Genomic DNA, 118,423 nt, shown 5'->3' on the forward strand with positions numbered 1-118,423 from the left:
AAAAGGATTGAATTATTAAAATAAAATAATGAAATTTGAGTTGTCAATAGTATAGAGCCTGAACAGGCTTGGCTCAGTACTGATGACCAAGGGTAGTCACTTTTTATTCCAGCAGAACAAGGGTTAAGGTCATTGATAACATTTAATGTGGGGAAGTGTCATTTCAGCTGAAATGAATTAAAATACATTTTTTTCTGAATAATTGGCTTTGAATTTAAGGTATTTACATTTATAGTTTGTATAGAATGACATAAACACAGGATTATGGGAAATATCAAATTTGCTTGCTGTCATTATGCATGTCAGTTGTAAGGTTAGGCTTATTAGTTAATATGAATTTTTTAGTTTAATTGTGATGGAAAGTATATACTTATGAAAAAATACTTTTGAATCTGTTCCGGAACAAACCTGAGTACTAAGCAATTTTGTTTGTTGCTTAGAAATGGTTTCTCTATTGAGATTAGATTTATTACAAAGTCTTACCTAAGTATGAATTTAAAGTATTGTTGTTAAAAGGTTATTGTTCTACTGAGGGTAGCTCTGACAAGATTACTTATTAAATTTTCATTCTATAATCTTTTATTTTCAAATTTGTATAAAATTTTATATATACAAAATTGTTACAGGATGTTGGATCACCCGAAAAGTTTCACGTAGAATTACACTTTAGTCCGGGGGCGTATACAAGCAGTGACAAGAATGTTGTGAACCCAGCCGGCTCTGGTTATAGGACTTCATTCTTGGTGAGACAGGTGTGTGCGGTATATATAGTTAACATTATTTAAGCCGAGTCATGACAAAACCAACATAGGATCCATTTTGTTTGCTTACAAACCCTATTACAAGTAGAGAAACTGATAGCGAACAGTATGGATCCTGACCAGACTGCGCGGATGCACTATGTTGGCCTTGTCATGGCACGGCTCATTTAACAGAGTGACATCTTAAGACTGTTGTTACATTGTTTTCATGTTTGATTTATCATAGTTTAAAGTGTGTTTTTTTAGCTCACCTGAGCTTGCTCAGGGTGAGCTTTTAGGATCGTTGAATGTCCGTCGTCCATCCACACTTGTTAGTTAACACTCTAGCGGTCACATTTTTGGCTTGATCATCATCAAACTATGTCAGGATGCTTTTCTAGTTGATAGTTAAAAACTAGGTCACAGGAGCTAAAAATAAAAAAATCTTGTTAACACTCTAGCGGTCACATTTTTGCCTCAATCATCATGATATCAAACTTGGTCAGGATGCTTATCTAGTTGATAGCTTGGATGGGTCAGGTGAGCGATCTAGGGCCATCATGGCCCTCTTGTTTAAACAACTTATGCAGGAATTTAGTCGCTAACCATATGTGACACAAGAATTTTAGAATATTAACTTGTTTTAAGCAATAGTTTTATATTAACAGTTATGAAGTTCACAGTTAGGTGTTCAAGACCTCTATGTGGGTGTTTTGTTTGTGAGTGTGTGTACATTTTTGTGTGTGTTTGTTTATGTTTTAGTTTGTGTTTGTTAATTATGGTATTGTTTTGAAATATTTTTTTATTTTTCATAAGATATTAGCATCTTCTATCTACTTTTTAGTGGATTTATATAATCGTTATTTTATGATCCATGATGTTGTTTTTCAATAAATATGTTAGTTTGTTCTTTCGTCACACTTTAACTTTAATTTCTAATGGCATTATCACTTATTGACTGATAACTTGAATATTTGGTTTGATTGTACCACCAATGGACACATACCTTTGTATAGGATTTCAGGTCAGTTAAGAGTAGACTTATTCTAAACTACATAGTAAGGTCATGTATTTTCCTTTGCCAAAGCAACTCCTTGGAGCATAGATGTAACCAATATTCACTTTGCATCAAAAAAGTATGTGCTAAATGACACATCAGTAATAATGCATTTGTTAGATGGAAACAAAAATGTTTCTTGATAAAAATTTAGCAGCTGCTGACCTTATGGATAAATTACCATAAACATTATATATATATTGTTTTTTTTTTTCAATTTTAATACGTTTTGGGGGAATTTTTTTACAGTGAGATCTATAACTAAAAATTATTGAAATATTACATTTAAGAAACGTTATCTATCCAGCTATCCTATAGATAGTAGACAATACAAACTTATAACTGGCACCTTAAAGATTATCTCCACAATGAATGTCTGTTATCTGACCTTTACAATATCACTAAAAAATCAACCAATGACTAAGCATCATTATAGATGCTAAACTGACTTAAAAAATTTATCTTAATTTTGATTTTTTGATTTTTTTTTCAAAGGGTAAAAAGGCCCACGAGAGTGGAAAAATGAAAGATGGAGATGAGCAAGGGAAAGCTGAATTGATACAGGAAACAATAACTGAAGAGAGTTATACAGAAGAATCCATTGTCCTAGATAACATGGAGATAGAAAAACCTGGTGAAGAAAAAGCTATGGAGATTGATCAAGATGGTGTGGGAAGTAAGACATCTGAAGCAGGTCCTGAATCAGAGAAGAAGAAAGAAGACACCGTATTGAATGTGCCAAAGATAACCTTGCAAGTCAATAATAAAGATGTGGAATTCGGTTCAGCAAATGATGTTCCAGCTGTAATAGCTAAAGATATAAAGGAAATAGAACATGATGCTGTGAGAGAGATACAAGAATCCCCAGTTGAAGACTTAGTGATGAAGAAAGGTAGGAAAGAAAGTGATGGAGACCAGTTTGAAAGTGTTGGCTCCCAGTGTAACATTGAAGACATAAATAAAGTTGGTAACAAGATAGAATCAACTACTGATGAAAAGGTTAAAGATGACACTGTTAAAGTAGATAGTGGAAAGTCTGACACTGGCGTAAAGGCTAAAAAGAAATTTGATGTTTCAGCTGCAATACAAGAGGTAGAAGATAAAGACCTTCTGGTGTTAGAGAAACCACCTGTCAAGAAAGAGAGGAAAGAAAAGAAGGACATTGATGCTTCTAGTCATGATGAAGTGCTGTTTGATGATGAATTTGCAGAGAAGGTATCTGATGATGAACATTCAAAGACCATCACAAGTACTTCAGATCTTTTAAATGAGGTAAGCTTGCCTATACATTAGCAAATAAAGTAACTGTTGAGATAAATTCAGTCAAAAGAGAGAAAACAACATATGTTTTAAGACAGAAATTGACATATCTGTGGGTGTGTTGTTTTTTCACCAGTATTTGAGACTGTGTTTAAAAATTAAAGGTTCATTATGCCTCAGAAATGCTATCATTTTAATTTCTCAAAAACTTTATTTTTGGTATCATGTTACAGTTTCCAAAAACATACTCATTTGCTAGAAACACAAACTATCTTTTGCATCTTTGGTTCTGTTGGCAATTGCTATAATTAAAGTTAATTAGTATTTTGTATGGAACACATAATACTACATTATTTACATTTTGCTTTCTTTATGACATAATTGCAAATTCAGTGCCACTTTCTTCCACTGTTAAACATGTAACATACTCTAAATTTGTTATTAAAACATTATTGAAAATGTTTACCTTTTCTAAAGAATTTTATAAATATGGATTTCTTAGGCATAATGTGCCTTTTAGAGATTATCATCTGATTGTGGATTAATAAGTAATGTAATCGAGCTTAAATTAATATGTTTAAACCAAGTATTGTATACGTAAATGGCTTAATAAAGGAAATAGAAAATGTTATTTATATTATATGAACTTATTTCCTTGGAAAACAAATCATTTTATTACTCATATTGTATATGGAATATTAAGAGGATATTTTTTCGTTTGAGTGAAATATGGAATATATTTTCACGAAACATGATAAAATGCCTCATATTTCACGAGCCTGAATTTAGCGCTGCATTGTGACGTCACGTAAACAACTCTTTAAACGTCTGTACAGCGTTAATGACTGAATTAAAGATATTGGTGTTCGGATTTATTTTCTTAGTTAGACCATTTTCTATCATTCTAGAAAGTTATCGAATCAAAATTCAACAAAAAGTTGTTATTTATTTATCAGATTTTGTAAACAAAATGGCGAAAGAAGTCCTCTAAAATAAATATGAGTTTTGACTCCGCCCACTTTCATATTTATATTTCATATTTATTTTTAAAAAATATGAAATATATTTGACTGATATAGCACAATATTTCATGTGTAAAATTAAATAAATATATATATTACAGTCAGGGAAAGAAGTACCACAGCCTAAGTCACCTGACCCTGACATACCAGAATGGGATTGGGGATGATACGCGTCAAAATCAGAAAAGGATTTCTATAGTTATTTGTTAATTTTATATTATATGATCGAAAGTTTCAAACAACATATGCAATGTTCATATGAATGAAATGATAATATGCTTCAAGTTGTTAAAGCTTCATATCTGATAAGAAATAAAATATAATAGCTTGTATGGAAGAAATACAAATGTATGTTGCATTGCTCATTGTTAAAACCCAAATTAAGAATAGCAGCATTAAAATTTTTAATTCTAGAACATTTTAATTCTTTAATAAACATTTAAGAAGTAACTTAAAAGGGATTGTTTTGTAAAGTGGTCTGATGATCATGTTATTCCACAGTCCTAACAGTTGGTTAGAAAAAATAGGCATTGAACCTGTAGGTCATAACAACAAAGTTACATGACTTAACTGGTGGCCTGTACGGGGGAGGTTGCGTGGTGACAAACATGTTTAAGAAATTACTCTAGGTATGTTTAATAAATTTAGATGTTAATTAAATACTTTTGATGTTAAAATCATTCTGTATAATATTGTTTGTATAATAGATGGTGGGATCATCAAGTAGCACCCTGAAATCAGCAAAGAGCGAGTCGTCGGAGGATGTAATTGCTAAACCTAAGGAGCGAACTAGGAGTGAAAATTCTGTGTCCGATCCTATCCAGATTAATGCTCCCGTGACTAGTAAGCCAAGAGAAAGAACTGGTAGTAAGTGTACCATTAAATAATTAATCTTGTGTAGTCAAGCACTCATTTCATGTACTTGTACATAGATTGTCTAAATACAAATGAAAAAATTTGTTAAGTGTCTAAATACAAATATGAAATTTCTTTTGTTATGAAATCCTTTCTGTTGTATAATGGGATATGTCTCTAGTCATGTGGGTTTAACTCAGTGAAGACTTGTCTCGTTGATAGGATTTGATAGAATGCTTTGTATATTCAATGGTGTTACGGTGATAACTGGTCATCGACCATTCAGATAATAGTACACTTTTTATGGTCATTTGCACTGTACTTCTGCTCTGGCATGTATAGAAATTATCAGTTCCTTGTGAAAATGAAGGCAACTAGTTTTGGTAAACTGCTTGACAGCCTGCCCAGGAATGATGCAGTGGCTGAACCATGAGCATGCTCTGGTGGCTTACTGCTGTGATCATAGTGAAATGTTAACTACCAACACCATCACCCCGTGAATCATGGGTTCGAGCCCTAATTAGGTCACGACCATGTTTTTTTCATGTGACACCATGGTTCCAGGAAGTGGACTTGACAGTGATTAATATAATTTGCAAGAACTTGTTTTGCAATTGAGATTATATGTTTAAACCTACACCATCACCACCATGACAAATTTTGATTTCTTGAAAATGCCATATAAAAGTCACTAATACAAGTGAATCTATTGGTTAAATACATTGAATAATAAGTGATGAAGAAAGCAAAATATCACTACATAAGATAAGCCTTATCTCACATGTATATTGTATGTCGCAGGTTTTGAGAGCACAAAAAGTTACGATGAGAAGAGAAGCCGAAGTCTTGAGGATAACGAAAATAAGGAGGCGTGTTTAGGTAATAATTTCATTCTTATTTTCATACGCTATTTAGATGGCTTTTGCTTTGGCTTTAAGAGCCAGTTTTATGAAATATGTTGATACTGCATAATAAGTGAATTTTTTTTTTCATTTAAAACAAAGTTTTATATGTCAGTATGTTCTATGTGCATACATGTACCTAACTAATAGATTCTTAAGTTGCTATGGGAACAGTAGTTAACAATGAAAGTATTTTTGATGTTTCTTTTGCGTGGATGGAAATTCTTCTCCCACTAATGGCAAAATGAACAATAAGATAACTACATTACCCTTTATTCTGAAGGTTCCTATCTCCAATAGAGACAAAACCATTCACCATTTTCAGTGAAAATTTCAAAATAAACGTTGACAGAATAGCAAACAGTGCAGACTATTATCAGACAGTAAAGATGTGTCGGCTGATCTTGATCTGTACTGGTTGTACGGCAGTGGTCACATCACATGGGTAGATTCAGTTACTGCCCAGTATTCATTAGTTAAGATATCCATGACAACAAAAATCACAATAAATGTGTAAATAGATTATATACTTATACTTTTTTTACATATTCTGTTTTCAGTGCTGTTGCAAGGTTTTTATGTATAATTTATCAATTTTTGCGTAATCACGATTTAACAGATCAATATGTATTTTACTTTGGATATAGATTCTCTGGATCTCGGCAAATGTGGATTTTTTCAAATGTAATCTCGAGGTACAAAGAAACTTTTACAGCTACAATTTTAGGAATATATTTAAAATCAGTACAACACTTTTATCACGTTGTGGTGAATGGTTAAGTGCAACATGAAGCTTTATTGGTAAAAGTTGTACCCCTGGATTAGACGAGAGAAAACACCACATTTGCCGAGTTCCCGATAACATCTATTGTAACTAAAACTTTACACTTCTCCCCTAACACTGCTGTGTTACTGTGGTCACAGATTTATTTACTTGTCTTCTCATCCAAAACCACCTATAGTAATGTAATATAACTTGTCCGCCAGAAACTTAGAAAAAAATTTAAAGTGGTATTATGCCCATCTAAGTGTAAATGTTCAGTATATAGGTTAAAGTCAAAATAACTTTACATTTTGGTATAACTGTATTCAATTTTATATTTTACAATGCAAGCAAATCAGTATTTCTGCGTGGCCCATGGTAATTTTTACAAAAGTCGTTTGGAACGTATAATTTTTATAAAGAGAAGGGAAGTCTTTTAATAAGTTAAGTAGTTTTCATGTGTTTAGAAAATTTTAATTGTTAATTATTGGTCAATCACTATAATAATGGTGGATCTCTTGAAATATATTACTAATTCAACTCAGCTTCAAAGCAAAAAAAAGAGCATTTTGTCACTTTAACAATATTAATCCATATAAATTGAAAAATCCTCTAATATAAAGCATATGACATTATCATCTAAGTTAAGTTCTTTTGTCAACAGTTGTACTTTTTCATCCTCCTTTGGACAAATCTAGAATGATTTTATTGCCTAGAAATTTATACATGTATTTATTTCCAAAATGTATCAAAATTTACAGTTTAGTTGTTTTGGTGACTCAAGAATACCCAGTTTTACATAAATTTTCTACTTAAAGTTCACCTTACCATGCATGCAACTTTCTGCTGGATAATGAGTTTAAATGTGTTTTAGAAGCAAATTTGTATTTAAAGACACAATCCTCTATATGGCCACATTCTCTTTGTTATTTAGCTGTGCAACTTTTTTGCACAAAATTACATGACAAAAAAGACCACCAAATTTTTTGTTAGATGCATAGATGTGCAGCCAAATCAAAATCAGAGCTCTTACCCTCTCAGCCATGATGACCTCTTGGGACCAATTACAAATAAAATTACATTACCGCCTCCGTGGTCGAGGGGTTAGAGTCGATGAGTTACCTCTCTGGCGTGGGTTCGATCCCCGGGAGATGCTTTGGTAGTTTAGCGCGGAGGAAGGTAGTCTAGTACTGGTGTAACTCTCCAGGAACGATGGTTAGGAAACTACCTGCCTATATGACTGAAATACTGTTGGAAAAAGGCATAAAATGAAACAAATCAACAAACACACAAATAAAATTAGGTAGTTTTGAAATGATTCACTGGTAATCACAGTTTTACTTGAAACTATTTGAGCCACGCCATGACAAAACCAACATAATGGGTTTGCGACCAGCATGGATCCAGTCTAGCCTGCGCATCCGCGCAGTCTAATCAGGATCCATGCTGTTCGCTATCAGTTTCTCTACTTGTAATAGAGTCTGTAAGTGAACAGCATGGATCCTGATCAGACTGCGCAGATGCACAGGCTGGTCTGGATCCATGCTGGTCGCAAACCCATTATGTTGGTTTTGTCGTGACGCGGCTCATTTGTCAATTTCCTGATGTTGTATAGCATTCTAACATCGTCAGGTACCCACAGTTGATTAACATGATAAATGTTAATGGTTCTGCTGTGGGTATCCTACAATGAGGATACTGTAACTATAGTTCAACTTTGAAGTCTGTTATGTCACAACCTGTTTGCATTTTTGTTTTAACATTAGAAGAAACAGTTATATAACCAGCAAAATTTTATTTTTAGGTGACATTATGCCCTTTTGTTTCACTGTCAAGTTGAGTTGAATTGGTAATATATTTTAAAAGATTGACTATTAAAATGATGATAGATGAACAATTGATAAAGAAAAATGTTTATGATACAATACATAGTCTAAATTATAAAAAGACTACCCCCACTCTTTATAAGAATTTCACATTTCGGATACATTTTAAAGGATATTTATAGACATTTCCATCAGTCATCTGGATTACTGATTATTTTTTCATAGTAAAATCTAAAATTGAACACAATTAAGACTAAATGTCAAGTTACTCGTATTTTAATTTTTACCTGTTCACCGACCACTTGCCAATGGGTCATGATGGGCATAATGTCACTGTAAGGGAACTTTGTAAGTGAAACGGTAAGGAAATTTTATGAGTAAATAGGTAATTAAATCTTAAAAGTTTTTAAGCTAATGAGATCTTATAAGTAATATGATAGTACAGCTTAAGTAAAATGGTATGGAATTTTTTTTTGGAGTAAAATAGTGGTGAAACAAAATTTTCAGGCGGCAACCGGAACTACAGGAAGGTGCAATCGTTACCATTCCGGAACTCATTGACTGACGTGTACTCGATGGGTCAATGGGACTTTCCAGAAAAATTAAGTTTGTATTTCACATATGTTAGAAAACTCGATCACAGTTATAGGACGTCTGTCTAGCACCCTTGTTTTTATGTTTTTAAACCTGAAAATGCCCCCGCCATGTTCATTTGCGGAAAGGCATACATGTTTTATTTGTTGTAATGTACATATATATTTATATGTATACATGTATTTGTTTAGTATATGCACGAGCGTGTGTTTAGTATATTTTTACCTAATTTTATCAATTTCTTGACATTTGTTGTAAATTTAAGATTTGATAAATCATTGCATTGATTTATAAACCTTTAAAGTGACATTATGCCCATCCAGGTATAAATCTGGTCCATTCAAAGGTATATGGTAGGTGCACAGGTCAATGTCAAAAAAGTTTAAGATTTTACCATAATTATGTCTAGTCCATGTGGAAAATCAGTAATCCAGGTGACACACAGATATAATTCTATAAATATGCCTCAGAACGAATCTCTAGCCTTCATTTGATGAAAGAAAAGTTGGGCACATTTCATATTTTAGGCAATTTCTATATTTTATCCTAAATTTTTTCATTATCAGTTATTGGTTGATGACCATTATAATATTCAATGTTTTTAAATAGACAACTATAAATTCAGCTAAACTCATCCACAAATAAATGAGCATAATGTCTCTGTATCCAGCTAGCTGAGACTTAAGGTAACCACTATAGAACCAGGTCAGTGAGCACATCCCTGCTGGCTGACCAGCCTCTATATAACTGGTGGTAGCTCAACTTTAACATTTTGATATTTGAAATCCCCTAAACATTAAATGGACCATTCCAAAGTCAAAGCAGGTCAAATCCATTACAGAAACAGAAGGCTATGCATTAATTCATATAATTCTGCTTGATGTATATTGTATGTATGATATTTAGAGGAGTTTTCCCCCTTCAGGTAGAGAGGATAAACAGTCTCTTTTTGCTTCCTTGATTATAATGTTAGATTCACACTAAACATCCAGCTTTGATCTGTTATATCTTAATCTTGATACATGGTTTGATATGCCCAAATTTAACATAGCGGGGGCATTCATTTTTGTTCTGCATATTTATATTAACCCTAGATTTTGCATATTCAGTTATAAATACTAGCATTTTTGTACGCTTATAAAAAGCTGCTATTTCAAGGTACTCTTTTTTTTTCCATAAATTTGATTTAAATAGATGTTTTTTAAGTTCAAGTGAGCTGTTAACATAGGTCAATGATCCTGAGTGTCCTGAGTGATCTTTGGTTAAAATCTGGGTCACAATATCAATTCAAAGTAAATTTCAAATTATTTCAAAAATAGGTTTCTTTTGTTTTAAGAAGAAGGCCATTAAAACAGTAAATCAAATTTGGGATGCCGTTTCAGGTTACGACTTGATATTACTAAATTGAATTTGGTAATATTTACTTCATTTACTTCATTGATATGTAGGTTAAATTCACGTATTGTTTGAACCTGTCAATTCCAAACTGATTATACGGTCAATGCACAGAATATATTAATATTCGATAAATGTTCGGTAAATTCCGTGAAAGGTACGCAGTAAGATGTGATTAAATTCATCTAGTTTCTATGTATAAGTTACACTGACAGTTATAGCGCAATAGGGTAAACCACGGGTATATTTTATATGAATGTTCAACGTGTTGTAAGATCAAGACAAAATATGTCCAGTTTTTTTCTTATTCATATTAATTAATTTTTTCAACATTTTTGAAGTTTATATGGTTGTTCTGTTTTTAATATGTTTTGCAAATTTTTGTTAATACTTTTGTATGTTACATTGTTTAAGAATTGATACTGAAAATTCATTTTGATTTAAATCAATAAATGAAATTTCAGTGCCGTAAAATACAATACAAAATGTGACAATTCAGTCTTTCTTAGTTGTTTCATATCCGTGTAGAAAGTTTTGCAAGCACTTGACCATTTTCATTAAAATGTACTTAAAAATAAAGACAGAATAAGTATTAAAAGAATACCAAAGGAAGAGATCGAACCTCGGACCTCTCATGCATCTGGCGATCACTTAACCGACTGCCCTATTGAGGATGTTATGAAAACCTTCATTAAGGTAGTGGCAGTTTTCCAAATGTTAGTTATATACTCCATATTAATTCTTCTCGTAAAATAAACGGACAAACCTGAAGTGGGATCGAATATTTAAATGAGTGCTATAATGTATTCATGATTGACAGGTCAATAAAATCAGACTATACAAGTTTTCATGCTTATGGCACACAGCATTTTATGAATTTGTGTCTCATTTATAGTTTTGACAAAATTAATTTTTAGTAACCTTGGGTAACAACAAAGTCACATGATCACAGTCATGCAAGTGCATGCAATCCTTATAAAAGTCACTGTTCTGATTAGATTTTCAAAAAAAAATTGTTTAAATCCAGAGAAGTTAGTCACCCAAAAGTATAGACCCTGGTGACACTGCATGGATGTGCAGGCTTAATTGCCTGGCTTTTCAATACTAGAGGGCAAGGGCTAATCACTTTGGCTCCAGTAGGGTAAATTAAATAAGAGTTAAAATCCTATAAATTATACATATATATGGACACTAAAAAAATGAATTGCTTCTTATATTTATTTTATTTCTCATTATTAGTCACTATGTAGTTTAAATTATCATTTTGCCATGCAAAAAGTCATGGTCTTCTAATTGAAATAAGTAAAGTATTTCTTTATAATGTAAATTACATTTATTAAAGGGCAATTTAACTCCATCATATATGATGTGAGGTCAAAAATACCAGACTATCAATTGTGTACAGTGTTTGCCTATTATTTCATATAAACAATGTATCCATATATTTCTTTACTATACTAGAACTAAATAGAAATGTTGAAACTTATTAAATCTTGCACATCACTTTGGCTTCCATGTTTTCAATTCATACACTTTTGTATATCCTTTTAGTTCTTGATTTGCTGTTAAAAGAAAAACAGAGAAGACACTATTTTTATGCCCCCGCCATGTAATGGCCGGGGCATATAGTGTTACCCTGTTCCGTCCTTCCGTCATTCTGTCATTCCGTCATCATCAGTTTCCGTTCATTATCTTAGTAACGGTTGCACATATTCAACTCAAATTTGACATATGGATATGTCATGAGAAAATACAGGTCAAGTTCGAATTTGGTCATGGTTCGATGATTTTTGGCAGAGTTATGCCCCTTTTACTTTGAAAATAATATGAAATTTTCAGTTTCTGTTCATTATCTCCCCAACAGTACAACACATTCAACTCAAATTTGACATATGGATATGTCATGAGAAAATACAGGTCAAGTTCGAATTTGCTCATGGTTTGATGATTTTGGCAGAGTTATGCCCCTTTTACTTTGAAAATAATATGAAATTTTCAGTTTCCATTCATTATCTCCCCAACGGTACAACACATTCAACTCAAATTTGACATATGGATATGTCATGAGAAAATACATGTCAAGTTTGAATTTGCTCATGGTTTAACGATTTTTGGCAGAGTTATGCCCCTTTTACTTTGAAAATAATATGAAATTTTCAGTTTCCGTTCATTATCTCCCCAACGGTACAACACATTCAACTCAAATTTGACATATGGATATGTCATGAGAAAATACAGGTCAAGTTCGAAATTGGTCATGGTTCAACGATTTTTGGCAGAGTTATGCCCCTTTTTCTTTGAAAATAATATGAAATTTTCAGTTTCCATTCATTATCTCCCCAACGGTACAACACATTCAACTCATATTTGACATATGGATATGTCATGAGAAAATACATGTCAAGTTTGAATTTGCTCATGGTTTGATGATTTTTGGCAGAGTTATGCCCCTTTTACTTTGAAAATAATATGAAATTTTCAGTTTCTGTTTATTATCTCCCCAACGGTACAACACATTCAACTCAAATTTGACATATGGATATGTCATGAGAAAATACAGGTCAAGTTTGAATTTGGTCATGGTTCAACAATTTTTGGCAGAGTTATGCCCCTTTTACTTTGAAAATAATATGAAATTTTCAGTTTCCGTTCATTATCTCCCCAACGGTACAACACATTCAACTCAAATTTGACATATGGATATGTCATGAGAAAATACATGTCAAGTTTGAATTTGGTCATGGTTCGATGATTTTTGGCAGAGTTGTGCTCCTTTTACTTTGAAAATAATATGAAATTTTCAGTTTCTGTTTATTATCTCCCCAACAGTACAACACATTCAACTCAAATTTGAAATATGGATATTTTTTTGGAATGCCAAGGTCAAGTTCGAATTTGGTCATGGTTCAATAATTTTTGGCAGAGTAATGCCATTTTCACTTTAAAAAAAATATGAAATTTACAGTTTCTGTTCATTATCTACCCAACAGTGTTACATATTCAACTCAAATTTGACATATGGATATGTCAAAGGAATAGGCAGGTCAAGTTCGGATTTGGTCATGGTTCGATGATTTTTTGGCAGAGTTATGTCCCATTCACTTTGAAAGTAATATAGATACATCTTAGGAATAGGCAGTTTAAGTTTGAATTTGGTCGTGGTTCAATGATTTTGGACAAACTTATCTTTCTTGAATATTGGAAAAAATTTTGAACTTTCAGTTTCAGCACTCATACTTTTGTGGAAATGTATGTAGTCATTATTTTGGCTACAAATATGAAATATACTATTTTCAAAAGGATAAGACTGAATAATTTCAGTGCCTTGAACATTGTATGAAAATGGTTTGTGTTAACATTGAAAAGTTTTAAGGGCTTTGAACTTAAAATGAAAAAAATAATTTGTGCAAACAAATTTGGAACTAAATATAATAACATCTGAAATTTTGGCTGCATGCGGGGGCATCCGTGGCATGATGACACATTTCTAGTTTTTGTTGAATTATAAAGTTCTTTTTGACTATTTTATATGCCTGTAATAGAATAATATTTGCTTCAAGTTTTATTGATTAAAAACTTTAAAAAATTGCTCACAAAACATGCAATTTTAATGGCTTTTTTCTGCTATCTTCTGCATGCTCAACATTCTGTTGTTTAGCATTGACTTTAGATACTGAAAACCAGCTTATGTTAGTACATGTAACATCATAATAATACAAGTATTTATTATGTAGAAGATGTTGAAGGAGTGTTTATTCAATACTGAATTTATATAACTAGTTGAATAAGTTGATAATTAGTCTGCTTGAATATAATATTCAATTTATCACATACCCAAAAAGGTACTGTTTACAGTAAGAAAATCATGTTTTTTCATTGACGCACTTTTTGTGTAAGGCTTATATAAGTGTGCTTTCTAAGCTTTGTTTGTTTAATGCAAAAGACTTTGTGTTGCAAAGTTATCACTCTAGTGTATCCACTCCTGTTCTGTAGCGTTTGTGATAGATACAATATATTATGTAAGTTTTCTTATGATAATACTGTGAAATTCACATATCTTGATAGATTTGACAGTATTTCACACTTTGTATTAATTATTCCAGTCTTAACATCACAATAATGTGTATCAACTTTATATCATATGCCTGTCTTAACAACATATACATGTAAGTAACCTTGTGCGCTATATAGAGGATATTGAACAAGTTAAAAAAATTCAGTAATGAACCTACATGAATATAACATTCTATTTATCACATACCCAAAATTATAACTGTTTACAGCAAAAAAAAAACTTTCTCATTGATGCAGCTAAAGTGTATTATGCTAACATTTATTGGGTCTTAACACTTTGTATGACACAAATGACGTTGCATCAACATATATGCACGCCTGTGGAGTATTCTCATTTTTTATGGAGTCGCAAATAACTTGGAAATTTCCATATATATTTTTATTCCCAAGTAACTCTATACCTTTTATATTATTTTGAGTTTACATCTTATGTAAATTATACATGTATATTCTGAGTTATAACAATAAATTAATGTTATAACAGTTGTCTAAGTAATCAGTTAAATGTAAGAATTACTAAAGAAAGGCATTAGGTTTTGAAATTGACTTTCCTTGTTTAATTTGTTGTATACATGTACAGTGATGATTTTCCTGAAGTGCAGTGTTGTCAAGGAATGTTAAATATTATTTCTCACTAAGTTACAGATTACAGAATATTATAATTTGTCACTTTCTGACATGTAACATGTTTGTCACTATTTAGTCACAGGTAATAGAATATTATTATTTGTCACATATTGACTTGGGAAATATGTTATTATTTCTCAATTAGTGACAGATAACTTGTTATTATTTCTCAATAAGTGACAGATAACATGTTATTATTTCTCAATTATTGATTGATACCTTGTTATTATTTCTCAGTTAGTGACAGATAACAATGCTATTTATAATTATACCCCCGAAACAAAATTTGCGGGGGTATATAGGAGTCACCCAGTGGTCCGTTGCATTTTCCTTGCCCCGAGCATTACTTGAAGACTAATGGTTGGAATTTAATACCACTTCATACAATGGTCAAGCACATTGAGAGGAAGTGCAGTGCACAAGAACCATAACTCCATCTTGACAAATTACAGAGTTATTGCCCTTTGACCCTTTTCCTTGTCCGGCGCATAACTTGCATAGTATAGGTTGAAATTCAAAACACCTTCATAAAATGGTCAAGCACAATAAGAGGAAGTGCAGTGCACAAGAACCGTTACTCTGTCCAGGGTAATTATACAGTTATTGCCCTTTGTTTCTTTTTCATTGTTCTTTTCTTGTCCAGAGCATAACTTGTTGGAGTTCAATACAATTTCATTCAATGGTCAAGTATATTGAGAGGAAGTGCAGTGCACAGAAACCATAACTCTTTCTTGACATATTAAGAGTTTTTGCCCTTTGTTACTTTTTATTGTCCAGTGCATATCTTGAACATTAATGGTTGGAATTCAATAAAACTTCATTCAATGGTCAAGGGCAGTGAGATGAAGTGCAGTGCACAAGAACCTAAACTCTATTTGGACTAATTACAGTTATTGCCCTTTGTTACTTTTTTTTGTACAGTGCATAACTTGAACACTAGTTGTTGGAATTAAATACAACTTCATACAGTGTTCAAGCACAATGAGAGGAAGTGCAGTATACAATAACCATAACTCCATCTTCAGTATTTGTAGAGTTATTGCCCTTTGTTCCTTTTCCCTGCCCAGTGCATAACTTAAAAACTATTGTTTAGAATTTAATGCAACTTCATACAATGGTGAAGCACAATGAGAGGAAGTGCAGTGCTCAAGAAGCATAACTCTTTCTAGATTTATTACAGAGTAATTCAATAAAACTTTATCAATGGTCAACCACATTAAAAGGAAATGTAATATCGTGGGCTTAGCGCAAAACGGTTGTAACTCACTTTTTCCCACAAAATAACATTTTTAACATTTTCAATGTATTTTGTGGTTATGCATACCCTCAGTAAGTATTTTAAATAGATTCTGAAAATAAACAAGTTAAATCAATATTTGTCAAAAGGTTGTATCTCAAATTGCTTTTAATTTTCAGCGCAAAATGGTTGTATCTCAAGTTACAACCTTTTTGCGCTGAAAATTCTGATAGTGCAATGGAAGTAAAATAGTATCCTGTTTGTCTTATTTGAATCATAACATGAAAAGAAGGATAAAAAGACAGTAGAAAAGATTTTTTGTTTTGATATATCTAAATAAACCTTAAATATTGGTAAAAACCCAACTAAATTGTGATTTTATATTATCACATATTATCTTCATGAAATATATTTAAATGTATATTACACTATAGTTCAATCTCATAAATTAATTCCAATAAATGAAAAAGATCCACTGCCACAATCAGTAATTGTTTGATATCAAGTAAATGAAATAACTTTCAAATATTGAAGGACAAATGTCCATATTTCCCCAACACCCACTCCCCCCCCCCCCAACTACCCCAATAACACATACAGTTTACAAAATGACAAGGTGGAAAAGATTAAGCCCTTTATGGATCGAAAATTAGAGCCACACTTATTTTTACAGAGCAGACAAACGTTTCCATATTTTGAAAATTAATGCAAGTACATGTAGATCTAATTCAGAATATCTTCAGTTTATGCTAATAGTAGCAAAACTGATATTGTTGCAGGCACAAAGTCTGTTCATGGAAGGTATGTCAAGGCCACCTAGCTCAGACCCATAAGGCTTCAGAAATGCTTTTATTTTTATTTCTCAAGAGCTTCTGAATTTTAGTGTTCTTATCAAGAAAGTTACTCATGGCAAATTACCTGAACAATCTTTTTCATCTTTTGCAATTGTGAAAGAAGTACAGTTACAGTGAATAAGTATTCTTTGTGGAAGTCAATACTGCCAGTGCTTTGATTACATTCTGCTACTTTTATTTTCTTCATGCTACAAGCATCTTACATTCTCAAAAACCATATTATTATGAATGGTTTAGAAAACTACTATACCGTAGTATATCATAAAAGTATAATTAAAGATAAAAGAACAGAAGGGGATATGGGACCAAATTGAAGGGAGGGAGGTGGGGGGTGTAATGGACAAAGTGGCAGGAACCAAGACCATTGTTAAAATCCCCAAACAAACCATTGAAGGAAAGACACCGTAGAATGACACTGTCTTGAAACATGAAAATAGAAAAAACATAGCTTAAGAGTTTATATTATGAAGCCTTTTAAAAGCTTCTTTCCACATACAATGTAGAATTTGCCTAAAAGAAGTCCATATAAAACTCTACATGTATATCACAAATTCAGGGTAAGACCAAATTTGAAGAGAACCATGTTTGAATATTATTAACATCCAGTTTTAATTCCGGAATTAGTTTGTTATGACAATCTATGAAGTCTTTAACCCTTGACATGTTGGAATAGAAAATGATCAGTTCTTGTTACAAGTATAGATCCAGGCCAGCCTGAAAACCTGTGCACACAGTTCAGGTTCTGTACTGTGGACAGCTCAGTTTTAGTACAGGTATATTGATTGATTGATTGATTTGATTGACTTTTCCAAATACAAAACAGGGCACATCTATTACAGACATTCAGCAGTTTATTTTTACATAAGCAAATTGTTCACTAACAGACAGACAGGGTATGTTTTTTTCCAACAATATTGACCATGCACTTCATTTGACCCTATAGCCAGTAAATTCGGTAAACTTTTGATCTACTTTTAAATCTTTATGGATGTTTATTGTAATGTCGCTTTTCATTGGATAATCGTGATGTTTATCTTTTTTTTTTACATGGCTGCTGTTGATTCATGAAGAAATCTTACTTTTGACTATAAAACATGATGCTTGCTGTATTATAAATTCATTATAAAGATTGTTGACAGGTTATATGACCGTATATAAACGGCTGTTTGCAATATAACCCTCGCCTAGCGGCACGGATCATATTTACAAAAAGCAGTTAATACAGGGCCATATAACCTGTCAATAATCTAATAATTTTGATTCATAAAAACATCTTACTTTTTCTCTAAAAAATAATGCTTCAGCTTGCTGTATTATAAATTGGTTATAAAGATTGCTGACAGGTAATATGGCCGTATGTAAATGGCTGTTTGCAATATAACCCTCGCCTAGTGGCTCGGGTTATATTTACAAACAACTGTTTATACAGGGCCATAATAACCTGTCAACAGTCTTTATAACTAATCATATAACCAGTTGTTAAATGGTCTTAATTAAGGATCCCTCTTAGCGCAAGCAGTAAGACATTGCTTCATGACATTATAGACATTATAAACTCGTAGGTTCCAATCCTGGTTCAGCCACTTTATTTCTTTTAATTTTAAAATAGCCCTTCTCTAAAAACTTGTGCAAATCTTTTTTTTGTGTGTATACTATTTGTGTACTTTTTTATTTAAACTACATCTGTAGCATGTATGTGCTTAAGCATATACGTTTGCATAATGTCACCAAGAAAACCATTGAAAAATATGCGTTCTAGAGAAAAACTTGCGATTGTCCAACTTCCCTATGTCTGAGTACTTACAAAAACATCTTGATAAAACAAAAGGAAACACCTCACTACTTAAAAGTTATCCTAAAAGTAGATATATTAAAACAATTTCAAATTAATTCAATTCTTGCAATAACTAAGTAAAAAAACAAAAACACAAGAAGTGTGACTCAAACTAGAGACCTTCAGATCAGTAGCCTGGCATCTATACAAATACATGTATATCTCACCTTACTGACATGTGAAGATAACAAATATATCAATATATTCGTTTGATACATTTAGTGTTTATTCAATGACCTTATTGAAAGTTAATGAAGATCAAGGACAATATTGTTGGACAATATTACCAAACCAAAATATGCCCAGAAGTAAAAGAAATTTTTTTTTTGGATATAGAATGTATAACTTCTGCAAATTTAATGTGAACTGGTCAGTGGGCTAAGGTAATTTAAAGGTATTTTAAGATTTTATGAACTTCCTAGAAGAATAAAGTACATGTAATTGATTTTATAACTGAAATTGAAAGGTATGACAAGTAGAAATTGATTTATCAGCACCCATCAATTTTAAGCTGAGGTCTCACTTACAGCCGGCAGAGCCCCCGTAAGTTACCGGGATGATCCGGGACAATCCGGGGTGAAATAAATGTTGCGGTCACACTAACCCCGGCAGCACTATGGTAATTCCCAACTAACCAACCAGGATGCGCTCCGGACCATCCAGGCAGAGCCCAGGTGAAGCTACGGTTCTTGCTGTTGCTTCCCCAGTCATTCCCGGATGATGCCGGAAGAGCCCAGGACAATCCAGACAGAGCCCCGGTAGATTGAAAACGCGCGAAAATGATAACATTTGTAACAGAAATTCAGTAATGTAATTCGAGATGATTTTCTGAAAAATCCTTATGCAAGACTGGATAGAAGGGAAATGGGAAGGTTTTTAATACAAACAAGTGCAATCATCTTTAATTGTCGTGATTCTTTTGAAATGAACTGGGCTTTGCTGGGGCTCTACCTGGATCAACCGTAGCTCCATTGTCATCCTCCGGGGCTCTGCCCGCATCCTCCGGGGCTCTACTGTAGCACTACTGGCTATATCATACCCCGGATCATCCCCTGCATTCACCGGGGCTCTGTCAGCATGCCACGGGGCTCTACTGTAGCTCTACTGGCTATATCATACCCCGGATCATCCCCGGTTTGAGCCGGCGGAGCTACGGTGCTTCCCCGGTGTAACCCCTGTCGTTCCCGGCAGAGCTAAGGATGAAGCCGGCAAAGCTTTCCTACCCGGATCATCCTGGACCACCCCGGTGATATTAAATATTTTATTCCATCCGGGGTCGAATGCTGGATGTTCCTGGATCATCCCAGACGTTGCCAGCAGAGTTACGTATGTACCCCCGTTGTTCCCAGTAGAGCCTTGGTCATTCGCAGATCACCCCTGACGTCTAACGGGGCTCTGCCGGGATGTCAGTGAGACTGTAGCTTTAAGTCAAGACACATTATGAGGACCTTGTATTCACAGTTGTTATGGTGTCTCTGTCATATTTCCAAACAAAAATTTTTCAAATGTTTCAGCTTAACCTCTAAACCTGCTAATGGTGCCACACATTCTTTCATGCAACCAGTAAAGATCAAGGCCAGCATAATTATCCTTTAAAACATTTTGAAATCTAAAAGATTTTGAATGATTTTGCTAAAATTGAAGTCCATAATTTTATAATATCAATTGGGGTAAGGATTAAATGCCCAGCAACTGAAAGGGTGGCTAAACCTTACTTTTAATTTTGAAATACATGTACATTTGTCTAAGATAGCATTTATACCATTCTATAGAATAGCATTTATAACTAACCATAGCTTATCCCTTAATATATTTTTAAATAAAGTGGTATAGGCTATATTATTCTCTATTGAGGACATTCATTCTCTTCAAACTTATCACTGATTATTCTTACTTTCATTATTTTTATCATTCAAAACATGACTTGTACTTATTTTATAATCTTATTTTATCATGAATACATATATTTTATGTGATTTAGAAGTAATTTTTTATTTTATCCAATTATTAAATCCTATAAAAAAGATATGAGTTTGAGATACTTCCATTTTGCACAAAGAAAATAATTAAATTTTCTCAAAATTTGTGCGGAAAACAGTTGTAACTTGAGATACTACCCTTTTGCACAAAAAAATATGTAACAAATTATCAAAATTTTATTTGTAAAACGGTTGTAACTTGAACTTATTCAAATATCTTTTTTTAAAGATAATTTGCTTCTTTTTTATTATTTTGTTTCTAATTCCTTCACTAAAATGTATATATTTTCCTAAAATAAAAGATTTTTATTCATTAACAAAAGTTTTAAAAAGTTTTTTCATGCTCCTGTAAAATTTGCTTAAATTGAGTTACAACCGTTTTGCGCTAAGCCCGCGATATACAAGAACCAAAACTATCTTTTATTGCCCACAACCATAACTCCATTTCAATTCTTTTACAAGGTATTCTGTTACTAATTCATTTTTTACTTCCTAATTTCCGAAGCAGTCTTGCGGGGGTATTAATCACATTTAGTGATAGTTCTAGCTTGATTTTGTTATTTAGTGGTTCTAATATTAGCATAACAAAAAGTTATAATTTGTTATTAAGTGGATGTAAAATATTTCTAAACTTGTATGATTGGTTGGTATTGTAGAGGTATTGTAAAGTAGACGTAATTCTGAATGTTTTCAGAACTATGCAGTGTTATTTTCCTTCATTATTTTCTTTGTTTACTTAATTAAAAGTTAAAGTTAATTAAGATCCACACCGCTGTGTCAGTTCAAATATATTTTTTTATGTCAGTACATACCACATCATATTCACCTGTTAAAAAGTCTATATGTGTATATTAATACATGCCTGATGTAAATTTTCTTATATCAATGAATAATTTGTTATTTTGGCCTATAGATATATATGAATATTTCTTTTTGCCAGCATTGAGAATAGGCGCAGCTCATGCTATGTTATGTACATGTATAAATAAGTAGTTTTCACAATAGATTAGATATGCTGTGAGTGATATAGAAATATATTTCACTTATATATACACTATACATTGTACTTTCATCTGTTCTATCAATAAGCATAACTTGTACTTAAAGGTTTTTATAACACATATTTAGTTATATGTTAAATGTGTTACTGTTTTTATTTCAGCAATGCTGGAGAAACATTATTGTACTATACATCTACCAATCAAAGACAGCCACCACTCATTCTCTAGTCTTCTATACCTCAATCCAGAGGCATTCAAAGGTCAGTATTTAATGCCAGTATTTTTTCTTTCACTTTGCACATACATGTAGATAGATCTTGTTTTAATTAATTCTTGAATAAAAAACAGTATATGCAGCCAGTTTTGAACAATCTTAAATGAAAAACAACCCCAAGAGAAATTCATTGAACTGAGGGTTATTTACTTCGGTATTAAGTTGTTAACAAGAATTGATGTATCTGAAATGTATCATAAATTCTGGAAAAAGATTAGCATAACAAGAAACAGAAGTACATAAATGGTGTATAGATTCAGTATGATTAATTCTGTTGAAAGGAGATAAGGAAACCTTTTAGACTATGCAATCACTTTCGAATGCTAAAAGCAATGATGACTTGCCAGAACTCGAGGCGTAAGACAGCTGATAAAAGTTAGTCCATCCAGACTCTATACAGTAAATATCGGCTGCTGCCACAATAAAAAGAGTTCTAAACATGGGTAGATTCTGTCACAGCCCTCAGTTACGGGTTAAAATAGAACAAAAATGTCAGACTTAAGTCACCAGTCTCCTGTATGAACTATCTTTTTTTTCTATATCAATTTTAGGATTTTCATATTAAAGTAGCATACCTCAAGATTTTTTGTTTAATTTTTATGAAGACTAAACAATTGTGGAGACACACTTTTGTACATAATTATATGTTAATTTATTCATTATTAAGCATTTACAAAATTAAATTGATAATAGGACATACCGAGCTTGGGTGTTTTTTTTACATATTCAAGGTTAAGGTCATAGCTCAAGGTTAAAGGTTAGAACCAGGTTTGTTACTTTTTGTCAGGTTTCGTACCTTTGAACCATTTGACGGATATTTCTTATACTTAAGTCAAATATTTACCATTTGACGGATATTTCTTATACTTAAGTCAAATATTTATCTCACTGAGATTACATGTTTCGGACAAATTTCATGAAAGGGCTTTTTCCCCCCATCAAATCTATTCTTTTTGTTTTCTTAAACAAATTTGTATTGGAGCATAAATTATCCTGCCATAAACAATGCAATGCTATCATTTTTAATCAAAATATCATATTTATTACAGCAAAATGTTTTCTTGTGACTTACAATTTAAAATTTTATATTAAATGGCCACAGTGATCTTAAGAAACAGACTGCACAGAACTGTTTAAGGTGAAGGTAGAATTTGAACTGGTACCAATGGTCATTAGGTATTAACATTAACTTGATATTTTTACAAATTTATCATGGTTTCCTACTCTCTTTTGTAGATTATAATGATTCCTCATCTTTTATACCATATTTTATTTAATGTCCGATTTTTTTCTAAGTGTTGAATCACTAGATTGGAGAAAACTCTGCTTAGAATTGTTTTTATTGCTGTACAATATAAAACTTTTTTTTCTTCCTTCCATGCTGTTGTATGGTGATGATGTTCTGCACAATTGATGCACAATTGATGCACAATTAATGCATAATTAATGCATAATGATTATTTAGTATTTTGTAATGCTGTGAATCAGTCTAAACTGTAACTGTGTATAATATTGTAAGATCATTAGTGTATAGTCGCCTTAGTGCAGTAACAGGTTAAATCCTTAATATAATTAAATTGGAGTTAACCCGTTTTTGCATTAAGGTAATGATTAGATAATGTAGTATTTTATATGTCAAATCAGCATTATGAAATTTTGCCTTAACATTGGCTACTTTTCATTTTCACTTCCCCTCAACGCTGTGGGTTCGAATCCCGACAGGCCAACTTTGGATTCTTTCATGTGAGGAAGCTATCCAGCTAGCCAGTGGTTCTACTCGGGTGCCCGTTCGTGCCTGAATAATGCACGGAAGGGCACCTGAGGTCTTCCTCCACCAGTAAAGCTGGAACATCGCCAAATGACATATACTGTGTCGGTGTGACGTAAAACCCAAACAAACAAACTTTTCATTTAAAAAAAACTAAAAAAAAAAATCAAGCTAAGTCATTTTGTTTCAAAAAACTGAATTATTCAAAACCCTAAACAGTGTCAAGAAAATGTCTAAGAATCATTATAAAGCACTTTATTAAAATTTACACAAATTATGGGATGCTCTTTTTTTTTTCACTAAAGAAAATTATAATTTATAAACTTTTTTTTTATGAAGGAAAATAAACGAAGTTGAGAACAAAATGACTTATTTTCCATCTTATCACAAAATTATTGAAAGAATCAGCAGTGTGACTGGGAAGGATAAGAAAGAAAAAATATAGAATTTGTCATGTATTTAATATGCATCCAAAAATCGTTACCAAAAAGGGTTTAATTAAATCTTAGGTTAAATTTTATGCTCTTTGCACATACTTAACCTTAACCTGCCGGAAGGCCAGTACTTTATGTATACTGTGAGTGAATTTTGGCCATATTGTGTAGGCACAGAGAATGTCTGTGAGTGAAACTAGTATACTCCTTGTACTTGGGGCCAATTGAGGGTTTGTTTGCCAAAATTTGTCTAAGTAATATACACTGTAAATTCACTAAATTTCGTAGGCATGACATTTTTCGTGGATTTGTCACAAAGAACAATTTTATTGGTTTTTAAATGTGTGGACTGCGTTATAATTTATCCAATAGGTTAAATGTAAAAGATGTGATGCAAAATAATCTTACAGAAGACAAAATGAAATTTTGTTGGGTCTTGAATTTGTGGATTGACCTGTCCACGAAAACCATGAAAATTAGTTCCCATGAATAATAATGATTTGTGGTATATTGCATTTTGTCCTCCACCAGAAATTACTTGTTCTTTTCCATTGTAATTGTGTTCTTTTAATCATTAAAATTGCTTATATAGGAGTTTTCAAACCAGTTTTCATTGGCAAGTATTTAATAAGCACTAAAACTTTATAATTATAACCAAATAGGGTTCAACAATCTTGGATTAAACTTTACTATCTTTGCACAATTGTTTAGTTAGTTATTTGAGCAGCGCTATGACAAAACCAACATAATGCATTTGCCACCAGCATGGATCCAGACCAGCCTGTGCAACCCCGCAGACTGAACAGGATCCATGCTGTTCACTATCTGTTTCTCTACTTGTTATAGCGATTGTAAGCGAACAGCATGGATCCTGATCAGACTGCGCGGATGCGCAGGCTGGTCTAGATCCATGCTGGTTGCAAAAGCATTATATTGGTTTTATCATTGCACGGCTCATTTGTATTAAATAGTGGAAGATTATATTCTGTAATATTTTCAAACATATATAATTAGATATTCTACGTTATCCTATTTATTGAAACACTCCTGTGTTAAAGGGACTCCACTGAGGTTTATTCTTTTGAAAATAATTTGAACAGAAATATCTTGTTGAAAATTATAAATTGTGTACCTTTTGATGTAGGTCTACACCAATAACTTTTGTACAAAATATCAGTAATCATTTTTATTGTGCAAAATTTAAAAATGAATCGTGTTTCAACACTTTTAATTTAATCAACTCTGGCTATGAATCAAAACACCGATTTTAGAACTAATTCTGATCGTATAATTCTTATAATCTGTTGCTTATATTTCTGTTTAAAGTGTCCCACTTGATTATTTAGATGTTATGATTTTTATAGACTTTCATTTTGACCTCAGTGACGCTCCTTTAACTGCAATGTAGCCATATAGAGTTACATTGTCTGACTTGTTCTTGAAACATTACATAAACAATTTTACTCTAATACTTTAGTTCATTTTATTTCCAAGTAATAATAATCATTTTTACACTTCTGTTTAGCAATCAATAAAAAAAACTTGACCTTCAAGGTCAAATGTTTGAACTTTGATTGTTTTTTTGCTATAATTGGCTATAACTTTGTTGTTTATGAATGAATTGATAGATCCCTACTCTGACCTTTTATTTGAATATCAATAGATTTAACCACAAGCATTGACATGTGCTCTTTTGTTAACAAATAGGTTGTCGTGAAATTGATATTGTATCCACTAATCTGATAATAAGAACTAGATAGGTCATGGATCTATGCATTGTCTTCATGGTTACTTATTAGACCAGGCTTTCAAGTAGACAATATTGATTATAACCTTCACTCATCAGTGACCTTGACCTTGAAGGTCAAATTACATTGTATTGTAATTTCACAGTTTTTTTGCTATAACTGGCTATAACTTTGTAATTGATGAATGAATAAATGTCTTTATATTTGTGCACAATAATCCTTGACATTAATAGATTAAAGCAGTGAATTTTGCTGCAAATTTGATGGTAACTTTAATGTTATCTATTTATCGATTTGATTTATACTTGGACAAAAGAACACTTAATATGACAAAACCTGTATGTAATGAATAATTCAAATATGACCTTGACCTTTATTTAACCTTAAACTGTCAAAGTTTTATAATTGAAATGTGTTTAAATTTTCATAACTTTGTAAATTTATTTACTGATTTGTTTTATACTTGGACTAAACACTTATGACATTTATAATGACAAAACCTTGACAAATTGACTGTTAGGGTCAAATTATTCAAATAAACACATACCGGTATTTGACAAATTGACATGATGATTAATTAAGATGAGACCTTCACCTTTCTTTGACCTTGATCAAGGTCAAATATGAAATTTTAATTTTATTTGTTTAAAAAAATGCTTTGGAGCCCTTTTGGGTTGAAAGATCATGGTCACTTAGACCTTGAAGGTCAAAATGGTTTTCGGGACAATATTGCATACAACATTTGACATGCTGTCAAGGAGGGCAAGCAATTGTTTTACAAACATTTCTTTTTGAGCATATGGTTAAAGTGAGAGTTTTCATTGGGGTGAGCAGTAAAAGGCCATTTTAGCTATTTTGTTTACTGGAGCTGTTGAGAATGATTTGTGTTAAAATTCAGACTGATGTAGTGTAGAAATTAACTTCTAGAAAATTATTGATTAAATAATAAAGAATAGAATGAATATTTAAAAAAGATCAAAATTTTAATGTTGAATTTATTGATTGCTAAACAATGTGACATTTTTAGGGCAATTTATGCTGTCATCTCCCTCAATGCACCATCTGCCTTACTGTACCAGTCTTTCTCTGTGACACATCTGCCTCATTGCACCATAAGTCTGAGTGCAAATCTGCCTTATAGTGCACCATAAGCCTGAGTGCACTGTCTGCCTTAGTGTGCTGTAAGCCTAAATGCACCAACTGCTTTAGTGAACTGTGAGCCTGAGTGCATTGTCTGTCTGAGTGCACTGTCTGTCTGAGTGTACTGTAAGCCTAAATGCACCAACTGCTTAAGTGGACTGTAAGCCTGAGTGCATTGTCAACCTTAGTGCACTAATACATTGCCATAGTGTACCAACTGCCTGAATTCACCAACAGCCTTAGTGCACCATAAGCCTGAGTGCATTGTCAACCTTAGTACACTGTCTGCCTGAATTCACCAACAGCCTTAGTGCACCATAAGCCTGAGTGCATTGTCAACCTTAGTACACTGTCTGCCTGAATTCACCAACAGCCTTAGTGCACCATAAGCCTGAGTGCATTGTCAACCTTAGTACACTGTCTGCCTGAAGTCACCAACAGCCTTAGTGCACCATAAGCCTGAGTGCATTGTCAACCTTAGTACACTGACTGCCTGAATTCACCAACAGCCTTAGTGCACCATAAGCCTGAGTGCATTGTCAACCTTAGTACACTGACTGCCTGAATTCACCAACAGCCTTAGTGCACCATAAGCCTGAGTGCATTGTCAACCTTAGTACACTGACTGCCTGAATGCACCATCTTCCTTAGTGCACCGTAGGCCTAAGTGCAAGATAGCCTTTGTGTCTTGTCTACCTTAGTGCACTGTCAAACCTTAGTGAACCATCTGTATTAATGCACAGTCTGCTTTGGTCAGCCTATAAGTACCATCTGCCTTAGTGTACCAGTGGCCTTTCAGTGCAAGTCTGCCTTAGTACACTGTCAGCCTATGTGCACCGTTTGTCTTAGTGCACCATCTGAATTTATGCACTTGCTGTGCCTTAGTGTCAGCATTAGTACACCGTCTGCCTTAGTGTATCGTCTGCTGTAGTTCACGGCAATACATAAGCAAGCAAGTAGTTAGGATGCCATTTGTTTTCTTTCATTTAATTCTGTGCAACAGCTTTGCGCCACTGTCTTAGCAATATATGTTATCAAATATAATTTTGTTACTGTTTAGCTGTAGGTAACTTGGCACCGCCAGATCTTACACGTTTTGGATCTTACAGTTCCCCGGCCATTTCTGACTTTCTCAATACTGATTGTGGTATGTTACGTTATCATGTTAATGTTACATGTTTCTTGTTTACCTTTTTCTCCTCGAATCTTTGTTGCCCTGCACTGACACCACCATGGCACTGAGCTAACCAATCAATACCTAGTTTTACTAAAATGCCTTAATTGTTAATAGAAAATTTTGAAATATATTGTATTATAATTATTCAACAAGGTTATTTTTTTAGAAAAGTAATTCTGAGTTATAGTTGTAAACTTGGTACTTATGGTCATTTATGCTTATTTTTAATTGATTGTTCAAAGAATGAGGAGAGCTACAAATTTGTATTATACTCACTCAGGCCTGTCAACATCACACTTTGATAAAGCGTTTGCATACAAGTTGGTATCTTCAAAACTACTTAAGGGAATGGGTTGAAACTTCAGCCACTTATTCAAGGGCATAAAAGGAGGTCACAATCTAAGGCTGATAACTCTTAATATTTGGATTTTGCAATAATTATGGCCCTTTTTAAAGTAACAAAATTCTACATTATCCAGGCTTTTGTTGTACTATTATCCAGGCTTTTGTTTTACTATCATTAGCATTGAGAATAGTTGAGCATGCTGTCCTATTGATAGCTTTTGTTCTGCCATGCGTTTATCCCTCCCGATTGTTTTGAAAGAATTAATTTTTAGACAACTGTTATCAATGTTATCAATTACAAGACTTTATAAGGAAAAGAAATAGTGTCATTTGCAAACACCCTTAAAACAGTGAGGACCTTGACTTCTGTTGACCAGAAAAAGCCCTCGGGTGTAATTTTACCTCATAGGGACATTCACATGTTTATAATTATCATTTCCCCTTGTTGTTATGTGCAGGTTATTGTGTTTTGGTATTTTTATGTAATCTCAACATTGAGCCAAAAAGGAGAGTAAAGATTAATCCCCCACTAAAATTTTTAGCTCTCCTTAGGGGTTCGGGAACATGGTTATAAGTCACTGATGCATTATACTTACCATTTCCTTTGTCATTTTCTTAAAGGGACTTGTAATTGAGGTTTTTTGACATAGCGGGACTGGAAATAATTTTTTGAGATTACTGCTCCATTTGATGTAGGTTTACAACTTGTATGCAAAATTTGAGATTATTCACTCACTCTGTTTTTGTAGAATTATTATTTTAATTGTGAAAAATGACCCAAAATTGAAAGTGTTGCAATGTTTTTCACTCAAATTGGGCTACACATAGTGCAAAAATATGATTTTCAATTTATTCCTTAGTATATTATTTTGTAATTAGCTATTGCATAACTTTTTGTTTAAGTGCCTTATGTTGGAAATTCAAATCTTATGTTTATAGGGTTTTGGACCTCGATGGAGTTTCTTTAATATTTTGAATTAGAATTAAGTTAATGTTTATAATAATTATGCCCCCACTTCAAAGAAGAGGGGGTATTGCTTTGCATTTGTCTGTCGGTCGGTCTGTAGACCAATTGGTTACCAAGTGATAACTAAAGAACCCTTAGGCCTAGGAACTTAAAACTTGGTATGATTATTGGTCATGACCAGTAGATGACCCCTATTGATTTTGAGTCAAAGGTCAAGGTCACATAGACCTTGTAGGTAAAAACCGTTTCAGATCAATAACTAAAGATCGCTTAGGCCTAGGAACCTCACACTTGGTAGGATCATTGGTCATGACAAGTAGATGACCACTAATGATTTTGTGGTCAAGAGGTCAAAGGTCAATGACACATTGACTTTGTAGGTAAAAACAGTTTCCGATTAATAACTAAAGAACGCTTAGGCCTAGGAACTTCAAACTTGGTATGATTATTGGTCATGACCAGTAGATGACCACTATTGATTTTGGGGTCAAAGGTCAAGGTCACATAGACCTTGAAGGTTAAAACGGTTTCCGATCAATAACTAAAGAATGCTTTGGCCTAGGAACTTCAAACTTGGTATGATCATTGGTCATGACCAGTTGATGACCCCTATTGATTTTGGGGTCAAGGGGTCAAATGTCAAGGACACATTGACCTTGTTGGTAAAAACGGTTTCCAATCAATAACTAAAGAACACTTAGGCCTAGGAACTTATATCATGGTTTTGATGATTGTTCATGACCAGCAGATGACCCCTTTTGTTGTTTGGGTCAAGGGGTCAAAGGTCAAGGTCACATAGACCTTGTAGATAAAAATAGTTTCTGATCAATAACTAAAGAACACTAAATAGGTCTAGGAACTTCAAACTTGGTATAATGATTGCTCATGACCAGAAGATGACCCCTATTAATTTTGGGGTCAATGGGTCAAAGGTCAAGGTCACATTTATCTTGTGGTTAAAAACAGTTGACGATCAATAACTTGACAGCCCTTGAGCTGTTGGCCCTCAAACTTGGTAAGTGCATTAGACTTGACAATTAGATGACCCTATTCATTTTGGGGTCAAGGGGTCAAAGGTCATGGTCCATATTAACCTTGTATGTGAAAAGGGTTTCCGATCAATAACTTGACAAGCCCTAGCTGCTGGCTTTCAAACTTTGTAGGTGCATTGGTCTTGGCCTGTAGATGACCCCTATTGATTTCGGGGTCAGTGTCATATTGACATTGTACTTAAAGACGGTGTCTGACCAATATCAACAACTCAAGTTGCCTTGGTTGATATCTTTATATTCAACTTTTCGTAAACACATTTGAAGGCCTTATGTAAAATAACTTAGCTGTCATTAATGAGGCGTACATGATTCATAAAATTTATGCATATATTATTTGATAAGATTTGTAATAACTTTGTCATAAAATTGCTGCACATAACCTATGCGGTCACAATGATTATTACCTAGTGACTAGTCATGACCAGTAGATAACCCTTGTTGATTTTTTGTTCACCAGGTCAAAAGTCAGTCATAAGTTATATGACTCATAACTACCTGATCACATGACTAATTGGCTGCCGATAGGGGGCATACATGTTTTACAAACATACATGTATCTTGTTATATTTGCTAATAATAAAGAATTTGATTTATACTTAAAACTTTATATATAAGGATAATTGTAGGGTTGACAGCAAAACTGTTGTACATCCTTTATTTCATATAAGTTACTGCAGTTTTTCTATCAACAAATGAATTTATCCATTTTCCAATATTTATCAATTATATTAATATAAAAATTTAGCATTTGTGTTGCATTTTGCCATTTTCACTAATTTTTTTTTATTTCGAAGTGTTTCTTGTGTTTTCTCTAACACGTTTTTATTTTTATTTATTATTATAACTCACAATTAGACGAGTGCCGATCACAGCTTGAAGCTAAAAAGAGGCCACAGAGTTGCTATTACTTCAGTAATGGTAATGTTTGTAGAGGCTGTCTACACAAACAATAATTCACAGTTCTGTTGTGTTGTTTTGATTTTCGTTTGTTTTTTGTTTGTAAGGATTTCATATAAGGAAGAAATTCTCATATATTTATGTATGATTTTTCTTTAAAAAAGAGGGTTGCATTTATTTTTTTTGCTGCAGCCTTATTTGATTTACATGTTTTTGCAGCAAAGCTTCCCTTAAAGATGTCACATGTTGGGTACATAGGATATTCTGTTCTAACATTATTAGTACCAAAAAATGTGAATTTCATATAACTTTAATTGTTTTGTGATATTAACTTATAGGCTGACATAGTTTGTGAAATTTATGTAAACTGACAAAGTTTTCTAATTTAAAAATTAAAAACTGACAACATTAATTTTGTCAACTTAAAATCAACTGACAAAATTGGTCAAAGATACACTAGCTACAGATGGATAAGTTCTTATTTGTTTGCTGTTTTCTTGGAGTGATAGAGCTGACCCCTAAGCTTTTAAGGTGTTTTTTGGGGTGTGTTTGAAGTTTGCCGTGGTTATGCACCTTGCTATTTGAATATCCATAGGTTTAAGGGTTTTGACTTTTTATGAAAATGTATAAAATCGCAAGAGGAATTTTCACTTATCCCCTGCAACAAACCTTTATTGAAAGGATATTTAGCTAAATTCTGTCATTTATTTAACCCCATGCAATAGCCATTTCTTCCCTTTTGGTTTTAGAAAAAAATTGTCATGTTGAAAGAAAAAATCCTTGAAACAAGTTAATTGTGAGTTTTAAACATATGATATTAAACTAAGCAATATTTATATGAAATCCTGTTTCAGTTTTTTGTTATTACATGTATGAGGGGTTATCCAAAAATTTGTGGACTTTTTAAATATCTCTAAATGAATGTCAACGTGTATTGTAATGAAAATTTATCAGCATACATTGTAGAATATTATCAACACATTTTGAAAGGAATGGTCAATTGTGTCAATAAATAATGATTTTATATTGCTTTTAAATAAGCACATACACGGCACCCGGCTCACGGTAGAAAACGCAGTAAGTCATCGTATATTTCTTGCTAAAAACTAAATTAACGTAGAAAATCCACTGATCATCGCATGTGTCTTCCATGATGTCATTTAAGTAATTCTTTAAACTAATGGACGTCATTTCCATTTATTTTTGTTGATATCGCTAGAAACACCAGAGGCCTTTATTGTTTACAACAGGAATATGAAGGACACCCGGTAATTAGAAAATCGCAAGATCATAAACAATCATAAATTTTTGTTGTAATTTGGAAATGACACCTACAAAAACATTTGATAAAAATCAGCAGATGAACAGAGGAAAGAAAATTTCAAGATCATTTGTATTAAAGTGGCATAAAAAAATTTAGTGATGGACATTCCTTTGAGAAGCAGTAACCGTCATTGACTGCGTAACGTTGAAGCACAAGTTGAACGTTAATATTATGACGTTGACGTCAATAACTTTTTGGAGTGCGCCGCTGTCGCCGACATGTGTTTATGTAAAATTAAATATTGTTGTAATATAAGAAGCTACTCACATGAATTTTCTATGTTTATTTCTTATTAATTCCTTTAAGCAGTGTAAGAACTTCAAATTAATATCTCAAATATATTTTACGCAGAAAGTCCACAAATTTTTGGATAACCCCTCTTATATAAGAATTACATACCTTAATGAAAATGTTTAAGTAAGCGTCAAATTTTTGATAATTTCTTTTATATTAAAAGGCCTCACGGTATGTAACATTGTCTTTCAACTGTAAATTTGCTTAAGATATTTATACAAAAACTTTCGAAAGATTGAGGCAAGATTGAGTATTGTCAGGATTGGTGCAGTATTGCCTGATATTTGTCGAAATTAATCATTTCATTAGTGTTCAGTATCATTAAATTAAAGTGAAAAATATTGCTTTTTAGTATTTATATAGTAATATTTTCCCTTTAAAAAAATCAGCTTTTTTTTTGTAAATTGAGTTGTTTATTGCCAAGGTGTCTGTCCATCACTCTGAATCGCTGACATTGCATATCTATAAAACAAACTGAATTTTATCTGTCTGTTTCAAGTGCTTGAAATTTATATGGACAGAGGTGCTGTATTTAATTCTGTAAGCATGGTAATAATGATTATTTTCATAAAACGATCTTTTCAAAGGAAGTTCATATAAGTTAAGAAAGAACATAACTGAATTTTAAAATATATAATTTTCATTTTTTCAGACATTGAGTACATGTCAGTAACAAATGATATCCCATTTCTTTTTGTTCATGCAAGTTAATGTGTACACAATTTTTTTCTACTTCAAAATGTCAAAGTGACAATACATGCACACTATGATAACCAGTGGTTTGTTAAAATAGAAGTTAACTTTTATTATTTTGACATGGTAATTATTTCAGCAGCATGCTCACAGAAAGGTAATAGTCTTGATTTTAGTAGTAAACTTTCAGCGGCAATCAACAGTTTTATACCTTACCTAGAAAAACTCACAGCTGTGAGTTTGAATCCTGTCAGGGACTTCTGATTCTTTAATGTCAGGAAGCTATATCAAGCCAGCTAACAGAACGTCAGTGGTTCTAACTAAGGTTGCCTACTCATGCCTGAAATAATGCACATGGAGTCACACAAGGTAGCTTTATGACCTTTACACTGTCGATGTGACTTTAAATCCAACAAGAAACAAATAAACAAACTATACCCGGAGGATGCTCACAGGCTTGAGGTCTTTTTTGATCAAAACCTAGTTAACTTATGCCAGGTCATGTTTCCTCATATGATCTCATGTTAGGCCAGGAAAGCAGCCCCGGGAGTGGTTTAAATAAGCTACATATATTTTACAATCAAGCCTAAAAGAGTGAAGAAAAGTAATTATTATCTATAATGGACTTGTCCAACATTCAATCTTGACTAAACCATTCATCATTTTTAGGGAAATTTTCAAAATACATGTACATGTTGTTAATTTTGTTTTGAGTAGTAATTTTGAAAAAATACAAAATACATTTTTAAGGGTCTTAACTTAACTCCTCATGTCCTTCCCCTTGTGGCTGAGGCATTGTCTGTAAGGGTTGAGGCATCAGAATTGAAGCCACCGTTTATCCCTGTGTGATTGTAAGGGGCAACTAAATGGCTTTGAATTATAGGAGTCTATGCATCTCTTAGCTCCAGCAGGTAAGGTGGTTTTGGCCCCTTGTTTTTCACACCTCACAAATAAATGGATGGGTCATGTAAAGCATCCTTTCTATATAGCTTTCCTTGCTAAATTGAACAATAACAATTTATATCATAGGTTTTCTATTGAATAATCACACTTGAAACTGTTGATTGTCACTGGAGGTCAATTAATACAATCCTAACATTTGAGCCGCGTCATGACAAAACCAACATAATGGGTTTGCGACCAGCATGGATCCAGACCAGCCTGCGCATCCGCGCGTCTCAGTCTGATCAGGATCCATGCTGTTCGCTATCAGTTTCTCTACTTGTTATAGGGTTTGTAAGCGAACAGCATGGATCCTGATCAGACTGCACGGATGCGCAGGCTGGTCTGGATCCATGCTGGTCGCAAACCCATTATGTTGGTTTTGTCATGACGCGTCTCATTTTATGTAAATTGCTATCTCTCAGTTTCATTTGCTTCTGTAGTTTTGATTTTCCTAACACAAAACCAACTTTATCATTAGGTAGCTCTAACCTTCATGATATTGTTCTCATAACCCTTTAAAATATAGGCCACATTTATTCATTAGAAAGTCACAAATGGTCCTAATCCTTAACTTGCTAGAACAGAATGTGCCATGTTAGCAGACACATCTGTACAATCTGGCCTGAGGCTCTATACATGTACATTTCAAAGCAGAGCAGATCCATTGCACAAATTCGGCATGGAATTATGACATGGCCTTGAGATTATAAGAGTTCTGTCTGAAATCTTAGGTTTTTCATTGGTCAGTAGACATCCTTTGACAGTTTCTGACAAATTACATACACAGAGATAAAGGGTGACTGCAATTCTGATGCCTCACCCTTACAGGCAACCCCTCAGCTACAAGGGGGAATCACTCTTGGTTCTAGCAGGTTGTCTGTTAATTTAACAAAGTTAGCTTCAAGTTTCACATGTTAGTCTTGAATTTCTGTAGATGTATCCTTGGTCTAGCTGTTCATAGGAATATATTTCTCAAACATTGAAATGGGTAGATTATACAGGAACAATTTTGATTTTTGCTGTAAAAAAAACTTTTATCAGTATTTATCAGTATACATGTACTAGCCAATTGTTTGTTAGTATTTTGATATACTATTATCTCTTTGATCAACAACAAAAAGATTCTTCATCTAGAATAATTACAATATGCAATTGTGTATTCCATGTAGAGCTTACTACAGATGCTATTAGAACAGGATTATTTTAATATTCCTATAGTAACAAAGGCTTCAGATAATGAAATATCTATATATTAATCTTTGACAAAGGAATGTTTAAAATGACAAATAGACCTACCATAGTTTATAATAAAGACTTTGTATGAATCTAAGGTTTGTAATTAGTTTATTTATTTAAGTTTTACATCTTAAGCAAATCTCACAGGAGTGTTCCACACATGTTTCCCCTCTAGAGTTAATTACAACTGCGTCATTTCCAATTTCACCATGGCAACAGGCTGAACTTTTTTTTTCTTCAAAAATTAGTATAATAATAAAGATTCAGTTGGAAAAAATCATGCATTTTCATGATGATAAAACATCTTAATGTTGATTATAATTGCAAAAAGTGTCCTGTGTGCCCAATTATTTTGATTATTATACATTGTTTTTTATGTAATTTTCTATTCAAATTTCAACAAAATTTTACTGCCAGTTTATGGACAAATTCAAAAACTAAACAGGACAAGTATGTGCACAGTAAAAGGTAAAAAAAAACACATTTTATTTCTGATTACATGGAAATTGTAACTATGCTTTGCATAACAAGTTTGAGCATTGGGAATTATTTTTATATTTTCTGTTTTTGATTTGTCTTGCTGTCAACCAGTTCCTATATATTCCAAGTTTACTCTAAGTCTTAGAGTCCAATGGTCATTTGTTTCTTACCACTGATTTTAATTAGAAATTACGAGAGATTAGTAGTTGGTCACTTATGGAGACATTGGTAATAACTGGTTTGTTTTCCACGAAAGGCAATTGTGTTGATTGACCAATGAGAAATTACCAAAAAAGTGTTAAAATTTGCAAAATAAACAAGAAAACAACAAAGTCATATTCCTATATTGCTGAACTTTGTCCTAGAATTAGTTCTGTATTTTCAAAATTATTAATTTCAATGAAAAAAAAATAATTTAAATTTGGCATCATTCTGATCTTTTTTTTTTTTTTTTTTTTTTGCTGGTTATAACTTCATTACCATTTTAAAAGATTATTATTTTTCTTCATCATTGCATGATTTGGATATTAAGTAATGGTATAGTGTCTGAAACATTATATACAGTCGAGCCTTGCTAATCCGAACCCTTCTAATCCGGAATCCTGTCTTATCCGAACGGAGTGTCCGGTCCCGAATTTATTCTTTCTATATTCAATAGTAAAAAACCTTTCGGATCCGGAACCTGTCTACTCCCAATTCCGGAGGATTTTTTCAATTTTTGTTCTTATTTTACTATAAAATTAACCTCTCGGATCCGAACAGATTTTCCCAAATATTACACACCTACATTCAAAATAACAAATAATTGCACATCTTGCAGGTGTAAACATACACCAAACTAAAATTTTGCTTGATTAATGGGTGAAACGTATGATCTGCGAAGGTGTGAAAATTACTCTTAGCTTGGTTTGATATCTACTATAATTGCTTAATTGATTGTTTTTCATCACCTTCAATAAATATTTGATAAAATGCAATAGAAATATCTTTTTAATCTTTTGTAATGCATAAATGACACGTGCTTAAGTAATGGAAATTAATGGAAACTGTCAATGAACTCGGATAATCGCTGAATCGGATAAGAGTAAACAACAATTGATAATTTTGCTGGTACAAATATTTAATCATGTCTCAACCTCCTGTTTAACATTGTAGGTTAACTTACTCTTGAGGACATAACATTTTTGTTTATTTATTTTAATTTATTTATTTTTGTATTCACATGTATTAAAATGAACGATAAGAGATTAAAAAATTAAAATATTTATATTGCAATTTCAAATGCATTCCCGTTTCCTTTCCTTAAACAAATCTGGCAATTATATGAACAAACATGTAAAAAACCTTCTAATCCGGAAACTTGTCTAATCCGAACTTTTCTTCTGGTCCAGACGAGTTCGGATTGATAGGTTCCACTGTAGTTCTGATATTTTTATCCTACTCTACAAATAAGGTGTTATTTCTATGAATTTCTGGTACAAAAGGTTTAAAAGTTCATATTTTTGCAGTAAAATTCCTATATTTTAATGCTCATGTTGTGCATAATGTTGGCTAAAAAAATCATATTTTCTTCCTATATTTATGTCAAAAGCAAGTTTGAAAGCTCTGGATATGTTATTTTATTGGAATAGTATGATTTGCCTCTTATATTGAAATGTATGAGCATCTACAAAACTTTTTATTACTGTATTTTGATATATAAAACTAAATTGCCTGACACATGGCTGCATCATCTCACCTAGATTTAATAATACATAATACATTGTTAATGCTCGAGTTTCAATCCATTATTTTAAGTGTCATAAACTTCTTTATAGGCGGTACTATTCATATACAATGTTTCGTTCTGTATAAATCATTCTAGTCATGTATTTTGGTTTGGTGTGAAACAAAGGGGGGCGGGGGGAACCTTGTTCTAGCTGGGGAGTTTTTGCAGTTAATGACTAAATGCATACATTTTATCTTTATGAATATCTAATGCATAAAATTTATGCTGTAATATGTCCCAGATTTCTGCTATTCTTAGAAATGGAGTGACTCATTAGTCCTTGAAAATAAAATAAATTGGAATAAACATTTTACTATTCGGGCATAATATATTAAAGGTCAAAGTTGAAAACCTGGGTCACACTTTTAATATTAGGTCACAGGTTAGAATAATCAACATGTTTCTTCTTAGTAATTAGTATCTCAAATTCAGTCAATCATTATTGTATTAAATCAATCATTATTGAATTAAATCAATCATTATTGAATTAAATCAATCATAATTGTATTAAATAAATCATTATTGAATTAAATCAATCATAATTGAATTAAGTCAATCATAAATGTATTAAATCAATAATTATTGTATTGAATCAATCATTATTGTATTAAATCAATCATTATTGTATTAAATCAATCATTATTGTATTGAATCAATCATTATTGTATTAAATCAATCATTATTATATCAATTAAATCAATCATTATTGAATTAAGTCAATCATTATTGAATTAAGTCAATCATTATTGAATTAAATCAATCATTATTGAATTAAGTCAATCATTATTGAATTAAATCAATCATTATTGAATTAAATCAATCATTATTGAATTAAATCAATCATTATTGAATTAAATCAATCATTATTGTATTAAATCAATCATTATTGAATTAAATCAATCATTATTGAATCAAATCAATCATTATTGAATTAAATCAATCATTATTGTATTAAATCAATCATTATTGAATTAAATCAATCATTATTGTATTAAATCAATCATTATTGAATTAAATCAATCATTATTGAATTATAATCATTATTGTATTAAATCAATCATTATTGTATTAAATCAATCATTATTGTATTAAATCATTATTGAATCAAATCAATCATTATTGAATTAAATCAATCATTATTGAATCAAATCAATCATTATTGAATTAAATCAATCATTATTGAATTAAATCAATCATTATTGTATTAAATCAATCATTATTGTATTAAATCAATAATTATTGTATTGAATCAATCATTATTGTATTAAATCAATCATTATTATATCAATTAAATCAATCATTATTGAATTAAGTCAATCATTATTGAATTAAGTCAATCATTATTGAATTAAATCAATCATTATTGAATTAAGTCAATCATTATTGAATTAAGTCAATCATTATTGAATTAAGTCAATCATTATTGAATTAAATCAATCATTATTGAATTAAGTCAATCATTATTGTATTAAATCAATCATTATTGAATTAAATCAATCATTATTGAATTAAATCAATCATAATTGTATTAAATAAATCATTTTTGAATTAAGTCAATCATAATTGAATTAAGTCAATCATTATTGAATTAGATCAATCATTATTGAATTAAGTCAATCATTATTGAATTAAATCAATCATTATTGCATTATATCAATCATTATTGAATTAAATCAGCCAAAATTTTGTTGAATCAATCATTGTATTGTGTATTTTGCTCTCACACCAGTATTTGTGTTGCATCAATCAGTTTTTTGAGTTGCAAGCTTTGCTGATTTACTGCACTGCTTTATTACTGCCTCTGCTATGACTGGCTGCATTTTTCTCTTGTCTTGAAACATATTGCCTGATTTCAACAAAGTTAATTATATAACAGTACATTTTTGGGATAATTTAAGTTGTTTGTTTGTAAAAAATCATTGTTTACTGGTGTTCACTATAAGAGTTATATCATTGATGATCACAACACATTTAAATGATGTAAATATATAGATTATAAAGGATTAGTAATGTTCAGTTAATACAAGTAAATTACAGATTATTGTTGTAAAGTTTGATTAAGTTATGCATGCCAAATGTGCATACTATTAATTTTATATTTCATCTTTACCTTACTAAATATCTTAAATCCACTTGTCCATCTTAGAAAAGGCTTGAACTAAACCATTCATCATTTTTTACGGAAAATTGCAAAATTATGTGTACTCACTGAAAAAAACAAGCCCTAAACAGGTCAGACCATGGTCAAATGGGTTATGAGATAATTTTGTGATGGCTGATCTAGGTCGGCACGGATCTCATGGATAGAATCAGCGTTAATTTTCTTTTGCATGGCAAATGTGCATACAATGTTAATTACTTACATAACAATTAATTAAATTATTTGATCCGGAATTGAGGAAATGAGCTTAGTTTATGATCACTTAATTTGATGCATGTTATTTGACTGTCTTTCAGATGTTTTGTTATTGTTTCACTTTTTCTTCTTTAATTATATATTTTAGATTTGTTTTGTTTTTTCCCCTTCTTTGTCTCTAATCAACTCTTTTTCTTTTTTATTTCGTTAAATGATGAATCCAGTTGATTGAAATATAGAAAAAAAACTTGCTTTTACATGTCAAACATGTAAAATATATTTATTATTAAATGATGAATTATAATATGTTTTATTAATGGATTTTTACCTCGAGAGCTATTGTTCTCATAATGTTATTGGCATCACTGTCACACTTTGGTTAAGTTATTGCATGGAAGTTGGTAACTCCACAAATACTGAAGACTTAACGCATTGTCTTGCTGTCTGTGATTGTCTATCATAAAGAGCATAGATCCCATAAATCTTACTTATCTTTTTACGGAGTTACGCCCCTTTTCTTATTGTTAAGTACTGAGAATAGTCAAGCATGCCTGTCTTTCGGACAGCTTTTGTTGATAAGTGATGTTCTACATGTTTTTACGCCTGCAGAAATTAGAGGCTGAGTCAATCTGCACATCAATAAAGTCTGTATAAACTTTTAATGTTGCCTATCACTAAAACTACAAGTAGAGGGTTTTTTAGAATCAAACCAAGGCAATTCTTTGTAAGAAGTAATTTAACTTTTACGTTCAAAAGATAAACAAAATAATATGTACTCACATATAAAACAAAAGTTGGATGTATTATAACACTTTGTGGGATTCAGACATTCAAGTTATTCATTAAAAACGAATCCTGTTTCTTACAAATTAGAATCCAACTTTTTATCAATATCAATTCCTGCCCTTGCAGAATATACTCGGAAATTACTGGTATTTTACTCAGAATTCCTGGGAAAAACCAAAATATCCATGTCTGATTAATTGCTATGATTATTACTGGGAATTACTGAGATTTTTTGATAGTAAATATATAATCGTTCAGAAGTGTTCACTGTTCAGGGGCAAAGATGTGTAAGCTGATGGATAGCTTAGTCGGAAGAGCCCCGGAACAGTATTCTAAGGGTCTCAGGTTTAAGTCCTGGTCAAGCTGCACATTTTTCTCATCCTGTAACACTCATATACTGTTCTGCAAGGGCATTCACTGCAAATTTGAATCCTATCTGTTGTTACTAATCCTGATAGTTGTAAATTAGAATCCTTTTAGATAGGATGATTGTCATCCAATTAATTACAAAGAAGAATCATAGTCATTACAAATTGCATTCCTATTATACATTGTACCTGTATTACAAATTAGAATCCAGTTTATTACAAACAAAAATTTAATTTATTACAAATATGAATCCTATCTTTGACAAATTATAATGATTTTTTATTGCAATATTATGAATTAAATTATCTTTTTAAAGATCATAAGAGGATGGATGTGATATTCGTACCATTCTGTAAATAAACAAAATCTTTTTCTTATTCAAAAGTAAAGAAAAAGCTACTGGAAAAGCATACTTTTCAGTGGACTGTATCGTACATCAAATGAGCAGCGTCACGACAAAACCAACATAATGGGTTTGCGACCAGCATTGATCCAGACCAGACTGCGCGGATGCGCAGACTGGTCTGGATCCATGCTGGTCGCAAACGCACTATGTTGGTTATGTCATGACGCGGCTCAAATAATGATATGAATTGTAATCACAATGTTATTGTTTTTCTGCATTTTAAATATTACATATGAGTTAATGACAAACTTAAACTCTTCTGAAAAGAAAGTAATCAAATTTTGCAGAGAATTACATAAATTTTTTTGCTGGTCATTATAATTGTCAATGTAATTTTACATATTCTATCTGTTGAGTTGAGCTCACATTTACTTATTTGTATATGAAAAACAAAATAAGAACCCTTTTTCATCTTTGAATAGTGTTCTTTACAAAATATAGTCCTCCTTTAGGTTCAGTAAGTTTACCCCTTAATCTGCTGAAACTGAAAATGACTGTAGCATTTGCCACTTAAATATAGAACAATTGTTCTGTCTAACAAAGCTCTATACTGCTGGAAGCAAAATTTTTAAAGCCTGTTAAAGCAGCATGTCTCCAGGTTCATGCTAATTCCTGTGAAAATACAGAAAATGTATTTTAAAGTAAAAAATTGTGAAGCAAACTTAGAAAGTAATTTACATGTTGCAATAAATTATTGGCACTTAAAATCCACAAAAAAAGAGTTAAAAAAAACTGCAACCCTAACTATGTTAGTAATGCAGTAAAAATGTGGATAAAAACTTCAAAATCAGTCTTTAATTGCAGATAACGTGTTGATTATTACTCAAATCTTGAATCTCTTAGTAATTTTTTTTTTTCAGAGTTTGATTTTCTTGCAATATTTGGCTCATCTGGAGGCAATGCAGCTTGAAACATTAAATGGACTGACATCAAAAGTCAAAGCACTGTGCATAGCCCTTACACATATTCGGCAGATTACGGGTTAAATTATCTAAAATGGAAAGTTTAGTATCATTTGATATGTTTTCTTTAAGCTTTTGATGGTTTCAACATGGTTCCTTCCTTGAAACCCCTGGAGACGTTGCATAACAACCTCACCATGCGTGACCTTGATGTGTTCCTCAGCCGTGCCACAACGACCAAGTTCTTTACACCTGTGTCTTCACCCATGTATGGACCAACTCCTCTAGCTTCTCCCAGATGCCCCGAATTAAAGAAAGCGAAATGTAAGTAATATTTGTCACTGTGAAAAGTTGATATTTTAAAACTTAATGATGCAAGACAGTGTTAGTATATTCAAACTCTAGTGTATTAAATCTATTTAAGTGCATTATACTCGGAGACTTAATAATGTGTCAATAAGTTTGTTATTTTTAATTACAGAAAAATAAGTTAGAAATATTGTATAAAGAATATAATTTAATGAATAATGTGTTTTTTCTTTCTACCTTTAAGGAATGTATATTTATGTAATGTATGCTATGAAAATTTAGAAAATATTTTGTTTTCAATATTTTGGAATTATGCCATTTGTTAAATGGTCTCATGCATGATGGAATCAAGAACAACTTTATACAGGTATGAAGTTCCAGGAAACAATGACTTTAAAAAAGATTACTTTGAGTTGTAAAACCCTTGATTTGAAGATGTATTTCAATTTGATTGTAAAGACATAAACTTAGAGACATGATAGAAAAGCATTATCAGTTATGTGTGTTTAATTGTTTTAAGTATCTTAGCTACATCATACTCATGTTTTTGCTACCAACAATTTCAGCACACAGTGGTCCCAGCTTGCCATCATCCAGTAACTCAAGTGCTGGTCCATCTTCGCCGACGTCTGCATCAACTCCTGTAGACTTTATCAATAAACTGAGGTCGTACATCATTGACAGTACTAAAAATGAGCAACAGGCATTAGCTGATCATGAGGCGGAGGCTGATCCAAGTCAGCAATCTTCAACTTATCAGAAACAAGATAGTATTGACATAACATTAAATCAGCCAACCAAACTTGGTGTTACATCTGAATCAAAACAGACTGATTCTCTGCAGACTTCTCCAAAGTCAGACTGTATACCAGCTGGAAACTCATCTTCATTAGCTCCATCGGGAAAAACAGGGCACCAGTCAGCTTTTAAAACGGTCAACAGATCAAACAGTCAGAAAAGTGTATTTTATGTTTCACAGGTTTCAGAAGAAAGTCTAGAAAAGAAAAATTCTGCAGAACAGACATCCGATAATGAAAAGAAATCTGTTGAAGGAAAAAGTGATGAGGGAAGTGAAGACAAAAGTTGATAAAATTTATGTTTAGCAAACCCCTTTCCTAATGAATTTTTACACTAGCTCCTAAGATAAATTTATTTTGACAGTTTATTTTTAAGTTTCTTTGTTTATTGTTGCATAATATGAGTGATTTAACAGTATTATGTTGTAAAATGGGTAACCATTTTTTTTTTACTCAAAAAAGCTCATCTGTCACAAAGTGACAGGGTGAGCTTTAGTGATCGCTTTTCGTCCGGCGTCCGTCCGTCCGTAAACTTTTACCTTAAATGACATCTCCTCATAAACCACTAAGCCAATTTCATCCAAACTTCACAGGAATGTTCCTTTGGTGGTCACCTTTAAAAATTGTTCAAAGAATTTAATTCCATGCAGAACTCTGGTTGCCATGGCAACCAAAAGAAAAACTTTAATTATCTTCTTTTAAAAAAAACCCAAAGAGTTACAGCTCAGATATTTGGCATGAAATATCTTCTAGTGAGTGTCTACCAAGTTTGTTCAAATAAAAGCCCTGGGGTCAAAATTGGGCCCGCCCCAGAGGGTCATTGATTTTCCCTATATGCATATAGTAAAAACTTTAAAAAATCTTCTTTTAAAGAACCAAAAGAGCTAGAGCTAAGATATTTAGCAAGAAACATCTTCTAATGAGTGTCTACCAAGTTTGTTCAAATAAAAGCCTTGGGGTCAAAATTGGCTCCGCCCCAGGGGGTCATTGATTTTCCCTTTATGCATATAGTAAAAACTTAAAAAATCTTCTTTTAAAGAACTCAAAGAGCTAGAGCTAAGATATTTTGCATGAAACATGCTGTAATGTGTGTCTACCAAGTTTGTTCAAATAAAAGCCCTGGGGTCAAAATTGGCCCAGCCCCGGGGTCATTAATTTCCCTTATATGTGTATATCAAAAACTTAAAAAATCTTCTTTGAAAAATCCCAAAAAGCTAGGGTTTAGATATTAAGCATGAAACATCTTCTAGTGAGTGTCTACAAAGTTTGTTCAATTAAAAGCCATCGGGGTCAAAATTGGCCCTGCCCTGGGGTCATTGATTTTCCTTATATGTGTATAGCAAAAACTTGAAAAATCTTCTTTGAAAAAACCCAAATAGCTAGAGTTAAGATATTAAGCATGAAACATCTTCTAGTAAGTGTCTACAAATTTTGTTCAAATAAATACCCTGGGGTCAAAACTGGCCCCGCCCCAGGGGTGTCATTGTTTTTGACTATATGTGTATAGTAAAAACATAAAAAAATTTCTTTAAAAAAAACCAATGAGCTAGAACTTAGATGTTTAGCATGAAACATCTTCGTATGGGTGTCTACCAAGTTTGTTCAAATAAAAACCCTTGGGTTAAAATTGGCCTTGCCAGGGAGGGGGGGGGGGGGGAGAAGGAGGTCATTGTTTTTCATTATATTATGTGTGTAGATCATGAAACATCTTTTAATGGGTGTCTTCCAAGTGTGTTCAAATAAAAGCCCTGGGGTTAAAACTGGCCCCACTCCAGGGGCCTATATACAGGTGAGCGACCTCAGGGCCATCATGGCCCTCTTATTTTTTTTAAGAAGAATATGGACTGGAATTATTTGTTCAAGGTACCAATAACATGTGAGCAAAAATTTTATTCCATTGCATTTTGTTTTTCTATGATAATCATTTTTTATTATGCAAAACACCCAATAAATGAATGAGCCTTGAAATGCTTTCTTAAAATCGCACATGCAAAAAATAAGTTTTCATTTTAATTCTGATAAATTCCTTTATTATTTTTGCATATTTTGTCATTTAAAGTGCAGCAGTTGGTCTCTGTAAGAGCTCTATATTTTATGTATTAATACCTATATTTAAATGAATTTTGTCTTATAATTACAAGGCTGAAGAATCAATGTGATATTATAACTGACTGGCTTACAGAAGGTTTGTGGTTCTTCTCAGGTGTCCTTTAGTGTCTGAAAATAATGCCTGAAGTTTTCCTCCACCAGTGAAGCACAGGAAATTGCCAAATGACCTCTACTGTGCGAGTGCTACATAAAATTCAACCCCAAAAAAAGAAGAACTAAAGTAAAAAAAAATCTGGACATAACTACGATCAGATGGCATGAATTATGTGCTGGTAGATCTTCATCTACAGGTAGCTGGTCTCATGAGGCAATTTTATAGCAACTAAAAATTGTTTTTAGAAGATAATAACTAAAAATAATTTTCATGTTAGAAGGCTTTTGGAGTGGAATTCCTTTAAGGCTAAAGCATATAATTATGCACATCATGACATGAAGATGTTTAGTAACCTTTCAGATTTTTTCTAACTATCTTGAATCTCGACTAGAACTTAAACATGAATTTATACCTGCAAGAAAAGAAGGATTTATGTAGAGTTGTGATCTTTATCATATTCTAAAACAGAAGACATCACTGTTGCTAAAATAATGGACACATGAAGAAAAAACTGCTTTTGAACAACTTAGAATTTTTGACAACTTTGAATTTGTGTTCAAAGCATGATTATCATGACTTTCTTGTTAATATTTTGTTTTTTCTGTGATTTTGTTGAACAAAAAAGTGAATTGTACAAGTGAAGTGTGCCTATTAAAGGCCCAATTATGCCTCAGAAATGCTGTCATTTTTATTTCTCAAAAACTTTTTTTGGTATCTTGTTACAGTTTCCAAGAACATATTCATTTGCTATATACATGAACTCTACAATGTATTTTTGCATCTAGCTGTGTTGGCAATTGGTATAATTATAGTGAAGTAGTATTTTGCATGGAAGTCAAAATATTACTTTGTTTACATTTGCTACCTTTACGACCGCATGTTTAGCACTTCTGCATGTTAATTTGTAAAACATCTAACATACTCTAACTACATTATTAACCCTTTACCACATATATACGCGAAACAACGCACTTTCGACCCCCCCCCCCCCTTTTTTAGGTCTCAAACAGTTAAATAATGTCCTATTGGGCCCCAAACATAAGTTTTCGTTTGAGAAATGTTGCCTAAAAAAATTGAGCACTTTTTCGGCGCCGCCCCCCATCCAAAAGATACATCAGGGGGTTGCCAGAAGGGGGATGTGCCCCCTTCTGTTAGGGGTTGAAGGGGGGCGGAGTCCCCCTCATCGCCAAGAAAATTTTGGACTTGTGAGAGGCTAAAAATGACCCCAGGTCGATCATAATGTAACGTTTGACCAACGCTGAAAAGCCTTTGACTCTATCTCAATCCCTTGAGAAGTTGCAGCACTTTGAATAAATTTTGATGGAAAAAATCGAGGCAAAATAGTGATTTTTGGCAATTTTGAGATGTTCCCTCGTTGCCATGGTAACAGGAAATTTAAGACTGAGCATGTCGTTACAAAGGCAATGGTCAAGTCAACATTTGTGCCAAGTTTGATTAGTATTGAAGCATTTTTCATAGTTTCATAGCAGTTTGAACTTGTAACAGGAGGCTTTTCAGTGAAAACGGCCATTTTTCACAATATGCTCATGGGGGAAAGGGTTAAAACATTATTCAGCATATGTTTCATATTTCTAAAGAATTGAAAAAATATGAATTTCTGAGGCATAATGTCTAAATGTGCATTAAACCTAAGAGAAAGTATCAAATATTAAAGCGACTCATAGAGGATATTAAATGAGTGTGTACATTGTAGATTCAATACTGAATTTATTGAACAAGTTGTATAAAATTCTATTTTGTGAGTCTCAGTGAGCTTTATATTACCTATTCTACAAGTTCAATGAATTAAGAAATTAATCTACATGAATATAATATTCTATTTATCAAATACCTAAAAAGTGAAAATAATCATTTTTGTTACTGACAGGCTGCCTAGTTGTATAAAACAAATAATGTCTTGGCAAAAAATATGGCTATACACACCTGTGCAATATCATTTTTACAATCTGAAAAGCCACAGGGGTATGTGAAAGATGTAATTATTGCTGAATTTTTTGAACATTTTAAACTGTTTAAGAAAGTAGAAAAATATCAAATTTACAAATGGTCCTTCTTCACTAGTGTCTTTGTGACCTCAAATCCAAAAAAACAAATAGGTTATCTTCTGAATGATCAAAGTAGAACCAACATAATTTTAGTCTGTTGAAAACAGTTTGCTAAAATTATGCAGCTGAATTTATAAGTTATTTGTTTCTTTCAATTTTGAACCAAAATTGGTTTGACATGAGTCTCTGTACACCTTTACATTCTGACCTGAGGCTGTATAATGTTGGCTTACTCATTGCTAATAAATTTTCTCATTTATGTCCTCCAAATTGGTAATAGAAATATCCAAAAAATAATGGTTAAGTCTAGTTTATGAGATTCTAGCTTAAAGAAATTTAGCAGGTCAAGTGTTATTAAAAGTGATGTGTTGGTCAAGATATCTAAGTGGTTAACAGTATTAATTATGTTGAACGTATTATTAACTGAAATCCATATACATGTTTTGAATTGTTTAATTGTATTCTAAGTGTAATTTTCTTCTCCCTTAACATAGATCTACCGTGCTTTGAATTTGGAACAGATATATGAATTTTTATGGATTTCAAATACAAAGTACACAAATTAAGATACCCGAAATTTAAAAGTTGATCTAACGTCACTATACTGGTGGCAAAGACTGATCATTTTCAGTTCCAGCAGTTGAAAGAGTTAAGTACAAATGTACCATTTCTATATTTATGTGAAGTCATTCCAATATACCAGTATGTAACAGTCCTATTGTAACATGTTAGTATTGTTTTGATTGTACCCCAATTTACGAGGTAAAGGGGGTTATATATAGGAGTGAGCTTCATTGTCCGTCTGTCAGTTCATGGTTTCAAGGCCACTTAAGTTTTACAGAGTTATGTTCCATTTTTGTCAAGAGTTTCCAGATAATTTAGGTTTGTACCACTAAACTTTAACAAATTTATTTTGAGATGATTTCTCTAAAGATAATTTCTTTATACAGTCATGTATATCTTTTAAACACCTGCCATCAAGGACACATCAATGTGGATATAGCATTCAGCATATGTCTAGTTTATATATTATATTGTTATTGTTCATGCCAGTTTATCAGAGCGTATTGAACATTTGTGATAAACTCCTAAAATGGAAAAATAAATTTATTGAATAAAGGATAGAAAGTTATTTGTATTTTTAGTGCTTGAATGCACAGACTATTTGTTAATATTTCGAAAAGGATATCAAATCTGAAAGACTACAAAATATGTGATAGCAAATTTTTTAACTGTTGAAAGAAGAATCAACTATAGGCATTGGTCCACTCACGGATTTCTATTACAATGTAAATCCGTGGTCCAATTTTCATCCATATCCCATTGTAGCTCACCTAAGCACATAATACTCAGAGGTGAGCTTTTGAGATTAGAGTGTTCACCGTCAGTTGTCCTTCATTATCTACACCACTCTGCATGTCCTTAACTTACAAGAAAAACAATAAAAGTGGAACAAACAATCAACACAGGATAAGTTTTAAGGTTTATTTAATGCTGATAACCGATGTCCTTAACTTGTTAGATTTTGACCAAAAATTACAGGAATGATCATAAGATGGTCAAAAATGTTGTATAATTGGTGATAATATGCTACAAAAAAGGAAAATACAGTTCAGTCTTCTTTGTGAAACTAGAATGCCAAGAGCTTAGATGTTTGTCAAGTAGCAATGCTGGGTGGACCTTTCCAATATTATTTCAGTAAAATGGCTCGTCCTGGGGGTTACTTAGTTTAGTGGTGAGGTTTTGAAGATAACACTCGATGAGGTTTTCAAATATATTTAATTCTATGAAGAAAACAACATGTAATAAAATAACAATGATGTATCACATTACAAAACAAATATTTTACAAGATAAATACATTTCACACAAAAAAACAACATAATACAACATGTCACGCAACAATTCAAATTACAATGGAACAATATCACGAACTATTTAATATATACATACCAGGCAAGCCACTTCCTTGTAAAAAAAAATATAATGGTCAAAAATCGAAAATACTAATATTTCGATAACGAAATAAATGAGTCAACTTTAAATTCAAAGAATGTGTTATAACTAAGAACAAAACAAGGAGTGGTCAGAGTTATGGGCACGTAACACCACGACGTTCTACTTTAGAGCGTTCAGCCAAAATTATAAATAACATTTATACAAAATCCATCATTCATCTCTCAACTCAATCACCCATAACAAAAGAACAAAATACAAATATGAACTCAAAATCACCACAATAGAATTGGCCTGGCCTTAAAGACAAATTACTGTATATTTTATAAAAAAAAAAACTTGGCTTAATACATAGACTTGTGTAGTAAAATGTCATAAAAATCTCTGAAAGTATAATGCCCAGAGTTCAGATATCTACAAAAGTTATATAAATCATGCATATATAGGGCATAAATTGGTCCTTGCCCAAGGGGTCACTTAGTTTTTATAGATTTACATCGAGAACCACATTAAATTAAGTCTTCTTACATGGAATTGGAATTCTTAAATATTTGCCATAAAGCATTGAACAAATCCTTTGAACATTATGCAGATTAATGTTGGTAAAAATGATAAATCCAACATGACCTAAATACTGATTTTAGCAATGAAAAATAAAAATGTGACCTTTTCTAGCAGTTCAGTGAAGGTGAGCGTTTCAGGACCATTGTGGCCCTCTTGCTTTCAGAAACTCAAAACTATTCGCTTCAGACTTAATGATAAACTGAGAGCGACACCATAACAATAGAAGTTTAAACGACCAAACAGAAATTAGTACCACAATGCGCATCACAATACAAAACATGTTGTGCGTGAATTTAATAGTAATGAAACAAATCGTCGGTGCTTCGAATCAAATTCTACATCTGGTAGACTGTATAATAACAGTCGGTAAAAATTGGAATTACGATAACATGTCGTACGAGATTTTTTTATAAAATGAATTAATCGCCTTTAGATATAATAATTATTCGCTTTTATTTGTTTACTTTCCTTGTTTTACACGACCTTGGAGTGTGCTGTTGAATGTAGCACATTCGATGTTATGTACAGATATGTCAATGTGGCAAAATAACTAAAATTCGCACACTCACAGAAAAAGTTCTTTATATGTACATCTACACTATTGAATTATACTATACAGTTATTGTATGATGATCACAAGCCGTTTGACTTGACTAATATTCATAAGATTCACGGAATGGGGCCAATGTGAATATCACATCAGCCTGGGAAATTCACCGATATTTTCATAAAATAGCTTCGTACTACATGGCCAAAGTATAATCCTTCATTTTGGCAAATTTTCGAAGTTGTCCGATTTCTGTTTTCACGCATATAGGGCCTAAATAAGTGGACGGAAATGACAGACGTTGTTTTCAAGTGTGTATTACTGTTCATTACAATATTATTATTTCAAAGTTGTAAGAACGTAGTCAGCATTTGTAATTTGCACGTTTGCTTTCTATGTTATGTGATTTTACTTGGTCTGCTTTGACCAATTTTGCCATTAACGATTAGTTTTAAATAATTAACGCTTTATGACGTACATGCAGTTTGTTTAAGTCAACACCACCTAGAGTCGAAGCCTTGTCACATTCTATTGCCCGTCAATCGCAACACGGGGACATTGTATGTCACATAATAACCTCACTATAGACTAACAACATTACATTCAAATAAAATCGTCTCTGATTAATACCGATTATCTTTGGTGTCGTCTGCTTGCACATCGTGAACCTCATCTCCAGTTCCATTGCGACTGCAACATTGTAATCTGTTTGGTGCTAAACTCTCCTTAATGACTGTCCTTAATTCGGTGATATGAAAGCTATAGATAATTGGGTTGATTGCAGAATTCAGCATCTGAATACGACTAGAAAGATACAACAGTTGGGCGTTTCTAAATATGTCCGAAGCTGACAATACAATAGATACCACAAACGGCAGTGTCGTGATATTTGCCACTACTAATACTCCTACCAAGTGTTTAAACGCCCTTTGCTGTAAACGTTCGTTACGGCCTTGGTGAACATTTGTAGTTTGTCTTCCAGTACGTTTCAAAGCAATAATTGATCCTGTATAAAATAACGTCAGCATTACCAGAGAAACAAGTGTAAAGCCCACATAAAAGGGAGCGGTATTTTCCTCTCTAAACACCGTGATGGAAATACATCCGTTTACTTCCGTTGTTTCTTGTGTAACCGCTGTTTTGATTAATGGTATCAACATGAGACACGTAATTATCCAAGGGACAAGTACAAACAAAACTGTGCGCGTGGTCGAGATATTCCGTGTATTTGCTCTGGGCTTTGATGCATGTCGTAAAACTATCCATCTTCTAATGGACACGAAACAGAGATTGATTATCACGGCAAGTCGTGGAATACCTTCCAGCACAAATATTGCTGCGCATGCCTTGAAACTTCGGTTAATGCTCTCGATTAGCATAAGCCCAAATGTTGCTGAAGTGGAGCCGGCAATAAGGTCCGTTACACTGAGGCACAGGGTCTGCTGAAAAATAACTCCTGGAAATTTTGAGCGATGTTTCAGTAAACATGCTGTGATGAGGCCGTTGAAGAAAATCGCAAGAGCCGAAATTACTAAATTCAAAATATGTGTGACTACATTCACACTGTAAATATCTCCTGTTCTACAATTTGATGCCGATGTCGAATTTGCATCTGAAGAATTTATGAAACCACTCAAATTTGCGCATAAATCCATTTCGTTCATTTTGATTTCTATTACAGTATTATTATTTACAAAAGAGAATATTACCAAAAACTTTTTTTGCTTTTTGCGCAATTAATTAGTGTTAAATAAATATGGAATATTACGTTGTAGTAACTGTCTGAAGCTTTGTGATTTGCCACGAGCAGCGTCGGATAACAGATACATGTATCTCGTGAACCCAAGTTATAAAGAGACTCAATTTAGCTATTTCATAAGAAAATATAAAGCTGTCAAGAGTAACGGAAAATTTCAAGAATGGCAACGGTTCCCGTTTCCAAATACTATGTAATGCACTGCTAAGATGGGAACCAACGAAGAAAAAAATAGTCCGGCACTTCCATATATGGTACCGTTTTTGTCACTAACGTGATATCAGCGCTTCATGATTTGTGTGTGGTAGATTTTTTAGGGAGATAATTATTGGTAGAAAAGGGAGATAGTTATAGGTAGAATGCTACTAGATGATAAATGTTTATATAATTAGTAATGCATGTTTTTCTGTACTTACATGCGTATGTAACAGGGTCTTATTTTTAGGATCAGGTCCAAGGGACAATACTCTTGCTTAACTGTTGGATTTTATAATTTAGCAAAGGGAGACAAATCCGCCGGTCTTGTCTGATACTTTTCAAGGGAGATTACTCTATTGGTTTTAACTGATTTTATCTTATGTTTACATTGGTCAGTATTCTAAGAATTCAAATGATTGGTTCACGGATCATTGGTTTTAAGCTATTTTTATGTCATGTGATTTCTTGGTGGGAAAAAGTCATTGTGTCTTTGTTATGTTGTAAAAGAGAGGTTAGAAGAATTAGTGTTTGTGGTCAAGTTCTTTATTTCCTAAATAGGTATGTATTTATCCTGACTGCTGCTAAATGCTTTATTGTAAATATGTAGAATTGCATTATTGTGATTCTGTTGTATTTTGGTTCAGTCCATTGACTGTGAAATTTGTAAATAAGTATGAGTTTCAGAATGACATGTGTCTACATGTATCAAATCACCTTTCATCTTTTATTCACTATTAATATTTAACCTTGCAGTTAACAGTCACTGGTGTGAAACTCAGAGAAGGTATTAGGTTATAGATTGATGTACTACACTCATCCCTCAGATGGTAAGTTACATGTATGATGTATTGTGTATTCTTTAAAAGGTAAAATATGTTAATTGTGTGTATAATTCCATAAGCTATGATATTATATTTAAGGACTGTTGCTGAGTGTAAAGAACTGAATTGGCCACTAGACATGTAATTGATTATGTTCTAGATTAAAACATAAGATATAATATTTATTCATGTAATGCATTGTTTATATTTTATTTTACTTTATATTTACATATTGTTATAAACTTATTTCAGAGTGTTGGTTTGTACCTACAGAATCTACTTGTTTGTACCTTATGTGATGTTACAACCTTGGATCAGTATATAAACAGGATAGAATTTTACAGCTGTTTGTTGATTTGATTTTAACAATCCCGAACTCATTTGACCCTTAGGGGCTCGGATAATTATATTTATATATCAGTAAAATTGCATAACCATGGTTGCTTATTTTTCTGCTTTTCGTTTCGAGACAACCAACTAATAAAAAAAAATTGGGGAAAAAATGTGCAAATAAACATGACCATTATCTGATAATGTGGCAAAAGCAATATTCATACATGTAATAAAAGATGTCAGTGTCAGAATGGATATATTATATAGATTTTGTGTCTTTTAAAGTTTCATTTCATGCTAAACAGTAAAATACTGGGTGTTTTACTTTAAGCATAATCCATATCACTCAAAGTATATTATTCACACTATGGCTGATAAAGCTTTGCAGAAACATTTTGGCGTACGTTTTGATATAATTTCATGATTATATAAGTAATAGTTATAGAATATATACGAGGACTTTACCGGCTGGTATCAGCGCATGGGGCGGCAACAATGGTCAATCATAGGAAATTAATCGAGACGGAACGTCGAGATTAATTTCCACGATTGACCCTTTTGTATCCCCATGCTCTGATACCAGCCCGTGAAGTCCGAGTAATTATTCTGTAACTGTTTTATCGCATGACCATAACGACTATTTTCTTGGAGATTTACGCTTTCTCGTAACATTTGCTTAATTTAAACATATAAATATTTTAAGAAATACTTACAGAAATATACCCATTAGATGCTGTTGGAGGAACTGGGCATAAATAACTATTTTACGAGGTAAGTTGATGCATTTTTTTCTGAATGAGAAATATTAATCATCTTTCATGCTCATTTTCAAAATATAATCCAGGAAATATTGTCGATTAGAATCGCAGTGTATATTTCAAAGGTCTATCTTGTACGAGTATTATTCTTATATTATAATTATGCTAGAATATTATGTTCATATGTGTAGTAGTACAGTCCCTGAGGACCTTTTGTGTGCAAAAAAGGTCCATAGATAAATGTTATACCAATGTAAAGCAAAATGTTTGAAGTTTACAAAAATTTTGGGTAGACATGTCAAGACATGTTACGTTTTGAGAAATCCAAGATGGCCGCCAATATGGCCGCCACATTATTGAAAAATGGCTAATACGCAATTTATATGATAAAATAAGTTCTTTTTTGTATTTATTTTGGTACAGGTGATTTTAAAACTTCCCATCCTTTTTGAACAATATGAAAATGGAGGCATTTCCATTATTTTTTCATATTCTCTGAATTTCATAGATAAATTTACTAAAACATGCATGAAAAAAATATAAAAAATTGATATCGGGCTGACATTTTTTCCTACCAGCTATAAGGCATAGCGATGTAAATGAATATTTTGAAGCAATTGAAGCAAGACAGCCATCAGATAACAACCTGGTCAGACAAGACGGTGGTGCAGACTGGCTTGGCCCTGGACATTATCTATCGTTTACGGCAGTATAAGCGTTTATCTCACTAAATTAATTTTTCAAGTCAAGTCAAAGTATTTATAAGCATAAACATATATACATGGGTTTTTTTTCGCCACACATAATTGGTGGTTTAATTAACGATAGTACATGTAATTTATAATATTGAAAAGTATGAAAGTATATAATTCATGTTTTTATGTTGATGTTTTAACAAAAGATGGGCAGTTTTTAAGTACACATAACCACATTTCGCTTAGACAATTTCCTATATCGACCTTCTTCAATTTCTAAGTTGTGTGATGAACATCTAAATCTCGCTAGTGGTTGCATATGTGCCTCGACACTTAACTAGCTTGAATAAAGTTTAAATTTCTTAAATTCTCTATAGATATCTAATTTAGAAGATGAGTCTAATTCAGATAACCATTGTTGTAAATATTGATCATGGATTCTTAGAATAATTAATTTAACATTCATTTCAGATATTCTATCACAATTCCATAGGTAGTCACCTAATAACTTTTTTACGTTACATGACCAACTGTTTAACAATGTATTATTTCGTCCCTGCAACATCATTAATTTATACATAGTTGAGTCAGGCATATTTTCAATTTATACCAAAACTTAAATATACTAATTTTTACTAACTATATATAAAGGAAATATACACCAAATTTTCCATAAATTGCAGTACTGCATGTTTGTTGTTTAACATCAAGTATTTGTTTTAGAAACTTTAAGTATACACGTCCTATATCCGGAGGTTTATGGAAACCCCATATTTCAGATCCTTAAAATTTATAAAATTGATAATACCATTGAATTAAAAAGTTTTAATTTATCTTCAATATCTAAATTAACATTATCAAAAAGGAGTTCAAAGAATGAAGAGCGTGTAAAGCTTGGGCACTGATTTTTGAGCTTGATAAAACAATTCCATTAGATGATAGCGTTACTCTTAAATAAGTAAATGTTTTAACTCGTTTTAAAATTTTATTGTGATGCTTAAGCGATATATTTGAAGGTATATTACCTTTTCTAAAAATTATTGCAGCTGTTTTATCTGAATTAACTTCAATACACCATTTCCTACAATAATTATACAATTTATTAAGTTATAATTTGTAAACCTTGTTCAGAGTAAGAAAATAAAGCAGTATCATCTGCAAACAACAACAAATAAATTTATAATTCCTCAATTGTAAAAAACATCTATACTATTGTCAGCTAAGTTATCTAGCATATATTAATAAACATAATGAACAAAAAGGAAGATAATGGCTCTCCCTGCTTCAAGCCCATGTAACTATAAAAAAACTCAGTTGGTGAGCCATTATTACGAACACATAATATTACACCCTTATACATGCTTCCAGAAGTTTTAACAGTTTATCTGAGACATCAGTGTCAATTAATTGAACCAAATACCATTTTTATATGTTAAATCAAATGCCCTGCGGAAATCTACAAATACAGTATACAATTTCTTTTTATCACGTTCAATTATCTTTATTATCAATAATAGAATTTAGTACAAATATGCAGTCAATAGTACTTCTACTATTCCTAAATCCATACTGATTATCTGTTAAGAAATTATTGACCTCTGACCATTTTCGAAGTCTTTTATTACTGAGAAAATGTTTGAATTATGTACTGTAACTTGACATCAGGACTTGCAATTTATCAAGTTTGATAGATATTTAATCAGTTCAATAGAGAGTTTATTTTTGTGCATAATATTGTTTAATTGATTTACTTTATTCTTGAAATTGATCATTTTTCTCATAAGGTGGTTAAGTATTCTTGTTTGGATAATACTTATCACCCTGAAAATAGGTCCATGTTGCTTAGTACCGCATTGAAGTTTTTATTGTCACATATCCGTGGATGTTTCTAAATTCAGAATTGGACTCAATATTAACTTTGGCTGAAGCTGGTGATATAAAGGGCACTGGGTGTTATATTGCACATTGAAACAAAGTAGGCAAACATTTTTAATTTGGGCGTGTTTGCCGACCTTTTTATTTATATTATTTTTCTTTTATTTTTATATAAAATGTTAACTGTACAAGCTCAGTGTGTGTGATCTTGAGCAGCGGCCTATGGAGAATTAAAAAAACAATTGTTAACTTTGTCACTAGTTTCTATTTACATGTATGTCACGGTTTTTACAACTGACTATTTTGGGGTGATGATGTGTAAGCAGCCCGATAGCTCAGTCGGTAGAGCCGCGGAACGATGTTTCGAGGGTACCGGGTTCGTGTCCCGGTCAAAGCTTCATATTTTTCGCACCCAGTGACATTTGGCACCCAACTTGTTCCTGACTGATTAAAGCTCAGAGTTTTAACTCACATTGCTCCGTAACCATAAGGAATTCTAGGACGAATTTAAATATAGCAGGGAGTATGTCTCCGAAGTATTCTCTCGTATAAAGTTACTAGTTATAGCCGGCAATATCTTGAATGGTGTAGTGTATTTTCTGATAACCGACTTCAGATAATATATTTGCTTATATTGTTTTAAATACTTTGATTGATCTGTTACGCTTTAGTGTCGCATACCTGAGAAAGAACTCACGGATGTTATATACTTTTAATATACAAAATACAAATACACAAGTGTACGAGTGAAATACCAAATTCGAACTATTAACTGGACATTTGAGAATAGGATATAATTATAATGACAACCTGTCATAATGAGATTTTATAATGTATATAAACACATGCGTTTTAGAGTTACATGTAGAACTCCCATTAATCATTTTGACATAAGCCCAGTCTGCATGTATCTTGCAATATAATATTCATAAATCAAAGTCATGTTTCATAGTTCACATTATGAAATAAAAAAAACCCTAATATATGTATATACATGTTGACATTTCATTCTTTTCAGCTCACCTTGCCCACAAAGTGCAGGTGAGCTTTTAGGATGGCCAACCAAATGGCGTCCGTCGTCTGTCGTCCGTCCACATTTTAAATATTCTTAGGACATCTTCTATGATACCGCAAGGCCAATGTTAATGAAACTTGGCAGGAATACTCTTTGTATGAAGCTCTATCAAGATTGATTTCAAAGAATTCCATTTCATGCAGAACTCTGGTTGCCATGGCAACCGAAAGAAAAAATCTTTAAATATCTTTCTTTTAAAGAACCGTAGAGCTAGAGCTTAGATATTTGGCATGAAACATCTTCTAATGAGTGGATACCAAGTTTCACCAAATAAAAGCCCTAGGGTCAAAATTGGCCCGCCCCAGGGGGTCATTGATTTTCCCTATATGCATATAGTAAAAACTTAAAAATCTTCTTTTAAAAACCCAAAGAGCTAGAGCTAAGATATTTGGCATGAAACATCTTCTAGTGAGTGTCTACCAAGTTTGTTCAAATAAAAGCCCTGGGGTCAAAATTGGCCCCGGCCCGGGGGGTCATTGATTTTCCCTATATGCATATAGTAAAAACTTAAAAAATCTTCTTTTAAAGAACTGTAAAAGCTAGAGCTTAGATATTTGGCATGAAACATCTTCTAGTGAATGTCTACCAAGTTTGTTCAAATAAAAGCCCTTGGGTAAAAATTGGTCCCGCTCCAGGGGGTCATTGATTTTCCCTATATGCATATAGTAAAAACTTAAAAAATCTTCTTTTAAAGAACCCAAAGAGCTAGAGCTAAGATATTTAGTATGAAAACATCTTCTAATGAGTGTCTACCAAGTTTGTTCAAATAAAAGCCCTGAGGTCAAAATTGGCCCTGCCCCAGGAGTCATAGATTTTCCCTATATGCATATAGTAAAAACTTAAAAAATCTTCTTTAAAAGAACCCAAAGAGCTAGAGCTAAGATATTTGACATGAAATATCTTCTAGTGAGTGTCTTACAGTCTACCAAGTTTGTTCAAATAAAAGCCCTGGGGTCAAAATTAGCCCCGCCCCGGGGGGGGGGGGTCATTGATTTTCCCCTATATGCATATAGTAAAAACTTAAAAATTCGTCTTTTAAAGAACCGTAAGAGCTAGAGCTTAGATATTTAACATGAAACATCTTCTAGTGAATGTCTACCAAGTTTGTTCAAATAAAAGCCCTGGGGTTAAAAATTGGCCCCGTCCCAGGGGGTCATAGATTTTCCCTATATGCATATAGTAAAAACTTAAAAAATCTTCTTTTAAAGAACCCAAAGAGCTAGAGCTAAGATATTTAGCATGAAACATCTTCTAATGAGTGTCTACCAAGTTTGTTCAAATAAAAGCTCTGGGGTCAAAATTGGCCCCGCCCCAGGGGGTCATTGATTTTCCCTATATGCATATAGTAAAAACTTAAAAAATCTTCTTTTAAAGAACTCAAAGAGCTAGAGCTAAGATATTTAGCTAAACATGTTCTAATGAGTGTCTACCAAGTCTGTTCAAATGAAAGCCCTTGGGTCAAAACTGGCCCTGCCCGGGGGTCATTGATTTTCCTTATATGTGTATAGCAAAAACTTAAAAAAATCTTCTTTGAAAAAACCCAAATAGCTTGAGTTTTAGATATTATACATGAAACATCTTTAAGTAAAATATCTACAAAGTTTGTTCAAATAAAAGCCCGGGGGTAAAAACTGGCCCTGCCCCAGGGATGTCATTGTTTTTAAACTATATGTGTAAAGTAAAAACTTAAAAATCTTCTTTTAAAAAAACCCAAATGAGCTAGAACTTAGATGATGTTTAGCATGAAACATCTTCTTATGGGTGTCTACCAAGTCTGTTCAAATAAAAAGCCCTTGGGTTAAAATTGTCCTGGGGGGGGGGCTATATACAGGTGAGCGACCTCAGGGCCATCATGGCCCTCTTGTTTAATATAGCATGTATGACTAATTAGCCTGTGCAATCAACTATACGACACTTAGGTTTAATCATTTTTCTGTGCTTCTATTGATTTGAAAAGTGCTTTTTGGACTCCGTCTGGAAATAAGTCTAAAATGTATGCAAATACCATAGGTGGTCAGTTTTAAAAGTAGTGAATAGTATTATGCTAATGCTTTGTTAATAGAGAAAATTGAACCTGTTTTTAGCTCTTGCTCATCAGGTGTCCGTCAATGTGAATATTTTCGCCTTTGCTCTTTTTCTAGATGATTCGTATGACTTTTTAAAGTATTGTCGAATGTATTGAATTATTAAATTCAAATGAACTCTACGATGTGGAACTGTGTGAAACTTTTTGTCATACCATATGCAGAGGATACAGTTATGGAATCAGATAAAAAATCAAAAATGCTTTAAAAATCTATGCGAATTATTGTCATAAATGGAAGCTCAAACTTAAGAAAACGAAAGCCAAAATTTTGCTTTTTTCTATAAGTAGAAAGACGTGTATAAATTATACATTCATGTTCAATGGGCATCAATTAGAAAAAGTTTGTGCATATAGTTTGTGAATATAAATATCTAGGCCTTCAATTTAGAATATAATGCTAAAACAAATGGTCCTAAACAAAGCATGCTCTTCCTCAATTATCTTATAATTAAAACCCGTAGGTCAATTAGGCGGATAGCTTGTCCGGTCATATATAGTAATTATAATAACATATTAATAATAATAATTAATATATATATACACTCTTATTTGAGTCTAATCCATACACAATACAACATAAAACAATTCATATGACATAATTTTACAAAGTAAAAGTTATTTATGTACGGTCATTCTTATCAGAATTACAAGATGCTACCAAAATAATATAATGAAAGGGATGCAACTCTGCAAGAATGTTCAATATGCCTCAATAGTTCCTCTCCTCATTTCATATTCATATGCATATTACAACTTATAAATTCTAGAATAAGGAACTATTGCTAATCTTGTTCTAAAATACTTAAAGAGTTTTTGGTATATTTGCTTTACTGTAAAACCCTTGAAATGTTCTCTTCTTTAAACCCGAAACATTAACACTGAATAGCAATGGATTCTTAAACTATAAAATCACTATGTGGATAAAATCATTTTTGCATCATGGAAAAAAAAACCTTTATGTATTGGTAAGAGTGCATATTGGGTGTTCTTCGTAAATAAGAAAGCTAGAAAAGCGCGGAGCTTGCGAAGCGACTTTAGCTTTCTTATTTACGAAGAACATCCAATATGCACTCTAACCGGGCTTAGTGCTCCGCCCACTTGCGTTTTATAATATAAAACCTCCAGTTTATATAAAATCTATTCTATGTATAGGTTAGAGTGCATTATTGGGTGTTCTTCGTAAATAAGAAAGCTAAAAAGGAGCGGAGCTTGCGAAGCGACTGATAGCTTTCTTATTTCACGAAGAACATCCAAATATGCACTCTAACCGGCTTAGTGCTTCCGCCCACTTGCGTTTCTATAATATAAAACGTCCAGTTATATAAAATCTGTTCTATTAAGATTTGAAACATGAAAAATTTAAAAAATCCTCGTTCGGTGATTGGCTTAAAAAAATTGGCGAGCACTAATAAGATTTGTAACCTGAAAATTTGAAAAAAAATACCTCGTCGGTGATTGGCTTAAAAAATTTGCGAGCACTAAGAATAACAAAAATATATACAAATTTAAGTGACTGTCCCTATTAAGTAAGTTCATTGTTACCTGTCACAAATATTTGTTACCTGTCACAAAGCGGGGAATTGGGTTTAATTAATTCACTTCAAATATAAAGATTTCAAGATTTTATTTCTAAAGACATACTGATAAACATTTTACAATGTCCGTAGCCGATAAAACAGAATGACGGTTACAAATAGTTTTTGAGAAAAGTATGCAAACTGTTTACAAATCATTTTTACATTAACATTTTAAATTAAAGAACACATCGACATTGTATTTCAACATATGTTGTAAATAATAGTATGCTATATATACCAGTATCATATTTGAAAACAATACAGTAAAAAATACAGAACGTAGGTGGGTTATCCTATAAATACTCAGGGAGCGGACTACATTTCAGTATCGTTTTAATGTTAGTTTTGGCACTCACTTTAATTTTGGTACGCAGTTATAACTTTTTTCTAAAATGTTTGACTTAGAACTTTTTATTATAAAATAAATGTTGAAAATACTGCTAAATGATATATTTAGTAAAAAAAACAATAATTAAACTGAACGACAATTGAATATACACTGTGTTGACTTATGTATTTGAGTTTATTCAGATAACTCGGTTACAATGCAACAAAAGCCATGTGAAAGCAAAAAATTTTTAACTCCACTTTTGATATGTGAATAGATACAGTATTAAAATTAAGCCTCTTTGTAAAAAATGAAATCATTTCTCAGTATATGTACTTCTATTTATCTGAACAGAGTCTAAATGATCTGTTGAGTTACCTTATTAGTCGGCGAAATGATAAATATTATCGTAAAATCAGTCGTGTATACACTATTTTTATTTGTCTTTGTTGCCATAGATATGAAATATTGTTACATGTTTACATCATAATGTCATGTATGACAAAATGATCTGAAGAAATATAAAGAAATTGGAAAATAGGAAATAGGATAGACATATAGACGGTGTTGGTTGTTTTGGCTCATTTGCCAGAAACGTAACGAAATACGTTTATACAATTCGGAACTGCCTCGGCAATTATCTATAATAACCTCGGAAACAATACGAATTGAAATAAGTTCTACCACGTGGTTTCAGATCAGGATCTTTCATTTGACTTCTAATGTCTGTTCCGGTACTCTTATGCTTGAAAATATGCATGACAACAATCTGTTATTTTAAATATGACCACTAATGCATAATGATGTTGAATAAGGCAGACATACTACATACTACTTTAGAATAAACAATCAGCCTCCATAGTATATTATTCGTTTGGTAATTTGCTAGAAGTATGTTTTGATTTGTTTGCCAAAGAGAAAAAAACGTTTGAAATGAATACACGAGGGACGTCCGGAGAGTTGATATATCCATTTTTTACGATATTTCACTTTTTTTTTTTTACTGTATGAACACGTTTGTACATACATTTTTACATTTTTTTCATGAGCACTTTGACAAAACGTCAATAATTTAACTTCAACTTTTATAATATCTACCTGTCTGGCGTATACATGTACACATTTATCAAAAATTACTGTACCCTTACATGTGAGTGCTTCTCTGTCCTTGACAGTTCGTTTCAAGGCCACTATTTTTACAGAGTTATTGCCCCACAAGATCAGATAATTAGGTATGTACCACTAAATTTTACACATTTATTTGCGATTAATTCGAAAACACAATAACTTTAAAAGGTCAAAGGATTTAATTAGTAATTTGTATACAACCTATATCATTTCATTACAGGCGTTGATTTCAAATTCTGCAACAGACCACTTAATGTTCAAATATTTTGGCGTTTCTTTTTCATTTACCAATTCAAACTTGTTTTAATGAATTAAAACTTTCTTGATACAATTTATCTGCACCAGATGTTGATAATTCTTTATACAAAATGTACATGCCATATCTTTTCACACAGGAGATTGATATAAAAATATAAATCGGGTAGGATCATTTTTTCATCCATATCACATTGCTAGGGCTCACCTAAGGCACATAATTACCTCAAAGTGAGCTTTTGAGAGGATGAGAGGTAGGGTTACATTCGTCAGTTGTCTGTCATTATACACTCTGCTTATGTCCTTTAACTTGTAAGATTTTTGACCAAAATGACAGGAATGACCCTAAGATTGTCAAAAAAGTGTATATGTGTAATATGCTACAAAAAAGTCACAGAGAGCAAAAATAGATCAAATTATAATATTGTATTTAAACATATTATCTCGAAGTAACACAATGTCCAGAAACTTAAGGCACCACCACAAAATGTATATAAATCATTCCCATAGGTTCAAATGACCCTTATCCGGGATCACTTTGTTTAACATATGTAGGAAAATACATTGAGTCTTTTGTGAAACTAAAATATCAATGAGCTTAGAATGTTTTGCTCAAAGATAGTCCATTGCTAGGTGGATCTAGTCAAATGGCTAAACGTTCCTGGGATAACTTATTTTAAATCTGTGGTAGTTTTGAAGATAACAATCTCAATGAGATTTTCAATATATATTTATTCTATTTGAAGTATAAGAAAAAATAACTTGTTATAACACAGAGTACGAAGGGTAAGGCACCTCACTTATTACCAAATAAATATTTTAACAGACAAATGCATTTTCAAACACAAAAATAATAACATAATACAACATATTAAATCAACAATTCGATATTACAATGGAATAATATATCGAATAAATATAATATTAGCATACCAGGCAAGCCACTTCCTTGTTAAAAAATTAATATAAAATGTCAAATTATAAAGAAGTTGCATAACCTATTTCAATATAACCCGAAACTAACAAATAGAAGTCAACTTTAATTATCAAACGAAATGCTGTTTATAACTTAGATAATATTAACAAGGTGATCTCCTCCATGCTTCATGATGTTTACATGGCGCCCGTCACACTCTCGGTTGAAGATTGGTTGGAAAAACTAGTGATAAGGTCGGTTGGTTGATAAAAAGCTGGCGTTTTTAAAACATGATGTAATCTAAGGTCAGCGTTCTCTGAAAACTAGATATTCAATAAAGTAAATAATGAGGTTTTGAAAGCATTGACACATCTTTAGAGTGGTATAATAGAGCCATAGTTAGCGCCACAGCTTGCGTGTGTCTACACATGCATAAAAAAAGTGTTAACACTGACCAAGTTAAGTTACCCCTGAACCAAGCATGTGCTCATGTGCAACTAGCGCGGGTACGAACTATTTGCCCACGTCAGACGAGGCGGGGTCGTTGCTCACGTCAATAGTTCGAGCGTGACAGCAACGACTGATTTTATGACTAACGCACGAATAACCAGCAGCCAATAGCGTCTGCTGGCTGTGTTATTTATACTGCCAAACGGGTACAAAACGCTGGGAATTTATTAGTGATTTCAGTCGTTCTTGTAAGTCTTGATGAAAGCTTTATCATCATGACGCTAAGAACAAAAAATCCGCGTGTCTCAAGGTAAGCGATTCTACTACATGACAAAACCCGTTGACGTTAGTATATCAACACTGTAGTCGTCTTCGTTGCGGCTCTTCTTTCTGAGAGGGCGAATTTCTCAGCAATGTTTAGGTTCAGATATTTACTTGATACTTGGCCATATAGCAAACACAATATAGCATACTTAATAATTCAGGATCATCATTACAGGTAGTTTCTACGATAGCTCAACAATCAAATGAACTTTGCAATTTTACATATGCACTGGACGTCATGGAATGTCGAATACAGCTCAAATGAACGCCTCAGTGATGGTGATGCCATGAAGTTAAAACTTTACTATGGACGTCTCTAGTTTGACTTTTTATTTAGTTCACTTATCGTTTTTTTTTGTGCGTTTTCCTTTTAAAGGACCGTTTCTATGCGTAAGATCAAAAAAAAAGTTAACAGCCTCGCGAGGTTAAGGCGTTCAGAGTGCAAAGGCAAACGAGGAGACTAGAGTTCTTTTAGATACTAAGCAGAATATTTTTTCTAAACCAGTTTGTCTACCAAGTTTGTTCAAATTGAAGCCCTGGGGTCAAAATTGGCCCCTCCCAGTCATTGTTTTTCCCTATATGTTTATAGTAAAAACTTGAAAAATCTTCTTATAAAAAACTCAAAGAGCTAGAGCTTAGATATTTATCATGAAACATCATCTAATGGGTATCTACCAAGTATGTTCAAATAAAAGCTCCTGGTTTGAAATTGGTCTTGGCCCAGGAGCCTATATACAGGTGAGCAATTTAACTATTATATCTTTATAATTAGGAGAGCTGTCCTACTCGCTCTGACATTGGCGTCTGCGTCACACTTTTATTAATAAGTTTTCTATTTTTATACAAACCATATGGTAGCGCTTCGAATAACCGTCATCGCCAACCTTTAAGGTAAACATAGACATAAATCTGTCGACATGGATTTTCAAAACGCCCTTAAAAATTTTAAGTGTTGTTATTCAAACCTCGCACATATCTATTCCTATGCCCTCTTTGAAGTTATTTTTTGAAAACTTGATAGCAAACTGTTAAATCGACTGTGTCCGGCGCAATGAACCAGTCCCTAGTTTTTAAAACGTCCGTGAGCGAATACCCGGATAACTTTAAAAAATGTCTTGTCCGTGTGATTTTTGACTAAAATAAGTGCCCTTTCTCCCGATACTTATAATTTCAAGTTTTAGTTTGTTTTTAGTTCACCGTCTGCTATATTCATTAATTAAAGTCCTACTGAGGTTAGGTATTGCCTTTGAAACTTAGAAGAATACTTCGGTTATGTCATCATGCTAAGAACTTGCCATGAGATACCTTAAGCTGGGTGTGGCCATGAAGTTACTAGTCGTGGCCAGCCGAGAATAGCCTAAGTGCAGTAGTGTGCCCACGTAGGGTCAAAACTTGTTTTATTTATAAGTCTCTGGGTGCCACGAAGCGGTCACCGCCAGAAGTCCGTGGCCACAAAGATACCTTTGTTGTTGGCCCATTCACACGGCGAGTTAGATACCAGCGGTGGTCAGCTGGCGTTCTGCAACGTTTCTATGCCGGGCTGCAATATCCATGCTTTTATACCATTGCGCGGACAACCAAAGTGGTCACAAGATAAATAACCAATCAGATTACCTCATTTATATGAATTTCCCTAATTAACTAGACATGTGCTATAGTACAAGGATGTCCCTACTTCACCAGCCTGTGAAAGTGCCATTAATACAACTTATTGACTGGTCAATAATTTTACATTTAGTGTCACTGTGACCCTGATTTTTGACCCAATGACCTCAAAATTATTAGATGTCACCTACTGATCAGGTGTAATGATCTTTCTGGGTTATATTAACCATGGCTTATCCCTTCTAAAATATTGAATAGATAAGGATTTTACCTTATATGCTCTCAAATGTCCATGGGCAATGTCCCTATTAAATAAAATAAACCAGGACTTATTCCTTCTCATGTTATCGTATAAACAAGGTTAACAGGCCGTAGTATGTACAAACTGACCAAAACACAAAATTGTCCCAACAAAGGGCAATAGTCAAAATTAATGTCTAATGGCCTTGGAATGTGACTTCTAATATGATCGATCCTTAAGACAAGTTCAAAGTGAATATCTACAGTATTTTCAGAGATTAATGTTGCATGTAAAAGTAATTTGTTAAGTTTAAAAAATTCATAATATATATAATATATAGTGCATTTTGATTGGTTAATTATCTTGTGGCCACGACTTAGTAACTCGTGTCCACGAGATAAATAAAAACACACACATGTCACCTTTGTGCCACCTTATCATCCCCACTTTCAGGTCATTGATTTTTGTCAAAATTATAACTCACTTATTTCCTAAACATTTAAGGCATCCCTTTGAAACTTTAAACGCATATTACTGACAATCATACCCACTTCCATACAAGAGGATGGAACTGTGTCATTGATTTTAACAAAACTATGCCCCCTTTTCAAGTTGAATTTGGTTAGGTTTTTCATACCACATGTGGCAACCCGCTTATTTCCTATACCCTTTCAGGTATTGCTTTGAAACTTTAAATACATCCCCTCTTTCCAGGCAAGTTCTTATAATTGTGAAGTACTCTTAAATATAGCTCCCATCATTTTGGCAGGATAATGGTCCTTTGATTTCACATTATTAATTTTGGCTGAAAACTTGGTTTTGTCACTTTTTGTCCTTCCTTACATAGCTCAATCTATATAATGAACTGGCTTCTCCATTACTTTGACACAGACAACCAGTAATTTAAAGCATGTCAGTGATGAAATTGTAGATTTGAAAAGCAGACAGTATGTTATAGATCTATAGATTATAAAGATGTGCAGTCTGATCCAACTTTCGATTGCTGACCTATCGTATTGTAATTATGGCATGCAGATGAAAGGTTTATATACCGGTTACTATATCAACAGGTTGAGAGTTTGGAGATTTTGATGTGACAAATTAAAAGATATATTTTTCAAGTTGTCAGTTGTATACTTTATCTTTTGAATGTTACTATATGTGAAAAAGTAACAATATAGTTGCCTGTTACTATGTCTGACTGACACACTGTCCATTTCTAATAATGCCTTAATAAATATACCAATAATTATATGATTCTTGTTAATCTATTGTAATGTGTTTATAATATTTACAGAGTACACAAAGGTGAGAAGCCATTTAAATGTCGTGTATGTGAGAAGAGTTTTACATCAACTGCTTTACGTAACCAGCATATGGTGGTCCATTGGGGACATAAGACGTATATCTGTGACGTATGTGGTAAAGGATTTATGAGTCGTAAACATTTTAAAGATCATATGAGAATACATGACGGAGAGCAACCTCACAAATGTGAAACCTGCGGCAAAGATTTCATCTACTACAGGTATATATACTATCGCACTATCTGTGGTCCATCTGTCAATCTGGACAAAACCGTTTAACATTTTTAGGGAAATTTACAAAATAACTACTGATTGAATAATGAATAGGGCAATCCATGATCAGACAACATGCATGTCAGAATACCTTGGTCTGCTTGCACTGGTCAAATGGGTAGAATAAGTTACTGTCAATAGGTTATAGCTTAAGTTAGAAAATATTTTATATTGTGACTTTATATTTTATACAATTTGTACATAAAGTTTCTTTGTCAGTGTGTCAGAATGTGTAAAACGTAAAATACATGATAACTTAAAACTCCAGGGTATTGCGAGTTGTCTTTAGAAATGCCTAAATAATTTTGTTTTTGTCATAGCTCACATCATATTTGTTTAATACAACAAGCATTAGATGTACAGAATGAAGATTTCAAATGTTCAGTTTTTGGGCAAAATATATTTTCTGTAAGGTTTAAAGATATTATCTCTTAAACCATTTGTTGTTTATCCCTGACTTCATTAAAAGGTGTGAGGATATTTGCTGTTACTTGGGTCAAAAGCAGATTTGATAACTTGTAAGAAAACTGCTTGCTGATATACCAGGGCTCGAATTTAACACTCGCAAACTCGCAAAATGCTAGTTGAAAAATGATTTTGCGAGTTAGATTTATGACTACTCGCATTTTTTTGCGAGTTGAAGAAAAAACGGAATACGCTCGTCAGAAAAATCCGAAATATAAATGGGGCGTAATATTCGCAGGTAGCCGAGTTATAAACTATGCGCGCGCAAACAGGACGTTTCGGCCCAAACCAAATCGGCCCCAGTCGAAAAATCGGCCCCTGGACGTTTCGGCCCTTTTCCGCGAGACGTTTCGGCCCCACTATAGTGTATTGCTTGATTGATTAACAACAATTAATTTAATTACAATTAAACAATTATGACACTTTAATTCTTTGAATAATTATTTATTATCTTATGATCTCTTGAACCATTTAGATATACGTTAATGTTTTTAAAGGTGTTACAAACAATAAAGGCCGGTTACTTACCTATAAAACAAACCACTAAAACTTCTTGATTAAGAAAGTTACTTACAATTTTTCCTTAGAAAACATTATCTTTTGATCTTAATTAAACTATACGTAATTTCTTCAAAGTGTAACTAATTAACTGTTTATACTTTATGCTTATTGGCAGTATTGTTTTGTGTCTTGCTTCTTAATCATTCAAATACAATATCATCTATATATGGTTTATAATTTTTTTGTGTGTGTGTATTATATTTTTACAAATAAAGTTTATGTTCTGTTCTGTTTGTATTGATTACTTTCCCCCTACTACTATAATAATCTAGTTTTTATACTAAATGATTAAATATATATATTAATTGATTAATTTTTTTATTGAAATGCTATTAATATATCGGTTTAGAATACATTACTTATTCTGGGGCCGATTTGGTAAAGGGCCGAAACGTCCGGGGCCGAAACGTCTTGGGTAGTTTTGGGCCGATACGTCTTGGGGCCGAAACGTCTCGAAATCATGCGCGCACCTGCTGTCTGGTTTACATTTTCTATACCTTAACCTCGCTTAAAAAAGTACACAAATTTAAACCAGTCCAAATGTCATTTTGTCCGTGTAAATCAAGCGTGATCGGAATAAAATGTCTAAACGAAAAATAACAAACTTCTTCCCACTTACAATACTCTGAGTACAGAAGATGATTCACAGTATATCAAAAGAAAGGCATTCAGACCTTCAGTTAAAACGGTTAAAAAATGGGAGAAAGAATTGCACGTCAGTCTTTCGTACGAACTCGATGACGATGGAAATGTTGCCGAAATATTTTGCGCCGATTGTTGTGCGCATAATCAAGACCAGACATCGTCGGTATGGCGACAATATTGCATTATTATTTTTTTACATGTAGATTGACATTTGATAAGAATCCCTGTCCCCTAAATCAAGTTTTTGAGTAGAAAGTTACGTTGCTGATTCGTACCCCGGGCAGTTCGAACTCGTCCAAATAAATTACAATTTTAATTTTGTTAATGTAGTTAATAAAAATTTTTTTCAATAAAATTCATTATTATGATACATAATTGTAACAACAATGAATTAATTATTATGTTACATGATAATTTAAACAATTAATGAATGTACACAAAAGTTTAAACAATTTTGGAATTGAAAAATCATTGTCGTAAAAAGTGCAAGTTGAATTCAGTTTTTGCTAGTTAAAAATTTGTCCACTAGCAAAAAATTGCTAGTGGCCAAAAAAGTTAAATTCGAGCCCTGTATACTTAACCTACAGACAGCAAATCCCAAATATAATATAATATAATTTATATTTCTTAATAAATTATATTGTAACAGAAAAAAATTTGATTTTTTCTGTAGGAGTTTAGTTCGACATATGCTTGTGCACATAGACCCTAGAGAAAGACCAAAACCATATAAATGTGAATATTGTAACAAGGAGTATACAGAAGTGACTGGCTTTAAACATCATATGAGAGCTGTTCATACAGGTATTGTACTTTACAAATTTCCATTGGTTTTATTTTGTTGATACTGTAGTAAAGGCCTCTGTGGCTTAATAGGTATGGTCACTGACTGTTAATCTAAATAGTGTTAAGAATGTTTTTAGTTGCATCTCAGTATACGGTATAAGTCCTTCAAAGGCTGTATATTGTACTAAATGTACAACGTTTTTCAGTTTTTTATGAATGAAAAGAAAGTAAATTAGATATAATGTTTTCTAAAATGCCTATGAAGTTATGTAAATTTATTTTTATATAAAGTTCTTCCACTTTTAGCTATTTTAGCACATTTTTTATTGGGTTTTACAGTTGATTGTAGGATCCAAAGTGATATTTGTTTATTTCTTAATATTTCTCAGGTGAAACACCATTCCAGTGTGACATATGTGGTGAGTCATTTCATCGTAATGATAAATTGAAACGTCACATTAAGTCTCGTCATCACGTTGCCAAGGGCAACAAGGAGTTAATAGTGACAACAAGACGTGCATCACATGGATTTCCAGTCATTGTGAAAGCTGAGAATGAACATCAGGAAGATTTATTAGAGATTGTTGAGGGAAATGAAGTGGAGGGAGGACAAAATGAGCTACATGTAGACGTAATACAACAAGAAAATGATGGGCAACAACAAGTATACCTTATAGGTAAACAATATGTTATGTTTCTTGTAGTTTAAAAGGTAGAGTGTTAGGTAAATTAGGTCTTCTGTTGCTGGGTAAATTAGTATCTTTGTATCATGAAGTATATCAACATATGTATGAGGCACTCAGTGTCACAGTGGTCATATTTGTTCCTAGTCATATTTCCTCAATGTATGTAGAAGTCATTCTCTAGATATGTCTTATGTTGTTGAACATCTTTTGTTACAAGTAATAATAAAATCCTTCAATGGATGTAAAAGATAAGCTCCTGACAAAATGTTCACCACAATAAGACTTGAATGTTGGAGTATTATCCATATCCTTTATTATGCTCCCCAAATATTTTGGGGGAGCATATAGTCGTCGGGTTGCCCGTCAGTCCATCCGTATGTACGTCCCGAATTCGTGTCCGGCCCATAACTTTGTTATTTGAAGTCGGATTTTAAAACTATTTCACAGAAATGGTCACCATTTTGAGACGACATGTCGCGCGCGACATTTGGGTCGCTCCCTTGAAGGTCAAGGTCACAGCATGACCTTGAAGCAAAATCATGTCCGGCCCATAACTTCGTTATTTGAAGTCGGATTTCACAACTATTTCACAGAAATGATCACCATATTAAGACGACATGTCGCGCGCAACATTTGGGTTGCTACCTTGCAGGTCAAGGTCACAGCATGACCTTGAAGCAAAATCGTGTCCGGGCCATAACTTCGTTTTTTGAAGTCGGATTTTACAACTATTTCACAGAAATGATTACCATATTAAGACGACATGTAGCGCGCAACATTTGGGTCGCCACCTTGAAGGTCAAGGTCACAGCATGACCTTGCAGCGAAATCATGTCCGGCCCATAACTTTGTTATTTGAAGATGGATTTTACAACTTTTTCACAGAAATGATCACCATATTGAGATGATGTGTCGCGCGCAACATTTGGGTCGCTACGTTGAAGGGCAATGTCACAGCATGACCTTGCAGCAAAATCATGTCCAGCCCATAACTTTGTTATTTGAAGTCTGATTTTACAACTATTTCACAGAAATGATCACCATATCGAGAGGATGTGTCCAGCATTTGGGTCGGATTTTATGATGGAAATGATCACCATATTGAGACAACGTGTCGCCTGCAAGCCGGTTGTTAGATCTCATTGAGTAGAAGTGCAGTGCAACTCTGCCTTGCTTAAGTTTGAAATTATCACATTTTGAACTGGGATATAACTCTCAAAACTATGAAAGATATACTTTTCTGTGTCCAAAACCTAGTTGGGGAGCATTACCCGCTTCAACCGGCTCTTCGTGGTCGAGGGGTTTGAGTCAATGTCTTTTAATCCAGTTACCTCTCTGGCGTGGGTTCGATCCCTGGGAGATGCGTTGGTAGTTTAGCACAGAGGAAGGTAGTCTAGTACTGTTGTAACTCTCCAGGAATGATGGTTAGGAAACTACCCGCCTATATGACTGAAATACTGTTGGGAAAGGGCATAAAATGAAACAAACAAACAAACAAAATATGTGTAAGGTCAAGGCTACTGATAACTGGGGACAACTGTTTGAAATGTTATTTACGTCACATTAAAGATGAACACATTATAGTAACTAAATCTTTATGTGTTTTGTAGGCTTAGGACAAGGAGGGGAGGCAGCTTATTTACAGGAAACACAAGTGATTGAAGGTCCTGATGGCACAAGATATATTATAGCAGGATCAGGCGAGGAACTACAAGTTATTGAGTCTTCTAACCTACAAGTTACTGAGGTAAAAGTATTTCTTTTTCATACACAATATTTTAAGATAATTCTACATTTGTCAGTTACTATAAACAATTAAGATCTAATGAGCAAAGATTAGTTTTAACCCTAAAACCAAGACTTGATTTATGCAGAAAATCTCTATCATATTCAGGCTCAAGAGTTTGGAACTCTCTCCCAATAAATGTAAGAAATTCCCCCATTTTACTGACAGTCAAAAATAATAATCTGAAATGGAGCTTCTCAGGTGGGAAACACAGTTCAGTTAAAAGGTCACACATGGCCAATAAAGTAAATTTTATATTCTAAATGTTCACATTCATATTTTCTTATAACAGTCTTTTCAGTAACATGTTTTTGTATGCTGTATAACAATTTGTAAATCTTTTGTTGTTTAAGAAAAAACACTTTTTGTTACTGAACATATTTGATATAGGCTCATAGGAAAGACTGGGCTTGACTAAATGTAATGTGTCTTTAAATAAAGTCAATATTTTTCTACTACTACCACTATTATCATCATTATTATTATCATTATTGTTATTATTATAATTATTTTTATATCATTATCATTATTATTATAATATCTACTAAAGTTATAGTATGTTATATGAAATGGTTAAGAAAAGGTCACACTTGGTGATTAAAGGTCAACATTTTGTCTTAACAGAGTATATTTTATGTTCGGTCCATAATTTTTTCATCGTCCAAGGGATTTTAAAATGCTAGGTGTTCACAATAAAAAGACGGCATGTTATAGATAATGCACAACACATGGATCCCAACCTCCAAGGTCAAGGTCACACTTTGGGGTCAAACCTAAACACGGTCTGTTATAGAGTATATTTTGTGTCCAGTTCATAACTTGTTCATCAGTCAAGGGATTTTGTAAAAACTTGGCACAAATAAATGATCACAAGAATAAGATGATGTGTCATGCCCAAATCCGGTCAAGGTCACACTTTGAAGTCAAAGTCTAACAGGGTATGATGCCAAGTAAGGCTCAAGCAAACAAAATACAAAATGTTATTGGTGAATTGATACCATGATCGATAAAAAAGTTACAGACAAGAAATGTACTCTGTTTACCATGCAAACAACATTTACTTAAAATTATATTTTTCTTTGTAGCATGCTCAGTAGGGTGAGACTGACGTAACAAACAACATTTTATTTTCTTTGTAGCATGTTCAGGAGGGTGATATTGTAGAGGGAGGAGTTATACAGCAGATACAACAAGTGGAACATATTAAGGATTCTAATAGTGGAAATATTTTGGTCATGAATGATGGTGAAGAACAGACATTAAGTACATTGGCAAACATGGCGAGTGAAGCTTCAGTGGTTAAATTAGATTAGAATTCTATCATCATGGTTATTTTTTGACAAGTTTTAACTGGTTAATTGTTAGAAAAACATGTTGATATTTTTTATTGAATGTTAAATCTTGTATCATTTACTTTAAAAGAAGAGAACAAACATAAAGAGATTGCCTACACATCCATTGGAACGTACATAGAGGAAATTCATGTTTTTGTATCACCTTGAAAAAGTCGACATATAGGGTTACTTTTGTTGGTGGCAGTGTCGCGGCATCCCCATAGTCTTACATGCTTCGTTCAATGACCTGAAGAGCAGTGCATAAAAATCGGTACTTTGCACTTCTTATTTTTTGAGTTATTGCCCTTTGATAATTTTCATACTTTATAATTGTCCGGGACATTTCAAATTCTCCTTAAGTATAAATAGCTATGGACATGAAACTTCATAGGATAATAGATTTCATTTAGACGAAGTGCAGTGCTTTAAAGCCAGTGATTTTCGAGTTATTGCCATTTGTTGATTTTCATACTTTATTTTTGTCAAGGCCAATTCTCCTACACTTAAAAAGCTATTGACTTCAACTTCATAGGATGATGGATTTCATTGAGAAGAAAGCAGTGCACAAGAACTTATACTCTGCACTTAATGATGTTTGAGTTATTGCCCATTCATTTTCTTACTTAATACGCTTGGCTATAGCATAACTTAGTCACTATAAGTTTGACTCCAAATTTGGTATGTAAGCTTTTTTCATTGACCTGAAGTGCAGTGCTAAAAAGTCCATCAGAGTCCTCCATGTAATTTGACAGTGTAAAACTTTTCCATGTTTTTTTTATTTTTGATAAAACAGTTTTAATAATCCTGATGTAACATCCTTACAATCAGTTCAAATGCCACTAATGTTAAATGTTATAAATAACCTCTATTTAAGAAGAAAATACCTAACTGACAGCTATACTGTTGACAAGGCAACACATCCAACTCGCAGAGTTCTAGTTTCTATGAAAATATGATTTATTTTCATCAAGAGATATGAAAATAAAATTAATATTTTATAAGTGATGTTGTGTACTGCCTGAATTTAGATGGAAGACTCATTTTATTTCATCAATATTTAATTTAAAAGTATTATAATAAAACCCGTTATCCTTACATAATCAATCATTTGTGAAAAAATAAAAGCCTATTGTTATGTAAATTGACAATGTAAATGTTAAAATCATACTATGTTTGTTGATTATAATTCATAACAGTATAACATATGGTGTATTAATTTCAAATGTATATTTGATTTTGTAATTACATAAATTTATACTGATTAAATTCTTTGGGTACATGCCTATATATATATTTTTGTGCTAAGATCAAATAAATCAAATGAATGTTAGACTGATAGTCATCTCATAGCTTTGTGTTTTTTTAACTGACAAATTAATTTGTTTATCCTTACTATTGAATGAAAATAAAAAATGATAAAATTAAGTTTTAATTTCTTATTTTTTTAGTATCAAAACACCCACTTCTAAAAATTGGGTAAATGTACATTTCGTTAATAGACATGTGTGTTTCTGCTCAATAACCAAGACCCAGTTATTCATGTTTTTTATAAAATTATTGCCTTTATTAATTTATACAGAAGTATAATTGTTTGATTGTTTATGAGTCTATAAACTTATAGACAAACTCTTTTACTTGTTTTTGGATTCACCAGTACTAAAGGTAAGCAATGTTTACGCCCAAGGGGGAAAGGACACATATTTTCATAGGTGCCGGTGCTTATAGAAGAAGGTTATTTTCATATATATTTATTTCAGCCTCATGTATATACAAATAATTATGTATAAATTAGCATTTCGTAATACAATATACAGAATATATTGCAGATTAAAAAGAGACGTGTCGGCTATAAAAACAATTCACCTAAAAAGCTACAATGAAAATATGTCTGCTATATAATTAGAAAAGTTATAATGCATATCTATTGTTTTAAAAAGATGACATGTTGCAAGTACCTTGGCATATTTTTAGCTCACCTGTCACAAAGTGACAGGGTGAGCTTTTGTGATCGCTTTTCGTCCGGCGTCCGTCCGTAAACTTTTACTTTAAATGACATCTCCTCATAAACCACTAGGCCAATTTCATCCAAACTTCACAGGAATATTCCTTTGGTGGTCACCTTTAAAAATTGTTCAAAAAATTTACTTCCATGCAGAACTCTGGTTGCCATGGCAACGGAAAGAAAAACTTTAAATATCTTCTTTCAAAAAAACCTAAGAGCTAGAGCTAAGATATTTGGCATGAGACATCTTCTAGTGAGTGTCTACCAAGTTTGTTCAAATAAAAGCCCTGGGGTCAAAATTGGCCCTGCCCCAGGGGGTCATTGATTTTCCCTATATGCATATAGTTAAAACTTAAAAAATCTTCTTTTAAAGAACCCAAAGAGCAAGAGCTAAGATATTTGGCATGAAACATGTTCTAATGAGTGTCTACCAAGTTTGTTCAAATAAAAGCCCTGGGGTCAGAATTGGCCCCGCCCCAGGGGGTCATTGATTTTCCCTATATGCATATAGTAAAAACTTAAAAAATCTTCTTTTAAAGAACTCAAAGAGCTAGAGCTAAGATATTTAGCATCAAACATGTTCTAATAGGTGTCTACCAAGTTTGTTCAAATAAAAGCCCTGGGGTCAAAATTGGCCCCGCCCCGGGGGTCATTAATTTTCCATATATGTGTATAGCAAAAACTTAAAAAATCTTCTTTGAAAAAACCCAAATAGCTAGAGTTTAAATATTAAGCATGAAACATCTTCTAGTGAGTGTCAACAAAGTTTGTTCAAATAAAAGACCTGGGGTCAAAATTGGCCCCACCCCGGGGGTCATTGATTTTCCTTATATGTGTATAGCAAAAACTTAAAATCTTCTTTGAAAAAAACCCAAATAGCTAGAGTTTAGATATTAAGCATCAAGCATCTTCTAGTAAAAGTCTACAAAGTTTGTTCAAATAAAAACCCTGGGGTCAAAACTGGCCCTGCCCAGCTAATAATTATGATAAAAAACAAAAAAAATCCTGCAGAAATGAGTATTGCTAAATTCTTTCTATTTTCTTTGTTTAATGAGAGATATTCAAAACAACTAATTTGTTCGATGAAGAGGAAGCAACTAATACACAGTTTTTCGTTTTGTCATAGCACATAGCTACTTGATCCTTAACACCACATTTATAATCAACTAATTCGCCCAGACATTTACCATCTCTATCAAACATCATGATGTTGTATGAATAAAAACCAGAAATGAACACGGTCCCATCCTTGGCTACACATACACCATATGAGCTGATAAGCCTTTGATCTCTCAGTTCTCTCTTCACAGTACCATCTCTGTTGAGACAGACAGCACCATCACTATCATCTGTTACAATAACAGTTCCCCCACCGACAGCTATTTGTTGTGGAGTTGATTTAAATATGTGTTGACTATTGACATTTTCACTGATAGACTTTATTAATGTACCAGTCATACTGTATACATTTACACAATTTTCAGCAGATACCCATAACTCTCCAGCATAATATGTCATTCCCTGGTAACCTCCATCTGTAACAGATATATATCTCACCTTAGATAACGAGCTTCCTACTGATATAAACCAAACTTTGTCGTTGTACAGTTTAACAGCGACCTCAGTATTACCAGTACAACAGATACCTGTAGGATATGATTCTAGATTCAAACAATCTTTAATGTTATAATTCACATCAAGCCTCTTTATCCTGTAATTATTATAGTCAGCCAGTATGATTGTACCGTCTACAAGCTGACATATATCATTAATGTAGCATTGTGTACGGTCATTTGTCATCTTGATATTAATCTCCTTCCGTGAACTTACTTTATATATTTTTGATGTCAATAGACTGTTCTTTTCTGTTACTCTCTGTACACGCCCTAGACATGTTGATGTTGTAATAGAAGACTTTAATTCTGTATTCTCTGTAAAACGTAAGCACACACGACCTTTATCCTCGCTTTGTTCAAACACTTTCATTGCATCGTTTACAGTCTGTTGTATCAGTTTTGTCTGAACAAATTGTTCTCTCATATTAAGATTATGGGCTGTCTGTAGCTGGCTACTTGTTTTCTCAATTTCTTGTTTAAGTTTACTTATCTGAGAGATATTTGTTTCCAGATCCTCTTTAACCAAAGAATATTCTGTCTCCAGAGCTTTCAATGCTTCATGCTTCAATTTCTGAATATGTTCTACCAAGTCCCGTTCAATTGCCTCTACCTGTGAAATGACGTCATTTCTTTGCTCCTCAACGCTATTGGTGTTCGTCTGCATCTTCCGTTCAGTTTCCTCTAAACGCGTCTGAATGTTTCCCATATTGAAAGTTATACGCTCAAATTCATTTTGCTGGTTGGAAGAAATAGTAACTTCTTCTAAATCTGATACTCCTCTGCAAGATCTGAAGAAAAATATATTAATGATGAAGCTATGTCTTAGAAATCAAATTTTCTCTACACTGTTTTACACAATAAAAATGTAAGAAAACGATATACGTTTTCATTTGAAAATTCTGTTCTTATCATCAAGTTTAAATGTAAGGGAAAATACACTTAGCATTACAATAACCTTGTTATATTAAATTGATGCCATTTGTACAAATAATGATAACCATAGCTGTCAAAAGAGACAGTCATGCTCGACTAATAAAATACAAAACTATCAAAATAGTTATGATATAAAAATAGTTCTGTATCAGTATCAAATGTTCAATATATTTGCACCACATAATATGTACGTGACCAGGTCAATAAAAGTTAAACAGACATCCTTGAAGCAATAAAGAAGTTTTACGGGAAGGTTATTTGGAAAATATTAACGCTTCAGTTATGAACCTTGTCACATAATCATTATATGGGAGTCGATAATTATGAACCTTAATTTTAAAGTTTAAAGTAAATCCTTTGAAAAAATATTGTAAGAGCAAAAAAACAACAACATATTTTTATAAAAAAAAGTTCCAAGCTCAAGGGGAGAATATTTCTTGATATATTCATGCTACAGTTATAACACTTGTCACATGTGATGTTGGAGACTATTAGTAACAAATATTTGAAATTGAAGTAGATCCCATAAGAAATGAAGAAGTTATAGTAGATTATAACGCTTTTTAACAGAATTTCTAGGTTCAAAAGGGAATAGTTTTAAAAGACTGTGTTCTCGAGTTATGGATCTTGTCATATATCATGCTGCTGATGATAAAGAACATAAATATGAAGTTTGAAGTTAATACCTTAATAAATTTAGAAATTATAGTAAAGATAAAATTACTAAGGAAAATTTCTAACTTCAATGGGAGATAATTCTGAAAATATTTGTGCTAGAGTTAAATACATTGTCACATATGAAGTGGTTGATAATAAGAAACATAATTTACATGAGTGATGATGTTTGAAGTTGACATCTTAATAAATAAATATGTTATAGGACTTTATTTTAGTTCAAGGGGAGATAATTCTGAAAAAAAAAATGTGCTAGAGTTAAATAAATTGTCACATATGAAGTGGTTGATAATAAAAAACAAGTTACATGAATGATGATGTTTGAAGTTGACACCTTAATAAAAAAATATGTTATAGAACATCTTTTAGTTAAAGGGAAGATAATTCTGAAAATATTTGTGCTAGAGTTAAATACATTGTCACATATGAAGTGGTTGATAATAAGAAACAAGTTATATGAATGATGATGTTTGAAGTTGATACCTTAATAAAAAGATCTGTTATAGAACATCTTTTAGTTAAAGGGAAGATAATTCTGAAAATATTGCTTCTAGAGCTATGACATTTGTCTCATCACATGTGGATGATGATAAGGAACACATACATGTATTTGAACTTTGAAGTTGATACCTTAAGAAATAAGAAAAAAAAACAAAGCTTTAATCGGAAATCTGGACACCGACGCCGGGATGAGGATAGCTCTCCATATCCTTCGTATAGTCGAGCTAAAAAAATAGGCTTTAAAGATATACTTCAGATTTCAAAACCATTTTCTTCTTTTTGTTTTTCCTTCCTTTAACAGTTATTTGAGATTGTTGAAGAAATATGTACAACCATTTAAATGCGAATATAATATCTTTCTACTTATTTTCTGTTTCTGATATATCTAAGCAGCTTTACTTTTCTAATTTTATTTAAAATCTTGAAGTATACAATTGTATTTCCTTCATGAAAGTAAACCCTGAAGCCGACTGATTATTGGTTCATTCCCGATTGGTGTTTTGAAAGAGAACCTTGTTTGGCCTCCTATAGTTAGAAAAACTGAGAAAGGCTATTTATAAAGTGTACTCAAAGTCAGCATCCGAGCCATTTTTGATTAAAGTCAAATCACCTCCCTCAGCCATTTTTCATGGTCGCTCTGATTTCTGAATATCAAAGGGAGTAAGAATAATCTGAAATATGTGAATAATGATCAGTACGGGAAAGCAACGTTCACAGCACACAACCCCCAAAATAATCAAAAGTTATGTCACAAAAGGGGGTATACAAAACGGACAGGGACAGACAACTGATTCATATAATGTGATACAGCAGCTCATTGTTTTACCTCGGGATTAAAGTTCCTTTATGGGCTTCTTTTGGATATTTTAGTGTTATGCCTTAAATAATATGCTAATAAAAGATATTTCATGCATTGATAATGGTATATCATTTAAATAATAACTGAATGTTCGTGTTTGTGTGGCTTGTTTTTTTACACAATATACTGTAATTCAACTAATTTGATTCATGATTCATGGAACGGCACTACTGTGTCAAATTGAAGGTTTCATGATAATCGCTGTATGAATACATTGCGGATGTCTCTAAATTCAAAGGGGGCGTGGACGGTAACTTGCACTTTCCAGTACCGTCCATAACAGGCTCAATTAAACCGAGGCTGCAACATTTTCAATTTTGTCGTGGTGGGCTTTCTTTAGGTATTCTGTATTATTCTATTTTATTTGAAACTCAAAGTAAGATGAATTGCCTTCCATGACAACTACGTTATATTATTATTTATAATACTGCATGTTTGAAACGTGGTTTCATTGCATAATCGTGACGTTTATATAGTTTTATATACACGGCTGCTGTCAAATTATAAAAAAGATCCATTTTGTCCCTCAAAAAGAAATTTGCTGTGTTATGAATTCCTTATAAAGATTCCTGTCAGGTTATATGGCCGTATTTTACGGTTGTTTACAAAGTAACATTAGTCTAGCGGCAAGGGTTATATATGCAAACAACCGTTTATGCCATATTATCTGTCAAAAATCTTTATAACTAATAAAATACGCTACATAATACTAGTACCTGCGATTTGGTAGACAGAAAAAAACACTGTGCACGTGTTTAAAATTAAAACAACAACAATAACACATAAATATATAATATAATATTTCAATGCAAGACATTTGGAGCATTTGTTCAAATATACAACTAAATCATGTACAATCGCTCTTACTTATGATACATTCACAATTACGCAGGGTTGTGTGATGGGGCTAAATTGACTGCGTCCCGCACTTAACCCCACGCTTTCAGCGCCCCGGGTCCCTTTTTTCTTCCCCTCCCCCAAGTGATTACAGAAGACAGTTTAATACTAGTCTAACGAACGATAATATTACATAAAAATGTACAATGTATATAAAAATGTTATATTATATTTCACTATCTATACTGTATGATAAAGATTAGAAGTTTTAATAGACCGTAGTGCGCTTAAATTTTTACAAAGTCAACAGAAATATCTATACATGTATTTAATCTGTGTGACGATATGTTTATAGCGTAAATTAAGAGGGATATGTTCTCCATGTCGAAATTTTTTCGAAAGATTATTTTTTAACGGTATGGTAGGTCATAATATAACAGACAGGTGTCAATCTTCAACCTTGAAAATTGATTAATAACTAATTTTAATGTTCAATTAATATTAATTTTACATGTTTTTCTTCAACAATTGCTATGCAGACCGACAAATGGCTTACATCTCCTTGAAATTTTGGTATGTTTGAAGAGAAAGTAGAAAATAGATAAAGATACATATATAGCAAGCATTTTACCGTATTTTAACTGAAATGAAGGAATATTGAAAGTCGGGATTAAGGAAGTGAGCTTCTGTGTGCCACTTCGCATTATATGGAGAAATTTTTATGAAAGTTAAAGAGTAAGAACATTAGACTTTTCAACTAAGAGACAACCCCATCATACACCACCTCTTGTACTCCCGTCAGAGAATCATTCCCGACCAAAACACAAAATCCTTAGCCAACTCATTCATTTAAGTCAACCGCACGAAATAATTTATAGTTCTACTTAAACTTCAGTCATAAAAATATTTTCAAAAATGTGTAACATGTATATAATACATAAGTTTAACACTACTGTACATGTATAAGTTTATCGCTACTATAGTACTGTGATACTGTACTTTTAATTTGATAAAATTGTATATAAATCAGATTTAAAGTATTTACAAAAAACTCCACCGAAGAAACTATTTCATACACGTGAAGGTCAAAGAAGCTTTTTTTAAATTTTAGTAAGTTCACTCCCTTTTTTGTAACGTTATCTTAGTTTGGCGTACTTTCTCTAACGTTATATATTGTCTATTATTTAAAAAAATGCATTTTGAAAAATGAATCAATGTTAAAAGATATAATCAAACATAAACAAACTTACTATTACATTGCTAAATTATCTTTTCTCTAGTTTTGCTTTCGAATTCACGCCCACATAGGTGGCGCACCACCAAATAACTGTCCTTTTATTTGAAAGAAAACCTCTTCAAAACTATCTCAAAATAATTTATCTATCTCAAAATAATGTACATTTGCGATAACAACATGTAAAATAAGATTTGTAAGAGTCGATTATACTATAAAATGTTTTGCTTATATGCAATCTTGCGGTCCTTTATATTTCTATGGTTTATTCTGTGAATCGTAAATTTTATTACAGAATATCATTCGTAACATACATCATTTTAGATCTTTCTTATAGAAGTCGTAAGATATGGTTCCAAATAGATAGAAAGTGTTTTGTTTTCTATTCATGTCCCGCTAAAGTTTTGATCAAGTTAATATCCCATTAAGTCTTGAGATCTAAGCTGAAAGGGATTAAACACTTTCAGTAGTTTAAAAACATGACATTCAAATAAAAATAGTAAATATTCCAGTTTAAAAATAGTTTTAAGTTGTGTTGAAATATTATGTTCTTTTCCTCGGTCACTAAAATTTGTATCATTAACCCTAAAAGCTGTATAAATGTTTGCCTTAATAGTATCAAGACTATATTTAGTTGCATATAGAGTACATTCTATTTCTAATATATTATAGTACTGTATAAGTGGATATTGTTGCGTCACAAAAAGTTTGCGAATGTTAAAATGTGGAATTTTTTCCTTCGAAATATTTGCGAAAATATGATATATTGAATTTTTAATACTGATTTTGTGATATTTTTAATTAAGCAGGTACATGTTAAGAATATGTCGTTATTGTAATCGTTATATTGATTAATTTAACACATTTATTATTTCTATAATTGTATAAAATATACATTGTTAGTTTGATAGAGGACCTGATCACACAATTCTTTGTCATATTATGAAACATTCTTTTGTTATACAAATAACTATGTTATCAACACATATAATATTTTATTAAGATTTGCGTTTTGTTAAGACCAAACTTATACAAACAAGCACTGAAAAATTAATCTCATTACCTGATTAGTCAAATTCATCTATGTAAGAACGAGTTTTTAATTGATTGAAAAAAACTTGCCCAAAAAAGGTTTTCGTGATCAATTACTTGCGAATGATTTCAATTCGCAAAGATCGCAAATATTTCCACGTCGCAAAATTAACAACTTATACAGTAGTTCTTTAAGGTTGCCTATTGTAAAGCATGTACAGTATTATGACTCTGGGCTAAAAAGAGAGTGAAAAAGATATCGTATTTCTTTAAACGTCTTTGAAGTTATGTTAATTTATTTTTAGATAGATTTCTTCCAAGCTTAGCATTTTTATACATATTTTATTTGGTTTTACATCCACAGTTATATTTGTTTATTTTTTTGTCTTTCCAAGGGGAAACAACATTCCAGTGTGACACATGTTGTGAGTAGTTTCATCTGAATAATATACTGAAACGTCACATTAAGTCTCGTCATAACGTTGCCAAGGGCAACAAAGAGTTAATAGTGACAATAAGACGGGCGTCACATAGATTTCCAGTCATTGTGAAAGCTGAGAATGAACATCAGGAAGATTTATTAGAGATTTTGGAGGGAAATGAAGTCGAAGGAGGACAAAATGAGCTACGTGTAGATGTAATACAACAAGAAAATGTTGGGCAACAACAAGTTTACCTTATAGGTAAACAATATGTTATGCTTCTTGTAGTTTAAAGGTAGTGTTAGGTAAGTTAGGTCTTATGTTGCTGGGTTAATTAGTAGCTTTGTATCATGAAGTATATCAACATATGTATGAGGCACACAGCGTCACAGTGGCCATATTTGTTCCCAGTTATATATACTCAATGTATGTAAAAGTCATTCTCTAGATATGTCTTATGTTGTTGAACATCTTTTGTAACAAGAAATAATAAAATCCTTCAATGGATGTAGAAGATAAGCTCCTGACAAAATGTTCACCACAATAAGACTTGAATGTTATAGCATAATCGAGGTCCTTTATATATGTAAGGGACCGCCACCGTGGTCAAGGGGTTAGAGTAGATGACTTCTAATCCAGTTACCTCTCTGGCGTGGGTTCGATCCCTGGGAGATGGGTTGGAAGTTTAGCACAGAGGAAGGTAGTCTAGTACTGTTGTAACTCTCCAGGAACGATGGTTAGGAAACTACCCGCCTATATGACTGAAATACTGTTGGGAAAAGGCGTAAAAAGAAACAAACAAACAAAAATATAGGTAAGGTCAAGGTTACTGATAATTGGGGTCAACTGAAGTGTTATTTACGTCACGTCACAATAAAAATGAACACATTATAATAACTAAATCTTCATGTGTTTTGTAGGCTTAGGACAAGGAGGGGAGGCAGCTTATTTACAGGAAACACAAGTGATTGAAGGTCCTGATGGCACAAGATATATTATAGCAGGATCAGGCGAGGAACTACAAGTTATTGAGTCTTCTAACTTACAAGTTACTGAGGTAAAAGTATTTCTTTTTCATACACATTATTTTAAGATAATACTACATTTGTCAGTTACTATAAACACTTAAGATCTAATGAGCAAAAATTAGTTTCAACCCTAAAACCAAGACTTGATTTATGCAAAAAATCTCTATCATACTCAAGAGTTTGGAACTCTCTCCCAATAAATGTAAGAAATTCCACCAAGTTACAGTCAAAAATAATAATCTGAAATGGAGCTTCTGAGGTGGAAAACACAGTTCAGTTAAAAGGTTACACATGGCCAATAAAGTAAATTTTATATTCTAAATGTTCACATTCATATTTTCTTATAACAGATTTTTCAGTAACTTGTTTTTGTATGCTGTATAACAATTTGTAAATCTTTTGTTGTTTAAGAAAAACAACACTGTTTGTTACTGAACATATTTGATATAGGCTCATAGGGAAGAATGGGCTTGACTTAAGGTGACAACGGAGTCAATTATCACTGAAAATACCTAAAATGAGATGTTTTGCTTAGTAGATTTATCAACCTTTTCTGAACACATTCGTGATTTTATTTTGGAAGCAGTTAGTCCAAAAAATGTGTTTTTAAACGTTTTAAAACGGCATCTGTACCATTTTTATCTGCTATTCGCGTAACCTGTCAATTATCGATAACGCTCCGCCCCCTGTTGAGGCATCAATCAGGGAAATCGGTAGTTCCATATATCCGCGAATTACCGGTCCATACTGGTACATACTACTCGTATTTCATGTATCGTACAAATACCGTACATCTTTTATGAATATCGTCTACTTTTTTATAAAATAAGAAATTGTCGGCCAATGTACGTAACATAATGTATGAAACATAATTAATTAAGCATAGCGGCAAATCGCACGACCACGGGGTTGATTAAAAATATAGTTGCTAAAATATCCATAATGTGTGAAAATAATTTGTCTGTCCTGTTAATCTGATAGATATTACATTGAGTTTATGGACTTTTATACGGATTCAACGGCTTGCTTTACATTCAACCTCGTTTTCTAACACTGTCAAGTAAAACAACAACAAAAACGGACAACATTTTTTATGTGAACGCCTATATGACTTGTGGTAAGGTGTCCCTGACAAATTTCTAAACCATTTTAGATTGTACGAGGATAAGGATGATTATTTCTTTATGAATCAATAAAAAAAGATATTAATATATATTATCATTGAATGCTTTGAATAAATTGTTCGCCAGTAAATCCAACACAGTTCTAATAAACCTGGGACAAAGTATGTAATTTAATGTATACCCCAGTAGAAACTGGATATCTATACCGTGCATAGATGATTTTCATGATAATAGAAGTCAAGAAGGTCAGATCATAATGATCGAGTGATACCTTTTATTTCTATTAAAATATGTGAAGCATTTATATCAATTTGGAGGAAAAAATATATAATATCCCGTTCTTATTTGTACATCTACCCTGGGATATACGCTTGTCGTATGTCCCAGATCTACCATGGCCTTTAAAATACCATCAGAAGCTCAGTTTTTTGTTATTTTAATTTATATTTTAACGGAATTCCATACACGAATACACAGACAGAGTGACACTGGTATAATATAATAATAATGCTGATGATAATAAACTTCAAAAGTGAAACAATAAAATACCCCGCTAGCGGTGCGCAAATACGTTCCATTTTCCCCCACCGAGTGCCTCAAATTTTACCGAAAGTCACGTGACATATTCGACCGATACCAGACGGACAGTAAATCACGTTAAGATTTGAAGAAATTTCTGTTATAAACTGATACAAGAAAAGCATTGATGCAAAGCATCAAAGGGCGTCCAAGCAAGAAATGCAGAAAGTGAAGATGAACTAGTAGACATATGATGACAAGATATTCTTATAAACTTTTCAATGGTTAATTTGTTTTTACCAGAATGAACGGACGAAAGACATTGTTCATTATGAACTTTGATTGGCATGCTAGAGAATAGAATATGACTTGTTATTTCTTTATGATCGTGATTATTAATAGCAACGGATATACATGTATAACAGCATTTATAATCCATATGTGAAACGCATGATCAACACCACACTTGTGGAATTGTCTCTTATTATGCAATCGCTATTAGCGAAGACCCCCTCTTAAGGGATCTGTTCACACTTAATAAAATATGACACTGGTAATATTACCATGTTGATCATGCTGAGCATAATTGTTTATTATACAATAATTGTAATATCTATTTTAATATAATACATACAGATTTAATGAATATTGTTTTCCTCCCTTTTTTGTGTTTTATGTGCTATTTTAATACTGAGTTTTTACGTTTACTACTCTTTTTTTATCAAAATTGTAAAATGTTTTAAGAATTCAATTGTCATATTGACCGACGATTATAAGTCAAAACTTAACTGGAAAAAGTCAGTAAATTATGCTTAATCTTTCAATAAATTAAATAAAATATTTCAAAGTTGATAGTGTCATATTAATACCATAAAATGTACATTTTTCTCAATTATTGCACATATTTATTGTTTTTATCTCATATAGATAAAATGAAACATGCTATTGTTGTTGTTGTTTTTTTTTCGAATTGTATGTTTATGTGTAATAATAATCAATAAATTTGAGAGTTGAGTGACAAACATTCATTTTGGAAAAAAGCTTATTTATCTGTAAAATATTTGTTCTGTTCTGTAACGATAGCAAACATCTACTCCAAAACCTGGAGAGACCGGACAATAAACGTGTGATACTATTCGCCGGTCACTAGTAAATCCCGGTCAAAATAGACCGGGAGAAACCGGGAACTACCGATAGGAGTACATCCCTCTATAAATAGATTTTCGGAATGTTTAGGTCATCAACTCATCATACCATAATAACCCGCTTTGTACTACAAAATGATAAATAAAAAAAACGAAGAGACGGAGAAGGTTATTTCATGTATTGCGAAATTCTCCTTGTAAATATCGAGACATTTTTTTAATCAAGCACCCTCATACCGATCGGAATGATCGGCTTTTATTATGACCGACTAAAAGGCTCGAGAAGTTGCTGTCGCCCATTCACAAAATCTGATTTCATTCCATAAGGGCGCCGCGCATCGGCGCGGACGCCAATTAATCAGCAACTTTTTAATTGGTCAGATGTCACTGGGTCATAAAATGTTGTTAGAGTATGTACCGCAACCTGTGACCCTCTCTGGTGCGATATTTGTGTATTATGCAATTATTTAGCATGATACGTAGGGGTCCGAGAGAGAACAGCCGATTTATGACACTTCGTTTGATGCGGATCGGACTAACTTTGAATTGGCATAACTTTTTTAATAATCAAGCAATTAACATGCGGTTTAAAGCACATGAAAGGGAATTCATTTACGGAGGGAACCGTGTCAGGGATTTTTGTTTGTTCAATCAGCGACTTAATTATCTTTAATTACGTAATATGTATGGTGAAAAAAGTCGCATAAATTGTTTGACGTTACGTAATATTTTTTTGAGAAAAGATAGAAAAAATTTGAGTCACGGTTCCCCAGATATTATAAGTATGTTTATTTTCCAAAAAGTTGATTACAAAAAAATAAAAAATGACTTTGATATGATGATTTAAAAATTTAGGATTTTTATTAAAAATCAATCATTTACAAAGGCATTTTTTTCAAATATGTTATTTTTTTATGATGATCAGCGACATTTAATGCACAAAGATTAAATAAATAACAATTATTACTAAAATAAGTTGGTTTAAATGACATTTATGTGAGTACCACGGAAAGTGTCTGTTGTCACCTTAATGTAATATATGTGTCTTGAAATACATGTAAAGTCATTATTTTTTCTACTAATACTTGCTTTTGTATGCTGTATAACAATTTGTAAATCTTTTGTTGTTTAAGAAAAACACTGTTTGTTACTGAACATATTTAATATAGGCTCATAGGGAAGACTGGGCTTGACTAAATGTAATGTGTCATTATTTTCTCTTCTACTTCCACTATTATTATCATTATTATGTTCATTATTATTATTATTATTATTTTCATTATTATTATTATTATTATTATTATTATTATTGTTATATCTACTAAAGTTCTAGTATGTTATATGAAATGGTCATAGAAAAGGTCACGCTTGGTGATTAAAGGTCAACATTTTGTCTGTTGGAGGGAATATTTTGTGTCTCGTCCAAAATTTTTTTCATCGTCCAAGGGATTTTAAAATGCTAGGTACAGATGTTCACAATAAAGAGACGGTAAGTTATTGATAAGACACAACACATGGATCCCAACCTTCAAGGTCAAGGTCACACTTTGGGGTCAAACCTAAACACGGTCTGTTATAGAATATATTTTGTGTCCAGTTCATAACTTGTTCATCAGTCAAGGGATTTTGTAAAAACTTAGCACAAATAAATATTTACAATAATAAGATGATGTGTCATGCATAACACCTGGACCCTTACCTCAAAGGTCAAGGTCACATTTTGCAGGGTATGATGCCAAGTAAGCGTCAAGCAAACAAAATGTCATTGGTGAATCGCCCACATACCTTGATTGATGAAAAAATTACAGACAAGAAATATACCCTGTTTACCATACAAACAACATTTATTTAACATGCTCAAAAGGGTGAGATTGACGTTACAAACAACATTTTATTATATTTGTAGCATGTTCAGGAGGGTGAGATTGTAGAGGGAGGAGTTATACAGCAGATACAACAAGTGGAACATATTAAGGATTCTAGAAGTGGAAATATTTTGATCATTAACGATGGTGTAGAACAGACATAAAGTACATTGGCAAACATGGCGAGTGAAGCTTCAGTGGTTAAATTAGATTAGAATTCTATCAATTAATATGGTTATTTTTTGACAAGTTTTAGCTGGTTATTTGTTAGAAAACATGTTGATATTTTTTATTGAATAATAAATCTTATATCATTTACTTTAAAAGAAGAGAACAAACATAAAGAGATTGCCTACACATCCATTGGTAGAGAAAATTCATGTTTTTGTGGCGCCTTGAAAAAGTCGACATATAGGGTTACTTTTGTTGGTGGCAGTGTCGCGGCGTTCCCATAGTCTTGCTTCTTACATGCTTCGTCCAATGACCTGAAGAGCAGTGCATAAGAATCGGTACTTTGCACTTCTTATTTTTTGGGATATTGCCCTTTGATAATTTTCATACTTTATAATTGTCCGGGACATTTCAAATTCTCCTAAAGTATAAATAGCTATGGACATGAAACTTCATAGGATAATAGATCTCATTTAGAAGAAGTGCAGTGCTTTAAAGCCAGTACTCTGTACTTCATGATTTTCGAGTTATTGCCATTTGTTGATTTTAATACTTTATTTTTGTCCAGGCCAATTCTCCTACACTTTAAAAGCTATTGACTTGAAACTTCATAGGATGATGGATTTCATTGAGAAGAAAGCAGTGCACAAGAACTTATACTCTGCACTTAATGATGTTTGAGTTATTGCCCATTCATTTTCTTACTTAATACGCTTGGCTATAGCATAACTAAGTCTCTAAAAGTTTGACTCCAATTTTGGTATGTAATCTTTGTTCATTGACCTGAAGTGCAGTGCTAAAAAGTCCATCAGAGTCCTCCATTTAATTTGTCAGTGTAAAACTTTTCCAAGTTTTTTTATTTTTGATAATAAAACAGTTTTATTAATCCTGATTTAACATCCTTACAATCAGTTCAAATGCCGCTAATGTTAAATGTTATAAATAACCTCTATTTAAGAAGAAAATGCCTAACTGACAGCTAAACTGTTGACAAGGCAACACGTCCGACTCGCAGAGTTCTAGTTTCTATGAAAATATGATTTATTTTCATCGAGAGATATGAAAATAAAATTAATATTTTATAAGTGATGTTGTGTACTGCCTGAATGAAGAAGAAAGAAGTCTGGGATTAAACGCATTTTATTTCATCAATATTTCATTTAAAAGTATTATAATAAAACCTGTTATCCTTACTTAATCAATCATTTGTGAAAAAATAAGCCTATTGTTATGTAAATTGACAATGTAAATGTTAAAATCATACTATGTTTGTTGATTATAATTCATAACAGTATAAAATATGGTGTATTTATTTCAAATGTATATTTGATTTTGTGATTACATAAATTTAAACTGATTAAATTCTTTGGGTACATGCATATATATTTTGTGCTAAGATCAAATAAATGTTAGACTGATAGTCATCTCATAGCATTGTGAGTGTTTATTTTACCTGACAAATTAATTTGTTTATCCTTACTATTGAATGAAAATAAAACATGATAAAATTACGTTTTAATTTCTTATATTTTTATCACCAATTATTGTATAAAAACACCCACTTCTAAAAGGTTGGTACATGTACATTTCGTTAGTAGACATGTGTGTTTCTGCTCAATAACCAAGGCACAGTTATATGACCAAGTATTAGATTTTTTTTATAAAATTATTACCTTTATCAATTTATACAGAAATATTCTTGTTTGATTGTTTATGAGTCTATAAACTTATAGACAAACTCTCTTACCTGTTTTTGGATTCACCAGTACTAAAGGTAAGCAATGTTTACGCCCAAGGGGGAAAGGACACCTATTTTCATAGGTGCCAGTGCTTATAGAAGAAGGGTATTTTCATATATATTTATTTCAGCCTCATGTATATACAAATAATTATGTATAAATCAGCATTTCGTAATACATTATACAGAATATATTGCAGATTAATAAGAGACTTGTCGGCTATAAAAACAATTCACCTAAAAAGCTACACTGAAAATATGTTCATTATATAATTAGAGAAGAAAGTTACAATACACAATTATTGTTTTAAAAGTTGACATTTTACAAGTACGTTGGCACATTTTTCTATTCATCACAAAGATATCCCTTAGTCGTTAAAAATATACATTTTCTCTATTATATTTATGTTAAATTGTCTACACGATTTGTGTCTTTATAATTATATTGATATATTAAGCAAGTTCAACAATATAGAAATCATTACATTTTTTGCCGGACTGATATTTCTTAGATACACAATGTATATGATTCATTATAAACTGATATACACTATTGTTTCATCATACTCCATTAGCTAATATGATATAAACATGAATTTCCTGCAGTAAAGAGTATTGCTAAATTCTTTCTATTTTCTTTGTTTAATGAGAGAAATTCAAAACAACTAATTTTTCCGATGAAAGGGACGAAACTAATACACAGGTTTTCTTTGTGTCATAGCACATAGCCAATGGCTTCTTAAGACCACCTTGATTATAAACTAATTCGCCCAGACATTTACCATCTCTATCAAACATTATGATGTTGTGTGAACTAAAACCAGAAATAAACACAGTCCCCTCATCGGCTACACATACACCACGTGTGGTGGCAAGCCTTTTATCTCTCAGTTCTCTCTTCACAGTACCATCTCTGTTCAGACAGACGGCACCATCACTAAAATCTGTTACAAAAACAGTATCTCCACTGACAACATTTTGTTGTGTATTTGATTTACATATGCGTTGGCCATTAACCTCAATACTGATAGTCTTTATTAATGTACCAGTCATACTGTATACATTTACACCATTTACATAAGATACCCACAACTCTCCATCACAATATGTCATTCCGTTGTAACCTCCACCTGTAACAGATATATCTCTCACCTTAGATAACGAGTTTCCTACTGATATAAACCAAACTTTGTTGTCGACAAGTTTCACAGCGACCTCAGTATTACCAGTACAACAGATACCTCTAGGATATGATTCTAGATCCAAACAATCTTTAATGTTATAATTCACATCAAGCCTCTTTATCCTGTCATTATAATAGTCAGCCAGTATGATTGTACCGTCTGCAAGCTGACATATATCATTAATGTAGCATTCATGACGGTCATTTGTCATCTTCATATTAATCTCCTTCCGTGAACTTACTTTATATATTTTTGATGTTAATAGACTGTTCTTCTCTATTACTCTCTGTACACGCCCTAGACATATTAATGTTGCGATAGAAGACTTTAATTCTGTATTCTCTGTAAAACGTAAACACACACGACCTTTATCCTCGCTTTGTTCAATCACTTTCATTGCATCGTTTACAGTTTGTTGTATCAGTTTTGTCTGAACAAATTGTTCTCTTATATTAAGATTATGGACTGTCTGTAGCTGGCTAGTTGTTTTCTCAATTTGTTGTTTAAGTTTACTTATTTGAGAGATATTTGTTCTCAGATCCTCTTTAACCAAAGAATATTCTGTCTCCAGAGCTTCCAATGCTTCATGCTTCAACTTCTGAATATGTTCTACCAAGTCCCTTTCAATTGCCTCTACCTGTGAAATTACGTCACTTCTTTGCTTCTCAACGTTATCGGTGTTTGTCTGCATCTTCCGTTCAGTTTCCTCTAAACGCGCCTGAATGTTTCCCATATTGGAAGTTTTTCGCTCAAATTCATTTTGCTGGTTGGAAGAAATAGTAACTTCTTCTAAATCTGATACTCCTCTGCAAGATCTGAAGAAAAATATATTAATAATAAGGCTATGTCTTAGAAATCAAATTTTCTCTACACTGTTTTACACAATAAAATATAAAAACATGATATACATGTACAGTTGAAAATCATGTTCATATCATCAAGTTTAATGAAATGAGAAAATACACTTAGCATTACAATGACCTTGTTAAGTTAAATTGATGCCATTTGTACAAATAATAATAACCATAGCTGTCGGAGGACACAGTCACGCTTGACTAATGAAATACTGGACGCAGTAAAGGAAGACGAAACTATCAAAATAATCAATTGTGATATAAAAATATTTCTGCATCAGTATCAAGATTGCACTCAAATGTTCAATATCTTTGCACCACATAATATGCACGTGACCATGTCAATAAAAGTTAAACAGACATCCTTGAAGCAATAAAGAAGTTTTACGGGAAGGCTATTTGGAAAATATTAACGCTTCAGTTATGAACCTTGCCACATAATCATTATATGGGTGTGGATATGAAACTTAATTTTAAAGTTTAAAGTAAATCTTTTTAAAAAATAGTGTAAGAGCAAAAAAAAAACACATTTTTTATAAAAAAAAAGTTCCAAGCTCAAGGGGAGAATATTTCTTGATATATTCATGCTACAGTTACAACACTTGTCACATGTGATGTTGGAGACTATTAGTAACAAATATTGAAGATCCCATAAGAAATGAAGAAGTTATAGTAGATTATAACGCTTTTGAACAGAATTTCTAGGTTTCTAGGTGTCAGGAGAAATGTCTGCCTTGATGTTATTTAATCTAAGAAAAGATTTAGTAATAAATACTAGAACCAATTTCCAAGATATGGAGGCTTGGCAGCACCGCCTGACATAAAAGTGAAATATTCTCAGTTGGAAAACTAGCATGTAATTGTTTAGTTAACACTATCTTTTTTTTTTAGGTATTTTTATCCTTTTCTATCTCAAATCAATATATACATGTAAACAACAAACTCTGATTATTATTTACACCCAAAACAAAGAACTCTGATCATTATTTACACCCAAAACAAACACACATCATTTATCAGCCACTTATATGAAATATCTTTTCACGTATACGTCTTTTATACGAAACAAGACACCTGGCGAGCCCAAGCTCTAAACAACTTATGATCAAACAACAATAAAATCACCACAAAATGAAGAACACAAAAAATGAATATTTTTACAACTCTAAGATACGGTATAAACCACAAACATTCATCCAACAATATTAACTTCACACAATCTAATCAGCATCAGAAAACAACTTAAACTAAAGCACCCAATATTTACATATATCCTCAAAACAAAGCATCAACTAATATAATCTTGATCAGACAAACATTCAACCAATATCAATCAATTATATCTTCACAAACAGATATAACTCAACAACAAAAACAACTAATTTCAACCAATAAACCCTGATCAATTAAGATCACCACAATTATATTCAACCACTTCAACAAACCAACAAAACTGACTTCAAAACAACAAAATTCTCTTCCCAATAAAAAAATAACCCCTCACACTATAAGCGTGTGTCTCCTAACTGATGTAAAATCTCTCTCTAAACGCGCATATTTGCTAGCTGAAACGATTTGACATTTAAACATGTATACATATTTTATACTCCCAGCAACAGGTTTATAAATGAAACTGTACATTGAAATATGATACACTTCAGTGTATCGCTGACTCGTTGTAAAAAAAAACTATCTACAGTGAAACTGTGATTATTCTGACACTAGGTTCAAAAGAGAATAATTTAAAAAGACTGTGTTCTTGAGTTATGGATCTTGCCATATATCATGCTGCTGATGATAAAGAACATAAATATGAAGTTTGAAGTTAATACCTTAATAAATTTAGAAATTATAGTAAAGATACAATTTCCTAAGGAAAAAGTCTAACTTTATGGGGAGATAATTTTGAAAATATTTGTGCTAGAGTTAAATACATTGTCACATATGAAGTGGTTGATAATAAGAAACATAATTTACATGAGTGATGATGTTTGAAGTTGACATCTTCATAAATAAATATGTTATAGAACTTTATTTTAGTTCAAGGGGAGATACTTCTGAAAAAAAATTGTGCTAGAGTTAAATAGATTGTCACATATGAAGGGGTTGATAATAAAAAAAACAAGTTACATGAATGATGATGATTGAAGTTGATACCTTAATAAAAAAAATATGTTATAGAACATCTTTTTGTTAAAGGGAAGATAATTCTGAAAATATTGCTTCTAGAGCTATGACACTTGACTCATCACATATGGGTGATGATAAGGAACACATCTATGTATTTGAACTTTGAAGTTGATACCTTAAAAAATAAAAAAAAAACAAAGCTTTAATCGGAAATCTGGACGCGAACGCTGACGCCGGGATGAGGATTGCTCTCCATATTCTTCGTATAGTCGACCTAAAAATAGGCTTTAATGATATACTTCCGATTTCAAAACCATTTTTTTCTCTATTTACGGTTCATTTAAAATACAATATCTTTCTACTTATTTTCTTTTTCTGATATAACTAAGTAGCTTTACTTTTCCTTATTTTATTTAAAATCCTGATTTCCTTCATGAAAGTAAACCCTAAATTCGACTGATTATTGCTTCATTCCCGATTGATGTTTTGAAAGAGAATCTTGTTTGACCTCCTATAGTTAGAAAATATGAGAAATACTATTTATAATGAAGAGAAAGGTAAAAGATACTGGATATTTTACAGAATGAAAGAAGGATAATTATAAATACCTGTGATCTTTGGCAATACATTTCGCGCAAAACACCATGTCATGTTCCCCACAGTACATTTCAATGTCTCGATCTGGATGGTAGCGACACTTGGAAACCATGGTTACCTTTGACCCTTTTGTTGAAGCATCACAATCTTGTAACGTATGTGACCGTGTAGCTTTCCGCCGACCATGCTGTCGTGTACATGATGTACACAGATATTCGTCACATACGGGGCAATACTTTACAGCATCTTCTCGGATATCATCATCCCCACACGGAGTGCAAGTGTACTCAAAATCAGCATCCGAGCCATCTTTAATTAAAGTCAAATCACCTTCCTCAGCCATTTTTCATCGTCGCTCTGATTTCTGAATATCAAAGGGATTAAAAATAATCTGAAATATGAGAATAATGATCAATAAGGGGAGCAACGGTCACAGTACACAGTCCCCACAATAATCAAAAGAAAAAGGCACAAAAGGGGATACAAAAACGGACAAGGGCAGAAAAGTGTTTCATATAAAGTAATACAAGAGCTCGTGGTTTTACCTCGGCATTAAATTTTCTTGAGGAGCTTCTATTGGATATTGCAGTGCTTTGCCTTATACAATATGCTTATAAAAATATTTCATGCATTTATAAAGGTTTATCATTAAATAATTACTGAATGTTCGTGTTTGTATGGCTTTTTTTACATAATATACTGTAATTCAACTTATGTGGTTCAGAAGGAAATTCAGCTACCTTACGCTTAATCTACTCATATAATCGCTTGTGCCAGTGTCAAAAAGACCCTTGGTCATTTCTTAACATAGTTAAATTTTACGGAATTGCCCAAATTTAAACGGATAACTTAGATGTTATCTAGAAAGGACTATGCAGTGAAATTGAACATTTCAAGCATGTTTTCATATTAAATGTATCCGAAATATTTGTTCTACACTTGGACTGTTTTAAGCAAATTTATTTGAAACTCAAAGTAAATCTGAAATGCCTTCCCTGCCAACTATGTTAAATCATTCGTTATAAAGATATTTGACGGGTTATATGGTCCTATATAAACGGTTGTTTGTTAATGTAGCCCAGGGTTATATTGCAAACAACCATTTATATACGGCCATATAACCTGTCAGAAATATTTATAATGACTTTATAATAAAGTAAGCATCATTTTTAGACGAATAAAGCGAGATTTTTTTATAAATCGACAGCAGCCATGTATTTAAAACTATATAAACGTCACGATTATCCAATGAAAAGCGACGTTACAAACGTGCAGTATTATAATATTATTTATAATACTGCACGTTTGAAACGCCTTTTCAATGGATAATCGTGACTTTAATATAATTTTATATACACGGCTGCAGTCAAACGAAAATCCCATTTGTTCCGGAAAACAAGAAATTTGTTGTGTTATAAATTTATTTTCAAGATTCCTGACAGGTTATATGGCCGTATATAAACGGTTGTTGTAATATTTGTCTAGTGGCTCGGGTTACTTTCGAAACAACCGTTTATATAGGTCAAAAACTTTTATAACTAAAAAAATACGCTACACAATACCTGCGATTTGTTAGACTGAAAGGAATGGTCTGCACGTCTAAGAAAACAACAACACACACATAAAATAACGACACATAAATGACTGATATTTCAATGTAAGACATTTGGCGCGTTTGTTAAATATACCACGGAATCAGGTACATTTGCTCTGACATATGATACTTTGAACTGTATCTTGCCTGTTATGAATCTGGCAGATCCGTTTTTTTCTATATTTTAGATTTTGTTTCTGGCTTGTGTTAAAACCTTTTGAATAAATTTGACAAAAGGTAGATCCAGGATTTCATGCGAATTTTGAATGTTTATAAATCAATGGTGTATAGTGAGTTCATGGCCTTTTTTTTTGTTATATCTCATTTAATCAGCCAGGGGTAGAATGCACAATCAGGCAGGATTGTGTGATGGGGCTAATTTGACTGCGTCCCGCACTCAACCTCACGCTTTCAGCCCCCTGGGTGCCTTTTTGTCCACCCCTTCCCCCTAGTGATTACAGAAGAAGACAGTTTACTACTAGCGAACGATGATATAACATAAAAATGTACAATGTACATAAATATGTAATGTAATATATATCTATACTGTATAGCAAAGATAAGAAGTTTTAATAGAACGTAGCGCACTTGAAGTTTTACAAAGTCAACAAAAATATCTTCATATACATGTATTTAATCAGCGTGACGATAGGTTTATAGCGCAAATTAATAGATATCGATAAGTTCTCCATGTCAAAATGTTTTCCAAAGATTATTTTTAATGGTATGGTAGGTCGTAATATAACAGACGGGCGTCAATATTCAACCTTGAAAATTGATTTATAATCATACTACGAGTGTTTTTTCAACGGGCTCAAAATATAATACCAGTACTTCACCGGAATAAACACAGTGACATTAAAATGTCTGGCTCTGTCATTAAAGGGACTCCACTGAGGTTTTTTGACATGACGGGACTGGAAATTTTTTTATTTTTTTTAGATCATTACTCAATTTGATGAAGATCTATACTTAAAACTTATGTGCAAAATCTCAGATCATTAGCTCGTTCCGTTTTGTCAAAGTAATAATTATATTAGCGAAAAATGACCCAAAAATGTGTTTTAGGCTTATTAACCTCAGTGGAGTTCCTTTAACAGTTTGAAGGACGTCATACTTACTTAAATGTTTAATAAATATTCATTTTACATGTTTTTTTTAAGAAATGTAATGCAAAACGACAAATAGCTTACATCTCCCTGAAATGTTGGTATGTTTAAAGATAAAGTAAAAAAATGATAAAGATATATCCTATATTCAACAAGCATATTTTACTGAATTTTAACTGAAATGAAGGAATATTGAAAGTCGGGATTTATGAAGTGAGTTTCTGTGTGCAACTAGGCATCATAGGGAGGAAATTTTATGAAAGTTAAAGAGTAAGCACGTAAGACTCTTCGACTAAGAGACAACCACATTGCACATCACCCCATCTCTTGTACCCCCGTCTGAGAATCATTCCCAACCCAAACACAATTAAGTCAACCGTAAGAAAGAATTTATGGTTATTTTTATTAGTTTTTAGTCATAAAAATCTAGATCTATGTTTATTTTTACAAAACTGTACATGTATACGTTTAACACAACTGTACATGTATAAGTTTAAAAGTACTTTAGTACTGTGGTACTGTACTTTGAATTCAATAAAATGTGTTTAAATTTATTTAGAACAAACTCTACCGAAGAAATTATTTCATAAACGTGAAGGTCAAAGAACTTTTTTTCAAATTTCAATAAGTTCGCTCCCTTTTTATTAACGTTTCTTTTAAACTTTCTCTAACGTTATATAATGTTGTTTTTTAAATGTATTCTAAAAATGCATCAATGTTAGTATATAATCAAACATAAAAAACTTACTATTATCTTCATTGTTTAATTTTCTTTTTTCTAGTTTCGCTTTCGAATTCACGCCCACATAGGTTGCGCACCACCAAATTACTGTACAAAACCGCTTCAAAACTTTTTAAAAGATAATTTATCTATCTCTAAGTAATGTACATTTGCGATACAAAAAAGTAAAATATGATTTGTAAGATTCGATTTTACTATGAAAATGTTTTGCTTGTATGCATTCTTGCGGTCCTTTTTATATTTCAATGGTTTATTCTGTGAATCGTACATTTTATTACAGAACATCATTCGTAACATACATCATTTTAGATCTTTCTTAGAAGTCGTAAGATATGGTTCCAAATAGATATAAATTATTTTGTTTTCTATTCATGACCCGCGAAAGTGTTGATCAAGTTAATATCCGAATAAGTCTTGAGATTGAAGTTAAAAGGGAATAAACACTTGAAGTCGTAAAAACATGACAAATATAAATAGTAAATATTCCAGTTTAAAAATAGTTTTAAGTTGCGTTGAAAGATTATGTCCTTTTCCTCGGTACCACTAACCCTAAAAGCTGTATTAATGTTTGCCTTAATAGTATCAAGACTATATTTAGTTGCATATAGAGTACATTCTATTTCTATTATAATATAATACTGTATAAGTGGATATTGTTGCGTTGTGGACCAATGCGTGCGAAACATTTGCCAAAGTATGATGTATTGAAATTAATACTGTTTTGTGATATCTTTAATTAAGCAGGTACATGTTAAGAATATGTTGTTATTGTTATCGTTCTATTAATTAATTTTACACATTAACTACCGTCCGCCGAAAGGCGGCGGGGATATAGAAATAGTCTCCGTCTGTCTGTCCTCCGTCCTTCCGTCCGACATTTTTGTCCTGAGCATATCTCAAAAGGTATTTGAGATATGAACTTGAAACTTCATAGGTGGATAGATCATATTGAGTAGTAATTCATTGCACAAAAATGATAACACTTTCCTGCATAATTTATAAGTTATTGCCCTTTGTTACTGTTCAAACTTAATTTTTGTCCAGAGCATAACTCAAAAAGCCTTTGGGTTATCAACATAAAACCTATGGGTGGATAGATCTAACTCAGGAATTGTGCAGTGCACAAGAGTGATAACTCTACCCATCATAATTTTTGAGTTATTGCCCTTTGTTATTTTTCATACTTAATTTTTCACCTTAGTGGAGCATAACTCAAAAGTCTTTTAGATGTCAACATGAAACTTCATAGGTGGATAGATCTTATTGAGGAGGAATGCTGTGCGCAAAGATAGACACTCTACGCGTTATCATTTTTGAGATATTTCCTTTTGTTATTTTGCATACTATTTTGTCCGGAGCTTATCTCAAAAAGTGTAAGAGGTATCAACTTGAAAAATCATAGGTGGATAGATCATATGGACGAGGTGTGCAGTGCACAAGAATAATAACTCTACCGTGCATAATTTTTTAGTTATTGCCCTTTGTTGTTTTTTTTCAAATTTAATTTTTGTCCAGAGCATAACTCAAAAAGCCTTTGAGATATCAACATGAAACTTCATGGGTGGATAGATCTCTCTCAGGTAGTGTGCAGTGCACAAGAATGATAACACTACCCTTCATAATTTTTGAGTTATTGCCCTTTGTTATTTTTCATACTTAATTTTTCACCTGAGTAGAGCATAAATCAAAAAGTCTTAAAGATGTCAACATGAAACTTCATAGGTGGATAGATCTTATTAAGGAGGAATGCTGTGCACAAGAATTAAAACTCTACCCTTTATAATTTTTGAGTTGTTACCTTTGTTATTTTTTCATACTTTTTGTTCCGGAGGTTACCTCAAAATGTGTTAGAGATATCAACTTGAAACATCATAGGTGGATAGATCTCATTGAGGAGAAGTGCAACACACAAGAATGATAACCTACCCTGCATTTTTTTTCAGTTACTGCCCTTTGTTATATTCAGCCATCAGTATTCACGTAGGTTTCAAATCTGTAATCACTTCAGCCATCAGTTTTCATTACCAAAAGACCTCTTTAGATTGAATTATTTTGCTCTACTACATATACATTCTTACAATGAACAAACATATTCGGCGGGTGATGGCCATGCTAACATGGCTCTTGTTATTTTTATATTTGTATGAAATATACATTGTTAGCTTGATAGAGGACCTGATCACACATTTCTTTGTCATATAATGAAACATTCTTTTGTTATATTAATAACAATGTCATTAACACATGTATTATTTCATTGAAATATTTGCGCTTTGTTAAGACCAAACTTAATCAAACAAGCAATGAAAAATTAATATCAGTACCTGAGTCGTCAAATATCAAATCTTTGTAACGTGTTTTATTTGAGAGCAGAAAACTTGCCTAAAAGGAAATAATTTTTCGTGATCAATTATTTGCGAATGATTTCAATTTGCAAAGATCGCAAATATTTCCACGTCGCAAAATTAACAACTTATTTAGTTTTTCTTTAAAGGTTGTATATTGTATAACATTTACAGTTTTATTTCATTTGGCTGAAAAGAGAGTGAAAAAGATATAATATTTCCTAAAACGTCTTTGAAATTATGTTTATTTATTTTCAGTTAGATTTCTTCCAAGCTTAGCATTTTTGTACAATTTTAATCGGGTTTTACATTCACAGTAATATTTGTTTATTTTTCTTTCTTTCCAAGGGGAAACAACATTCCAGTGTGACACATGCAGTGAGTAGTTTCATCTTCAAAATAAACTGAAACGTAACATTAGGTCTCGTCATCACGTTGCCAAGGGCAACAATGAATTAATAATGACAACAAGACGGGCGTCACATGGACTTACAGTCATTGTCAAATCTGAGAATCAACACCAGGAATATTTACTAGAGGTTGTTGAGGGAAATGAAGTTGCGAGTGGACAAAATGAGCTACATGTAGACGTTATACAACAAGAAAATGTTGGGCAATAACAAGTCTACCTATAAGTAAACAATAAGCTGTTATGTTGCTTGGTAAATTAGTAGCTTTGTATCATAAAAAAGTATTTATCAACATATGTATGTGGAGCTGAGCTCAGAGTGACAATGGTCTCATTTTGTTAAGTCGAATAAAATACCTCAATGTTAGAAGAATTTCCGCCGTTGACGTCTTTTCCTAGCGAACTATATCATTTACATGTAGGGGGTCTATAGGAACCAGCTTGTCAGTCTGTTTGTCCACATGATGGTTTCCGGACGATAACTAGAGTTTGATATGAAGTATTGTAATAAAACTATATTCCTTATCAGGGAATCCTGGTTGGTCCTGCATTCGGAATCCCTGGGGTCAAGGTCAAGGTCACCGTTACAAACAAAATAGAAAAATGGTTCCGGACAATAACTAGAGTTAGGATTGAGATATTGTAATCAAACTTGGTGTTTAGCAAGCTTATATGAAGACCCGTGCTGGAATCGCATTTGGACCCCTGGGGTCAATGTCACTGTTACTTATTATAGAAAAATCGTTCCCAGAAATAACTAGAGTTAGGAATGAGATATTGTAATCAAAGTTGGTGTATAGCAAGCTAATAATTATGAAGATCCCGGCTGGTATTTTTTATATGTCTGTCCATCGAATGCATTTCCATCATTTCTATATGTCTGAAAAAGTGTACCACATTTTTCAATCTGTTCAGTATCTACTTTTTCGAAACTGCTGATAAGTTGGTTTGTCACTTGTTGTCCTTTCTTACATCACTCAATCTATAAAATGGACTGTCTTTCCCATTACTTTGAAACTGACCATTAGATGACCAATCAGCAGACCTGACTTTATATATTGATGACCTCTAGTGGATTACTATTGCTAGCAAATTTTAATGGTTATATGGTTGTAACCATATCAACAGTTTGATAGATTTGGAGATTTTAAAATGAAAAAGTACACATTTGTAAAATTGAAAGATTTTTTTCTCCTCAAGTTGTCAATTCTATGTTTTCATCTAATGAATGTTACTAATTGTATATGTGACAAAAGTAACATTGTAGTTATATGTTACTTTGTATGACTAACTGTCCATTTTTGATAATACTCTCATCTATATACCAATATTTTTAGTATCCTCGTTAATCTATTCTAATTTGTACACAAATGTGAGAAGCCATTTAAATGTCGTGTCTGAGAGAAGAGTTTTGTTTCCAGAATTTTTTACATCAACTGCTTTACGCAACCAGCATATGGTGGTCCATTGGGGACATAAGACGTATATCTGTGACGTATGCGGTAAAGGATTTATGAGTCGTAAACATTTTAAAGATCACACGAAGATACATGACGGAGAGCAACCTCACAAATGTGAAACCTGCGGCAAAGATTTCATCTACTACAGGTATGTATATATCATACTATCTGATGTCGGCTCTTACCACCCTAATGTCTTAAACTGACTGGTCTATCTTTCAATCTGGACAAGACCTTTTAACATTTGTAGTGAAATTTACAAAATAAATACTGACTGAATAGCAAACAGTGCAAACCATGATCAGACAACATGCATGTCAGATTACCTTTGTCTGCATGCACTGCTCAAAAGGGTAGAATAAGTTACTGTCAATAGGTTATAGCTTAAGTAAGAAAATATTTTATATTTTGAATTTGTATTTTATACAATTTGTACATAAAGTTTCTTTGTCAGTATGTCAAAATGTGTAAAACGTAAAATACATGATAACTTAAAACTCCAGGGTATTGCGAGTCGTCTTGAGAAATGCCTAAATAATTTTGCTTTTGTCATAGCTCACATCATATTTGGTTAATACAACAAGCATTAGATGTACAGAATGAAGATTTCAAATGTTCAGTTTTTGGGCAAAATATATTTTCTGTAAGGTTCAAAGGTATTATCTCTTAAACCATTTGTTATTTTCCCTGACTTCACTAAAAGGTGTGAGGATATTTGCTGTTACTTGGGTCAAAAGCAGATTTGATAACTTGTAAGAAATCTGCTTGCTGATATACTTAACCTACAGACAGCAAATCCCAAACAGTTTTAATTTATATTTCTTAAAAAATTATATTGTAACAGAAAAAAATTTGATTTTTTCTGTAGGAGTTTAGTTCGACATATGCTTGTGCACATAGACCTTAGAGAAAGACCAAAACCATATAAATGTGAATATTGTAACAAGGAGTATACAGAAGTGACTGGCTTTAAACATCATATGAGAGCTGTTCATACAGGTATTTTACTTTACAAATAACCATTGCTTTAATATTGGTAATACTTTTGTTAAGGCCCCTGTGGTTTAATAGGTATGGTCACCGACTGTTAACCTGAATAGAGTTAAGAATGTTTTTAATTGTATAGATCTCAGTATATGGTATTAATCCTTTAAAGGCTGTATATTGTACTAAATGTACAACATTTTCAGCTTTTTATGAATGAAGAAAAAGTAAAATAGATATAATGTTTTCTTAAATGTCTATGAAGTTATGTAAATTTAATTTTATATAGAGTTCTTCCACTTCAGCTATTTTTGCTCATTTGTTGGGGGGGTTACAGTTGATTGTAGGATCCAAAGTCATATTTGTGTATTTCTTGATCTCCCTCAGGTGAAACACCATTCCAGTGTGACATATGTGGTGAGTCATTTCATCGTAATGATAAATTGAAACGTCACATTAAGTCTCGTCATCACGTTGCCAAGGGCAACAAGGAGTTAATAGTGACAACAAGACGTGCATCACATGGATTTCCAGTCATTGTGAAAGCTGAGAATGAACATCAAGAAGATTTATTAGAAATTGTGGAGGGAAATGAAGTGGAGGGAGGACAAAATGAGCTACATGTAGATGTAATTCAACAAGAAAATGATGGGCAACAACAAGTATACCTTATAGGTAAACAATATGTTACGTTACTTGTAGTTTAAAGGTAGAGTGTTAGGTAAATTTGGTCTTATGTTGCTGGGTAAACTAGTAGCTTTGTATCATGAAGTATATCAACATATGTCGAGGCACTCAGCGTCACAGTGGTCATATTTGTTCCCAGTCATATTTCCTCAATGTATGTAGAAGTCATTCTCTAGATATGTCTTATGTTGTTGAACATCTTTTGTTTTTTGTTACAAGTTATAATAAAATCCTTCAATGGATGCAAAAGATAAGCTCCTGACAAAATGTTCACCACAAAAAGACTTGAATGTTTAAGTATAATCCATATCCTTTATATATGTAAGGGACAACCTTCTTGGTTGAGGGGTTAGTCGATGACCTCTCTGGCGTGTGTTCGATCCCTGGAAAATGCGTTGGTAGTTTAGCACGGAGGAAGGTAGTCTAGTACTGTTGTAACTCTCCAGGAACGATGGTTAGGAAACTACCCGCCTATATGACTGAAATACTGTTGGGAAAAGGTGTAAAATGAAACAAACAAACAAAAATATATGTAAGGTCAAGGTTACTGATAACTAAGGCCCCCACGATTACACGTTTAAACGGATTCATTTCGATTTTCATTCATAAACGTTTACGATATTGTTAACCGTTTAATCGAAATGCCCATACAATTTCTTGATCATTGCATGTAATCATGGATTTTATCAATTCTAGTGGTTTATTCCAAAGTAAACAAACGGAAAATAGGTGTTTACAACCCTCCACACAGCATTACGGTGCAAAATTGCTCGTGACATAATACATTTTTGGTAAAAAAGGGGGTTACAATGCAAAGCGTGTGTGCTGACTCAATCGTGATGAGCCCTGCGTATTCTTTATTTGTACACGTGTAAAAAATAGAAAGAAAGACATCATTTGGCGACTCAAATACATGGTGTGTATAGTACATAGAGGTACCACCGTTTAAACGGTATCGTTTCGGTTCTTAGCAATCGTGTAAACGTTTACAAAAAATTGTAAACGTGGGAGCCTTACTGATAACTGGGGACAACTGTTCGTCACATTAAAAATGAACACATTATAGTAACTAAATCTTATGTGTTTTGTAGGCTTAGGACAAGGAGGGGAGGCAGCTTATTTACAGGAAACACAAGTGATTGAAGGTCCTGATGGCACAAGATATAGTATAGCAGGATCAGGCGAGGAACTACAAGTTATTGAGTCTTCTAACTTACAAGTTACTGAGGTAAAAGTATTTCTTTTTCATACACATTATTTTAAGATAATACTACATTTGTCAGTTACTATAAACAATTAAGATCTAATGAGCAAAAATTAGTTTCAATCCTAAAACCAAGACTTGATTTCTGCAGAAAATCTCTATCATATTCAGGCTCAAGAGTTTGGAACTCTCTCCAAATAAATGTAAGAAATTCCACCATTTTACAGACAGTCAAAAATAATAATCTGAAAAGGAACTTTTGTGGGAAACACAGTTCAGATAAAGGTCACACATGGCCAATAAAGTAAATTTTATATTCTAAATGTTCACATTCATATTTTCTTAAAACAGTTTTTTCAGTAACTTGTTTTTGTATGCTGTATAACAATTTGTAAATCTTTTGTTGTTTACGAAAAAACACTGTTACTCTCTCTTATGTCGAGAGTAAATCAATTATTCTCTAATCTACTATAGCAAGAAACAACAACAATTACATAGGAATAACGCTTAATATTTGGTAGTACATATTACAAATCAATCGGTATTTATTTGTATCTGTTATGTTCTTGTATTTGGGATTCATCAGATGTATAGCAATGTTGGCACTTGCTGTATCCGAAACTCTGAAATGAAACTAAAACAGATCTGAATACATGGTTACAAAATATTACAAAACAGAATAATATTGTGTAATCTGTAAAATATTAAATAACAAGTTATGCTCATTAAAACAAAGAAATTCATTAAATAATGCAACTTTAATAAGTTATATTTCAAGAAAAGATTTTTTGTGTGTCATGTGAAGAATAATGAAAAAGCCTTAGTATTCAGCAAGAATTATGTGTATTAAAATACTTCATTACAAAAACGTTTGTTGTAAGAAGGGATGGGGTCGGGTGGGGCGTATTTAAACAGGTTATTTAAGTACCACCAAATGCAAGCGTTGAGTGAAGAAAAACCGCGAAAAACACTATATATATACCCCCACTAACCCACGAAATACACGTGCACGTTAAAAGAAAATATTTAAGGTATCACTCCATATTTAACTTAAGGTACAGAAACCATACATACACGCTCATTCAAGCTATATCCGATACGAGAATAATATCATTTTGTTACTGAACATATTTGATATAGGCTCATAGGGAAGACAGGGCTTGACTAAATGTAATGTGTCTTGAAATAAAGTCATTATTTTTTCTACTACTACCACTATTATTATCATTATTATTATTATTATATCTACTAAAGTTCTGGTACATGTATGTTATATGAAATGGTCATAGAAAAGGTCACACTTGGTGATTAAAGGTCAACATTTTGTCTGTTGGAAGGTAAATTTTGTGTCTCGTCCATAATTTTTTCATCGTCCAAGGGATTTTAAAATGCTAGGTACAGATGTTCACTATTAAGAGACTGTAAGTTATGGATAAGGCACAACACATGAATCCCAACCTTCAAGGTCAAGGTCACACTTTGGGGTCAAACCTTAACACGGTCTGTTAAAGAAAGTATTTTGTGTCCAGTTCATAACTTGTTCATCAGTCAAGGGATTTTGTAAAAACTTAACACAAATTAATATTTACAATAATAAGATGATGTGTCATGCCCAAATCCGACCCCTATCTAAAAGGTCAAGGTCACAGTTGGAAGTCAAAGTCTTACAGGGTATGATGCCAAGTAAGGTTCAAGCAAACAAAATACAAAATGTCATCAATTGGTAAATTACCAAATGATACCATGATCGATGAAAAAGTTACAGACAAGAAATGTACTCTATAACTGAACAAACAACATTTATTTAAAATTATATTTTTCTTTGTGGCATGCTCAGTAGGGTGAGACTGACATAACAAACAACATTTTATTTTATTTGTAGCATGTTCAGGAGGGTGGGATTGTAGAGGGAGGAGTTATACAGCAGATACAACAAGTGGAACATATTAAGGATTCTAGTAGTGGAAATATTTTGGTCATGAACGATGGTGAAGAACAGACATTAAGTACATTAGCAAACATGGCGAGTGAAGCTTCAGTGGTTAAATTAGATTAGAATACTATCATCATGGTTATTTTTTGACAAGTTTTAACTGGTTATTTGTTAGAAAAACATGTTGATATTTTTTATTGAATGTTAAATCTTATATCATGTACTTTAAAAGAAGAGAACAAACATAAAGAGATTGCCTACATATCCATTGGTACGTACATAGAGGAAATTCATGTTTTTGTGTCACCTTGAAAAAGTCGTCATATAGGGTTACTTTTGTTGGTGGCAGTGTCGCGGCGTCCCCATAGTCTTGCTTCTTACATGCTTCGTTCAATGACCTGAAGAGCAGTGCATAAGAATCGGTACTTTGCACTTCTTATGTTTTGAGTTATTGCCCTTTGATAATTTTCATACTTTATAATTGTCCGGGACATTTCAAATTCTCCTTAACTATAACTAGCTATGGACATGAATCTTCATAGGATAATAGATCTCATTTAGAAGAAGTGCAGTGCTTTAAAGCCAGTACTCTGTACTTCATGATTTTCGAGTTATTGCCATTTGTTGATTTTAATACTTAATTTTTGTCCAGGCCAAATCTCCTACACTTTAAAAGCTATTGACTTGAAACTTCATAGGATAATGGATTTCATTGAGAAGAAAGCAGTGCACAAGAACTTATACTCTGCACTTAATGATGTTTGAGTTATTGCCCATTCATTTTCTTACTTAATACGCTTGTCTATAGCATAACTTAGTCACTATAAGTTTGACTCCAAATTTGGTATGTAAGCTTTTTTCATTGACCTGAAGTGCAGTGCTAAAAAGTCCATCAGAGTCTTGTCAGTGTAAAACTTTTCCATGTTTTTTTTTTATTTTTGATAATAAAACAGTTTTATTCATCCTGATGTAACATCCTTACAATCAGTTCAAAAAGCCACTAATGTTAAATGTTATATATAACCTCTATTTAAGAAGAAAATGCCTAACTGGCAGCTAAACAGTTGACAAGGCAACACATCCAACTCGCAGAGTTCTAGTTTCTATGAAAATATGATTTATTTTCATCGAAAGATATGAAAATAAAATTCATATTTTATAAGTGATGTTGTGTACTGCCTGAATTTAAAAGAAAGAAGTCTGGAATTAAACGCATTTTATTTCATCAATATTTCATTTAAAAGTATTATAATAAAACCTGTTATCCTTACTTAATCAATCATTTGTGAAAAAAAAGCCTATTGTTATGTAAATTGACAGTGTAAATGTTAAAAATCATACTATGTTTGTTGATTATAATTCATAACAGTATAAAATATGGAGTATTTATTTCAAATGTATATTTGATTTTGTGATTACATAAATTTAAACTGATTAAATTCTTTGGGTACATGCATATATATTCTGTGCTAAGATCAAATAAAATCAAATAAATGTTAGAGTGATAGTCATCTCATAGCATTGTGAGTGTTTATTTTACCTGACATATTAATGTGTTTATCCTTACTATTGAATGAAAAGAAAACATGATAAAATTACGTTTTAATTTCTTATATTTTTATCAACAACTATAGTATAAAATCACCGACTTCTAAAAGATGGGTACATGTCCATATCGTTAGTAGACACGTGTGTTTCTGCTCAATAACCAAGGCCCAGTATTCATGTTTTTATAAAATTATTGCTTTTATTAATTTATACAGAAAGTATTATAACTTGATTGTTTAAAAAGCTATAAGCTTATAGACAAACTCTCTTATTCAACCAGTACTACAGGTAAGCAATTTGTCTAAAGTTTCTCGCTCAAGGGGAAAAGACACCTATTGTCATAGGTGCAGCTGCTGTTATTATTGATATATTTATTTCAGTCTCAAATATAATAATATATTTACACATCAGTACTTCATAATAAAATATACATAATCAATTTATATCAGATTTAAAAGAGACTTGTCGGCTATAAAAAAAACAACAATTCACCTAAAAAGCTACAATGACAATATTTCCGCTATATAAATAGAACAGTAATAAGACACATCTATTGTTTAAAAAGTTGACATTTTATAATTACATTGTCACATGTTTTTTATTCTTCACTTGCCGATTCCTCAGTGGTTAAAACAATTAAATATCGCTTATACATTTTTTCAATGGCAAGTCTTTATATATTGTATATTATATATTATATATAATATAACACACTTTGCATGTTTTGCCGGACTGATATTTTTTAGATACATGATTTATTTAACATTGATATACACAATTATTTCATCATATTGTATTAGCTAATATGTTGAATAGATACATTTCCTGCAGTAAAGAGTATTGCTAAATTCTATTTTCTTTGTTTAATGAGATATACTCAAAACAACTAAATTGTCCGATGAAACTGAAGCAACTAATACACAGTTTTTCTTTTTGTCATAGCACATAGCTAATGGATTCATAAGACCACCTTTATTATCAACTAATTCGTCCTGACATTTACCATCTCTATCAAACATCATGATGTTGTGTGAACTATTACCAGAAATGAACACGGTCCCGTCATTGGCTACACATACTCCATATGTGTTAGCAAGCCTTTTATCTCTCATTTCTCTCTTCACCATCAGACAGTCAGCACCATCACTATCATCTGTTACAATAACAGTATCTTCACTGGCAGCCATTTGTGGAGTTGATTTATATATGTGTTGACCATTGACATTATTACTGATAGACTTTAGTAATGTGCCAGTCATACTGTAAACATTTACACAATTCCCAGCAGATACCCACAGCTCTCCAGCACAATATGTCATTCCCCAGTAACATCCACCTGTAACAGATATATCTCTCACCTTAGATAATGAGCTTCCAACTGATATAAACCAAACTGTGTTGTTGTTCAGTTTCACAGCAACCTCAGTATTACCTGTACAACATATACCTCTAGGATATGCTTCTAGATCCAAACAATCTTTAATGTTATAATTCACATCAAGCCTCTTTATCCTCGAATTATAATAGTCAGTCAGTATGATTGTACCGTCTGCAAGCTGACATATATCATTAATGTAGCATTGTTCACGGTCATTAGTCATCTTGATATTAATCTCTTTCCGTGAACTTACTTTATAGTCTTTTGATATCAATATACTGTTATTTTCTGTTACTTTCTGTACACGCCCTAGACATGTTGACGTTCTAATTGAGGACTTTAATTCTGAATTATCTGTAAAACGTAAACACACAGGACCTTTATCCTCACTTTGTTCAAACAGTTTCATTGCATCGTTTACAGTCTGTTGTATCAGTTTTGTCTGAACAAATTGTTCTCTCATATTAAGATTATGGGCTGTCTGTAGCTGGCTAGTTGTTTTCTCAATTTCTTGTTTAACTTTACTTATCTGAGAGATATTTGTCGCAAGCTCCTCTTTAATCAAAGTATATTCTGTCTCTAGAGCTTCCAATGCTTCATGCTTCAATTTCTGAATATGTTCTACCAAGTCGCGCTCAATTGCCTTTACCTGTGAAACTACGTCATTTCTTTGCTCCTCAACGCTTTTGAAATTCGTCTGCATCTTCCGTTCAGTCTCCTCTAAACGCGTTTGAATATTTCCCATATCGGAATTTAAACGCTCAAATTCATTTAGCTGGTTGGAAGAAATAGTAACTTCTTCTAAATCAGATACTTCTCTGCAAGATCTGAAGAAAAATATATTACTGATATAGCTATTTCTAAGAAATAACATTTTACATACGTTTACATTTGAAAAGTATGTACGTCACGTCAAGTTTAATGTAATTATTGTTATTAATGAGAAAATACACTACTTAGTATTACTAACCCTGCTAAGTTAAATTGATGCCATTTGTGCAAATAATAATAACCAGAGCTGCCAGAGGAGACAGACACGCTCTACTAATGAAATACTGGACGCTGTAAAGGAAGACAAAACTAAGAAAAAAATATAAATACTTCTGTATCAGTATCATGTATGCACTCATTGTTCAATATCTTTGCACCACATAATATGCACGTGACCATGTCAGTAAAAGTAAACAAGACATCCTTGAAGCAATAAAGAAGTTCAAGAAGAAAAATAAGCAAAATTCTTAGTTTGACTGGAAGATAATTCGGAAAATATTGAAGCTAGAGTTATGGACCTTGTCGTATAATCATTATATGGGAGTCGAAATGAAACATAATATTAAAGATTAAAAAGTAAATCCTTTGAATATTAAAGTTTAAGCAAAAATTACATTTTCCAATAAAAGTTCAAAGTTCAGGGGGGGGGGGGTATTTCTGGAAATAATTATTCTATAGTCACATGTGATGTTGGAGATAATAAGTAACAACTATTTGAAGTTTGAAGTAGATGCCGTAAGAAATGAAGAAGTTATAGTAAAATATATCGTTTTTTATAGAAATTCTTAGTTCAAGGGAGAATAATTCAGAAAGAATGTGCTCTAGTGTTACGAATCTTTACACATATCATATGGTTGATGATAAGGAACAGAAATTTGAGCTTTGAAGTCGATACCTTAACAAATTTAGAAATTATTATAAAAGAACAGTTTGAAGGAAAATCTAAGTTCATGGGAAGATAATTCTGATAATATTTATGCTAGGGTTAAAACATTGTCACATATGAAGTGGTTGTTAATAAAAAAAACATACCCATGATGTTTGAAGTTGATACCTTATTAAATAAAGATGTTATACAACTTGTAGCAAAAATAAATTAAGGAAAAACCTAAGTTCAAGGGGAGATATTTCTGAAAAATTCTTTATGGAGTTATGACACTTGGACCATCACATGCGGGTGATGATATTAAAGGAACACATGCATGTTTATTAAGTTTGAAGTTGATACTTTGAGAAATAAAAAAAATACTTTACTGCACCAAAGCTTTAATCGGAAATCTGGACGCCGACGCCGGGATGAGCATAGCTATCTAGTTGAGCTTAAACATAGGCTTTAAAAATGTACTTTAGATTTCAAATCATTTCATCATTTTATTCTTCTTCATTTCAACCATGAATTGATTTATACATGTATGTGATTAAGATCCGTGATTTAACTGCTATTTAAGATGGTTGAAGAAATATGTACAACCACTTTAATGAGAATGCAATATATTTTCTGATACATCTAAGTAGCTTTTCTTTTCCCAATTTTATTGAAGTATGTAATCGTTGTTTTCTTCATCAAATTAAACCCTGAAGTCGGCTGATTTTTGCTACATTCATGATTAGTGTTTTCAAAGAGGAACTTGTTTGGCCTTCTGCAGTTGGAAAAGCTGAGAAATATCTTGCGTTTTTATTATTTCTTGTAAAGAGAAAGCTTTGTTTCATATACTGTATATTGTACAATATGAAAGAAAGATACATTTTGTAATTATAAACAAACCTGTGATCTTTGGCAATACATTTCGTGCAATACACCATGTCATGTTCTCCACAGAACATTTCAATGTCACGATCTGGATGGTAACGACACTTGGTAACCATGGTTACCGTTGACCCTTTTGTTGAAACATCACAATCTATTAACACATGTGACCGTGTAGCTTTTTGTCGACCATGATGTCGGGTACATGTAGAACACAGATATTCCTCACATACGGGGCAATACTTGACAGCTTCTTCTCTGACATTATCTTCCCCACATGGTGTACACGTGTACACAAAGTCAGCATCCGAGCCATCTTTTATTGAAGCCAAATCAACACCCTCAGCCATGTTTATAAATCTGGACAGAATAACAAAATACATTTTGTATACTATACCTATCTCTACTGTAGCCAAAAGTTAGTTTTTTTCCCTGCAAATTATAAAGCCAATTTCCGTAGCAGCGCTTGCTTCAATAGAGCATACATTGTCAGAGAAATAGTATAGTAGCATTCTGTAATTGTACAAATGTGTTAACATTCTTGCGGACCACGTGCTAACAAATCTTAGAATAATTTATCATTTTCGTTGCTATAATATACCATTTTACATGTATGTTCAATAAAAGTACATATTACTATGTAAATATCATAAAAAAACAACACAATATAAAAAAAACCTAAGGCTTGTTATTTCAAAACAACATTCCAAACTTTTTTTAGAGGTATTCAGTATAGATTTAATTACGTGCATAATAGTACATGTAGCACAACATTAATTCTTTAATAAAACCTTGATAAGAAAACGTGTATCAATTTGCAATAAATACTTCTTCAACGATATACTCGTCTAACTGGGGCGAAGGTTAGATAAGTACAAACTTTATCAGGTATACTCACTCTGGTATCTATTATTTCACAGGTGCTTGAAATTCTATCAATAATCGCTCTAAAGTCCGATTTAAAAAAATCCATACCTATATATTTTTTATCAATAATCGCTCTAAAGTTTTTATATTTTTATATATAGGTATGGATTTTTTAATCGGACTTTAGAGCCATTATTGATAGAATTTCAAGCTCCTATGGTTAATTTGATAAAACAACACAAAATAACGTACCTAAAGCTTATGATTTCAAAACAACATTCCAAACATTTTTAGAGGTATATTCTATAAGATCTAATTATGTTTACGTGCATAATACTACATGTAGCACAACATTAATTCTTTAAGAAAACTTGTATCAATTTACAATCAATCCTTCTTTAACGAAATACTCGTCTAACTGGGGCAAATGTTAGATAAGTACAAAACTTTATCAGGTACTGTACACTTCCTCTTTCTATCTGTTAATATAACCTCTTAAACATCGCTAATTGTGTGTGTTCACATTTTCTCTATCATTGCATATTGTCCAAAATAAAAATTGTTTCACAAATGTAAAGAGTTATAAAATTAAACATTTAAACACAAGTCCTTACGCTTTATTTTTGTGTCCCTTGTTTCGTTTTCGATTTTCTGTCCGCGTAATAATAAGTACATGGAGAATACTAGCAGGCAACAAACCGCTAAATATTTTTATTTTCAATATCCTTATAAAAATTCAGAAATAATGAGAACGATTCAAAAATGTTGAATCTATAGGTTAGTGTTTGTAAATGAGAAATGATCAACTGGAATGTGTATATCTGTACTTTGTGGCGTCTGTTTCTGACTATTAATCATGTAGCGAAAACAATTTTACAGTGATAATATTAACAGTTTGTATAATGCAGAGGTCATGCTTACGGACAACTTAAATTATCTTGACAAATATATTACGTTTACAGAAAGCATTAAAAAAACATTTCTGTATTGTATATGTATAAAAAAAGTTATACGTCGTTTTGAGTATGCACTTTATTAGGACCTTGTAGATTTTTATTTCTTTAGATTAAGAATGAGCTGTATACAGTATCTT

General features: G+C 32.4%; 7 protein-coding genes and 1 long non-coding RNA gene across 27 annotated transcripts; 5 read left to right on the forward strand and 3 right to left on the reverse strand.

Moving 5' to 3' along the window:
- Positions 1–626: 626 nt before the first annotated feature.
- LOC132741169 (uncharacterized) lies at positions 627–4,246 on the forward strand (the record flags this gene model as incomplete). The annotated part of the gene is made up of 3 exons (XM_060729283.1): positions 627–752; positions 2,293–3,069; positions 4,181–4,246. Coding segments are annotated over 3 exons (969 nt in total), but the record flags the coding sequence as incomplete, so codon positions are not given.
- Positions 4,247–4,769: 523 nt separating this feature from the next.
- Positions 4,770–44,970, forward strand: LOC132741163 (inactive protein tyrosine kinase pTKL-like). 20 transcript variants are annotated; one of them, XM_060729259.1, is made up of 9 exons: positions 4,770–4,946; positions 5,736–5,813; positions 6,397–6,408; positions 8,933–9,031; positions 22,182–22,280; positions 28,445–28,531; positions 31,781–31,843; positions 43,514–43,705; positions 44,257–44,970. In XM_060729259.1, the coding sequence occupies exons 1-9, from the start codon at positions 4,787–4,789 to the stop codon at positions 44,775–44,777; spliced, it is 1,311 nt and encodes a 436-aa protein (XP_060585242.1). In that variant the 5' UTR covers positions 4,770–4,786; the 3' UTR covers positions 44,778–44,970. The 20 variants fall into 20 exon arrangements, with proteins under 20 accessions (XP_060585242.1, XP_060585244.1, XP_060585245.1 ...); XM_060729261.1 differs by lacking the exon at positions 31,781–31,843 and adding an exon at positions 34,273–34,290; XM_060729262.1 differs by lacking the exon at positions 31,781–31,843 and adding an exon at positions 34,276–34,290.
- A 7,475-nt stretch (positions 44,971–52,445) lies between these two features.
- LOC132741160 (cannabinoid receptor 1-like) lies at positions 52,446–53,477 on the reverse strand. The gene has a single exon (XM_060729256.1). It carries the CDS (start codon positions 53,475–53,477, stop codon positions 52,446–52,448), a length of 1,032 nt encoding a protein of 343 aa, XP_060585239.1.
- Positions 53,478–66,348: 12,871 nt separating this feature from the next.
- On the forward strand, positions 66,349–77,087 carry LOC132741161 (zinc finger protein 224-like). Its single transcript, XM_060729257.1, has 6 exons — positions 66,349–66,383; positions 69,541–69,771; positions 72,168–72,298; positions 72,670–72,957; positions 74,577–74,713; positions 75,892–77,087. Exons 1-6 carry the CDS (start codon positions 66,349–66,351, stop codon positions 76,063–76,065), a joined length of 996 nt encoding a protein of 331 aa, XP_060585240.1. The 3' UTR covers positions 76,066–77,087.
- A 2,048-nt stretch (positions 77,088–79,135) lies between these two features.
- On the reverse strand, positions 79,136–80,410 carry LOC132741162 (uncharacterized). Its single transcript, XM_060729258.1, has one exon. It carries the CDS (start codon positions 80,408–80,410, stop codon positions 79,136–79,138), a length of 1,275 nt encoding a protein of 424 aa, XP_060585241.1.
- Positions 80,411–86,303: 5,893 nt separating this feature from the next.
- LOC132741168 (uncharacterized) lies at positions 86,304–92,053 on the forward strand. Its single transcript, XR_009627250.1, has 3 exons — positions 86,304–86,458; positions 87,118–87,254; positions 91,920–92,053. It is a non-coding gene; the product is annotated as an uncharacterized LOC132741168 (long non-coding RNA).
- A 1,273-nt stretch (positions 92,054–93,326) lies between these two features.
- Positions 93,327–117,977, reverse strand: LOC132741166 (uncharacterized). The gene is made up of 3 exons (XM_060729280.1): positions 117,945–117,977; positions 116,482–116,823; positions 93,327–95,786 (listed from the first exon to the last, which is right to left on the reverse strand). Exons 2-3 carry the CDS (start codon positions 116,811–116,813, stop codon positions 94,430–94,432), a joined length of 1,689 nt encoding a protein of 562 aa, XP_060585263.1. The 5' UTR covers positions 116,814–116,823; positions 117,945–117,977; the 3' UTR covers positions 93,327–94,429.
- On the forward strand, positions 106,187–113,430 carry LOC132741167 (zinc finger protein 224-like). Its single transcript, XM_060729282.1, has 5 exons — positions 106,187–106,359; positions 107,080–107,210; positions 107,583–107,870; positions 108,974–109,110; positions 110,969–113,430. The coding sequence occupies exons 1-5, from the start codon at positions 106,208–106,210 to the stop codon at positions 111,140–111,142; spliced, it is 882 nt and encodes a 293-aa protein (XP_060585265.1). The 5' UTR covers positions 106,187–106,207; the 3' UTR covers positions 111,143–113,430.
- Positions 117,978–118,423: the final 446 nt, after the last annotated feature.

This window comes from Ruditapes philippinarum, unplaced genomic scaffold (genome assembly GCF_026571515.1).
Source record: "Ruditapes philippinarum isolate M1 unplaced genomic scaffold, ASM2657151v2 ctg6741_1_1_1_1, whole genome shotgun sequence".
NCBI lineage: Eukaryota > Metazoa > Mollusca > Bivalvia > Venerida > Veneridae > Ruditapes > Ruditapes philippinarum.

Coding starts and splice junctions, on each gene's coding strand:
- LOC132741163 (XM_060729259.1), top strand. CDS start 4,787: ATGGTGGGATCATCAAGTAGCACCCTGAAATCAGCAAAGAGCGAGTCG. Junction 28,532..31,780: donor CTTTCTCAATACTGATTGTG/GTATGTTACGTT, acceptor ACTCACAATTAG/ACGAGTGCCGATCACAGCTT. Junction 43,706..44,256: donor CGAATTAAAGAAAGCGAAAT/GTAAGTAATATT, acceptor CAACAATTTCAG/CACACAGTGGTCCCAGCTTG.
- LOC132741160 (XM_060729256.1), bottom strand. CDS start 53,477: ATGGATTTATGCGCAAATTTGAGTGGTTTCATAAATTCTTCAGATGCA.
- LOC132741161 (XM_060729257.1), top strand. CDS start 66,349: ATGACGCTAAGAACAAAAAATCCGCGTGTCTCAAG. Junction 69,772..72,167: donor AAAGATTTCATCTACTACAG/GTATATATACTA, acceptor TTTTTTCTGTAG/GAGTTTAGTTCGACATATGC. Junction 74,714..75,891: donor CTAACCTACAAGTTACTGAG/GTAAAAGTATTT, acceptor TTTTCTTTGTAG/CATGTTCAGGAGGGTGATAT.
- LOC132741162 (XM_060729258.1), bottom strand. CDS start 80,410: ATGGGAAACATTCAGACGCGTTTAGAGGAAACTGAACGGAAGATGCAG.
- LOC132741167 (XM_060729282.1), top strand. CDS start 106,208: ATGGTGGTCCATTGGGGACATAAGACGTATATCTGTGACGTATGCGGT. Junction 107,871..108,973: donor ACAACAAGTATACCTTATAG/GTAAACAATATG, acceptor TGTGTTTTGTAG/GCTTAGGACAAGGAGGGGAG. Junction 109,111..110,968: donor CTAACTTACAAGTTACTGAG/GTAAAAGTATTT, acceptor TTTTATTTGTAG/CATGTTCAGGAGGGTGGGAT.
- LOC132741166 (XM_060729280.1), bottom strand. CDS start 116,813: ATGGCTGAGGGTGTTGATTTGGCTTCAATAAAAGATGGCTCGGATGCT. Junction 95,787..116,481: donor TGTATTGCCAAAGATCACAG/GTTTGTTTATAA, acceptor ATTTTTCTTCAG/ATCTTGCAGAGGAGTATCAG.